This window comes from Microcebus murinus, chromosome 18 (genome assembly GCF_040939455.1).
Source record: "Microcebus murinus isolate Inina chromosome 18, M.murinus_Inina_mat1.0, whole genome shotgun sequence".
NCBI lineage: Eukaryota > Metazoa > Chordata > Mammalia > Primates > Cheirogaleidae > Microcebus > Microcebus murinus.
The window spans coordinates 7,745,342-7,856,135 of NC_134121.1; the positions used below are offsets into that span (position 1 = coordinate 7,745,342).

General features: G+C 58.5%; 3 protein-coding genes across 5 annotated transcripts; 2 read left to right on the forward strand and 1 right to left on the reverse strand.

Annotated features, from left to right (window-relative positions):
• The first annotated feature begins 15,605 nt into the window (after positions 1 to 15,605).
• On the forward strand, positions 15,606 to 41,114 carry GRAP (GRB2 related adaptor protein). Of its 2 annotated transcripts, none has more exons than XM_075994054.1 (5): positions 15,606 to 15,791; positions 21,271 to 21,368; positions 27,855 to 27,977; positions 36,625 to 36,793; positions 39,505 to 41,114. In XM_075994054.1, the coding sequence occupies exons 1-5, from the start codon at positions 15,714 to 15,716 to the stop codon at positions 39,688 to 39,690; spliced, it is 654 nt and encodes a 217-aa protein (XP_075850169.1). In that variant the 5' UTR covers positions 15,606 to 15,713; the 3' UTR covers positions 39,691 to 41,114. The 2 variants fall into 2 exon arrangements, with proteins under 2 accessions (XP_075850169.1, XP_075850170.1); XM_075994055.1 differs by having other exon boundaries at positions 15,702 to 15,791; positions 21,271 to 21,405.
• On the reverse strand, positions 40,845 to 102,880 carry SLC5A10 (solute carrier family 5 member 10). Of its 2 annotated transcripts, XM_012747984.2 has the most exons (15): positions 102,709 to 102,880; positions 94,602 to 94,673; positions 94,108 to 94,212; positions 93,697 to 93,756; positions 92,922 to 93,026; positions 87,308 to 87,413; positions 86,975 to 87,055; positions 85,437 to 85,642; positions 81,378 to 81,513; positions 48,417 to 48,524; positions 45,732 to 45,882; positions 41,993 to 42,161; positions 41,620 to 41,835; positions 41,321 to 41,378; positions 40,845 to 41,205 (listed from the first exon to the last, which is right to left on the reverse strand). In XM_012747984.2, exons 1-15 carry the CDS (start codon positions 102,817 to 102,819, stop codon positions 41,099 to 41,101), a joined length of 1,791 nt encoding a protein of 596 aa, XP_012603438.1. In that variant the 5' UTR covers positions 102,820 to 102,880; the 3' UTR covers positions 40,845 to 41,098. The 2 variants fall into 2 exon arrangements, with proteins under 2 accessions (XP_012603438.1, XP_012603436.1); XM_012747982.2 differs by having other exon boundaries at positions 86,975 to 87,413.
• Positions 56,488 to 87,713, forward strand: FAM83G (family with sequence similarity 83 member G). Its single transcript, XM_012747979.3, has 5 exons — positions 56,488 to 57,280; positions 71,010 to 71,177; positions 78,772 to 78,896; positions 79,564 to 80,827; positions 84,922 to 87,713. The coding sequence occupies exons 1-5, from the start codon at positions 56,759 to 56,761 to the stop codon at positions 85,294 to 85,296; spliced, it is 2,454 nt and encodes an 817-aa protein (XP_012603433.2). The 5' UTR covers positions 56,488 to 56,758; the 3' UTR covers positions 85,297 to 87,713.
• Positions 102,881 to 110,794: the final 7,914 nt, after the last annotated feature.

Below are 110,794 nucleotides of genomic sequence, written 5' to 3' on the forward strand. Positions count from 1 at the left end.
GGACAGGGTCCTTGTGACAAACAAGGTTGCTGCCTGGAGGCATAACAAAGGACCTGAGTTTCTGCAAGTAAGCAAGAGCTGCCCAGCCCCACAGCAGTAGGGGTCTGGAGGCCACACCATAAACACATTGTTCCTAGGATTGCTGCTTAGCCCCATAAGATGGCTGGTTAGTCAATGATGGGTAAGATTCCTCAGGGAGGAACAACCTAAGACAGGCACAGCCTCCGGGGACCAGCCTAGAGGAACCATGGCTGCCTTGCCAACCTTGCTAATCTCAGTCTGTGATTTATGCCTGGCACCTAGAGCAACCACCTGGAAACCTTGAGTCAGGGGACATCTGTGTCTTTAAGGCTACGTGTTCTGGAATTTTTGGCCATTGCTGTAATGCCTGGGTGGTCACGTACAAGGAACTAACTTTGATTTTTTAGAGTATAAAAATAAACTGACCAGTGCATTCAGCACTCAAGTCATGTACTGTCTTTGTGTGTCTGTGTCTTTCTTTTGTGTTCTGTGTTCATCCCCCATCCTGTAAATGGGCCACAGATGAGAGAGGGGTTGGTCCGAGAGGTCGGGCCTTGAGGTGGTCCCAGCATCGACCATCTCAGGGCAGGAGTGAGAGGAAAGGGTTAAGGACAGGATGGGCAGCAAAGTAGTAGGATATAAAGTAGGAGACTGTGTTATGGTAATGTTGGGATTTTTTTTGAATAGGAGATGGAATTCCTGTAATCTAGAGGGAGTGAGGAGCACTAAGGAGCCGTGAGTTAGGAGATCTTGAAGGCAATGTGTAGAAAAGACATGAAGGTCCTGTCCTAGGGACAGCTTCAGTGCTTCCCTGGCAAGAGAGGCTGCCACGCCCAGTGCCCTAAGGCAAGGCGGCCAGCCACAGACCGTGGTGTCTAGTTGTTTAATAAGTCTTTGTTTTATTATTAATTTTTGTGCCCTGGTTCCTAATTAGTCTTTTTTAATAGTGGAGCAGGACAGGAGGGCATGATAAGGAAGGAATGGGTGATGGGACGGTCATCTATTAGACAGGTTAGGGGACCGGAAGTAGGGGGCCGTGAAGAATTGCTGTCAATACCCATAACCGACCCCTGGGAAGGATAAGTAGAGCCTGAAAAAGGAGGTGGGGCAGAGCAGGTAGCCCCTGTGTTAACCAGAAAGGACACTGTCTTATCCGCTACCTTGACTGTTACCCTGGGCTCCACCAGGTGATTGGGGTCACAGAGCTGGGGCTTCCTCGGTCTTCTGCAGCCAAGCCCAAAACCGTCAACAGCAAGTCTGGGGGTGGAAGGACTGATGCTCTGGACGTTTGTCCCAAGGGGCAATCACTCTTCCAGTGTCCCTCTTGACCACAGGCCGGACAAGACTTAGTGGGTGAACGTGGCTGCGGGCACCGGCTGGCCCAGTGGCCTTCCTTACCACACTTGAAGCAGGTGCCCGGCAGAGAGCAGCTGGTGGCTTTAGATGAGGTCGATGGGTTCTCAGGCCCCACCGGCCACAGGGCTGCAACCAAGGCTTGGGCTTGCAGGTGTGCCTTTTGGTGGACATGGGCTTCCTTTTGGGCCTCTGCCTGTTCATCTCATGAATTAAATATTTTAGGCCAGGTGTAGTGGCTCACACCTGTAATCCTAGCACTCTGGGAGGCCGAGGTGGGAGGATCACTCAAGGTCAGGAGTTCAAAACTAGCCTGAGCAAGAACGAGACCCCGTCTCTACTAAAAATAGAAAGAAATTAATTGGCCAACTAAAAACATATAGAAAAAATTAGTCAGGCATGGTGGTACATGCCTCTGGGGTCGTTAGAAAAGTAGCCTAAACGCTTTTCAATCAGAGAGATCAGAAAGGGAGAAGGGAACATGCACGTGTACGACCCCTTTGGCACTGGCTACCTATTCAGGGGACAGAGAAGGGTTTGGTCTAAGGGTCTCACGTGGGATCAAGCATGGTGACTAACGGGGCGTTGGTGGAAAGCCAGCACGAGCGGTAGCGGAGAACAGTGGGGCACTAGTAGGAGGAGGACCCAGATGTGGTGGAGGGTGAGCAGGGGGAGAGGTAAGGGAGTCAGGTGGGTCAGAGAAGGTGGAAGAGGTTTTTAATGGGTCCTTCGGCTGAGAGGTGGAAGAGGCCAAGGACGGCAGAGGACTTTACGAAAGGAGGATAGGAGAGGTCATAGGTCAGACAGAGGGAAGGATGGGAGCACAGATAGAAGAAAGCCTGGACATAAAGTTATCCAGATTTTGTAAGATTTTTAAATTGAAAGTCCCATTTTTAGGCCACTGTGACCTATTGTCTAATTTGTACATCAGCCAGGTGGTGTTACAATAGATAATGAGTCGCTTGGGCCAAATAATGGCTAAGAGACAGCCCAGAGGCGTGCTAGATTTGATTTTGGAGGGTTGACTGCCTATGGTGTCTTAGTCCAATGAGGGAAGGACAAGATCGGGGAGCTGGCATCCCAGGTCACTGATCAGGCCTTAGAGAGAAGGCTCTGAGCTTTGGAAGGGACCCATTGGGCTAGGACCACAAGGGGAGAGGGACTTACCCAGGCCAATTAGCTAACTGGCATCCAGTGGAGGTCCTGGTCCGAGGTCCGAGGAAGACAGATAGAAAGAGTGGGGCCAAACCACGTGGCTTTATTTAGTGCTCCTGGACAAGGTTCTGGGGCTCCAAGAGAGGGGGGCCCCAGAAGTTGCCTTCATTTGAAGGGGGTGCAGCCTTTTATACCCTTTGGGACGGGCTAGGGACTTTTGGTGGGAAGAGCTGGGGCAACCTTTGGTGATCATTGAGAAATAGGAGGGGCTGCCAGGAGCCAAAACTTTCTTATCCTGGTGGACATCTGGGTGTGGTTCCTCTCAGCCGGGCCTGGCAGTTTTGTCCTTGGCGGGCCTGGTCTCGTGAGCCTTTTCTTTTTTGATCTAAGGAGAGGAGGGAGCCCGCCACCAGCCTTACAAAGCAATCCTCCTGCCTCAGCCTCCCGAGTAGCTGGGAATACAGGCATACACCACCATGCCTGGCTAATTTTTCTATATATTTTTAGTTGGCCAACTAATTTCTTTATATATATTTTTTTAGTAGAGACGGGGTCTCGCTTTTGCTCAGGCTGGTTTCGAACTCCTGACTTTGAGTGATCCTCCCACCTCGGCCTCCCAGAGTGCTAGGATTACAGGGGTGAGCCCCCATGCCTCGCCAACAATTTCTTTTTTAATTTTTAAAAATGTTTAAATTTTATTTTTTATTCTTCTACTGATACATAATATTTGTATATATTTATGTGGTACATGTAATATTTTGTTACATGCATAGAATGTGTAATGATCAAGTCAGGGTATTTAGGATGTCCATCATCATGAGCATTTATCATTTCTGTGTGTTGAGAATATTTTGAGTCCTTACTTCTAGCTATTTATTTTTTACTTTTTTATTTTTATATATTTTTTTGAGACAGGGGTCTCACTATGTTTCCCAGGCTGGACTTGGACTCCTGGGCACGAATGATCCTCCTGCCTCAGCCTCCCAAAGTGTGAGGATTACAGGTGTGAGCCACTGTGCCTGGCCTGGAATTGTTTTCTTAATTTCACTTTCAGATTATTCATTGCAAGAGTATAGAAATCAAATTGATTTCTGTGTATTGATCTTGTATTTTGTAACCTTGCTTACCTCATTTATTAGCACTAATAGTTGTAGTGGATTCTTTAGGATCTTCTAGATACAGGGTCATGTGTCATATGTAAACAGAGGTAGTTTTACTTCCTTTTGAATGTTGATGCCTTTTATTTCTTTTTCTTGCCTAATTGTACTGGCTAGAACTTCCAGTACAACGTTAAATAGAAATGGTAAGAATGAACCTTCTTGGCCCTTTCATTGTGACAGAGGGTCCATTGGCTGTTCTGTGGCAAATGTAAAAAATAAAGAAGTAAAGAATGAACTTTCTTGTTCCTTGTCTTAGTGGGAAAGCATCCAGTCTTTTACCATGAAGTAAACTTAATGGTGTTTACTGTGAGGAAATTCCCTTCAATTTCCAGTTTGATGAAAGTTTTTTGTTATTTTTTCTTTTGAGACAGAGTCTCACTCTGTTACCCGGGCCAGAGTGCCGTGGCGTCAGCCTAGCTCACAGCAACCTCAAACTCCTGGGCTCAAGCAATCCTCCTGCCTCAGCCTCCCAAGTAGCTGGGACTACAGGCATGCGCCACCATGCCAGGCTAATTTTTTCTATATATTTTTAGTTGGCCAATTAATTTCTTTCTATTTTTAGTAGAGACAGGGTCTCACTCTTGCTCAGGCTGGTTTTGAACTCCTGACCTTGAGCAATCCATCGGCCTTGGCCTCCCAGAGTGCTAGGATTACAGGCATTAGCCACCGAGCCTGGCCTCCTCTTTCTTAATATAGGCACTTACAGCTATACATTTTCCTCTAAGCACTGCTTTAATTGCATCCCATAAATTTCTATCTTTATTTTCATTCATCTCAAAGTATTTTATGATTGCCTTTTGACTTGATGATTTAGGAATGTGCTGTTTAATTTTCATTTATTTGTACATTTCCTCACTTTTTTCCAGCTATTGGTTTCTCATTTCATTCCTTTGTGGCTGAAGACCATACTTTGTATTATTTTATCTTTTAAACGTGTTAATGTTTGTTTTATGGCTCAGCATATGGTCTAGAGAATGTTCTGTGTGCACTTGAGAAGAATGTATATTCTGCTATTGTTGGGTGGAGTGTTTCATAACTAACTGCTAGATCTACTTGGTTTATGGTGTTGTTCAAGTCTATTTCTTTTTTTTTTTTTTTTTTGAGACAGAGTCTCGCTTTGTTGCCCAGGCTAGAGTGAGTGCCATGGCGTCAGCCTAGCTCACAGCAACCTCAAACTCCTGGGCTCAAGCAATCCTTCTGCCTCGGCCTCCCCAGTAGCTGGGACTACAGGCATGCGCCACCATGCCTGGCTAATTTTTTTCTATATATATTAGTTGGCCAATTAATTTCTTTCTATTTATAGTAGAGACGGGGTCTCACTCTTGCTCAGGCTGGTTTCGAACTCCTGACCTTGAGCAGTCCTCCAGCCTCGGCCTCCCAGAGTGCTAGGATTACAGGTGTGAGCCACTGCGCCCAGCCTCAAGTCTATTTCTTAGCTGGTCTTTGGTCTATTTGATCCATTTTGAAAGTGGGTTATTGAAGTCTCCAGCTATTTTTGTTGAATTGTCTGTTTCTTCCTTTATTTCAGTCAATTTTGCTTCATGCATTTTGGTGCTCTGCTATCAGGCGCATATTTATTTATAATTGTTATATATTCCTGGTGTATTGACCCTTTTATAATTATAAACTGCCCCTCTTTATCTCTAATAACTTTTTTTTTTAAACTCTATTTTATCTGATATCACTAAAGCCGCTCCAGCTTTCTTGTGGTTGCTGTTTGCGTGACATATATATGTTTTATTTTTAAACTTTCAACCTATTTGTATCTTTGAATCTCAAATGTGTCCTATGGGCAGCATATAGTTTGATTATGTTTTTAAATCCAGTCAGACAATCTCTTCCTATTGAATATGTTACTTAATCTATTCCCATTTAATGTTATTATTGATATAATTGGATTTATGTCTACCATTTTACTTCTTGTTTATATATATCTTATGCAGTTTTTTGTTCCTCTATTCTTCCTTTATGGCTTTCTATTGCATTAGGTGAATGTTTTCTAAGGTAGCATTTTAATTCCTTTAAGGATTTTTTCAGTACTTTTGTTTTATTTTGTTTTTAGTTTCTTAGTAGTTGCTCTAGCTGCTTTTACATTTGAACTTATCTGAGTCAGCTTCTGATTTATATTAGCTTAATTCTAGTGATATATTTTAATAGAAATAACTCTGCTATATAGCTCTATTCCTCTCCCCCCTTTTGTGATATTATTGTGTATATTGTTATATTGCATTTACTAATGTTATTATTATTATTATTTTTTGAGACAGAGTCTCACTCTGTTGCCTGGGCTAGAGTGAGTGCCGTGGCGTCAGCCTAGCTCACAGCAACCTCAAACTCCTGGGCTCAAGTGATCCTCCTGGCTTAGCCTCCCAAGTAGCTGGGACTACAGGCATGCGCCACCATGCCCGGCTAATTTTGTTTCTATTTTTGGTAGAGATGGGGTTCTCACTCTTGCTCAGGCTGATCTCGAACTCCTGAGCTCAAATGATCCGCCCGCTTTCCGGAGTGCTAGGATTACAGGTGTGAGCTACGGTGCCCGGCCACATTTACTAATGTAATAAACCCAACAATACATTGTTATAGTTATTACTTTACCATCTGTAGTTATTTCCTTACCCCTATATAGATTTGCTCCTGCCTAACTACTTTGTCCTATTATTGGTAAACATATTACACATATATTACATGTTTATGTGTTAAAGACCCAACAATACATTATATACATATTACTTTATACAATTGCTGTATCAGTCAATGAAGGGAAAAAAAGAGAGAGAAATATATACTGTTATGGCAAGGTGTACAGCTAGTGTTACAGTGCTTGACCAGGGAAAGAACCGCACTGGGAGAGTCGGAAAACAGTCTTTATTCCTCCAACAGGCTCAGGCCACTACTGACTTCTGACCCCCTTCCTTGTTCTCCTCCTGTTTTTATACTCTTGGTAGGACTCAAAAAGCGTCCAATCAGCAACAAGCTTTAACATCCAATCAGGCTGGGTGTGGTGGCTCACCCCTGTAATCCTAGTACTCTGGGAGGCCAAGGCTGGAGGACTGCTCGAGGTCATGAGTTCGAAACCAGCCTGAGCAAGAGCAAGGCCCCATCTCTACTATAAATAGAAAGAAATTAATTGGCCAACTAAAATATATAGAAAAAATTAGCCAGGCATGGTGGCACATGCCTGTAGTCCCAGTTACTCAGGAGGCTGAGGCAGGAGGATCGCCTAAGCCCAGGAGTTTGAGGTTGCTGTGAGCTAGGCTGACGCCACAGCACTCTACCCTAGGCAACAGTGAGACTCTGTCTCAAAAACAAAACAAAACAAATCCAATCAGCAACAAGCTTTAACATCCAACCAGCAACAGTGGGATTCAAAAAGTATCCAATCAAGATTGCGCAGCCAGCGCAGCCGGAGGCTGGGAGCAGGTGGCCGAGCACCCAGCGGGGGCCTGGACAGCGGGCGCCTGGACAGCGGGCTTCCGCCTGGGAGGCCCGGCCCCAGCAGCCCGCACTTGCCATGGCCTACAGCCGGCCTGGCGCAGTGCTGGCCGGCGGGAAGACGGAGGGCAGGGAGGCAGAGCGGCGGGGAGGCGGTGAGCGGCTGCGTCCCGGAGCCCGACAGCTATGGTCTGTCAATACTTCTACTGTATTTTATAATGACGTAATTATCTTTATCAGTGCACTTTGTCTTTTCATGTAAATTCAATGTATCATCTGAGGTCATTTGTCTTAGCCTGAAGAACTTCCTTTAATATTATTTTTTGTAGAATGTATCTGCAAGCAACAGATTTTCTCATTTTTTGTTTATCTGGGAAAGTCTTCATTTCACCGTTATTTCCAAGGGATAGCTTAGCTAGATATAGGGTTCTTGGTTAACGGGTTTCTTTTTCTTTGAGCACTTAGAACATGTTGTCCCATTGATTCTGACCTCCGTGGTTTCTGCGGAGAGGTCAGAGGTTGGTCTTATTCAGGTTCCCTTTTAAGTCAGGAGTCGTTTTTCTCTTGCTACCTTAAAGGTTTTCCCCTTGTCTTTGCCTTTCAGCATTTTTGCTATAATGTGTCTGTGTCTCACTGTGTTTATCTTACCTGAAGTTTATTGAGCTTCCTGGATGTATAAGTTATTGTTTTACAATAAATTTGGGAAGTTTTCTGCCATTATTTCTTTGAGTACTTTTTCTGCTCTTTCCCCCCCCACCGCCGTCTGGTAATCCTTTTTTTTTCTTGAGACAGAGTCTCGCTTTGTTGTCCAGGCTAGAGTGAGTGCCGTGGCGTCAGCAACCTCAAACTCCTGGGCTCAAGTGATCCTACTGCCTCAGCCTCCGGAGTAGCTGGGACTAAAGGCATGTGCCACCATGCCCGGCTAATTTTTTCTATATATATATATCAGTTGGCCAATTAATTTCTTTCTATTTTTTTTTTTTTTTTTTTTTGCGACAGAGTCTCACTTTGTTGTCCAGGCTAGAGTGAGTGCCGTGGCGTCAGCCTAGCTCACAGCAACCTCAAACTCCTGGGCTTGAGTGATCCTTCTGCCTCAGCCTCCCGAGTAGCTGGGACTACAGTCATGCGCCACCATGCCCGGCTAATTTTTTATATATATATCAGTTGGCCAATTAATTTCTTTCTATTTATAGTAGAGACGGGGTCTCGCTCTTGCTCAGGCTGGTTTTGAACTCCTGACCTTGAGCAACCCGCCCGCCTCGGCCTCCCAAGAGCTAGGATTACAGGCGTGAGCCACAGCGCCCGGCCTAATTTCTTTCTATTAATGGTAGAGATGGGGTCTCCCTCTTGCTCAGGCTGGTTTCGAACTCCTGACCTAGAACAATCCACCCGCCTGGGCCTCCCACAGTGCTAGAATTATAGGCGTGAGCCACCCTGCCCGGCCCTGGTAACCCTATTATGTGCATGGTGATGTGCTTCATGGGGTCCTGGGTTTCTCTGAGGCTCTCTCCATTTTTGTTCATTTTTTCCTCTTTGTTCTGTTCTGACATGTGCTCTGTCTCACAGGCAGCTTCCGCTGCCTGCTTCTCCCCTCTTCTCCCCTTGTGTATGCGTCATGTTTTCCTGTTTTTTGCAAGTCTCATAATTTTTTGTTGGAAACTGGACATTTTAGAAAATACATTGTACCAATTCTGGCTATGAGTCCCCCCACTCTGGGGCTTGTCATTATTATTTTCTTGTTTGTTTGTTTAGTGACCAGTTGGATTGTTTAGTGAAGTCTATTTCCTCTGCACAGTGTTCAGCCTAGGATGCTGCTCCACAGGGAGGTGCTGCTTTGGGTCTGACCACCAGCACCCTGCAATGACGTGACTTTGCTAGGGCTCTCTTCTTCTCTTTCCCTGACCACACCCAGCTGTTAAGCTGCATTGATTGCCAACTAATTGCTCTATCATTTCAATATTGCCCTGCTCTGTAAAATAATCCAATCAACTCTGGCTCCTTGGAAGGAATAGTGTGTGAGGTCCATATTTGATAATTGCTTTGACCTCAGGAAGGCCACTCCTACCTGTATTATTCCACGTTCTTTCTTGGCCTACAGTTTAGCCTGTGTCTGGAACCTCCTCCAGATTGCCTCTCTCCATACCTGCTGCTCCTCTCAAGAGCACCTTTGGCTTGAATTTCTTCGCTTTGCATTGCAAATGAGGTCGGTTCCTTTTTTTTAAGACTGGGATCTTACTCTGTCACCCAGGCTAGAGTATAGTGGCATCATCATAGCTCACTGTAACCTCAAACTCCTGAGCTCAAATGATCCTCCTGTCTCAGCCTCCCAAATAGCTGGGACTACAGATGTGCACTACCAAGTCCAGCTAATTTAAAAAAACTCTTTTTGTAGAGACAGAGTCTCACTATGTTGCCCAGGCTACTCTCAAACTGCTAACCTCAAGCCATCCTCCAGCCTCCCAGAGTGCAAGGATTACATGCGAGCCCCCACGCCCAGCCAGGTCAGTTCCTTTGGGAAGAGATTAGATCTGTTTTATGGCCTGTATCTTCCTTAGGGAAAATCTCTCTCTAAGCTGGGGCTCTGGAGCTGGGAGTGGAGACAATATCAGGCTTCTCTCTGATACCCTGCTCTAGGAGCTGAGCACTTGGGAGTGAGGAAATGGCCTCAGGCCCTCCCAGCTTGCATCTCCTGGTGTGGAAGCAGAGGTGATCAGGGCCCCAGTATTTGCAGCACTCTGCTCCCAAGGCAGAGCTTCTGTTCCGTGAGGGGGGCTGGGTGGAAGAAGGGAGGCCCCACCTCTTGGCTACGCTCACCCAGGACTTAGCCTCAGCAAAAAGCAGCCTGGGGTAGGACGGGAAAATGGACATCCTGCTCTTCCTGGGAGGAAAGTCTGCTAGTGGGAGCTGGGGGGAGGGAGAGGCTATTTCCTTGGACTGGGGACAGGGCGGGGCCCATGTGCTTGGCTGAAGCATCCAGAGTGGAATCTTGGCCTCACTGAGCTGGGAGGAGGGGAAGGAAGGGAGTGGTCTTGGTTAAAACGACACAGACTTGCCTTTCTTACCAAACTTTCATATATGTTCTGGAATTGCAGTGTGCTCATTTTCTCTCATCCTTAGGGCCATTTCCAGAGGCTTTCATATTGGCTCGCTTGTTCACTAGTTCTCCTGGGTGTGGGTCCACAGAGTCCCTGGCATACCGCAAGTCAGGCTCTGAAGTCAGAGGTTTGGGTTTGGTTTTTTATTTTTTCACTGTTATATGCACAAACTCTCGCATAGAGCCTGGCACAAAATTTAGGCTCAAGAAATTTCTTTTTTTTTTTTGAGGCAGAGTCTCACTCTGTTGCCTAGTCTAGAGTGCTGTGGCGTCAGCCTAGCTCACAGCAACCTGAAACTCCTGGGCTCAAGCAATCCTTCTGCCTCAGCCTCCTGAGTGGCTGGGACTACAGGCATGTGCCACTATGCCCAGCTAATTTTTTCCATATATTTTTAGTTGGCCAATTAATTTCTTTCTATTTTTTTAGCACAGATGGGGTCTCGCTCTTGCTCAGGCTGGTTTCAAATTCCTGACCTTGAGTGATGCTCCTGCCTTGGCCTCCCAGAGTGCTAGGATTACAGGTGTGAACCACCTTGCCTGGCCTAGAAATATTTCTTGAATGAATAAGTAGCCGAAAACAACTTGATTCTTTCTCTCCACCTTCCTTTAAACTTTCCCTGACAAATGTTTTCTTCCCTACTCCTAGATAGAAACTCAGGGAGGTTGCTCAGATGTTTCAGCCAATCTCTGCAGATAGAAAGTCCCCATCCGGCCTCTTCGGAGTGTTCCAGGGTCTAGTCCAGTCTAATACTTACAGGACTTCAAACATCATTGACGTTGCAGCCCCCACTCTGGGCTGGAGTGGAAGGTCATGGTCAATTTCTTCTCTCTGTCCTCATCTTCCTTGTCCTCTAGCCTCAAGCTGCTACCTCTGACTCAGAGTGCTGTGGGCCCGACCCCCTGTGGGCCGACCCGAGGGGGAGGCGTCTCTTGTTTCCTGTGGCTGCTGCAACAAATGACCACAAACTCTGTGGCTCAGACATGCGGGGTTATTCTTACTGTCCTGGAGGCTCGGCCACTCCTTCTGGAGAAGAACCTGTTCCTTCTCCTCTTCCAGGCTCCAGCCTGCATTCCTCCAGCTTGGAAGCTGGCGGTGCAGCATATGGCTTTTGTCATTACAGCTTCTCCTCTTTGTCCGATCCCCCTCTGCCTCTCTCTTATGAGGACCTTCGAGTCCAGGATAATCTCCTGTCTTCAGATCCTTAACTTACTCGCACCTGTAGAGCCCCTTTGCCAACGGGTCCCAGGGGTCAGGACCTGGGTGTCTTTGGGCCCATTATTCAGCCGACCACAAGGGTTTGGGTTTTAAGCACCGAGGCAGTGGCTGGTCTGGCCTGGCTTGGCCAGTGCCAACACTGAGTTTTCCTCCTGTGGGCAGTTTTTTTTTTTTTTGAGACAGAGTCTCGCTTTGTTGCCCAGGCTAGAGTGAGTGCCATGGCATCAGCCTAGCTCACAGCATCCTCAAACCCCTGGGCTCAAGCGATCCTCCTGCTTCAGCCTCCCACGTAGCTGGGACTACAGGCATGTGCCACCATGCCCGGCTAATTTTTTTAATATATATTAGGTGGCCAATTAATTTCTTTCTATTTATAGTAGAGACGGGTTTCGCTCTTGCTCAGGCTGGTTTCAAACTCCTGACCTCGAGCAATCTGCCCGCCTTGGCCTCCCAGAGTGCTAGGATTACAGGCGTGAGCCACTGCGCCCGTCCCTGTGGGCAGTTTTTGAGGGGCCTCCCACGGGAACCCCAGCTGCTGCTCCCAGTGCTCTCCCAGCCACCAGCTCCTGACATCCCTCGTTCTAAACCCCAGCACCTACCTCAGTTGGGGTGCTGCACCCCTCAAGGGTCCTCTTGAGACCAGCCTTTATAAAATTAATAAAGGGCCACCAGGTGGAAACTGTGGCAGGGGAAATATATATACACCCAGCCATTGTTCCCTGGCTTGCTGTCCTGTAATCACTCACTACTCAGGAGTCACATAGCTGATGGCCATAAAGATTCTCAGCTTTGTTCGTTATTCCCACAGATAACATCGCCCTTGTGAAACCTAAGGCTAGTTTTTGAGAAATCTTCCAGCCCTGCATTCCGGTGGAACGGCTGACCAACCCAGACCAGCGGCCCGTACCAGGGAACTGACTCAGCTGGTCTTGAGCCCCCACCCAAGAATGGACTCAGCAAGAAGATGGTTTCTACACTCCTGCGGTTCCACCCCAGACCCAGCCGATTAGCAGACCCAGTTGCCTAGCCCTTTGCCCGCCAAACTATCTTTAAAAACCTTAAAAATTCTTGGGGAGATGGATTTGAGAACGTCCTCTCATCTCCTTGCAGGGCGCCTGTGATGTCAGACCTTTCTCTGCTGTGAGCCTAGTGTATTGGCTTCCTCTTGCAGAGGACGATGAGCTTGGTACAGCTGTAACGCTCTCAGTTACATCCTATTCGTGGCGTCCTATTTGGCCTCTGGATGTTGGGACATATGTACCCTCCAACGGGGATTTGCTGCTCCCTCCTCACCTGGCTGTCTGGGCTCAGTGTGCAGGGGGCAGCCCGGGGCGGGGCTCCTCCTACGGCACCCTGAGGCCTGAGGCCACGCGGCACAGGAGCTATGGGCAGGGACCTGGCCTCAGGCCCGCCTGGGTTTGCACCCCACGCTGCGTCTTACTAGCTGTCGGCCTTTGGGAGAGTTGCCTACCTCTTGTACAGAACGAGGCCCAGAATAAACACCTCCAGAGAACACAAAGTAAAGCAGCCGTCTGGCCCACAAGCCCCGGGGGACACGTGCTCAGTTTCACAAGGGGAAGCCACCCCACCTTTGGTTTTGAGGCACCTCAGATAGGGGGTGGGGGTGGATCTCAACCCCCTGTTGCATCATTCTGAGGCTCTGAAACCTCAGCTGAAACTGAGCCGGAAAGAGGAGTCTTATAACATCCTGTCGCCCTTGGCTTCCTCCGAGGCGGAAAGGGGGTGCTGTGCGCACAGCGGCGCGTGGGAAGGGGCCTCCAGAGTGGGCGGGGCACCTGTTGTCTTCTCTTCTTTCCCCTCAACTTTCTGAAAAAATAAACCTCTTATTTTGAGGTAACTGAATTCACATACATCTGCTCAACTTTCTAGAAGAAATTCAAACCTTCTGAAAAGCCACAAGAACAGTACAGTGCCACCCGCTGGCCCTTCTCCTGTGTTCGGCAGTTCCCATTCAATTGAGTCCATAGTTTTTAATCTATTTTCCATATGTCCATAGACATGGGGATAAATATAGATGCTCTGTCTACTAGGCAATATATTTCTAAAAATTCACACACATACACACACACACACACACACAGACATGACATTTCCCCCCAACCCTGGCTGCTGAGACGGCTGAGCAGTGGCACCGAGCAGTAGCAAGCTCACCTAGCACCTGAGCACCCTCAGTTCCCAAATCCCACCCTCCACTAAAATCCCTTTGGCCATCTCCTTGCAGAGAGGGTTGATTGCAGGTGCGGTCATTCTTGTCATATGCAACTACCACAGAGCTGAGAAGCCAGGGGGAAAAGAACCCAGGGCTGAGGCATTGCTCCAAGACCGCAGTTCCCGTGTGGCTGCTCCAAGTCCCCCTTGTAACCTGAGACCAGTTTGACTGATGGCTTTTGAGATAACTTGCTGCAATTCTAGGACTCATTTTGCCCACCACCAACCACTCACCACCCAGAGTGAGCCACTTCCCACACCTTCCCTCGTGCTCATGAACTTCTTCAAAGAGCAGTACCTAATGTTTCTCCTGTTTAATAAAATCTCTAACCTTCTCTTTGTTCATCCTTCAGGTGTACTAAAGACCACCTGGTCTGCACAGATGGCCCCAATTGCAAGTCTTTCTTCCCAGATGAAACATTACATGTAGAGATTCATGTCTACATTTTTATTCTGACTTTGACTCAGGGCTGGGCAGAGGTGTTCGGGATGAGCCTTGAGCCTGTTGTTAGCCAGGCAGTCAGGACACTTCAGGGAATGATGGGGACAGGTCAAAAGGACAAGGAGCCAGCTTGAAGGGGGTCCCACTGGCCAAATCAGGGACCATTTGAGCATCAAAATAAGTAACAATAGTAATGGATTATAATCCATTGACTAAAACAGGAAATCATGAGTCTGTATTGATTTAAATGAAGGAAGAGAAACGTCTTTGCAGAATAAAAATATCTGACTTCATACCGATCCATCCCGTTCTCATCTAACACCACAGGGCTCTTCCTCCCTTTCCTTCCACGTTCCTGTCTCCTTTCTTTCCTGGAAGAACCCTGGTTCCAAACAACATGGCTATTTTTATCTGTTTATGCTCTATCCTGCATAATAGTTTCAGAATTGCTACACTGGTACCACTGCTCATAACAAGCTCACTACGGAAAGGTCGAGATTTATTTGCAATTCTTTTTTTTTTTGACACAGAGTCTCGCTTTGTTGCCCAGGCTAGAGTGAATGCCATGGCATCAGCCTAGCTCACAGCAACCTCAAACTCCTGGGCTCAAGCAATCCTCCTGCCTCAGCCTCCCGAGTAGCTGGGACTATAGGCATGCGCCACCATGCTAGGATAATTTTTTCTATACATATTAGTTGGCCAATTAATTTCTTTCTATTTATAGTAGAGACGGGGTCTTGCTCTTGCTCAGGCTGGTTTTGAACCCCTGACCTTGAGCAATCCGCCCGCCTCGGCCTCTCAGAGTGTTAGGATTACAGGCGTGAGCCACCACACCCGGCCTTGCAATTCTTTTTGACCTTAGGATATACATCCCACCAAACGTACCGAGTGTTGAAACCAGAAGTACGTGTTGATCTGGGCTTTGATGGATGACTAGCAGTATTCAGGAGCAGAAGGAGGAAAGAGCACTGGGCAGGGGGACAGCATGTGCCACACGCTGGGGATGAAGCCTGCTGTGGCTGCAGTGCAGGGGAATGACAAAGGGTGGGTGTAGGAGCTGCGTGTGTGTGTGCTCCCATGCGTGCGTGTGTGTGTGGGGGTAGGGTGGGGAGTGTATCTTGGAAGGGCCTTGAATGCCAGGCAAGGAGCTTGGGATTGATGTAGCAGGCACTGGGGACTCACAAGAGGCACTGGGGTTTAGGAAATGTGGAGGACAAGCTGGCAAATTGCTGAGGATGGCCGCCACCTGGGGCCATGAGACACAGTGCCTGGGCCAGCAGGACGGCTTTGAGGCAATTCTCCTCCAGACACCTCAGTTTTACCATCTGTAATGCGGGCACAAGGAGTCCCACTCCCAGGGCTGCAGGGAGACTCCCCAAGGGCTGTACCTGGCCTCTGGGGTCTGAGGTAGGGAGGGAGCTGGCGCACACGCCCTCCCTGCTCTGTGACATGTCTCTGCTTCCTGTTTCTCCCCCATCAGGGCAGTCTCAGTCTCAGCTTCAAAAGAACAAACAGGCACTCAAAGCAAAGGAAGACGGTCCTCCACTGCAGAGGAAGCAGGAAGCTGCCGGCCTGCTCCGAGCCCAGCTGCCGGAGCCTGGGGTCAGCAGGATGGAGTCGGTGGCCCTGTACAGCTTCCAGGCCACAGAGAGCGATGAGCTTGCCTTCAACAAGGGGGACACACTCAAGGTAAGGAGCTGGAGCCGGGCTGAGCTGGCCCTGCGTGGCGTGGGGGTGGATTTAAGAACTGGGCCAGGACAGCCCCAGACAGAGTCTGGTCCCTGCAGGACAGGCCCAGCGCCTCCAGTTAGTGGCTGCGTGACTCTGGACAAGCCACCTGCTCCCTCTGAGGCTTAGTTTCCCCATCTAGGAATTGGGGAGGTAATTAATGCTCCCTCCTTAGGGGCTGTTGTGAGGCTTCAAGGAGACATCACCACAGCATCAGCACCCCGTTTTCCAGCAGAAAATGTGAAAGGACAATTGTTGAGACAGTGAGAGAATGTGAGTGACAGAGAGAGAGCGATAGACAGTGGGGTGGGAAGTGGGGAGAGAGAGAGAGGAGGTCTTAGTAAAGAAATAGGTACACAGGATAACCTGGTGGGGCTAATAGCTATCATGTAAGGACATCAAGGATGAACTTCCCAATATTATGGAGAAAAGGGAAAATAGAGTCATACCAGAATTCATTTCTCCTTGTCTGGGCCACTTTTGATGGACATTGCAGTCTTCCAAGATGGTCCAGGAAGATGGGTCTATAGAATCTCTCTCTGGAGACGTCCTTGCTTTAAAATTTGCATGTGGCCAGGCACAGTGGCTCATGCCTATAATCCTAGCACTCTGGGAGGCTGAGACAGGAGGATTGTTTAAGGCCAGGAGTTTAAGATCAGCCTGATCAAGACTGAAACCTCGTCTCCACAAAAATAGAAAAATTAGCCGGGCATGGTGGCGCATGCCTGTAGTCCCAGCTACTCAGGAGGCTGAGGCAGGAGGATTGCTTCAGCCCAGGAGTTTAAGGTTGTGGTGAGCTATTATGATGCCGCTGCACTCTAGCCTGGGTCACACACACACACACACACACACACACACACACACACACACACACAGTTTGCATGTGAAAGCAGAGCCCAGGGGCCAGGTGCAGGATTCAGGGGGTGGCCATGCCATGACTTGGGCACTGGAGCAGCTACTTACTTACCTAAGGAAGTCACTGCCTCTCCCTGGGCCTCAGTCTCCCCACTGGAGCAATGAGTATTAGATTGGATATCCCTCTACTCTAAGCCCCAGGCCCTGCTCTTGCCCCAAGCTTCAAGCACAAGAAGACACAGGACTTCCGTCTGCCACCACCCTACTATGGCCGGGTCCCAAACTCAGCAATGCGTACCAATGTCCCATTTAAGTTGCTGTGGGGGTGGGGGGGATATTAGCACCCCTGTTTCACAGGTGACTAAACTGAGGCAGAGGTAGGTGACGTGACCTGGTTGATATGGGCCCAAATTCGAACCTACACCCCCTTGACTGTGGAGCCTGTGTTTGGTCCCCACAGGGACTGGCCAGGCTGGGCTGGGGCCGGGCTGGGGCTGGAGAGTGTGGCCAGAGTTTGTCTGAGTCACAGAGACGGAGGGCTGGGGGGTGGCACAGAAGATTAGATTGCCTCTGAAAACGCTACTTTTGTAGAGCTTTTGGTGACATAAAAACGTTTATGACGCAACATTAAGTGGCAAAAAGCAGAGTGCGAACGTCTGCACGCAGGGCCAGGTCTGCACAGACGATTGATAGGTACTAACTTCACGGGAAAACCGACATCCACAGCCAGATTTGTGCATAGAGCAAAGATTAAAAAGAAAAGTCTTGCTCAGCCTGCAGCTGTTGACCCCTGGGGTGGCGGGGTAGTGGGTGGCCCTGAGCGATTTGCGTTTTCTTCACTCTTTCCGTCCTGGGTGCTCTGCTAATAAGCAGGGGTCCGTCCCTGCAGGGCCAGGTGTGATGCCTTCACTCTCAGGGATGTGCAAGTACAAGGTCACGTCCACGTGTGTTGAAGACTTTGATGGACATTGTATGCATTAACTTTTAGATAGACTTTATTTCTCAGAACAGTCGTGAGGTTTACAGAGAAACTGGAAGATAACACAGGGGATTCCCACGTCTGGGCGCCCCGCTTCCCCTGTGGCTGCCATCTACTCACCTGGCACATTTCTTACAGTTATTGAGTGATACCGATATGTTATTAGTAACTAACACCCATATTCAGATTTTTGCATTCATTTTGATTTTAATGTGTTGCATTAAAATATTATTTAATCTTGATACCTTTTTGGGGTGTTCCCTTCAGTGTTACACCAAGGTCACCCTCTCCCTCACTCTAGTCCGGACCACTTTCTATAACTGGCAAAAATGTCATGTGTCCCCTGTCATCTCCCTGCAGGCCGGCCCCTCCCAGCAGGGCTCGGAGGGGCTGAGCTCAGGGCTCCCGGCTCCGTGCAGTGTCCCCTGTGGGCCAGGCCCGTTGCAGAGGAGCCGCGGCAAAGCACCTTCTTCACATCTGAATTTTGGTCTTGGATGAATGCTCAGAGGCTCATGGTCTCACTCTGGTTTTTTTAACTTTTTTTTAGATTTAGAGACGGGGTCTGACTGTGCTCAGGCTGTGTTCAGGCTGGTGTCGAACCGCTGAACCGCCTCAGCCTCCCAGAAAGCTAGGACGACAGGCGTGAGCCACCATGCTGGGCCCATGGTCTCACTCTGGACACATGGCCCCAAACGTCCCTTCCCTGGGACAAGCCTCCCTCCCCGACGGCCGAGCATTTCTGGGTGTGTGGTACCCCACTGCTGCCAGCTGGAGTGGAGTGGGGGTGGCAGCTTCACCCTTGTTCTCCACAGACGGCCTGGACCCCAGACCCAGACTCAGGGTGTCCACGGCCTCCTGGACGTGTCCACGAGCAAGGCCGACGGTGCAGACCCCGCGCAGCCCACCCTGGGCCCTGGCCTGCCTCCCGCAGCCTGTCACTGCATCTTGTCCATAACTCCGGCAAAAGCCACCCACTCTGCCCCTCTCCGTGACTCCCGGCACCCCTCCTCCAGTCTGGGTGTCCTTGCCTCTCCCGGGCTGGTGCAGGAGCTCGCCGGTGCCTCCTGCTGTCCTCTGGCTCCCGGCTGGTCCCCACACAGCGGCCCTCACTCAGAGCCGCGTGAAGGTGGTGCTAGTTTGCGTGATTTAACCTTCAGTAGCAGGCAAAACTATGCCCTCCGGCTCCTTCTTTCTTTCTGTTTTCTTTTGGAGACAGGACCCTCTCTGCTGCCCAGGCTGGGATGCAGTCAAGCGACCCTCCCACCTCAGCCTCCGACTAGCTGGGACTGCAGGCGTGCGCCACCATACCTGGCTAACCTTTTCATTTTTTTTTGTAGAGAGGAGGTCTCACTATATTCCCCAGGCTGTTCTTGTACTCCTGGCCTCGGCCTCCCGCAGTGCTAGGGCTCCAGGCGTGAGCCGCTGGCAGGAGCCGCCTGGCCCCTTCTGTGTCAGGGACAGAGCTTGCTCCCGCCTAGTGCTGCCCTCTGCCTTGGACGCCGTTCCCCGCGTCTTCTCACCATAGGTTCCGTCTTGTGACTGGGTCTCAGCCCCATGGCACCTCCTCAGAGAGGCCTTCCTGACCACTCTGTCTGCCCCTGTTGACGGTGTCCCTGCCGCCGCCAGCCGTCTTCATCTGTGCCGTTCTGACGCATGTTGTCAGAGCACTCCCGCTGCATTCAGCTGTCCCGTCGGCCGGTTCCTTCCCTGTTTACGGTCCGTCTCTGCCCACTGGCGCTCGAGCTCCTTGTTCCACGCTGTGTCGCCAGGCCCAGCCAGCGCCCGCACACAGCGGGTGCTTAGCAAACAGCTGCCAAGTGATGCCTGGGACCGGGGACGGTGAGGGGCGGCCGCCTGGCTGGAGGGCACTGCAGGGGGACGGCTGCCGGGCCGGCCATGGTGTCTCACCTCCAGAGGTGAAATTTCCCCTGAGAGGAGCTGGTCTCTGTCCCTCGTGGGCATCCCCGTGTCTCAGAGGGCCTGGGGCTTTTGAACAACGTTAACAGTAAGAATGGAGCTGTGGGACCAGTGAGCGCCTTCCTGGGTCCTCCGGGCGGAGATGAAAGAGAGACAAGACAAAGCGGGGAGCAGACACGATTCGTCGTGTTCCCGTGTCCACCGGGAACACAGCCCACAAGGCACTGCCGAGTTCCGTGTAGGCCACAGGGCGCCCATCCACCGGATGAGGACACTGGCGCCAAGGCCACCAAGAGCGTCAGAGCAGAGTGGCCAAGAGCCCCAGGCCCCAGGGCTTCTTCCTTGAAGCCCGGCCATGGCAGCCTACGGCCCGGTTTTCCTCATTAGGTTGGGGCAGTTGTTTTGTTTTGTTCTGTGTTGAGTGAAAGTTTTCCCGAGTCAGCCACCGGCTTCCGTCTGTCCCCGGGGCCGCTGACCTTGCCCTGCGGGGGCAGGAAGGAAGGCTCAGCCTGGGCTGGCGGACAGACAGGGCCTGGCCCCAGGAAGCAACCCCAGCTGCTCTTGGCCAAGCCCTACTGCCTGAGCTGCGGCCCTTGTGCCGGCCTGCCCTGGGGCCTGTCTTCTTTCCCAACCTTTTCTCTCCACAAATATCCCCATGGGATGGAGCCGGCATTAGAGTCTGTCCCGGACTCGCAGGAGAGATATCCCTCAGGCTTGGGTCCAGAGACAAAGGAGGAGGTGGATTGGGGGTGAACACTGGTAAGCTGGGGCCCACTAGACCAACTGAGCCAAAGACCCCAGGCTCAGAGTCCTGGCTGATCTTGGGTCTGCCTCTCCCCTGCTGTGTGGCCTTGGCTGAGTCACTTCCCCTCTCTGGGCCTTGGTTTTGTCATCTGTAAAATAACACTTGGTGATGTCCACCGTGGAGGGTGGCATGAGAATCGGGGTGATGCGGGCAAGTGTGCCCGGGGAATGGAGGAAAGAGCCTCCTGCGCGCCAGCCCCAGGCCCTGCCCGGCCCCGCCTGGGTCGCTTTACCGGCCACCTGCAGCGGCTCCCGCCTGCTCTGGCTGTTTCAGTTCCTCTTGCCCCACCTGGGGGCGACGGGGGCCTCAGGGGCGTGGAAGAGGAGCCCACAGGACCACAGAGTAGGCAGGGCCTGAGAACCAGCCTGTCTTACCCGCGCCCCAGTGCCTGGGATGCCCCCACTGAATCGTCACCCCTGAGCTGGGACCGAAGGGCTGTTTAAATGCAAGAGACCACAGTCACTGGGCGCAGGCTGGGGCTCCCTCACCTTCCTGGGGACGTCCGACCTTCACCCCAAGGCTCAGCACATGGTGTGCTCAGGGGTCACAGCTCAGAACTGAGGTCCCAGTTCTGCTCCTCAAGGCCGTCTGCCCTGCTGGGCGTCTGGGTGGCGGAGCCTGAGGGTCCAGCTCCAGCCACCCCAAACCCTCGATGTAGGAGGGGCTGTCCTGGGGCCAGCGGGCGGGCCTGCGGGCTCAGGCAGCTGGTTCTGACTCAGCCCTGTGCCCGTGGCAGGACCCTGTCCCAGGGCCCCCAGCCCTCTGTGAATGGGTGCAGGGCTGGTGTGGGTGAAGTCCACCTGGGGCATGGCGTGCGGCGGGATCTCAGCAGGTGACAGCTGTCCCTTCTCAATGACTGAATGGCTTGTGTCCCCTGCCCACAGATCCTGAACATGGAAGATGACCAGAACTGGTATAAGGCCGAACTCCGGGGTGCTGAGGGGTTTATCCCCAAGAACTACATCCGCGTCAAGCCCCACCCGTGAGTGGCCGCCATCCCCCTCCCAGGCCCCGTGGCTGTATGTCCCCACCTAGCCTGGGGCATGGCATCTCTCTTGCACACGGGGCTCCCTCACTCCTGGGCCCGTCCATCTGTCTGGGGCCTCAGTCTGCACAGTAGCCACCTCCCTGAGCAGAGACGGGGACTGAGACGTGAGGACTTGCCCAAGTGGTGGCAGAGCCGGGGCAAGCCCAGGCCTAACGCTGAGAACCTGGCTGCCGCAGGGTGTCCAGCAGGGCCCTGGGAGAGGACGGAGCCCGGGCTCTCAGCTGGCTGGGCCACAGGCTGCTCTGTGGCCTCAGGCAAGTCCCTGCTCTCTCTGTTCCTCAGTTTCCCAAGGAAACTGTAACCCAAGGAGGGCTGAGCTCTAATCTGTCCAGACCATCAGGTCTGTGTAGGTTCTAGAGCTCTCTCTGAGAGGCTGACTCAGCCCTGAGTGGGGCCGGGAGTGGGGGTGGCGACGGAGGGGCGGAAGGTTGGGCAGAAAACCAACTCTGCGGGCCCTGCATTTGCGACGTGGGAGCACACTGGGTGTTGGCAGAGTCTGTGACCAGGGTGGAGTGAGAGTTGTGTCTGGGCCCAGGTATCCTGGGGACCTGCTGGCCCCGGGAAGTCCCTGGCTGTGCTCTCAGCAGATGGCATCCAACATTGCTGCCCCGAGACTGGCTGGGGCAGAGTCCAGGTCACCAAGTAACATGCAAGGAACCAGCTGGGTATGCTTTAAATGACAGCTGAGGCAGCCCCAAGATACAGCCACTTCCTCTTTCACCAAACACAGTTCCAGGGGTCCTGGCCCGGGGGATGCTGGACACACAGAGGGGTCAGAGCAGCCATGTTCTGACGGGGAGAGAGGACATAAAGAAAATACTAGGCTGGGCGCAGCGGCTCACGCCTGTAATCCTAGCACTCTGGGAGGCCAAGGCGGGCAGATTGCTCAAGGTCAGGAGTTCGAAACCAGCCTGAGCAAGATCGAGACCCCGTCTCTACTATAAATAGAAAGAAATTAATTGGCCAACTAATGTATATAGAAAAAATGAGCCGGGCATGGTGGCGCATGCCTGTAGTCCCAGCTACTCGGGAGGCTGAGGCAGGAGGATCGCTTGAGCCCAGGAGTTTGAGGTTGCTGTGAGCTAGGCTGACGCCACGGCACTCACTCTAGTCTGGGCAACAAAGTGAGACTCTGTCTCAAAAAAGAAAAGAAAAGAAAAGAAAAGAAAAGAAAAGAAAAGAAAAGAAAAGAAAAGAAAAGAAAAGAAAAGAAAAGAAAAGAAAAGACTAAATGGGAGGGAAGGCAGTAGTAGGGATTCAGGTGATTAACCAGGGAGAACTTCTCAGAAGTGGCAATGAGTGAGGTTTTGAAGGACGTATAGGAGTTGGCTAAGTAGAAAAGAGAAAGGCATTCCTGGGAGAGAGTCAAGATGTGCAAAGAGGAAGCAATGAGAGAAAATTGGTGGCATGTGGGACTGGAAGGATGGCCTCAAATGCCAGGGCCAGGGTAGTGGGGAGCCATGGGGTGTTAGGGTACGTGGAGGACTCAGTCAGATATGGAGACTGGTGGCAGGGTCAGGCAGGCTGGCGGGGCAGACTGGGACTGTGATGGGTGTGGCTGTGGGGTGGAAGGGAAAGGAGGTACAGGGAGAGGCTGGGGCCTTTATCTGCCTTTGAGTATTTCCAAAGCTGCCACCACCTCTGGCTTCCTGTGCTGGGCATGGTCTTCAGGTGGAGGGAATGGTGTGGCGACGGCTGGAAGGCTGGAAGGCCCAGAGCTGCCAGCAGCCCTGAGCTGGGGCTCCATTCGCTCCGGTGGGGAGAAAAGAGGCCCAAAGAGGCTGTGCTGGGCCCGGCCTGCGGGGCAACACAGAGGCTGGGGCGGGACTCTAGCGGCTGGGAGCCGTGGAGTGTTTCGGCCTCTGACGCCCCTGGGTCAGCTCCGGCCACTTGTACCTGGGACAGAGCAGGGAGGGGGCCAGACCCCTGACCAGCCTGCCCGGGGCGGGGTCCCGGTGTGCTCCTGGTTAACCTCAGCACCTGCTCTGGTCCCAAAATAGCCGCGGGGAAACTCCGGCTCCACACCTGACTCAGCGCAAAGCCCGTGGTGCGTGGGTGGGAGGGCTGGGGCTCCAGAAGGCCTCGTGCCTACGCCAGCCGTCTCGTTTCCGAGCACCCGCTCTCACCCTGCCCGCCCAGGAGCCCCGGGGCAGGGGCGGCACAGTCCCAGTACCTCCAGAGTCAGCCCCATCAGGCAGTGGCCACAGTGGACCCACTTTTCTCGGCCTGTGAGGGTAAGGGAGGGCTTCCTAGAGGAAGGGCACAGCCCAGTGGGCCTGCAAGTTAGAGTAGGAGTCTGCCAGGGAGGGCAGGGGACAGCCGAGCAGAGGGACGTGTGGGAGGAGCAGCAAACACCTGCACACAGCCGCTCCTGCATCCTCCTAAGGGCCCTATGAGGTGAGAATTAGCGTCACCAGCTTTCAGATAAGGCCACAGAGGCACAGAGAAGTTGAGCGACTCGTTCAGGTCACACAGCTGGCCAGTGGTGGAGCGAGACTGCAGCTGCGTGGTGCGAGCCCTGGGCTGGGCTGGGCTGGCTGGAGGGGCAGGAAAGCCTGCAAGGACGGTGGGGCTGGGGCTAGGGGAGAGTCCAGGCCTTGGAGTCGCTCTGCAATTTCGGGGGCTTAGGGGGGCAAGGGGCGGGGCTTCCCTGCCCCTTTCTGGGCTTCAGTTTCCACATCAGTAAAATGGGGACGATGTAATGTGAGGTGGCCACAAATGGAGTGACGCTGGTGTCGGGCAAGAGCTGGCCCTGGGGGCATTAGGAGGTGCTTTCTTCTAGCCTTTAGGCCACCCTGGGTGGGGACAGGGATGTGAGGGCCTCCTTGGTGTGTGCAGTTGTGACACTGTGTGAGGGCACCAGCCACCCACACAGACGCCTCTTTGGGGTTTTTGCGGGTTTTTCGGAGACACCTGGCCCTTCAGGAAACTCCCACCCAGGGCCCCACTGGGCGCAGCTCTGGCAGGATGGGGCTGGGGGCTTTCTGGCGGAAGAGCTTGCAGCAGCTCCCCTGCCAGTACCCCCAGTCCTGGGCCCCGCGCTCCTGTCCCACCCGGCCCGTGGTGTCAGCCTCTGGCCTGGAGACTGCCCCGCTGGCTAGGCCGCAGCCCCCAGGTCTCCAGACTCTGAGAGACCCAGGCGCAGCTCCCCAGATGGTCCCCTGAGTCCCCACACTCAGTGGCCACCGTCCCTGTCCCCCCTCACCAAGGTATGGGCTGAGGGTCCCCACCAGCTTGGGTGGCAGCAGTCTAGAATCTCGTGTCTGGTGCATGGCTTGCCCAGAGCAGCCCCCAAGACAGGGATGTGAAGACCAGGGATTTATTTGGATTTCTTTTTTTTTTTTTTTTTTTTTTTTGAGACAGAGTCTCGCTTTGTTGCCCAGGCTAGAGTGAGTGCCGTGGCGTCAGCCTAGCTCACAGCAACCTCAAACTCCTGGGCTCAAGCAATCCTGCTGCCTCAGCCTCCCGAGTAGCTGGGACTACAGGCATGCGCCACCATGCCCGGCTAATTTTTTCTATATATATTAGTTGTCCAATTAATTTCTTTCTATTTATAGTAGAGACGGGGTTTCGCTCTTGCTCAGGCTGGTTTCGAACTCCTGACCTCGGAGCAATCCTCCCACCTTGGCCTCCTAGAGTGCTAGGATTACAGGCGTGAGCCACCGCCCCGGCCCAAGGGATTTATTTGGGAGTAGGCAGTAGACAGGGAAGGGAAAAAGCCAGCCGGGTGTGTCGTCACCGTCCTCGCTGCTGGGGGCAACTGCAGCCCCATCTGGCCGGGAACAGGGGAGACGGCGCAGGACACGCACCCACGAGTCATCCCCCGCGGGCGGGCGGGCGGGCGGGCGCTGGCTGTCTGCCCACACTCCCGACCTCATCACTTGGGAACGTCCCAGGAGCCTCCGCCCGCCCGCTTGCAGGCCCAGGAAGTCGGGCGCCAGACAAAAGCCCGAGGCAGAATCCCCGAGTGTGTGCTGAGCCGCAGAGGTGAGAGCAAGGGCACAGGCAGGACACCAGCAGCATCTGCTCTCGGGTCCATGCTGGCCACCGTCCCGGGACCACAGGAAAAGTCCCGCCTGACATCTGCCACCTGTGCCAAGCTCAGTCTGACGCAGGAGGCATTTGCTGAGGGAGTGAGAGGAAACGCTTCAGGGAAACCAAGGCTCTGTGTCCTGCCCTTGGTCTATCATGGTCCCACCATGACACCTCTGGCTGCTCTGGGCCTCAGTTTCCCCTTCTGAACAGTAAAGGGGTCTCAGCCCAAGCTGGGCTAAAACACTGGAGCTGGGGAGCCAGCCAGAGACCACCTAGCCCCCCGATGGTGGGTGTCTTGTCTGTGCATGTTCAGGCAGCTCCAACGGAACACCCCAGGCCGGGGGCGTGTGAGCTCACAACTTCGAAGCTGGGAAGCCCTAGACCCAGGCACTGGCGGGTGCGGCGTCTAGTGAGAGCCCCTGCCTGGCTCACAGCTGGCTGAGCCTCTCAGCTGTGTCCTCACGGGGCCTCTTCTATCTATCTATCTATCTATCTATCTATCTATCTATCTATCTATCTATCTATCTATCTATTTTTGTGAAAGAGTCTCATTCTGTTGCCCGGGCTAGAGTGCCATGGCATCAGCCTAGCTCACAGCAACCTCAAACTCCTGGGCTCAAGCGATCCTCCTGCCTCAGCCTCCGAGTAGCTGGGAATACAGGCATGTGCCACCATGCCCGGCTAATTTTTTCTATATATTTCTAGTTGTCCAGATTATTTCTTTCTACTTTTAATAGAGACAGGGTCTCGCTCTTGCTCAGGCTGGTTTCGAACTCCTGACCTCAAACAATCCGCCTGCCTCGGCCTCTCAGAGTGCTAGGATTACAGGGGTGAGCCACTGCGCCCGGCCTACAGGGCCTCTTTTATGAGGGCACTAATCCCATTCATGGGGGCTCCTCATCCTCCCAAAGGCCTCACCTCTGACACTGTCACATCGGAGATTAGGTTTCAGATTAAGATTTTTTTGGGGGACACACACAGTCAGTCCATAGTGATAGCTAAGGGCCAAAGAGGCCAGGGGCTGCCTGGAGTCACACAGCAAGAGCAGGACTGAAGGGAAGTTGGATCCCACCTTTCACTCCCAGACCCTGGGGATCTTGCAAAAGTCTACGCATTTACCAGGCACCTTCTGTATACCCAGTTCTGCTTGGTCAGAGGGAAAAGTAACTTGCACCTGTGAAAAGGTCCAGGTGGCCTGAGTCTGCACCTGTGGAAAGAGTATAAGGAGAAATGTTTTCTCACTAGAATGAAGCCTAAGTATTTTTGTCATGTGTTTACATTAATATACTTTTTGACCTTTTTTTTTTTTTTTTTTTTTTAAGAGATGGAATCTTGATATGTTTCCCAGCCTGGGCTTGAACTCCTGGGCTCAAGTGATCCTCCTGCCGAAGTGCTGGGATTATAGGCATGAGCCACCATATGCAGCTATGTATTTCTTTTACTTTTAAGAATCTACCGTCCGGGCGCGGTGGCTCACGCCTGTAATCCTAGCACTCTGGGAGGCAGAGGCGGGAGGATTGCTCGAGGCGAGGAGTTCAAAACCAGCCTGAGCAAGAGCAAGACCCCCGTCTCTACTATAAATAGAAAGAAATTAATTGGCCAACTAATATATATATATAAAATTAGCCAGGCATGGTGGCACATGCCTGTAGTCCCAGCTACTCGGGAGGCTGAGGCAGCAGGATTGCTTGAGCCCAGGAGTTTGAGGTTGCTGTGAGCTAGGCTGACACCACGGCACTCACTCTAGCCTGGGCAACAAAGCGAGACTCTGTCTCAAGAAAAAAAAAGAATCTACCATCCCTAGTGCTTTGGGACGCCGAGGCAGGAGAATCATTTCTGGTCAGGAGCTCAAAACTGTGCAACATAGAAAGATCGTGTCTTTACGAAAAAATTAAAAATAACTAGCCAGGCATGGTGGTATGAACCTGTAGTCCCAACTACTCAGGAGGCTGAGGCAGGAGGATCACTAGAGCCCAGGAATTGGAGGTCGCAGTGACCTGTGATCATGTCACTGCACTCCAGCCTGGGCAACAGAGTGAAACCTTATCTAACAACAACAAAAAAGAATCTACCATCTAAACCGGAAAAGTTAGACTGAGGTTGGCTGGGTTTTGACTCACTGGAATATGACTTGGTGTTTGCTGGCGTGGTGGGTCAGGCTGGGCTCTGGTGCCCAAACGCTGGGATCATGTTCCAGCTCCTGCCTGCCTCAGCTGTGTGACCTTGGGCACATCACTTCTCCTTTCCGTGCCTCAGTTTCCCCATCTGTAAAATGAGTGCAATCATATCTCCCACGTCTCGGTACTGCTGTGAGGACCCTGGGCTGAGGGCGTGGTGGCCGAGAGCCCGGCCTCCCCCTGCCCTCACCCGCCCCTCTCTCCACAGGTGGTACTCGGGCAGGATTTCCCGGCAGCTGGCCGAAGAGATTCTGATGAAGCGGAACCACCTGGGAGCCTTCCTGATCCGGGAGAGCGAGAGCTCCCCGGGGGAGTTCTCCATCTCCGTGAAGTGAGCTCTGGCCGCTGTGGCTGCGTGGGGGAGGGGGGAGGGGGGAGGGGGAGGGCGGGTTGGCAGCACCTGCACTGAGCCTGGGGGCCGGCCGGGCTGGCTCACGGGGGAGGGGGGGCAGCCTAGCAGAGGCCTGGAGGCAGGCGGTGGTCTGGGCACCCCAGGGTGCGGCCCGGAGCGTTGGGGTGTGTTGGGAGAGCAGGCCCGCCAGCTGTGCAGGCCTCAAGCGCTGCAGGGTCCAGACTTCACGCGCAGTTCAGCAGTTCGTTGGGGAGGACGATGTCACTGCTTGATGTGGTGAGAGGCTGGGGGCAGGAGAGTGCTGAGGTGCCCTGGCAGGTGTCCAGGAGGTGCCCAGACAGGCCCCCATACTAGGCTGACGCAGTTGAGAGGGTGGACCCTGGGGCCAGGCCGCCTGGGTTCGAACTCTGCTTCTACCACTTCCTGGCTGTGTGAGCTCGGGCAAGTCACTTAACCTCTCCGTGCCTGTTTCCTCACCTGTAGAGTAAGTTACTGCAAGGAACAAGGGAAATGATGCATGTAAAGCAATTAGAACAGCACCTGGCATTGAGGCAGGGTGGCTGTGATGGGGACACCTGGCTTTGGGGTAGGGTGGCTCCTCAGCCATGGTGCCGCAGCCTCTGGCCAGCACAGACCCCAACCCCAAAGGCCATAACTGGGGTGACTGAGGAGTGGGGGTGGGGTCGGAGTCATCCCCCTGGCTGGATCTGTGCTTCTGCTCCCAGAGCCCAGAAGATCAGGATTGAGACGCATAAATTCAAGGAGTGTTCACTGAGCCATGTGACAGGCTACTTTGGGGCTGGGAAGCAACACTGAAAAACAACAGAGTTGCTGCCCTAAGGGTTGAAGTCTCAGAGAAGGAGACAGTGAAAAGAAAACATAAATACAGACAGAACCCAGGTGGTCAGGGAAGGCCTCTCTGAGGAGGTGGCATCTGAGCAAAGATCTGAACTAGGATGTGGAGGCTGCCCAGGTCCCGGGAACAACGACCTGGGAGGAGAGGCTTCCAGGTAGAGGGGGCAATAAAAGCTAAGGTCCTGGGGTAGGAGTGCACTGGGGGCACGTAGGAATCCAGAGGTGGCAGCGTGTCTGGAGCAGAGTGGGCAGGGGGCGGAGGTGGAGGTGACAGTCACGTGCAGTGACCACACAGGGCCCGAAAAGGAGGTTGGGATTTTTCTCTTGGAGCAATAAGGAGCCATGGAGGGTCTTGGGCAGGGGAGAGGTATGATCGGATTCCATGTTTTAGCAGATCCCTCTGGCTGCTGTGAGGAGGAAGGACCGTTGGGGTGACAGTAGCAGCAGGGAGGCCAGCGGGGAGCCAGGTGGGAGGTGAGGGATGACGGAAGGGGACACCCCCAGAGAAGGGCAGCGTGGCCTCTGGGAGGCGGTGGCCAGTCAGGGTGTTCCGTGCGTGTGTGGGGTCCATTTCCCGGAACTGAGCTGATTCCCAGCTGGCGGCTCCGTGACTTTGTAAAGGTGAGCGAACACACACAGGACCACTTGGGTGGTTAGCACCGGCTGGGCGGGAGACTCAGTGTGACGGGTCCCAAGACGCAGAGGATGAAAGACTTGGAGAGGGACTGTCCACGTCGGCCCTGTGCAGCTCCAGACAGGTGGGGCCGCGGTGGCCCACGTGCAGGCTCCTGCTGCTGAGAAATGTCCCCACTTGATGCCTTGCAGGCTCTGCCAGGGCCCTGTCCCTTATGTGTCGTCAGCCGGTCCATCTCTGAAATGGGCTCTTCCCGCCCGGGGTCAGCACATCCCCTGCTGGCCCTGCCAGGTGGCATCTCCCCTCTGGGCCCACAGGGGCAGGACCACTGTGGACAGAAAGGCTGCTCCGGGGGCAGATCTAGCAACTCCAGCACTCACCGAGTCCCCCAAGCTGTGTCGCTGGTCAGCTTTGTTCACTTCCCTATTCCCTGAGAGCAGGCTGGTTACCCCGAGGGGCAGGAAGGGCTCTTGCCCTCTCTGAGCCTCTACTGGCCCATCTTAATGGGGGCACCTTGATGTTTGTAGGGGGGACGGGAGGGATGCTGTGAGTCCCTGAGCCTGACTGTCCACCCCCCACCCCCCATGGTGGGCACCTAGAGCCTGCAGTCCCCGCTGGGTCACCCCCACCCCCAGCCAGGTGCCCTTCCCACCAGCTCCCGCAACCCCTGGGAGCTGACCAAGAGAGAAGATGGGCGGTACTAAGGAACAGGTTTTGTCCTTTTCTTTCTTCCTTTTTTTTTTAGACAGGGTCTCTCTCTGTTATCCAGACCCAAGTGCAGTGGGTCTGGGTAACGTAGCTCACTGTAGCTTTGAACTCCTGGGCTCAAGTGATCCTCTGGCCTCAGCCTCCCGAGTAGCTCAGTCTACAAGTGTGCGCCACATGCCCGGCTAATGTTTCTTTTTTGTACAGATGAGGTCTTCCTATGTTGCCCTGGCTGGTCTGAAACTCCTTGCCCCAAGCAACCGATCCTCCTACCTTGGCCTCCCAAAGTGCTGGGATTGCAGATGGGAGCCACCGTGACTGGCCTTGGGAGCAGTTCTCGAGCAGGCAAGCCACCAGCACCTCCTGGGCAGGGATCTGAGAGCACCTCTCAGAGAAACCCTGGCGCACCCCCACCGCATCCTGGCCAAAGGGCCCAAGGTCAGAACCGGCCAGAGCTTCCTGGGCTCTGCCAGCTGTTTCACGTGAACCACCAGGTGGCGCCCTTGACCCTTGGTTCTGCCACGCTGGGCCAGGATTCCTGGTCCTGCTCCCTGTTGGTCCCGCATCTCTCATGGGGCCTCGCTGTGGTCCTTGGATGACCACTGAGCAGGGGTCCTGAGACTCAGATGGGGCATGTGGCTAAGAACGTGGGATTTTGAGAAAGAGTCTCAGCTCTGACACCTACCAGCTGTATAATCCTGGGCAAATTACCCTCTGAGCCTCAGTTTCCTCATCTATAATATGAACATCGATGTAAAGTGCTCAGTGTGAAGACTAGCACATAGTAAGTGCCAGTTGTAGTAATTACCGTTATATGAACCCCCCAAGGACCACACAATGTGCTGGCGCGGGTTTAGGGAGCCCTCTGGCCTGGAAGGCTGCTCCCTGTCTCCCGCCCGTGCATGCAGGGTGCTCAGAAGACAGGCAGCTGCTCAGGCTTGACCTGGCTTTCCCTGGGCCTGCTGCGTAACCCCGGGCAGGTGCTGGCCCTCTCTGGACTGTCTGGTCCTCATTTATGATGTGGAGGCAAAGAACCCAGCTGCTCTGAAGGCTTGTGACCCAGCGGCCATCTAAGAAAGTGACAGCTTGGCAGATTCGTGTGTAAGAGCCCTTCTGGGCCTGGCATAGTGGCTTGTGCCTGCGATCCTAGCACTCTGGGAGGCCAAGGCGGGAGGGTCGCTCAAGGTCAGGAGTTCAAGACCAGCCTGAGCAAGAGTGAGACCCTGTCTCTACTAAAAATAGAAAAATTAACCGGGCATGGTGGTGCATGCCTGTAGTTCCAGCTACTCCGGAGGCTGAGGCAAGAGGCTCTCTTGAGCCCAGGAGTCTGAGGTTGCTGTGAGCTGGACTGACACGAGACTCTAGCCCAGGCAATAGAGCGAGACTCTGCCTAAATAAAAAAAAGCTCTTCTGCCCTTACTGATGTGGCACGTGAGCACTCTGACCCACTACGCGTGGCAGCCCCTGCACACTCATGCCAAGCCCCATAAAGCTGTCAGAGGTGGAGTTTATGGGCCTCCTGCTGCCTCACAGAGCGACAGTGGCCACAGCCAGCTGCCCTTTACGAGTTTACAAAGGTCTGTCCCCTCCACCTCCAGAAAGCCTGTCTGAGCTGTTGGCTGGGGGGCCAGAGGCCAAGGCTGGCATGCAATGCTCGGGCTCCTAGCTTTGCCCTACCCTCCCGTCCAGAGTACAGTGGACTCTTCTGCTACAAATGACCTTGTGCCCAAGGGAAGTGTTTTGCTTCCTTTCCAGCCAGAGATTCCCTGGAGACAATGAACATGTGTTTGCTCTGCCCATCTGGTCACTGACCACCTACTGTGTGCCAGGCTCTGTCCCAGGTGCTGGGGATTCAGCCACCAACAATATAGGACAAAGCTGCCTTTCCTTTAGGTATTCACATTCTACTGGGTGACGGACAATAAGCAATTAGTAAATTATATAGAATCTGGGCTATGATCAAGGTTTTAGAGAAAATAAAGCATGGGGGGTGCAGCAAAGAGGGGGGTAAGTGTGGAAACTCGCGTGATCCCCAGAGTGGAAACTCATGTGATCCCCAGAATCCCATTTGCAGGTAGGTGAACTGAAGCCCAGAGAGGCGCAGTAACTTGCCCAAGGTCACACAGCAAGGAACAGCAGAGCTGGTGCCCACTGGCCTTCTGCGCCCTGATAGGCCTGGCCACCTCCTACCCACCTTCCCAGACCCCCGAACCCTCAGGACTCTGTCCCCGCCAGCCGGGCCCTGGCCTCTCTGAAGTCACTGGATGCTCTTCCCTGGCTGCAGCGTGGGTTACTCCACCCTCCCTTTCCACAGGTGGCAGGACCCGCCAGAGAGGGGCCATGTCCACTGGAGACCACCCTGAGGGCAGTTAGCACTCTGCCCAGGTGGGTCCCCGGGCCCTGGCTCCTACTCCCACCCCAGCCTTGTTTTTCATCCCTGGGCTGCCACTGTCTGTCACCTTTGCTGCTGCTGCTGCTGCTGCTGACACCAGGCCAGAAAAACCCGCTGGGCAGGACTGGCTGCTGCCAGAGTTAGGCCTGACTCGGTCCTTAGGGTTTTTCTGACAGCCAAGGGCTGGCACAGCCCCTGTCCCCTCACACACCGCCCCACCCCCGTGGGTGGGTCATCTGGACTGAGACTCAGCTCTTCCTGCAAGCCCTGAGGCCCCGAGGGCCTGGGCCTGGGGCTGGTGGAGGTCTGGGGAGGCCCCGGAAGGCAGCCCCTGCCTGAGAGGTTGGCGGAGGCCTTGAACCTCCATGTGGGCCGTGAAGGCTGGCCGAGGCCGAGGCTGAGGCCAAGGCCAGGCAGAGGAAAGGGAAAAGGCGACATTCCCACAGACGGGCGGGAGCAGCGGCCGGCAGACAGGCCAGGCTGGGAGGCAGAGCAGCGGCCCGGGTGCCGGGTGCCCCAGACAGGGCCGGCTCGCAGGAGGGCCGTGCCCATGCCATGCATGGCATTAGCCCGGCCTGCCTGCCGCGGGCAGGCCCCTCTCCTCTCTGGCCTCACTCTCCTCCACTGTGAAACAGGAAGGCGGGACGAGGTGGGAGAAGGGACGAGACCTGCCGTTTACTGAGCCCCGACTGTGTGCCACACGTGGGCTGGGGCTGGCGTGGGCATGGTTCCCAGATTTGAAAATTCTCCAATTCCCAGGTTGGAGGGTTCTAGAATTCCTGGGTCCCTTGCCCCTGCCCCTCATCTCATCTCCTGTTCTCCACTCCCTGACCCTCCCGTGTGATCAGAGAACGCTTTGTTTTAGATAACTTTCCAGGTAACTGCAGATGACCTTCAAATACCAAAACCTTCAAAGTTGTGGTCATTTGGGGTTGAAATCTCATTCAAATCTGTCACACCCCTTCTGCCCCCTCACCCAGAGGAACGCAGCCACCCCAGGCTGCACCCCAGGCTTCTCCTTGGGGCAGGCAGGGAACAGGGCCTTCTGCCCGGCACTGGGTGCCCAGACACAGAGCTGCTGCGGTCCCTGCTCCCGGCCTCGCGCCTGCCCGGCTGTGGGCTCCTCACTCTGCAGCTCGGAGCGACGGTCCTCCCTGTGCTCGCAGCCAAAATCTAGGAACCTGCGAGCTCATCAGAGCGTGGCCCTGAGGAATCATGGGGCTCAGAGGTGTCTCTGGGAGGCTGCCACGGGCCAGACAGGGCAGGGGACCGTCCCACAGCTGACGACACAAGTGGCTTAGTCATGGGGAACAAGACCTGCCCAGGGCATGTGAGTGGCTTTGTCTCAGGTTTGGGGATCATTGCTCCATCTGGCCTCTGTCCTTGAGCGGAGAACCGGCTCCCTTTGTGGCTGAGCTGCCCTGGGAGCCAGACACCTCTTAGAGTGCCGGGCCTGCCACCAGAGCTCCGGTTTCAGGGTCAGGACACCCAGAAGGTGGGAATCCGAGTTCAGAGCCAACAGAAGAGGGTTTCAAGAAGAAAGCATCTCTTGGCTGGGCGCAGTGGCTCACGCCTATAATCCTAGCACTCTGGGAGGCCGAGGTGGGAGGATTGCTTGAGGTCAGGAGTTCGAAACCAGCCTGAGCAAGAGCGAGACCCCGTCTCTACTATAAATAGAAAGAAATTAATTGGCCAACTAATATATATATAAAATTAGCCGGGCATGGTGGCGCATGCCTGTAGTCCTAGCTACTCGGGAGGCTGAGGCAGCAGGATTGCTTGAGCCCAGGAGTTAGAGGTTGCTGTGAGCTAGGCTGACGCCACGGCACTCACTCTAGCCTGGGCAACAAAGTGAGACTCTGTCTCAAAAAAAAAAAGAAATCAAGAAGAAAGCATCTCAATGAGGACTTAAGGGTTGGGCAGGGATGCTCCAGTCGCTGAGTCCCAGGTAGACTGGACCCTCTGGGCCTACTCCTGCCTCCCTCCCTGTCTAGTATGCATGCCATTATGAGCAGCGGGTCACAGAAAGGCTGTACAAGGCACTGAGGGACCCAAGAAGGCTCCTGACTCTGACTGAGGGGTCTGACACTCGTAGAGAATGGGCTACTTCACCTGGGCCTTGAGGCACGAATGATAGGAGTTTGAGAATTCCTTCCAACTAGAGGAAATAGTGTGTGCAGAGGTGCAGAGACCTGGAGTTGTGTTTAGAGTGGAGAGAGCGGTCCTGTGTGGTTTGGACCCTTTGACTTGGGCAGGGTGGGGACCCCACTTTGCCCTATCCTTCATGCAGACGGGAGGGTGGTTGCCTTGAACAAAGCTCTGTCTTCAGTGTTTACTTGTAAACCCTCAGGGAAGCTGCAGGCCAGCCCCGCAGCTGACAGGAAGAGAAGCTGAGCTGCAGGCAGACTGGGACAGAGAGCAGCAGTCTGGGCAGCCGGGTGATGGACACCCCCCTCTTGTTCAGGAGGACTGCAGGGACTAGGGGCTGGCACGTGCCAACCCCAGCTTGTAAGAGCATTGCCTTCAAATTGCTTACCCAGATTCTAATGCAGAAGCCAGGAGGGGCGTGTGTGTGTGTGTGTGTGTGTGTGCGTGCGCACCATCAAGTGTCTGAACACGGGATTGGATCTCATTTCGCCTGAAATGTGAGCAAAATGAGCCATGGCTTGTGGCTCAGGAGGCTGAGGGGCCGTGCTGGGCACCCCATGCCTGGCCCACCCACAGGTCCCTAGGCTTTCCCAGCTCTCACCTGCACCAGCCACCTGGACAGGGACCTTCCCCGGGCTCCGAAACTGGCTCCTTCCCAGCTGGGAGCCGGAGCTGTTGGGTGCTCTCCCCGCAGGCCCAGCCTGGCCGGGTGGCCCGGACAGCTCTGTCGGCCGCGTCCCAGGTCTGCCTCTCCTGGGAGGGTGCGCCAGTGCTCCCCACTTCGGCAGGCAAGGACAGAGGCCTTGAGGGGTGGGCCTGGCTGTCAGCTGGGCCCTGTCCAGCTGGGAAGGGCGGCTGAGGTCCAGCCGGGCGGAGAGGACAGGGAGGGAGGCCCCTGGGGGGCACAGCTCAGGCAGCAACAGGGCAGAGTAGAACTGGACTTGGAATGAGAAGATCTGGGACACTATTAATATAATTGGAATAATTATTATTGCTATTGTATAATAATCAATTGAGGAGCACATTGGGCAACACTCTACCTGTGTGAGCTCAGATGTGACCCTGGCTCTGACCTTTCTTGCTATGTGGCTCTGGGCAGGTCTCAGCTGCACTCAGTGCCTCAGTTTCCCCACTGTACAAGGGCCCGACTTGCTCCTCCTGGCTGTGAGGAGGCCGGGCCGTCACAGTAGCCGCACCTGCCCCGCGTCGGTGCCACCCGGGCGCGGCCTGTCCTGGGACAGGCCGCGCCCACTGACCAGGCTGGGCGAAGGCGGGAGGTGAGAAGGAACGTCGGCTGACTGCGTCGGAGAGGACGTAAAGGACACCGGGCAGGACGCGCAATCAGAGCCAGCGCTTGAGTCTGAGCTACCAGGGCTTTACCTTGAGGGCAGTGGGGAGCCACAGAAGGTTCTTGTGGGGGGACACGAAGCACCCAACACACCTGAGCTCCTGTCACAGCAGCAGGCCTGGTCATGATGCTCTTAGGCCTCTCTCGCTCCCCAGGGACTGTGGGGACAGGGTGGGGGCGGGAGGGCAGAGAACGTCAAAGCTGCGGGTGTCACAGGGATGTGGAGGAGGCGGTCTGAGCGCCCCTCGCTGGGAGGTGCCCCTCTAATGCTGCCAACCGGGCGGCATGGCTGGCACTTCCCCGCACGGGAGATGTCAGTGTGAGGAAACTGAGGTTCCAAGAAGTTAGGTGACTCGCCTAAGGTCACACAGCAAGAAGTGTCCTCTCCCGGGCCCTAGGTGGGGCGGGCCGGTGGGTCTGCGCTGCCCGCCCCTCCTCCCGCCCCCGGGACCCACCGGGAAGGGCCAGCAAGGGTGGTGGTGAGACGAGCGGGGGACCACGCCAGGCGGCCCGCTCTGAGGTGGCCGCGGGTCCTCTCCCCTAGCTACGGGGACCAGGTGCAGCACTTCAAGGTGCTGCGCGAGGCGTCGGGCAAGTACTTCCTGTGGGAGGAGAAGTTCAACTCCCTCAACGAGCTGGTGGACTTCTACCGCACGACCACCATTGCCAAGAAGCGGCAGGTCTTCCTGCGCGATGAGGAGCCCGCGCTCAAGGTAGGCGGTGGGAGGAAGAGGGAGGCAGGTGCAGGGAGGCAGGGGGAGACAGCGGGAGGAAGGGGGGAGGCGGGGGAGGCAGGGGGAGGAAGGGGGGAGGCGGGGGAGGCAGGGGAGGCAGGGGGAGACAGGGGAGGCAGGGGGAGACAGGGGAGGCGGGGGGAGACAGGGGAGGCGGGGGGAGGCAGGGGAGGCGGGGGGAGACAGGGGAGGCGGGGGGAGGCAGGGGAGGCGGGGGGAGACAGGGGAGGCGGGGGGAGACAGGGGAGGCGGGGGGAGACAGGGGAGGCGGGGGGAGACAGGGGAGGCGGGGGGAGACAGGGGAGTCAGGGGGAGGCAGGGGAGGCGGGGGAGACAGGGGAGGCAGGGGGAGATGGGGGAGGCAGGGGGGCAGGGGGAGGCAGGGGGAGGCGGGGGAGGCAGGGGAGGCAGGGGGAGACAGGGGAAGCAGGGGGAGGCAGGGGGAGATGGGGAGGCGGGGGAGGCAGGGGGAGATGGGGGAGGCAGGGGGAGACGGGGGAGGCGGGGGAGACAGGGGAGGCAGGGGGAGGCAGGGGAGACAGGGGAAGCAGGGGGAGGCGGGGGAGACAGGGGAGGCAGGGGGAGACAGGGGAAGCAGGGGGAGGCAGGGGGAGATGGGGAGGCGGGGGAGGCAGGGGGAGATGGGGGAGGCAGGGGGAGGCAGGGGAGGCAGGGGGAGGCAGGGGAGGCAGGGGGAGGCGGGGGGGAGGCGGGGGGAGGGGGGAGGCAGGGGGAGGCGGGGGGAGGGGGAGGCAGGGGGAGGCAGGGACGGCCTGCGAGAGCCTCTGCAGTCTCCTGCCCGTCCTCCAGCGGCCGGTGCTGCGAGAGGGCCAGCCCGGCTGCAGAGGCGTGTTCTGGCGGTGCTGCAGGGAGACAGCACGGGTACAAGGGAGGCGAGGGGAAAGCAGGAAGGAGCAGAATGGCAACTCCATGGGCGCAACTCTAGCTTGTTCTCAGCTCCTGGAATAGTGTGTGGCACATAGTGGGTGCTCCATAAATGTTTGTTGGATGAATGAATAAAGGTACAGACACCCACACCAAGCCTACTGGTTACCACGCACAGAGCTGGTCTCTGTACTCTGGAGGGCTTGTTGTGCCCATTGTACAGATGAGGAAACTGAGGATCAGAGAGTGATGTGACTCCCCAAGGACACATACTGGTAGGCTTAGTCCTGGTTTCTGCTCCCATAGGAGCTGGCTTTGGGTGTGGGCAGTGTGAGCGCTCGTGGGCGAGGTCTGGGCAGCCACAGGGTGTGTGGGGTCTGTCCACCCCTTTCCTCACCATAATAGCAATTTGCCAGCCAGCCCTTTCATCAAGGGGCCCCAAGGACCGGCTCTTACTCTCATTAGGCTGACAACAGCAGCCAACGGGGTCATTAGCCCCACATGCTGTTTTGCTCCAGAGGAAAGGCCTGGGGCTGGAGGCCAAGACCCTGGCACCCCAGCACCGGGTTCTGCAGAGGGGATGGGGAGCGTGGCCAAGGCTTGGGGAGGGGGCTGACAAGCGCTGCAGAGAAGCTCCAGTTCTGCCCTGATCCTAGCACCCCCCACAGCCTCGCGTGTGACCTGAGGGCCAGGTCATCCCTTAACTGGGCCTCAGTTTCCCCTCTGCCCAGTAGGATGAGCCCTGGGGTCTGCTGTGCCAGGTCAGTCAAACAGTGCCTTGGGAGACCCCACCAGGGCCCTCTGGTGGCCTCCTGTGCCCAGCCCTGAGGGCCAAGGTCAGCCGTGAGCTCCTGGTCTCAGGGACTCTTCTCCAGCTGGGCCCAGCCTGCCAGACCTCTGCCCTGCTCTTTCTCACTGCCTGGGCCAGCCCTGCCTGGGAGAGCATGAGGGAGGCAGGACAGAGCTGGGGGTGACTGAGGGCTCCCCTACACTCATTGCCTCACTCTGGCCTGGGCTCTGGGGCACCCACCCTGTGCGGCGACTCTGAAGCTGGCTCAGTCCCTTGGGACCCAGGACGCCTCCTCCTTCCTGGGCAGATAAGCGCTAATTACGGCCCCTGCTGATTCTATCTTCCACCCTGGATGGGATCTGCAGGCTCAGACTGAGATCCTAGTGGGGCAGGCAGGGCTGGACCACTGGGTACAACAGTCGCAGTATCGGGCAGAGTGCCCCTGTCCAGCTACCATGGAGAGGTGGGGAAACTGAGTCCCACAAAGGGCAGGGACACACCCAAGGTCACACATGTGGTATATAGATAGGACTGGAACAGACCTGAGGGCTGAGAGCAGCTCAAAGTGACAGTCCTTGCCCTCAAGGGCAACAGCAGTAAACTCCACTCTTAGCTGCACATCACTTTACAGTTTATAAGCCCATTCCCGTGGCTCCGTGGCCTGGAGTCAGAGTAATCACGGCTGCCGCAGAGCCAGGGAAATGAGACCGAGACATAAGGGACCCATACTCAGGTCTCCTGACCCACCAGCCCTGTAGACCCAGCTGGGCCACCAGGAAAGTCATGTTTTATGTAGACGCAGAGTCTGCACAGCACACATGCAGGGGCCTGGGCAGCAGGTGGCTTGTGGGGTGGTGTGGCCACTATCTGGACTTGGAGGTGGAGGCAGAGTTCAACTCCAACGCCACCCAAGACCCTCCCCACCTGCAGCAAGTCACTTTTCTTGGGACCTCGGCAGGGAGAGCAGGGTGGCAGTGCTCCTGACGGCCCTACTAACTGCTCCCTTGCCTTGCAGCCGCCCCGGGCCTGCTTCGCTCAGGCTCAGTTTGACTTCTTGGCCCAGGACCCGTCACAGCTCAGCTTCCGCCGTGGGGACATCATTGAGGTGCTGGAGCGACGAGACCCCCACTGGTGGCGGGGCCGATCCTGCGGGCGCGTGGGCTTCTTCCCGCGGAGCTACGTGCAGACTGTGCACATGTGACCTGTGAGCAGGCAGAGCTGATGGCCCATCCGGCCAACGGGCCATTCCACGGGAACTGCAGTCCAGAGAGAGGACGTGGACACCCCACCCTGTGTCACACAGGGCTCAGCAGAAGGCCCTGGAATGAACGTGGGCTCCCAACTGCCTCCAGCCACTTTGCACAGACCGGGATGGGCCCCAGCGCCCCAAAACTGCAGCTGTGTTTAGCAATGGCAGGGTGAGGGTAGCTCCCAGGGCTTCCCACCTGGCCACTTCCCATTGGCCGCCAGTGGTGTGATGTCACGGGGCGGGGTCTGCAAAGGGCCAACCCGCCTCCTCCTGTCAACGGCCCCTCCTCCTCTGGGAGGGTTGAGGACTCCAGGTTGCACCCACTGGGGGCTCAGCCCAAGGAACCCACGGGCTGTTAGGGAAGGGGCCCTGCCCCTAGGGACAGGCTGCATACTGTTGACTTGGATCCTTGGACAGAGTCCAGGTGGACACCAACTCTTCTGCAGCTCCATGACTTTGGGGTCCACCTGGGGCATCAGCGTCTCCACGCCCGCCACAGACACTTTGGAGAGGGGCTAGACGGGTGCCCTGAGCCCTGAGGAAGGGGTGGACAGCGGGTGCGATGGGGGCAGCGCTCCTCTCCTGTTGGTGCTCCAAGAGGCAAGCCCCGGCCCAGCCCCGCGGGAGACCGAGGCTGCACCGGGGCTCAGGCCCAGGTTGCCCAGACCGGGCCCAGGGGAGCTGGGGCGGCCAGCAAGCCTACCGGGAGTTGGAGCCAGAGCAGGGACTTAGAGACCTGCAGGACCCAGATGTAGCGGGCAGCCTAGGCAGGGCCCAGCCCTACCTGAGAAAAGGAGGGATATCAAGGCGGGAGACGCGCCCAGCGTGGGGCACCGCCTGCCCAGAGCCTGGGCAACTGCAGGAGCAGGACAAGCCAGGGGGGCTTGGAAAGGCTTTGTACACCAGGCTGATGGTGGAGGGGAGGTGGCGGGCAGGCACGGAGAGGAGGCGCCCCCCCCCCCCCCGCACTGGGCGCAGGTGGGATGGAGGGGGCCCTGTGCTGTGGACACGTGGGGGCCCAAGACCCGCAGAGCCCTGAGCTCTGGCAAATCACGCCGCTCCTTCCCTGGGCCCATGTATTCAAAACAAAAACGATAATACCTATATAAGGATGTCCATCAGAAATCTAATTTTCTTTCCAATTATGACCACTTTTGGTGCTATTTTTGAAATATCACAATTTTCCCCCATTTCCCCCTGATTTTTGTGGGCTCCTGCTTTGCTGGCTAGGCCAGTCCCGGGGCACTGACCCATGCACAGCTGTGAGGAGAGTCTGCACCTCTCTGGGCCTCAGTGTCCCCATTGGGGAAAAGGGGGACCGGAGGACTCAGGCTCCTGCTTCCTGCCCGCGGTGGCAGCGTCAGGCGAAGTAGGCGTAGAAGAAGATGTTGACGCACATGAGCAGGACGGCGTTGAAGCCACAGACACGGGCCCAGAACGTGTATTTCTGGGGCGTTTGGCCATCACCTGGAGGGAGTTGGAGAGGAAGAGAGGGACAGATGAGGGACACAGGCCATACTGGCACCCTTGCCCCAGCCTCAGGGTGGGGATTGAGCGGGAAGGCCCAGGGTCCCCCACTTGCCTGCTTTGGCTCTCAAGGGCAGGTCCTGAGCCAGAGTCCACCAGGTAAGGTTCTCGATCTGCAAGGAAGGAGCAGGGAGGCAGGAGGCGGTGTGGCCTTTGTCCCAGACAGGAGCAGGGGTCAGTGATGGAAAGCTGACAGCAGAGCTCAAAAAGGGATGGGGTCAGGGCCAGCCAGGGTCAGGGGGCTGAGGGCTAGACAATTCTTGAGTCAGAGAGGGCCAGGGATCAAAGTGGGAGACAGTCAGAAATTGTGAGGGGTCGGGGTCAGGGTTGTAGTCGGGGTCAGGGCAGGCTCACCTGAGCACCCTGGGGGGGTGGGGTCAGCAGGCTTCCGGCCACCACGATCGCCCCGCTGAGCACAAAGAGGACGGCGGCGAAGTGCAGGTAGTGGATGCTCTCCAGGAGGGCCGGCCGCGTGTCCGGCTCGCCGCAGGGCGGGGCCGGGTGCAGGAATTCCAGGACCAGTCTGGTGGCCCCCACCACCAGCCCCACGATCAGGCCCCAGAAGGCCCCCTGGGAGGAGGGAGGCAGGGCGTGTGGGCTGCGGGAGGGACATCGAGCCCCCCAGACACACGCACAGGCTGCAGGGCAGGGGTGAACAAGCTGCAGCGCATCTGCGGGGTGAGGCTGGGAGCCCCCAGCCTGCCCTGCGTCCCTCCCTGCCACCCACCTGCTCATTGGCACGCCGCCAGAAGATGCCCAGGATGAAGACCGCAGTGATGGGCGGCGCCAGGGAGCTGGTCACCGACTGCATGTAGGTGAAGAGCTGCCCGCTGTTGGAGCCCTGCAGCACGGGGATCCAGGCCACGCTCACGCCGATGAGCACCACGATGACCAGCCTGCGGCAGCGGGCGCTGTCACCCCCGACCCTCTGCAGCCCTCCCCCACCTCCCCGGTCACTGGGACTTGCTCTCCAATCTGTCCCCTGCAGCCCCAGCCTCCTCCCTGGCCTCTGTCCATGCCACCAGTGACCTGGCCAGTCCCGTCCTGCACCACTCCCTTCCACAGCTCCGCGCCGCCTGCAGGACGGCCCCGACTCAGTGCTATCTGCTCCCTGCCGTCCCTGGGCCCCATGAGTCAACCCTTGAAGTCCTCCACGGCCACCCAGGTTCACCTGTCTCTCCTCGAAGGCACTTGTCCCAGCTGCTGCATGCACGTGTATTTGGGTGTTGCCTGTTTACTACCTGTGCCCCCTCCCGACTGGACGCGCTGGGCGGGCCGGAGCCTCATCTCCTTAGCTCACTGCTGTGTCTCCCGGCACACTGAACATTTGGTGATGGCACGAATGACCCACTGCCCTCGCGTCTGGGCCAACCGACCTCCTGGCAGTTGTTTGAACACTTCCCACCGCCCGTCCTCTGCAGTGGCCCCGGCCCCCCACCAGCTCTTTGCTGTTGACTCACACCCGTTACAGGGCAGCCTTCCTCCCAAGGGTGCAAGTGTTGGTGTCTGGACCCCTCAGCCATGAAGCCTGAGCCTTTCTGTGCCAGTGGAGCCCCTCCCCCACGCTCCCTGCACCCAGTCCTCCCATCTGCCCCTCCCCCATGCTCCCTGCACCCAGTTTTCTGTCTGCTCCTGTCCGCCCTGCCCCTGGGCCAAGAGCCCTTCCACAGCAGGGACGTGCTTCCTTTGTTCACTCAACAAACCACTCACGAGGTGCCCACCTGGGTTCAGGGCGCTGTGCTAGGAGCCCGACTCGGTGATGGAAAGGCCCTGGGCCTGCCCAGCACTCGGAGTCCAGCAAAGAAAACAGGTGAGCCTGTCACCTGCTCTCAGAGTGGGGCTGAGGGAGCTGAGAGAAAACATCAGTCTAGGAGGGGTTCCAAGAGGAGGGATCCCCAGAGCCTTGAAGGGGCGTGGGACTCGGCTAAGGGGACAGGGCTGGGGCGAGGTATTCATCTGCTGGCCCTGGCTGAGCACCCCCCAGCCCCAAGCAGGGAGGTGGGTGACGAGCACTGGAGCCCCGGCCGGGCCAGCATGGGTGACGGGGAGGCTGTGTGTGCAGCGGGGTGGGTCCCCCGCCCGCCTGCCTTTCCTCCCTTCCAGGCCTGCGGAGAGGGTGGAGGAAGGAGGTGCCGCCTTGATTAAGGCTAATTAACCCTTAGCTTGGCGGTGCTGCCTCATCAAAGGCTCAGGCGGGCTTCCATTAACACCTGCCACCCCGCCCTCTGCACACAGCTCCCGCGGCACTGGACTGCACAGCTCTGTGCCAGGCCACGGCCTCTCCAGCCAGCCCGGACCGGGCCCTCACCTCACCTTGCTGCCACGCAGCCAGCTCCAGGCCGCCAGAGGCCCCAAACCCAGAGCTGCTCCCCTGCCTGCCCTGCCCTTCCTCACCCCTCCCGCAAGGCTCGCCCATCCTCGGGAGGCGCATAAGCCCACCGCTTCCGCCACCCTCAGGAGGGACGGTCACAGCCAAGCCCCTCAAGGCGGGGTCTGCCTGCGTCCTGCACGCGGCCAGCTCGAAGGGCTGGGCCTTGGGCCCCACCCGTGGACTGGACAGCAGAGGAGGCAGGCGGGAGGGACAGCTCGAGGCAGGAGGGAAGGAACAGAGGACGGGGTGTGGGGGCTCGGGGCAAGCAAAGACACAGCCCCCGTCATTGCTGCTTCCGCCGGTGACAGCTCCCACAGCCCCTCAGCCTGACCCCGTCAGGGTCCCTGGCCTCCCCCTGTGGCCTCTGCTCTGCTCTGCTCTGTTGCCCCTTCTCCGTGAGTCCCCTGTCTCCATGATGGGGCCTCAGATCCTGCCACCCACCCTACCAGAGGCCCGAGACCCCACGGGGCGGTGGAAGTACGGCCCGAACCGTGGTGTTTAGGCAGCAGGAGGCTGAGACAGGGCTGAGTGGCTGCACGTGCCACCGGTTTCCCAGCGCTTCACCAGGGAGCGGGGCAGAGCTGACCAGCCTGACGCCGGCACGGGGCCCTTTTCTGCTGCTTTGAATTGGCTGCTGAGAGAACTTGGGCCCAGAGAGGGTGAGCCACCTGCCCAGCACCACACAGCCTGTGCCCTGGCCCACGGGGAGGCTGAACACCAGGCTGGCAGGGCAGGTGGGGGCGGGAGGGGCGTTGACTTGGCAGGAGAGGCGGGAAGGAGGTCGAGGGCCGGGTGGCCGGGCAGGTGAGCTGCACGGAGCAGACGCCTGGTGGGAGCAGGGGAGAAGCCTGCTTCTGAGCAGTCTGGGCAGTACTAGGCAGGGGACATGAGGGCCACTAGGCAGGTGCAGAGGCTACCAGTGTCCCAGGCCAGAGGGCCAAGGCACACGCTGGGTACATACAGGCGGGGACCCAGGTCCTGGTTCCGGGACGCTGGCACAGGGAGGGGCCTAGAGTGGGGTTTGTCCACAGAGGAGGTGCTGTGGTCAGGGCCTCTGCGAGGCCACACAGCGCTCGGGGGGGGGGCAGGGAAACCTGAGCGAAGAGGTGGCCAAGGGGCCGAGCGCCCAGGACGCACCCGTGTGGAGGCCTCCTGCGTGGTGAGAGGCGAAAGGCTCCTTGTTTTGGCGGAGCCTGCGGGCTTGCCGATGAGCTCACGCGCACACGCCACCGGGCGTGTCCCAACAGGGCCCTCCGACAGAAGCCGGGCTGTTTTGTGCTGGGACAACTGCCTGGGCTCTGGGGAGACCCCACCCCGGGGACAGGACCCTGGGCAGAGGGTGCTCTGTTGGCCAAGCTAAGCGCCGACGGCTGTGTCCCTCGGGCAGCAGAGTGGGGCCCACGTGGCTCAGGGGGTACGAGCAGGGGGACAGGAGTGGGACGAGGGGTGGGAGAGGGCCCAGGTAACGGCTGTGGGCACACACTCAGAGACTCCATGGAGCTCACCCCTACGGGACTCCTGGGTGCTGGCTGGGCACGGGATAGAGGGCGGGCCGGGCCAGCCCTCCATCAGGAGCGCCCAGGCGGGAGCCCAGCTGGATACGTTGGCCTCCTCGTGTGCTGCGGGAGGAAGCTGGCAGTAGTGCCCTGGGGCACGGGGGGAAGGGGGCTCATTTCCTGGCTGGGGTGTCAGGGAGGACCGCATGGGGGAGGGGATGCGGGGTAGAATCGGGAAAGCTCAGGTGAATCACTGAGACGGGTGAGGAGGGGACGAGCAGGGCTGGGAGGGCAGGAGCTCAGTGGGGCCAGGGCCCCCCAGGCGGTCCCCAGTGCTGGCACGGAGCCCTCTTTTGGGTGACTGGGAGCCGTCAGAGGGCCGGTGCTCAGGTCTGGGAGGACAGAGAGGTCTCAGGGACGGCGGGGGCAGGGAGGGCTGGCTCCACAGAGGGAGGGGGCTCCGGTCAGAGATGCACCCGACGACCGTGAAGGGGGACAGGTCCTCGGCCTCTCCTCTCCCCTCCTTCTTGCCATCTGCCCTTCTCCCTCAGCCCAGCTGGGGTGGGCATGTGGCCGGGTGCTCCCCAGCGCCGCCGTACCGGCCCACGAGCAGCAGCTCCCGCTCCCCAGCGCGGGGCCGCAGCCGCCTCCAGATGTCCATGGTGAACAGCGTGCTGCTGCTGTTGAAGATGGAGGTCAGCGAGGACATGAGCGCGGCCATCATCACGGCGATCATCAGCCCGCGCAGACCTGGGCGGAGGGGCTTGCTGTGACCCTGCCTGGCCCCCCTGGCCCCGGGCGCCCCCTGCCTGGGCCCCGCAGCCATTCGCAAGTCCCTGGGGCAGGGATCTGGGAGGGACAGAGGCCCAGGATGTCTGAGGTGAGCAAGACCCAAAAGTAGGCGGGGGGGGGGGGCAGGGCTGGGGGCTCAAGCAAGCACTTTGGGAGGTGGAGGCAGGAGGATCAATGGAGGCCAGGAGTTCGAGACCAGCCTGGGCAACAGAGCAAGACCCCATCTCTACAAAAAATAAAATGAGCTGGTCATGGCATCTGTAGGCCCAGTTACTCTGGAGGTTGAGGCAGGAGGATCACGTGAGCCCAGGGGTTAGAGGCTGCAGAGAGCTGTGATCACACCGCTGCACTGCAGCCTGGGTGACAGAGACCTCATACCTAAAAAATAAAAAATAAAAATAAATAAATAATAGGCTGGGGAGGCCAAGGACAGCCCACGGGGACGTGTGAACTTGCTGCTTGAGCCTACAGCTTGCTGGCAAAGCTAATTCGACTGTAATTACTGGTATTGTCTAGGACGCTAGGATCGGCTGGAGCCTGGCAGTTGACAAGGCACTTTCACACCCATGACTTCATTCACCGGAAGGATTATTAACCCGTTTGACAGCAGAGGAAACGGAAGCTCAGAGAAGGGAAGAGAGTTGCCCAGAGACTCACAGCGGGCCAGAGGCAGAACCTCGGGGTGGGGTGGGGGCGGTGAGGAAGGCTTGGGGCGGGACCCTCTGCTTGGAGGTCACACCCTGGGCAGGGCTCCTGTCTCACCCCAGCCTGCAGTGGCCCGGCTGGAACTTCCCACCATTTCCTGTGCGTGACAGGACCCAGCAGGCACAGGGGATCTTTCTGGTTGGTGCTGTCGCTCCCCAGCAGGGGAGCAAGGGAGGGCTCAGTCAGGGGTGGGGGAGGCATTGTTGTGCAAAGCCGTCTGGGGGTCGTGGGCTCAAGAGGGAGACCCCTAAAGAGGAGGAAGGATGCTTGACTGCCAACTCCCAGCTGTGTGGCTTCAGGCCAGTCACCTCCACTCTCTGGGCATTGATTGGTCTGAGTCAGTCTCCAAGGACTCTTGCAAGTTTTCATCAAGTGTTTAAGCACCTCCTTCACCTCTACAACCTGCCTGCCCATCTGTCTTCCACCCCTTGTCCTGGATAAGCCTGACATGGAGCCCCCCTTCCCTGGGGGTTCAGGCTTAGAGGTGCCATTTGTGTCCATGGGGTGGGGGTGGGTGGTTAGGGCGTCCCTCATCCAGAGCAGAAGGGGACGGCAAAACCCAGAGTCTGGGCGGAAGCCCACAGTGTGCGCCATCCTTGAGGGTAGTTTTCGTGAGCTCAGTCCCAGCAACAACGCTGAGGGTGGGGGAGTAGATGCCATCATCTCCAATTTACAAACCAGGACACTGAGGCTTCAAGGCTTCCAGCAGGGAAGTGACATGGCCCAAATATCTTGGCCAGCAAGCGGCAGAGCCAAGATTTGATCCCAGGTCTGTGCACTCACTTCCCTTGGGCCTGGGCTCTGCAGGAGGGACGGAGGGGAGGGAAGAGAAGGGGGATCACCTGAGGAACCAGGAAGCTTCAGGGAGGGGGCGAGAGGGAGAGGGGAAACTCAAGCCCCTGAGAATTCTGAGCTGAAAGGCTCTGGCTGCAAAGGGCTCAGAAAGCCGTTTCCTCTTTGTGCTCAGAGTGGGGCCTCCGTTGTTTTTACTTACACACCTCCTGTGTTGGGAACTCGCCACCCTGTATCAGACTGGCAGGGCTGCTGCCGCCATGAGAAACATGGAAAAAGCCGAAACCTGCCCCACAGTTCTACCTGTGGGCCCGCAGTGTCTCTGGGGGACACAGAGGATGGGGGCCCGTGGCTGCGGGTGTGGGGATGGGGATCCTGAGCTCCTGGTCCTGGCAGAGTAAGCAGCGGACTTGGGTTTGTGTCTCAGTCACTCCCTAACCTCATACAAGACACGTTCCCCTCTCTGTGCCTCAATTTCCCCATCTGTAAAATGGAGCCAATACCCTACCTCATTTAAGGAGAAGCTGTTTTGTACAAGGGCCTGGCACCCAGCAGACACGTAAGAGGAGAAAGTAAGTGACCTTTCTGGAGAGATGGTATAGCATGGGATGAGAGGACAAGGTCTGCAGGCAGATTAATTGGGTTCAAATCCCAGCTTGCAGCTTACCTGACATTGGACGTTGGCCAGGTCACTTAACCTCTCTGGGTCTCAATTTCCCTCCTTTAAAATGGGGATGAGACTAACAGCATTAGGGTCCCTGACTGAGGGGAACCCAGTGCATGAGCAGGAAGCCCCTGGGACGGTCCCAGCACTCGGTAGGCGCCGACTGTTTCCTACCACGGTGCTTCTCCTCTCTTCCCCTAGCAGCAGGACATCGGACCCAGATGTCATCTTGGATCCAGGGTGGCCCCCACTGCCCCCAGGGCCCTCCACGCTTACTGGGCCCCAGGTTCCACCTCGCCCACCCCCGCCCGGACCCCCCACCCGGCCTCACCTATGGGCATCAGCTCCATGACCAGCTTGGGGTAGGCGATGTTGGAGCAGCCGACCTCGGCCCCGCAGGCCCGCAGGCACTCGGACGGCACCACGCAGCCCACGTCATCTGCGAGACAAGGACGCTCGGTGCAGACAAGGCACCGCGCTGGGCCAGACCCGGCTGGGGCGGGGCCTGTCCCTACGGGCCGGAGCCTCCCGTCTGGGCCATGAGGAGGGGTGTCCTCTGGGAACTCTTCTGGCTCCAACGCCCCTGACTCTTTCCCCACCCTGCCCTCCATCACAACCCCTTCTCCCTGTCCCCACATCCCCAGGCCAGGGGCTGGGCTGCAGTGTGGCCCTGCCCACGTGAGCAGCTGGCCGTAGAGCCTATCTAGGGTGCCAGTCTCCCCACTCCCCGTCCCAGCCATTCTGGCCTCGGTGTCACGCCTGCAGCTCAGAGGGTGAGAGCCCCAGTGCCACCAGCAAGGCCTGCCTGCTTGAGCTTGCCTGCTGTAGGCGAGGGGTCACTGGCCCTCAACCCCGGGGTCAGAGCTTCCGGCCAGGCCATTTCCTGAGCCAAAGCCCAGAACTCCAATGGGTCAGCTTCTCGGTGGTCCGTAAGACCCTCTGTGATCCAGACCCCTGCCCCTCCTGGTCATGCACCTTGCTCCCCTCACCCCACCCCTGCTGTAGCCACGCGCCTTCCCAGGGGCTGCCTCCTCCCCCGTCCCTGCTCTCCATCTGGCCCCTCTCCCCACATCATTTTTTTCCTCATTCCTTGTCATCCCTGACGTGTTTACCGGGTTCTCGCCTCTTCCCTATGGTGGGAAGCCCCGCGAGGATGGGGACTTTGCCATGTGCTGTCTCCGTGGCTGGGGCAGTGCACACGGGTCATCCCTTGAATGAATGAATGCATGCATGAATGAATGAATTTCCTGGGCCTGGGCCAGCCCCGGGCTGAACCATAACTGTGGGCGTCCTGGCCCCCAGCCCTGTGTGGGGCAGAACCCCGCCCCTGCGCCCGGGCCACTCCGCTCTGCAGGACTGTGGCCCCGGGCAGTCGCGGGTCTGCTTGCCTCCCTCACCAGCAACACGCAGCTGCCGAGGGAGTTGACTGACCCCACGCTCACTCTTCCTCCCATAAAAGACTTTCCACAGACCTCTGGCCCCTGCCCCAAGGGTGTTCAGCAGGGCCCATGCAGCGCAGAGCAAACAGGAGACCGCGACTGTGGGGGTTCAGGGACAGAAGCCAGGCCCACGTGCACAGGAGGCAGGAAAGGGAGCCTCCTCAAATGCGGGGGCCTGCGGGAGGCCAGTAAAGTCTCAACAGGGCGTTTCTGTGCAGCCACCCCTCCACACGCCCCTTCTGCGAGGTCCTGCGGCAGACGCCCAGCCACGGAGGAGGGTGGGTCTCGGAGCCCTTCCTCTAGGCCACCTCCGCCCCCGCCACGACCAGCATGCCCACACTCCAGTCCCCAGCCCAGCCTCTCTGAGCCCTGGACAGTCGGGGCCATCCGCCAGGCAGCTCCCCAGGCGGCGTCTCCTCCCCGCCTGCCAGCCCCAGGCCCTTAAATCACAGCTCTCCTCGTGCCACGTGCTCCTCAGGACCCTCCTCCCCACCTGCCACCCCAGGAGCCCGTGGCATCCTGGAAATGAGGGCCTTTTCTGTGGCATTCAAGGTCCTTGAAAACTGGTCCCGGAACCTCCCATCCCAGCACTGGGCGCCAGCCGCCCTGACCTGCTTGCATTTTCTCACACACGCCCAGGCTCTGCCGCCTCCCTGGCCTCCAGACGCCACTGTCCACTCAGCCCCACCCCCACCCTGTCTGCCTCGGGCTTCCAGGCCCAGGAAGGGCTTGCCCGCTGAGGCCCTCCCTGGCTCCCCCCAAGCCCAGGCAGTAGCAGCTTCCTCCCCAGGGCTCCTAAGGCCGAAGACTGAATCACAGTTGTTTGTTTACACAGTCTACCTCTCCACCAGAACAGGAGCTCCCCAAGGGCAGACACTGGGTTTGAATCATCTCCAAGTCCCAGGTATCGCCCAGCCCAGGGCTGCGCCCAGAGGAGACATTCTGTGAACATTTGTTGAATGAAGGAATGAGTAAGTGAATGAATGCTGGGAAGTAGGGAGGAAAGGCACAGGGGGAGAGGAGAAGAGGAAGAAAGGATCCTAGAAAGAGCCATGGAGGAGTTCAGGCACCATTTGATCCAGCTGCCCTACCTTACCGCCTCCACCCCCCACTGGTTTTGCAGGACCAGAAAGGACATAACTTGCCTGGAACACACAGCAGAGCAGGGACAGAGCCTGGGGCCCCATGGCACGACCCTGACGCCACGAGGGTCAGGTGATGGACTCTGAGCCTGCACCAGCTGAGTCTGGCACTTAGAGGGCCCAGCCCTCCTGGGAGGGCCAGGCGAGGTGTCGCAGGCACATAATGGCTCAGAAAGCACAGCCAGGAGATTCTCCCCAAGTTTGCCCAGCCCACTGCAGGCTGCCGGCACGGGGCACCACCTCTGCACCACTGGTTCAACCAAGTGCTGTGCTGAACAGCAAGAAAGAACAACCTCTCCTGTATGAGAACAGCGGTGGCAGTGTCGCCATCGAAACACAGTCCCCCAGTGTGCCAGCTGCCAGGTGCAGCCCAGGGACCCGTGAGAGTGGGGGACCAGGCCGGGTTGCCCTGGCTTCTGCAGGCCTGGGCGCTCCCGAGCAGCCCGGCCGACCAGGAGCTGGGAGCTGACCCTGCCCTTGCCCCGTGCCTGCCCTCCCCACAGCAGTGCAAGCCCTGCTTGGTTATGGGACTGTGCCACCTCCTCACTGCCCCCCCACCTCCGCTGCAACCAGCAAAGGGAACTTCTAAAGCCATCCCGTGCGCACGTCCCCCTGCTCACAGCCCTCTGTGGCTCTCCAGCCCCTGCAGGGGACCGTGGGCTCTATCCAAGGCCCCCCACCCGGGTGGCCACCCTCACCCCACTCATTTCACCCCGACTTCTGGCACCCAGGCTCTCTTGGACACCTCTGTGTCTGTTTGCGGCTCCCTCTCCTGGAATACCTTTCCCTCTTCATAAACCAAGGGGTCCATGCCCATTCCTCAGGCTCATTATGGATGTCCGGGGCCCCGGCTTTGGGGCAACAAGCTCCATGGCACCAATAACTCCATGACCTGTGTCTACCCTGCCTCACCACCAGACTCTGACTGTGGGACCTTAGGGAGAAGCCCAGGCCCCAACAATCTCTGCCAGCGTTTGCTGACCGACTGAATGATCCTCTCTGAAGGAGGCCAGCAGACACAACACGTCAAGGGGTAATCAAGGTGTTCCCTACTCCCCAGCCAGGCCTGGTCACCCCTGGGAGCCAGCCCAGACACTGCCGTTGCTATAGGAGCAGGAGAAAGGCTCGCAGGCCTGGGTTCGAGTCCAGCTCTCCCAATCCTTTGCAGTGTGCTCCGAGTGATTGCTTAAAGTCTCTGAGGCTGTTTCCTCCTCTGTAAAAACCCTTCTGGGGACATCCATAGGCCAAAAACCTAACCTCAACCTAAACTACACATTTTATATAAACTTAACTCAAAATAGATCATATGGCTGGTCCCAGTGCAAGGGTGTTTGTTTACCACTAATTGATCACAACCAGTTACAGATTCCTTTGTTCCTTCTCCACTCCCACTGCTTCACTTGACTAGCCTAAAAAATAAAAATAATTTTAAAAACCTAGCCTAGGCCGGGCGCGGTGGCTCACGCCTGTAATCCTAACACTCTGGGAGGCCAAGGCGGGAGGATTGCTCGAGGTCAGGAGTTCGAAACCAGCCTAAGCAAGAGTGAGACCCCGTCTCTACCATAAATAGAAAGAAATTAATTGGCCAACTAATATATATAGAAAAAATGAGCCAGGCATGGTGGCGCATGCCTGTAGTTCCAGCTACTCGGGAGGCTGAGGCAGGAAGATTGCTTGAGCCCAGGAGTTTGAAGTTGCTGTGAGCTAGGCTGACGCCACGGCACTCACTCTAGCCTGGGCAGCAAAGTGAGACTCTGTCTCAAAACAACAAACAAACAAACAAAAACCTAGCCTAAAAAAGTAAATTAACAGAAAACAAAATAGATCACAGATTTCAATGTAAAATATAAAAAAACTATCAAACTTTTGGGAAAAAAATAGGAGAAAATCTTCAGGCCCTGGGTCTAGGCTGTGAAAGTTGATCTTACAAATTGGGCCATTTTTGTCACACTCAACTAAAACAGAGTCAAAAGGTGGAGAGAGCAGTTGGGGGCACATAGCATTGCTGAAAGAACGCAATTCTCCGTGAGCCTGGCTGCTGAAACTGCCTGTGTAACCTGAAACCAGTTTTATCTACAGCTGCTGAGATAACTTGCTACAGCTCTAGGACTGCTTTGGCCACTGCCATCACTGACCAGTCAGAACTTTCCAGCTCCCCAACTCTTGCTAGTGCCAACGAACTTTCTCAAAGAACAGTAGGTAACGTTTCTGCTTTTTATAAAACCCCGAACCTACTCTTTGTTCTTTGGACATACCAAAGACCACGAGGTGTGTGTGTATGCCCCGAAGTGCAGTTCTTTCTTCCTAAATAATACCATTAAATGTAGTGATTCTACATTTTGTTTTTTTTAAGCTATAGTCTCGCTCTGTTGCCCTGGCTAGAGAGCAGTGGCATCATCATAGCTCACTGCAACCTCAAACCTGTGGGCTCAAGTGATCCTTCTGTTTCAGCCTCCAGAGTAGCTGGAACTAAATGCATAAGTCACCATGCCAGGCTAATTTTTTTTTTTTTTAGAGACAGGGTCTCACTATATTTGCCTAGGCTGGTCTTGAACTCCTGGCCTCAAGCAATCTTCCTCCTTCAGCCTCCCAAAGTACTAGGATTACAGGCATAAGCTACTGAGCCCAGCCTCATCTCTACATTTTTCTTTTTTTTCTTTTTTTGAGACAGAGTCTCACTCTATTGCCCTGGCTAGAGTGCTGTGGCGTCAGCCTAGCTCACAGCAACCTCAAATTCCTGGGCTCAAGCAATCCTCCTGCCTCAGCCTCCCAAGTAGCTGGGACTACAGGCATCTGCCACCATACCGGCTAATTTTCCTATATGTTTTTAGTTGGCCAATTAATTTCTTTCTTTTTTTAGTAGAGATGGGGTCTCGCTCTTGCTCAGGCTGGTCATCTCTACATTTTTATTTTGACCCTGGCAAGGCAAGGAGTTTTTAGACTTGACATCAAAAGCATGATTCATAAAAGGAAAAGTTGATCAATCGGACCTCATCAAAATTAAAAACTTTAGCTCAGTGCAAGATACCTGTGAAGGTACAGACTGGGAGAAAATATTTGCAGGCCACATACCAGACAAAAGCCCTGCATCTAGAATATGTAAACAGCTCTCAACACTCAATAGTAAAGAATAGAAAATCTGATTAGAAAATGGGCAAAAGACATGAACAGACATTTCACTGAAGAGGGCAGAGAGATGGTAAATTAGCACGTGAAAAATGTTCAGTGATACCAGCATCAGGATAGTGCAAATTTAAATCACAGTAAGGTATTGCATACCTATCAGAGTGGGCAAAATAAAAAACTAGTGGTGACAGCACACCTGCTCAAGGACATAGAGAAACTGGGTCACTCACACATTGTGGAGAGAACGTAAAATGATGCAGACACTCCGGGAAACAGTGTGGCGGTTGCTCAATGAGCAGGCAGGTACCGCGGGACCAGGAGCAGCACGCAGGCGCCTGTGCCAGACAGGCGCAGCCCGCGAGCACGTGCGCGCTCGGATGCTCGCGGCAGGTTACTGGCAATAATGAAAAGCTGAAAACAAGCCACATGTGCTTTGGCCACTGAGGTGGTTAGGCCGTGGCAATCCACACTAGCTGAATGCTAGTCAGCAGTGAAAAGGAGCAACCTGTATGAGACGCTGGACAATTATGCCGAGTGGGAAAAAGAAGCCAGTCCCAAAAGTTTGCGTCCAGTGTTTCCCATTTATACAGCATCCTTGAAATAACAAAACTGCAGCGTCGTGGATCAGAGTAGTGGTTGCCAGGGGTTAGCGACGGGGGAGGAGGGGAGGTGTGGGCGTGGCCGCACAGAGGGAGAGCTTTGCCCTGGCGGGACAGTTCTGTCTTGCTGTGATGGCTACACACATGGACACATGATATAAGGTGGCACACACTGCTACACAGGCACACACAAATGACAGCACTTAAAACTGGTGCAAACTAAATAAGCTCTGTGGATTGCACCAATGTCAATTTCTGGCTGTGATATCATTGTATTAATACAATAGCTACGCAAGATGTCACCACTGGGGGAAACTGGGTGAAGGATGCAGATGACCTCCTTGTTCATTTGTTTTTACAACTTCCTGTGAATGGATAATTATGGGCAGGTAACTGCAGTGGTTGGAAGGCCTGAGGTCTTTCAGCCCTGAGCCCCAGGGCCTCTGTGTACTGGTAAGAACAAAAGGAGAAGCTGAGGCCCAGAGAGGGTGGGGGTGGGAGGTCCACAGTGGCAGAGAAGCTGTAAATGACCGTCAGGGATCCAGGCAGGGTTCACCCACTGGGACCACCGCCCCTGTCCCCTGTCGGGCCCTGGAGGCAGGCGAGCATGCAGGTCTGTGCGCAGGCACGCGGGAGGGGCCCAGGTCAGGCCCCTCCATTCAGACTCAGTGTAAAGCCCTCAGGGCCAGGTGGGGCTGTATGGCAGGGACTGCAGGACTGAGGCTTGAGGGTCAGTGATGGGAACCACAGGGTGCTAGGCCTGAGAGCAGTCACTGCTCAGGGCAGTGGACTCAGGGGCAAGGAGGCCTGACAGGTGACGCATGGCAGGTAAGGAGGGGGTCTGAGAGCACAAGGCCTGGAGATGTCACCAGCCAGCCCTCAGCAGCAGAGAGCAGTGTCCTCAGGGCCTCAAACCAGCCCCATCCAGATCCAGAGCAAGGATGGGGGCGGGGAGGGCTGGCCTGGGTGCCTGGCAGACTGGCTGTGCCACGCCATGGGGTGGGGGCTGTCTGTCAGGCTGAGTTTAATGGGCTTTGCCGTCCCACGGCCCTGACAGCTTGCCTTCAGTTGTGGTCTCCACACCCCCCATAACTGGGGTCCCAAGCCCAGGGGAAGCCAAGCGGAGAGAGAGCTGGACCTGACCCCAGTCCATAGCAGCCCTCTGGGCCCCTCCCTGCCCCAGGGTTCAGGTGGGGCACTGCTCATGGCACAGGACCAGCCAGGAGCCCCCTTCCCGCAGGGAGCAGGGCTCAGGACTAAGAAGTGGTGCCTGCTCGCCCCACACTGGCTCTGTGAAAGCCCCTGAGGTGGGCTCAGACAGTGCCCAGACCCTGCCTGGGGGCTTCCCGTCCAGGACCCCAGCCATCCTTCTAACACTGGATGGCTGGGTATCTATACAGCTGCATGGACTTCTCATCCCACCTCCAAGACTGGGCACAGCTACTGGTGGTCCGGGATGGCCAACAGGCCCTAGAGTCACGGGGGTGCCAAAGCTGTTGACCCGCTGTGTGACCTCAGGGAGAACACCTTCCCTCTCTGGGCTGCAGTGTTCGGGGAGCTCCAGGGCTTTGGCCTCTGAGCTTTCTGAGAATTCAAGCAACAGCGGGACAGGGGCGGCACACTGGCCCCACGTCTGTTAGTGTCTGTCGAGGGGTGAATCAGCTTCCGGCCCCGCCCCGGGACGGCACGTGACCGCAGGTGTCGGCTGCGGGGTGGGCGGGGCGACACTTAGTCTCACCGGCCGGCCTTGCCCTGCCCGGCCCCGGCCCCCCGCCGCATGTGCGCCCCGCCCGCCCGGTAAGTGCGCCCCGGAGCCCCCAATCCCGGGTCCCGCGGGCCGCCGCCGCCAGCCCGCCGCGCTTCCGGGTCCCCGGGACCCCTCCCCGAGCCCCGGCCTCCTCCGGGCAGGCCTCTCGGGTTGCAGAGCCCGGCCCCGGGGAATTTGCGACCGCTCCCTTCCCGGAAGCCCTGGAGATGCCGGGCGCAGCGGAGCCCGCGTGCAGCCGCCGCCTCCGCTCGCGCACCCGTCCGAGGGCCCCTCAGAAGTTGCCGGGGACTCGGGAAGCCTTCTGGGTTGCGGTCCCTGTCCCCTCCGCACACCGGCGCGCCGGACCCTGGGACGTGGCCCTGTCCCGACACCCCCTGCATCCTCCCACCCCCGGCCCGGCCCTCCGGTCGCCCCGCCCCGCCCCGCCCCGCCGCCCCTGCGCCCGCGCGGCTCACCCGTCTCTCCGCAGGTCGCTCGTGGGCAGAGAGCAGGGCGCGGCGGCCCGGAGCGCGGGCCGAGCTTGCCGGATCAAGACCCGACCCTGCCGAGCGCTCCCGTCACCCACCCGCCGCCGGCAGGAGGGCGCGGGAGGTGGCACCATGGCCTTCTCCCAGGTGCAGTGCCTGGACGACAACCACGTGAACTGGCGCTCCAGCGAGTCCAAGCCCGAGTTCTTCTACAGCGAGGAGCAGCGCCTGGCGCTGGAGGCCCTGGTGGCCCGAGGCCGCGACGCCTTCTATGAGGTGCTGAAGCGGGAGAACATCCGCGACTTCCTCTCCGAGCTGGAGCTCGGGCGCATCCTGGAGACCATCGAGGTGTACGACCCGGGCTCCGAGGACCCGCGGGGCGTGGCGCCCTGCCCGGGGCCTGAGGACCTCGCGGTCGGGGACGGCGAGGAGGCCAGCGCGGCAGGAGGGGCGCCCGCTGAGGCCAAGCCGCTGCCCTCGCTGGAGTACTGGCCGCAGAAGTCGGACCGCTCCATCCCGCAGCTGGACCTGGGCTGGCCCGACACCATCGCCTACCGCGGCGTGACCCGGGCCAGCGTCTACATGCAGCCCCCGATCGACGGGCAGGCCCACATCAAGGAGGTGGTGCGCAAGATGATCGGCCAGGCCCAGAAGGTGAGGGGCGCAGCGGGAGTCGGGCCGGGGCGGCCGGTCCTCAGTATGCCCGGCCTCGGCCTCGGCTGTGGACCTCCACACGGTCCCCAGGGGTCTCTTGGCAGCTCCCCTGGCTGTCTTCTGGAAGTTTCCTCCTCCGCTTCCTGGGGTTCCTGGGTTTCTTTGCAGAGGGGTAGGGTGCCTGGGTTCTCTAGCAGGTGACAGTGGGCTGCCCCATCTCAAAGGGCCTTTGTGCCTCCCTGGGGGATGTTTTTGGTTTCCCCAGTCCTGGGGAGCAGGTTCCCCAAAAGAAGGTGCTGTGATGGTGTGGGGCGGGGAGGAATCTCTGGGCCATTCCTCACTCTCCCTTAGGGTGGCTCTGATTCACCCTGAGAAGCAGGAGGCTCTCCCACACACCTTGAGATCTCTGGTGGGGAGAGCTTTTGTTGGAGTTAGGGAGATGGGCGTGGGGATTGACAATGAGCCTAAGCCCATCTGAGGCTGACCTGGAGGTCTGAGTTCAAATCTGTTTGTTTTCTGGCTGTGCTGAGCATCTGAGAGTGAGTTGCTCACCCTCTCTGAGCCTCTGTGAATTTTGCAACGGCAGAAACTTTCCAGGTTGGGATGCATAGATAGAGGTGGTGTGGTCCTCATTGGTGGAAGTGGAGTGAGTCCAGCCAAGGGTTGTCCACCTGGATTCAATTTTGCCACTGGAAGGGACCTCAAGTGTTCTCTGGACCTTCCCTCCCTGACTCCTGCCAGGCCATGGAGAGCTCCAGCTGTGGGTGGGTGACCATTTCTTGGCTGACACACGGACACACATTCTGAGAAGGGGTGCTTGCCACTTGCAGAAACAGCCAGGCCACTGCTGGACAGCTGTGCTCATGAGCAGGTGCTCCTTCCTGCTGAGTGGAAGTCCCTTTTCATCGTTTCAAAGCTCCTCCTGGCATGACTGATACAGCCTATCTAGTGAGCTCTGTTGACAAGGATTCTGAAGGCAGGTCTGGCCGCCGGTTGTGGGATAAGGTAGTCCTGGCATGGTCTCACCTCTTCGCACGTCTTCACTGTTCCAGTCCCAGAGCAGGGCCGCTAACTGCACAAGGCCAGAATGCTGGCTTTGGGGACCACCCTGGCTGACAGACGGAGCCTGGGGCAGCACGTGGGCAGAGAAACCAGAAGTGGGTCAGGAGCTGACGAGGTGGCCCGGACTCAGGTTTCCAGGGAGGTGGAGTCCCTGCCACACCAGGGGCGGCTGAGTCAGCCAGTCACCTCGGAGCCTGGCCTGGCTCGCAGCCGCCTGCTCCCACCCCGCCGGCTCACCCCGGCAGCTCTGTGGCTTCGGGTTTCTGGCCTGCGGAGTGGAGGTGGTGAGGATGGAAGCTGCACCTTTGGCTATTGTGGAGATGGGCTATCAGGAGACGGAATGAGGAAGGAGTTGGAGGAAGAGGAGGTGGAGGAAGGGACCTTCCTAGTTTTCAGGCAGAATGACCCGCCCCACACCTGCCTCAGGGTAGGAGGGTGCTGTTGTCGCTGATGGAGATGACTCTGGTTGGAGGCCACAGCACCCGGTCCCCTGAGAGGACCTGCTGGGACCCCTTTACCCAGCCTTCACCCCCTTTTTAAAAACGGGGAAGCCGTGTCCCTGGGGGAGGGGGCTTGATTTGCTGTGCCAGGGCCCCTTCCACGCCTCTCCTCCCCATCGGCAATAGGAGGGATCGGGCGGAAGAACCAGAGGGTCTAGTCTCTTGCAGACAGGAGGACGGACAGCCCAGCCCAGGGGTGGGCACGTGTGGGTCCCTGCTGGCCTCACTCGCTCCCCCGTCTCTATGGCCACAGCTGAGACCAGCACTCCATGCAGTCCCATGGGCCCCAGAGCTTCATTTGCTTCCCACAAAAGTCCTGCAAGGTTATTGGTGTCACCTGTCTAAAGTGACAGGGCCAGGAAGAAGTCCGTCTGGGGTTTGAGCCCTGGTCTGTCTGTGTGGCACCACCATGGGTGATTTCCTGCGGCCCCCCACAGGTGGGCCCTGCCCTCTGCTTTTACACCCCTCAAGACAGGGCACTGGCTCTGAGACTGCCCCGCCCCCACCCTCAGACAGAACGCAACAGGAGGGGCCTTAGACTTGCTGGAGGCCAAGCGCCTTGTCTTACAGACAGGGACACTGAGGCATATAGCACTGTGGCGAGCCAAGCCCCTGCTCTCAGGCTCCAAGTACTTCCCTTCCATGTCCATCCTGGGACGCAGGGCCAACGGCACCTGTAGCGGCTGTAAGAGCAACACCGCTGCGTACTGAGTGCAAGGCACTTCACAATCTCCGGTAGTGTTATCTGCCCCATTTTTCAGATGTAGAAACTAAGGCCTGACTGGTTAGTCCCTGCCCAAGGTCACCTAGCTAGTTCTTGGGTGGAGGGGAGACTAGGCCTGTGCTGCCCTCCAACTCTAGGACGAGTCCCCCACCCCTTGTGCCCTGGCCCTAGCAGGACAAAGTGACAGCAGGGCCTTGGGGGGGCGGCTGATCCAGGCCACCTGCAACCCTCCGTCTCCCCTGCCCCAGCTGCGTCCCAGGCTAGCAAGGGCTGGGCTGGGACACCCTGCCCGGAGTTCTCCCGCCTTATCTCTCCTGTGAGTCACCTGTCGTCCCCTTGCTCCCACCTCCTTTTCTCACCTGGCACCAGAGTAGGAGAACCCATCCCCCACCTGTGGCCTGGCACGGGGATGCCTCTGTCCAGGCTACCTGGCCGCACACTGCCCCTTCCCAAGGGGCCTTCTGGGCGAGGGCTGCTGGCGCTGAGTCAGGGAGGCCCAGCCCGCCACCTCCTCACTTACCTGCCCTGTCTCAGCACAACAGGCAGACCCTGGGGCAGGGAAGTGACACAGCACACACACGCATGCAGGGGAGCGGCCGTGTTCCTGTCAGGACCACTGCCAGATCCACCCCCTTCCCAAAATACTGGAATGGAGCTAGCGGGCACAGTACCAGGAGCCAAGGGTGCTGGGGTCAGGTCCCTGCTCTGCCTCTGCCTGGCTGTGCGACCAGGACAAGTCCCAGCTCCTCTCTGAGCCCCGATCATACCACCTGTAAAATGGGTACAGGCCTCCAAGACTGTTGAGGGTCCCTTCAGCTGTGACCCCCTCCTGCCTGGTGATTCTAGACTCCTGGGACAGGACGCAGATGGGTCCTGGGTCTCACTGCCCTGGCACATGTCTGGAACCACGGTGGCTTGTGCCCTCTGAGCTTCGCTCCAGCCTCAGTGGGCTCCAATTCTGGTATGGAAGGTCCTCTGCCTGCCCTTCCCCCTGCCCCCGGGAGCCAGGGGTTTGTCTGGGGAAAACCTGCTGTGGGGTTCCAGCCGCATACCAGAGGCCGGGCCTGTAGGATCACGCCTGGGAGGGCCAAGCCCGGCCGTGCTCGGCTGCAGCCTCCGAGAGGGGTGAGGCTGGGCCGGGCCCGGGAGGGGGCCAGGGAGGGACAGCCGCAGCCAAGACAAGTGGCTCTTCCAGCAGATGCTGGGCACCCCAGCATGATGGCGCGGGCTGTGGGCCCAGGGTGAGGCCCTGGCGGCAGGGGCGAATCACCTTCCCCATTGTACAGTTGAGGAGATTTCGGGAGGGCGCGGTGCAGTGGCCAAGGCCAGCCTCGAACCCCAGATCTCTGCCCGCCACACCAGGGCTTGGAACAGACCCGGAGAAGTTAAGTGGAGCCCAGTTTCATGGTGCCTGACGAACCCCACATCTCGTCTGCCCAGCCCCTGCCCTCTCGCGCTGACGTCCTGGCCGCGGCTCGGCTCCAGGAGAACAAAAGCGGCTTAATGAGGCGTTCACCAAATGCCAGCTCCACGCCAGGTGCTGAGTGGGCACCTCACCTACACCGTGATCCTCACCACAGCGCCATACAGGAGGTGTTGTCGCCCTTGTTCGGATGAGGAAACCGAGGCTCGGTGGGCCTCAGAGAGGGCGAACGAGTTGCCCGAGGTCACAGAGCTGATAACTGGCGGAGCTGGGCCCAGACCCCAGGTCTGAGCGCCCCGTTCCCTGGAGAAGCAGCGTGACCGTCCTTCTCAGCCCTGCCCCTGGGTGGACACAGCGGAGCCTCACGCCTGCCCCCCGCTTGACTCAGGACAGTGAAAGCATGTCACGAGGCTCCCTGGCACGGGAACACTGGGCTCCCTGGTGAGGGACAGGTGGGGCAGCAGTCTGAGCACACCGGGACTCCAAGGACGGGGATGGTGAGCACGGCCACTGCCTGTCTCTGGCTGGGAGTTGCCGGGTCCCTTCCTGGGGACCAGGAAGGTGGGCTCTCACCGCGTGCCTCAGCTAGGCAGCTGGGACGGCCCGCAGCGCCGCCAGCTGGAGCCCCGGAGCGAGCCCAGGTTCACGCCCAGGCTGCTGCCACGGGTCGGGGCAGCTGCCTCCTGCCTGCTCTGGCAGCTCCCCGCTGGTGCCCAGGGCTGGCCGCTGCCAGGGTGGGGACCATCTGATAACATCATCCCAGGTGTTGGCTCCTGGCTTCTGCAAGGCTCCCTGTCCCACGGTGCTTGCGTCTTAATTAAGCGTTTAGGGGAGAGTCGGGAGCAGCACAGCGCAGGGACGCCCTCGCTCCTGTGGCCCGAGAGGCGGGGCCTGCCGGCATGCTCCGGCGTGGCTGGCGGGGATTGGGTTCTGCAAAGGCCCGGGTCTCCCTCGTGCAGGAGACTCGCCCTGAAGCTGAGGGTCCCGGCTTACATACCCCGCTTAGCCACTCACATGCTGGGTGACCTTGGGCCTCAGTTTCTTCATCTGTAAAATAGGGACCAGGCACTTGTCTTGAAGCAGTAGCAGAAACGAGCGCCCAGAAGTACTGAGCTGCCCTGCTAGAGAGCAGCCCGGAGGAAGCTGGGGTCTCGCCCCGCCCTGGCGCACGCTGCCCTGCCCGGGTGAGCTGCAACAGGCTCCTTCGTCCGAATGACCCCCGGGAAGGTCCCTTCCCAGGTTAAGTGCCATGTGGGGCGGTGAGAAGACAGGTGTTGGTATCATGTGGGCCCAGGCCCGAGCCCCAGCTCTGCTGTTATCGTTCGTGGCCACCCCAAGATAGTGGCTTTGCCTCCTTGACCTTTCGTTCCTTTCTCCTCGGTGCCACAGTGATGCCACCACTTGGCTCATAAACCCACGGCGAGACGTAAAGGGAAAAGGGGATGTACAGCACTGGGTGTGGGACCTGGCACAGAACTGGCATGCACCCCTCTACTGAGAGCCTTTCCCTGGGAGTAGTCTGGCATGAGAAGTGGTGAGCTCCCTGTCCTGGGAGGCATTCAAACAGAGGCTTGGTAGATTACAGCAGAGAGGATGTGGACTCCAGGTGGCCCAGGGGCCTCGACCCTTCCCTGGCTCACTGTGTGTGACCTTTGGCAAATCCTTTCCAGGCTTCCCGAGGGATTAGGATGCTCCATGACATCATTGTCTGTCGATATTGGACCCTGGAGAAGCTGAGGTTTTAAATGCTTTCACATCTGTGGTTCCGACACTCTCAGCTGGTGCCATTTGCTGCCCTGCTGGGCTGTCCGGCTGGACCCTGCACCTGTGGGTCTGGGTGCTCTGAAGCCCTTGTGGCTGGTGGAGGGGGAGGGATCTTGTCTCTTGCCTCATCCAGGGGCAATGCCCTGGTCACCACGGCAAAGCCCAAGCTCTGCCAGCTCTTGTGTCCGTAGCACCCCCAAGCCGTGGCGAGGAGGCGCCGTCCACGCCCCGGGGCTAGGCCGGCTTCCCGGGCTGCTGCTCTGGGTGTGGCCAGTGTGCGCTTCTTGCCCTCGACCCACTGCAGCCACCTGGTGCTCATGAGGCCCGCGCCTCCTTTGATTGGCTTTAATGAGGCTTCAGGCTTAACAGCCAGAGGGTGGGGAAGGCGTTCAGAGACCTGATGAATGTCGCAGGGGAAAGGGACCTCAGGGTTCATCCAGTTCAACTCCACATGTCACTGAGAAGAGAAACTGAGGCTTAGAGTGGGGAATGGACCCTCCATAGGCCACCGGGGGTGTGGCAGGGCCAGGGAGGCCCAGGGCCATTGAGCATAGTGCTGAGGGGCAGGTGTTTGTTTCAGGAGCCAAGGTGGGCTCTGGGGGGCTGTGGGTGGGCTCAGAGCGGGGAGCCAGGCAGGCTCCCCCATGGAGAGGAGAGCCTGGGACCAGGAGGCCTCTGCTGCCAGCTGACTGTGTGGCCCTGGGACAGCGACTATCCCTCTGGAAAATAGGGGTAGTCATCACCACTCTTCTGTGTTCTCCAGAAAAGGGGCTCCCATACGAGTGTTCACTGGTGCGCCTGGTTATCCTGCTGGGGCTGGTCAGCATGTGTCACCAAGCACACAGGCTCCTCTACCCCAGGAGGCTAGACGTGGCTGTCACTGAGACTAGTCCTCTCTCAGTGACAGGCCCTCAGAGCCAGAGGATGGGCACATTGGTTTGGAGAGTGCCGGGAGCTGGCAGGGACCACAGTCCAGGGATCCTGGGAGGCCTCCCTAATACCCAGAGAACCTTGCCAGGCCTCCTCAGATGGCTTCTTCTTGATCCAGCCAGCCCGAGGGAGCCGTGGGGACACTGAGGTGCTGCCGCCAGGTCTGTCCCCGGCCTGCTGCTGGACGAGGGGTGTTGGGGGCAGGAGAGTAGCTCTGTCTCCATTCCACACCCCCAGGAAGGGAGAGGAGGGCCGGAGCCCATGCCACGGAGGCAGCCACAGCACTCTGGAGCCTCAGTTTCTCCATCTCTGCAAGGGGCTGGTAACTGTGGTCAGGTCTGCTGGGGGCGAATTCTGTCAGCTTTTGTATATGTGAAAAATACGTCTGGTTTTGAAAGATGTTTCCTCCAGGTGTAGGGTTCTATGTTGATGGTTTTTTCCATTTAGTACTTTAAAGATATTGTTCATTGTCTTGTGGCTTGCACTGATTCTGAGGAGACATCTGCTTACTTTGTCCCTCAAGATGCTGCTTTTGAGAGTCTTTCTTTATTACTGATTTTTAAAGTGATTTGATTGTGATATTCTCTGCATAGTTTTCATCCTGTCTCTTCTGCTTGGAAGTCATTGAACTTTTTCAACCTGTGAATTTAGTTTTTATCAAATGTGGGAGTGTTTTGGTATGTTTGTTTTCAATTTTTTTTGTCTCTCCCCTACTCCCAACCGCAGCACTTTCTGAGACTCCAATTATACATACATTGGATAGTTTGAAATTGATCCACAGTTTGCTGATGCTCTGATCATGTTTTTCATTGTCTTTTTCACTGTACGTCATTTTAGATAATTTCTATTGATATGTCTTCAAGTTCACTAATCTTTTCTTCTATAGTGTTGGATCTATTCTGCTTCATATATTTTTCATCCTAAATGTTGCATTTTTCACCTCTTAAGGTTCAATTTTTTGGCTTAAAAATATTTCTTCCACATCTCTCCTTTTTTTGAACAAATAGAATACAGTTATAACTGTTTTCATGTCTTTGTCTACCAGTTCTAACATCTGTGTTGGTTTTTGGTCAATTTTGATTGATTGATTTTTCATGTGGGTCTTATTTTCTTGTTTCTGTGTATATGTGGTAATTTTTAGGTAGATACCAGACATGGTGGGTTTTTTGTTTGTTTGTTTTATTTTTCCTTTAAGTATTTTGGAGCTGTATTTTGGGATGCAGTTAAGTTATTTGGAAACAATCTAATGCTTTTGAGGCTTGCTGTAAAGCTGTGTTAGGCAGAACCAGAGCCAACTTAAGTGTAGGGTAAGAGTTGGCAAACTATGGACCACAGGCCAAATTAAGCCAACTGCTTGCTTTTAAAAATAATAGAACACAATAATTGGCCAACTAAAAATACATAGAAGAAAAAATTAGCCAGGCATGGTGGCGCGTGCCTGTAGTCCCAGCTACTCGAGAGGCTGAGGCAGGAGGATTGCTTGAGCCCAGGAGTTTGAGGTTGCTGTGAGCTAGGCTGACGCCACGGCACTCACTCTAGCCGGGGCAACAAGAGTGAGACTTTGTCTCCAAAATAAATAAATAATAGAACACAGACATACGTTCCTTTATGTCCTATCTGTGGCTGCTTGTGTGCCGCAACAGCAGGTTTGAGTGGCAGCGACAGAGAACATATGGCCTGCAAAGCCTAACATATTTACTTTCTGGCCCTTCATGGAGAAAGCTCGCTTCTGCCTGGTCTGGGACTTGTTGCCCACTCCTTAGGCAGTGTCCTTCTGAGGACTGTCCTGCAGGCCTGTGTGTTAGGAGAGGTTTCCACTCTGGTCCTGCAGGAGCACTGGCAGTTGTTGCAACTGCTCCTCTCCGGGTGGTTCTCTCCCCGGCCGCAGGAGTATCCCCACGCCGGTGCTGCCAGCGTCAGCCGAAGACTCGAAGGAGACGCTCTGCGGGTCTCTGGGGTTCACTCTGTGCAGCTGTCTGCCCCCAGGACTTTGTCTTGCACGTGCAGCTGCCACACTCTGAGCGAGCCCACTGGACTCCAGCAGGGGTGGAGCTTAGGAGTGGTGGGTTTGTTCCCCTGCTCCCAGGGACCACTGGGCTGTGCCACCTGCTGTCCACGGCTTCATAGATTTTGTCCGGGTTTTTCATCGCTCAGGCAGGAGGAGGGTAAAGTCAGTGTCTGTTATCCCATCATGGCTGGAAGTGGAAGTTGAATCCAAGGTCTTGATGGCCGTTGCCCCAACCTTCAAGACAGGCTGCAGCATTCCCTGCCGTGCCCGCGAGCAGCACTGCCACGTCGCTTACTGCTTCCACAGCCTTCTGCCGGCCGGAGGGAAGTGAGAGAGGGGCAGGTGACAGTCCCTGGCGTGTTGCCCAGGGGAGCTGTGGGCCCGGCGCAGTGGGGCTTGGCTGGCGGGATGAGGAGGAGAGCACGTGGTCCCCTGCTGGTGCCACACCTGCGGTAGTCCACTCGCCTCCAGCGACCTGCGCCGGGGGATCGTTACTCTCCCCGTGGGGAAGCCGCCGCCCCTGCCCACGGCCACGCAGCTTCCCAGGATAGCTGGCATGGGAGCCAGATGGGCCAGAGCCCACACGGATGGTGTCTGCCATCAGAGCCAGAGAGCGATGGACCCAGAGATGCGAGACTCTCCTCTGCCCCCTGCATTCTCGGGGCGGGGGGGGGGCGGCGGGGGGGTGAGGCCCAGCAAGGCCCGGGGTGTGTAGATGTGCACCGCGTCACAGGCCCCAGGCTCTGGGGCAGGCTGGCGGCTGTCTGTCCCCCACCCCCTGGAACACATGAGAAGAGAGACTGCGGCCAGTTCTCCCTGAGCCACCTCCAGGGATCTCTGAGCCTGGGAGGGTGCCACAGTGGGACCCTCCCAGAGGGCTTGTCATGTGCAGGTCGGAAACTCTGCCCCTTGCCCGCGTCCCGGGGTCCAGGCCCTGGGGATGCTCTGTTGCCATGGCATCTCCAGAAACGCACAAGTGATACAGGCGCAACCCAGACAGGCCAGAGCCATGACGGAGGAGCCGGGGGCAGCATTTCAGTTGGGATTCGAAGGATGTGTACGAGTTGACTGGGAAGAGACGAAATGGGCCGGCAGGCAGGTGGGGGATCAGCGTGTATGAGAGGTGGTAGGTTGAGGCAGGATGTTTGGGGGAGACGAGCCAGGGCCCCCCAGGAGAGATGCTGCTGCAGAGGTGTGGCCCGCACACCAGGGTCAGAACCAGCCGGGCTCATTTCACCCCACTCCTCCTCCCCAGGCCCCTCCATGGAGGCCTGTCCTGCCCTCCTGCCCCACAAGGGTGCGCCTGCATTGGGAGTGGGTTCTGTGGTTGGCGGAGGGCTAGAAATGGCTGTTGTGGGTGTCAGGAGCCACAGGCCGCCAGCACTTCCTCTCCCAGGCCCATGGGTACGGCGAGACACTCCAGCCGGCCCAGACAGGCCTGCTGGGCACTGGGCAGGGCACAAAAGTCAGGGTCCCTCAGCAGGGATGTCAGGGACAAAGGGCCTTGGACATCTTGTCCACCTTCCTGTTTCATAGATAAGGAAACTGAGACCCAGAGAGGGGTTGCAGCGCACCTGAAGCCTGGCCTAGAGCCCAGGGCGCTGCCTCTGGGGCTGCTCTGCCCTTGCTCAGGGGCCCAGGCTGGGCTGAGGGGGGCTGGAGAGGACACCCCCCAGGGCTCCCTGCCAGCGTGACCGAACGCCTGTCCCTGCACCAGCACTGGCGGCTGGTTTTACTGGGCTTCAGGCCATGTCCGTTGGCAGGTGGCAGCTACAGGTGGGGACTGCCCCTTTGCCCCTCAGACACTGTTCCTCCAGCCCCCAGTTCAAGCCACTCTGGTCCACCCAGGCGACGGAAGTACTCCTGGCCGGACACTGGAGACCCTAACGCACCACCCCGCTGGCTCGAGGGCGCCCCTCCAGGTGGTGCCCTCCCAGCTCTGGGCGGCAGCTTCAGCACCTCTCACGCGGGCTCAGATACCCACCTGTCCCAAGGATACTCTGCGGATTCTGAAACCACCAGAGCAGGGCGGCAGGGACGGAGGAGGCCGGCGAGCGTGGCTGCATGGAGGGGCAGGGATTCGAGATACAGGCGGGAGGCAGCCGGGAGGCAGCCCCGGAAGGGCATGGCGAGGGAGAGGAGCTGTGGCGGGCCAGTCAGGAGGCGAGGGCACTTATTTGGGGGACTTGCACATACCGTACCCCCAGGGAGGCATTTGGGTACAGGAGCCGGCAGAGCATGGGCTGGGCGGGGGCAGGGGCACGCTCAAGCCCAGGGCCCACGTCCTCCCTGCGGCCCCTGCACCGCAGCCCAGCCTGCCTCATGCCTAATGCGGTCCCCTGACACACAGCGGGGCAGAGGTGCTCTAGAGTCCAGCCTCCCTGCTCATCTCCTCCTCAGCTTTGGCCCTGCCCACCACCTCCAAGGGCTGTGTGCGGGCTCAGGGCTCCAGGCTGGCGCTTTCCTCTACGGGGCCAGCTCCATGGTGTTCGAACTGGATAGAACCATAGGGTGAGCCAGGCCCATATCCCCATTTGGCAGATGGGAAAACTGAGGGCCCAGGAGGGGCCGTGGCCTGTCCCAGGTGCCCTGATCCCTGCAGTCTTTTCTGGACCACGCCATCTAATCTGCTGGTGTTCTCGGTTGGTAACAGCTCCCTGAGACCTGCCTTGGGCCAGGCCCCGTGCTGGGCCTGGGCAGGGGCTCTGGTCTAGATGAGTTCACCGTGTCACGGTGAGCTGGGCCACCCAAGCAGATAATTAGACATGGTAGTGAATGCCTCTGTGCCTCAGTTTCCTCATCTATAACATGAGAAAAAGAACCACTTCCTCATGGTGTGTTGGAGGACCAAACAAGGTAACGGTTGCCAAGGCTTGTTATAAACATCAGGGAGCTCGAGGGCCGGGGCTGGCTCCTGTCTCTCGAACAGAAGTTTCTCTGGGTGAGGCGCAGGGCCTGGGTTCTAGCCTCAGTCACTGGCTCTGGTCTCAGCTTCCCATCACAAAATGGGAAGGGCATGACGGGACACAAAGGCGGCCAAGAAACCTCCATGGCTCTGTGGATAGGCCAAGCTGTGGGTGTTGCCTGGGGAGCGCCCTGCACCCCCTGGTCCCCAGCATCAGCTGGCACCTGTTGTGGAGCCCTCCTTTGACCACCCCCAGGCACTGAGCGCAGTGCCTGGGGAGAGCCAGCACTCAGCCACAGACCTCATGGAGGGACCCCCCTGGAGGCAGGCCCCAGTGGACACTACCTAGCAGCAGATGGTCCCTGGATCAGGTACCCTGCCTGGCCAAGGACAACGTGGTGAGCGTCCTGCTGGGCACATTCCTGTCTGCTCTGCCCTGGAACCTTCTGGAAGGAGTGGGAGGGCTGCATCCTGATTAGGCTTCTGTCCAGGGTGGCGCAGGAAGCTGTTTGCCTGCCTAGGAGGGGCTTATTTGAGGGGATCCCAGGGCTGGAGTGGCTTTGGGGCTGTGGGATTCCAGGCAAGGAGGCCTCTGCCACCCCCATCCCCGCCCCAGGGTCTCAACACCCTTGACTGGAGGTGAAATCCAAGGTCATTGTGAGCTCACCCAGCCCACACTGTGTGTCCTCTGCCCTCTCACCCACACCCTCCCTCAGGCACTCTGGCCTTGCTTGAACATCTCCTGGGTCACTCCCTTTCAAGACCCCTCCCTGCCTGACAGCCCCAGGGGGGCAGAAAGTGCTTCCTCACCTGGTGCAGACACTTGCCTCCCGTCGGTTTACCCTGCCTCGACTGTACCCACTCCGTCTGCCCCACTCAGACAGCCCTTTGGAGACCACACCTCCACTCTGGACAGCGTCTACCAGCCCCTGCAAGACTAAACGTCCAAGGGAAGGGGCTGGAGACTGCCCCTGGCCTGGCCTGGGGATGGGTCCAGGCCCTGCCCCAACTTGCTTTGTGGCCTCCAGCCAGCCTTACAACTTCACTGGGCCTCAGTTTACCCAGTTACATGCTAGGCTCTCACCACCATGGTGCATGCAAGAGGTTGGAGGAGTTGGACCGAGAAGACCTGTACATTTCAACGTGCGAGGCTGATTGTGGCAAAAAGCAGCAGATGGGTGTCCCTGAGCCCCTCCTCCTGGGTAGGGCCCTCCACAGGTGCTGCTATGTTTGGGCGAGCTTGGTTCTCCCACGGACCCTGTGTGCCGGCCCAGAGGAAACAGGTGTTTCGCTCAGGGTCACACAGTGAATCCAGGGCAGGGTAGGCACGGAGCCCTCCCCTGCTCGGGGTTTGGGCTTTGGTGCCAGACAAGCAGCGGGTGTCAACAGCGGCCTGATGGGCCCGCAGGGGCCCGCCTGGTGAGCTCACTGTGGGGTGTGCAGACACGTCCCCAGCAGGCTCCAGGCTGCCTCCGTCACCCTGTGTCTACGGATCCCTCTTGGCGGGGGTGGGGGCTGAGCTCTGCTCCCTGGCCAGCCTGGGTAGGCTCTGGCCTGACTCTGCCCCCAGCTCGCTGTGTGGCTTAGGGCACATCCTTGGCTTCTCCAGGTACTTCCCAGACCCGGGACGGGGTGCGGAGGCCAAGAGTGGGGGCGGGGCAGCCCAGACAGCGGGACTTGTGTCTGCATCAGCAGCGTCGGGCAGCTGTGACCAGGCGTGATGACTCCTCTGCTTTGCTGCCAGTGGACAGGGAGGGGACAGGGTGAAAGAGATCAAGGCACAGGAACAACCACGCCATTGCTCTGTCCTGTCCCTGTGCCTGCTCCGCCTCGTGCCTTCACTCCCCGGGCCCTGCCCCAGTGCTGGGCTGGGTTGGGCTGGGGAGGTGTACTCTGACCTCTGGGGCACCACCCTGAGCCAGGTCCAGCTTGCTGTGGGGACAGATGTGGTCAGGTGACAGTAAGAAGACACGTGTGGGTTTGTGCTCTATCTAGACCAAACAGCAGTGGTGGCAGCAAGGAGGCTGACAAAGTCCACCCCAGCCCAGGGACGCAGGGGAGGCCCCGGTGAGCGGCCACGCTGGCTGCTGCCCTCTGCCCTGGCTGTGGACACATCGGGTTCATCTCAGCATCCCAGCTGTTGCCAGGAGGGCAGTGTGTAGCTGGCCCCGGCGTGGGAAGGCTGACACAAGACCCCAGGCTGAGCCTGGGCTGGGATGGCAGCTAGAACTAAAGGGCCAGAGAGGCCCATGGCTCTCAGTCCCAGGTCCCTGCCCTGAAGCTGCCAGCAGCGGGGTAGGGTGGGCATCCCCCAGAGGGTGGCGGCGTGGGAGGGCTGTGTGTCCTGTTGGGGCACCCTGTCCCCACGGCTGCGCTATCTGATGGGGGTCCCGGTCTCTCTTCCTGCTCCCAGGTGATAGCCGTGGTCATGGACATGTTCACCGATGTGGACATCTTCAAGGACCTGCTTGACGCTGGCTTCAAGAGAAAGGTAGCCGTGTACATCATCGTGGACGAGAGTAACGTCAAGTACTTCCTGCACATGTGTGAGCGGGCCCGCATGCACCTGGGGCACCTCAAGGTGAGTAGGCTTCCTGCTTGTCTGGGTAGCCGGAGGGCAGGGGTCATTCAGTCAATCAATAAACACTTTGAGTGCCTGCCTACTCTGGATGGAGCCCTGTGCCAGGCACACAAAGTTCAATAATCCTAGAGCCTCCTGCTTGAATGCCTCGAGGGACAGGATACTCACTGCCTCCAATGGGCAGAGATAAGATAAACCTTGATTAAGTGCCTGCAGACCAGCTGCTGGAGCTCACTCCAGTTGCCATATCGTGGGGTATTTCAAAGCAGCTCCTGCCACACCGGTTACCCGTATGCTTGCATACCTCTGGTGTCAGGAAGCTCCATACCTCCTCAGGGAGCGCATGGCTCATCTATCTGGACAGCTCCAACTCCTAGGAAGTCTTTAGGCTAAGCCAAAATCTGCCTCCTCAGAATGTCCACCTGCTAGTTTAGCATCTGGTCCGATAGAAGAAGCTCCCCCAGGCTGGGTCAGGGAAGGCTTCCTTGATGGCTGCGGAGTTGAAATGCATTTGAGGTGCAAGAGCAGAGTGGAAAGGACCTTCAGGGTGGGGGACACCATGGAGCAGAGGTGGAAGGGAGAAGCCTGCCGGCGGGGTTGGCGGGGGTGGGGGGCTCTGGGATTCTCAGCGCTGCTTTGCCGTGTGTCCTTGTGCAAGGTAGCCTGCTCTCTGTCCAGGATCTCAGTGGTGCAGTGGAGCGGCAGGTGAGCCGGGTGGCTGCGCCCATATACCTAGATGCTGTGGCATTTGGTGCCTTGCTTTGGGGCAGGGGACCCTCCTTCCACCAGCCATTGCTTGGCACCTGCTGTGTGCAGAGCCTTTCCCTGAGCGTGGCACAGTGTGGATGATGGCAGCCAGTGCTTCTGCAGCATTTGCCACGCGCCTGTCCTCGGCAGTTTACCTGGGTTCGTCACAGTCCAGTGAGATAGGGCAGTGGCTCCCATTTTGCAGATGAGGAAATAGAGCCACGTGCCCAGGTGCCACTGCTAGTTAAGCTAAGAGGGGTGGGGGCCCAGCACCCATGTCTGACAGCTCAGAATTCCTCGGGGTTTGGGCCTGTGATGCCAACAAGGATCGCAGGAAAAGGGATGACGTGGGCTGGTTAACAAGGGCCGGGCTCTGCGCCTGTAATTTGTTGGCACTCCCCCCCCCCAGTCCTTTCAAGTGGGCTCGAGCACTCTAAGGCGAGTCTCTAGCTCCTGGGACATTTTTATGTGGTCTCCTTGTTAGGTTGACCCCAAGCTCCACGCCCACCCACCTCACTACCTGACGTGTAATTAGTGCCAGGAATCGACTCTGGTGGCTGACAGCTCATGCCCGAGAGAGGCACAGTGAGGAAAAGGCCACTTCCGAAACGTGACCACAGAAGCCCTGGCCTGTGGCAGCAGATCAGAACCCTCAGGGCCGTTTGTCCAGTCCTCGCCCTGCCTGCAAAGAAGCCCGGCAGGGCTCGCCGCCGCCACCGTGCACCTGCCGCGCCCGGCCCAGCGTGAGGACGCGGTGGGGAGTGGGCCTGTTGGTGCGGGGCGGGGCCCTGACCCGGTACTGGCTGCTGCGTAGGCCGCGTCCTGCCAGCGCCCGGCTCCTGTCAGCAGAGGGCCCTGGCTGGCCTCCACTTGAGGTTTCCTGAGCTCCCAGGAAGGAGGAGGTGGGTTGGGCGGGATGGGGGTGGGCTGTGGGCTCCTGCCCCATGGCTTTGTGGGGGCCTGGAATGCCAGGGCTGGAAAGGGCCGTGAGGCCATCCAGATGAGGCTCTCACAGGACAGATGGGGAAACTGAGGTTGGAGGGAGGCCGTGACTTGCCTAAAGCCACTCCTGCCAAGTTAGGGCTGAACCTAAAAGCCAGTAGTGAGAAATTGTATCCGATGAGGGCGGTACAGACCCCCGGAGCAAGACGTCCCTGGGCGGAGGCCACCCCTGCCGGCACAGGATGCCCTGGACTGCCCACCGGCTCCCTGGCCACTGGCCCACTGTGGGACTTGGGCATGGGCTGGCCTCTCCTGGGCGGCTCCAGCACCACATGGCCATAATGATGCCTCATGGGGTTGTTTGAGGATGGAATTGAAGGAGACAGAGGTGTAAAAGTGCTCTGCACGCAGAGGGTAGTCGTGCGGCTGCTGGCAGTAGCGATAGATTAGAGACCCCAGACCCCAGGCTGGGGCAGAGGCTGGGTGTGAGTCCTTCCCCTTTCTACCCCCGCCCTTTGGCTGGCCCATGACCACGCGGGGCAGGGGGAGGGCAGCTCTCAACTGCGGGTCCCTGGCCTAGCCTGCCTCCCTCTCCAGGGAAGGTGGCAGGGTCTGCAGGGTGACATACCCAGGAGCCAGACGCCTTCATGGGAAAGTGACCCGGCTTCCTCATTCTCAGCTCTGAACCTGCCACCTCTGCAGCCCTGACAGCCCTGGGCGGGAGGCCAGAGGCTCCTGTGGACCCAGCCCTGGCCTAGTGTCACCTTGCTCAGGGCCTGCTTGCCTGGCCGACCTCCCTGCCCGTGGGCTGGCTGGGCCCAGACCTGTCTCCGAAGCACTTCCTTCGCCACTGATCCCGGGGCCCGCCCTTGGCCAGCTGCCACCCCTCCTCAGCTCTGCGCCGACCTGCCTCGGATCCTTTGGGCTGAAGGTGCAGGTTGTGCCTGGCAGGGTCATCCTTGTGACCACAGAGGTATTGGGTGCCAGTTCAGGGGTGACACCATGAGCCAAGCCTGTGTGCCAGCTCTGCCCGGGGAGCTTGGGCAGAATCACTGAGTCTTTCTGGGCCTCTGTTGTCTTGTATAAAAACGGGGATATTGTCATTGATCTGGCAGGGCTGCTGTGACGAGTGAAGACCACGTGTAGGAGGGCTCCCTTCCGTCCTGACTGGGTGGGGATGGGCCGGCCCCTCCCGCGAGACCCGCTCTGCTCTAAGTGCCGCAAGGCTTCCCTTTCCCTCCGCACGGGGTCTGGCTGGGGTCCACCCCCTTGGCTCCTTCCTGCTAGCGTTGAGCCCACACCGTCACATTCAGGAGATGGCAGCGTGTTGCTTGGGCCGAGCCCACTCCCGGTCCCTGGGTGAGGTGGGGGCAACGTGCCACCAGCATCTCCCCAGCTGTGAAGCTCCCAGCCATCCCTGAGCACCTGCTGGCTCAGCCGGCTCCAGCCGGCTCTTCAGGTGGGAGTAAGGGCAGGGTCACCCCACATTACAGATGGGGAGCAGACCTGGGAAGAGGGCCTAGCCTTCCACCCCCACCCCCCAGGGTCACATGCAGGCTGCATGACTTGGCTGCATTTGGGGGTGACACTTGGTGTGGAGGGATATGCCCGAGCCAACGAGAGCCGGGCTGGGCCTCGGGGCTCACGGCTTAGGACCAAACAGGACCATGGATGCCTGGCCCATCTGAAAAGCTAGTCGGTTTGTGCAGCCAAACAGGAAAAACCAGCAGCCCCTGGGCGAAGCCAGACCTATTTCTGAGGAACAAAGAACGTCAGCTGGGATGGCGTGGGAAGGGACGTGGTGAAGATGTGAGGACCAGCGGCAGCTGGGTCTCATGGTGGACGGCCTGGCCCAGCCCATCGGTGGCCGGGGCTCCCCCTCCCTGGGCCTGCCCGGGTGCTGCCTTCTCTGGTCCGGGCCTCGGGGTTTAGGGAGGGCCTCTCGACCAGGGCGGTTTGCCCTGCTGAGGGACATTTGGCCATGTCCAGAGACATTTTTAATTGTCACAACTCGGGGGTACTCCCGGCATGTGGTGGGTAGAGGCCAAGGATGTCGTTCAACATTCTACAGTGCACGGGGCAGGTCCCACCACATGTCATGCCCTGGCCGAGCAGCCCTGTCCCCTCAGGCAAGGAAGGGCCCTGGAGCCAGGCTGGCTCAGCCCTGCCCTGTCCCTGCCGTCAGATCCCCTCTGTCCCCGTCACATCCCTTAGGCCACAGGCAGTTTACAAAAGGCTCCCCATCCCAACTGCACGTAGCCCAAGGAAGCCAGGGTGAGTGCGGACTGCCCTGCGCACCTATGGAGGTTCACAGAATGAGACGAGCCCTTAGAGGAGAGCAGAGGCCGGCTGGGGCCCAGCACGACAGAGACTCGGGCTCCTGCCTCTCCCATCCACCTGTGTCCCCTGTGTTCCTCACACCTGGCTTTTCCTGGCCTGACCTCTGTTCAGCTCAGGCCTGGTCAGGGTGCATCTTTGGGCCTCCCTACTGCTCCTCCAGCCCAGGAGATGCTGGAGAGTGGGCGGTGAGGACCCACCGTGGTGCCGCTGGAGCCCTGGCCTTGGGTCTGGGCTGGGCCCAGCTCGCTGGGGGAGCGTGGGCAAGTCACTTCCCTCCCTGAGTCCACCTGGCCATCCACTGAGTAGGGCCAACAATCCTGGCCTCCCTGAGGGTCCATGCCATCCCAGATTTTTCTGGTCCTCTGCCTTGGTCTTCCATAGCCAGCTGTGCCAGCTCAGGTTCGTGGGGTGCCCACCGAAGGCCAGGCACCTGCCTGAGTGGGTCCCCCCTGCACCGAGGCTTCATCAGTCCTCACAGCAGCCCTGTGGCCCAAAGGTGGGCAGGCCCATTTCACAGATAGGAAAACTGAGGTATGGAAAGGCCTAGTTGGCATCCATTTGGCACCAGGGCTAGAGCCATGTTTGACTGGAGCTCAAGAATGCCTGGACCCACCGTGCTCCAGCGGGCCCTGGCCTCAGTCCCCTTTGCCCCACACCGGCCCAGGCCTAGATGCCAGTGGGCTCAGTACAGGGTCAGGTCACGTGTCCTTAGGCACAGGAGGCTAGGGGATTCCGGGCAGGGTGTGGCAGTTTGCCCGAGCCCTGGTGCCCACCGCCTTGCCCACACACACTGAGAGCAGATGAGGCGCCGCCCAGACGCCCTCCCTGCCCTGGCTTGCCCCTGACGTCCTCTTACATACGAGGAAGCTGGGGCATCGGGGGTCCAAGGGCTTGCCCAGGGCACCCCACTTGGGCCAGCCTGGTGTCCCTCCACCCCATCCACCCATCCTGTGCTGGGGGTGCCCCAGGAGCTGAGAGACAATGCGGCTTTGTGGAACCTCACCTCTGCTCACGCGAGCCCAGCCCCCGAGACGTTACCTCATCCGGGCCAGGCCCCGTGGGGTGGGGCCGCCCTGGAACGAGCTGGGGAGCAGGCCAGGAGGCAACGGGTGGGCCCTGCCACAAACCCCTACCTGCTGCTGAGCCCCAGGGGGGTGGCCCAAGAATTCCCGAGAGTGCAGACGGGGAAACTAAGGCCCAGAAAGGTCCAGAGCCTTGCTTAGGGTCACAGGGCGATCAGCGGCACAGCGAGCTGAGTCAGCCTGAGGTGGAAGTGGTGACTTTCTGAGCCCTTCACCAGGACAAGGGGTGGGTGGGGACAGACACCAGGGAGAGGAGTGTAGAGGCTCTGGCTGGTCTCCCAGGCTGAGGAGGGGCCTGTGGCCAGGCCAGGAGCCCGCAGAGGCCGAGGAGCCTCGCTGTGGTCGGGCTCGGGTGACAGGGAAGGCTCACACCCCCTCCAAGATCTTTGTCTGATTTCTTGTCCTGAGCGTGCTCTGTGTTGGGTACAAAGTCACGAGCACTAATTGCTCTGGGCCGTGGCCAGCTTCCTGCTGAGCTGGCTGTGGGACAGGCAGCCTGTGCAGAGCGGCCCTGGGAGCAGAAGCTGGCGCCCACGACAAGGCGACCATTCACCCCACAGTGGGCATGTGGGGACTCGGGGACTCACCCCGGGCCACGCCCACCAGCCTCCGTGGGTGCTGTCCCGGGCGCCCCAGCCACAGGGCTCTGAGACAGAAGGGACTGAGGGGCAGGAGCTGGAGGACGGCGGGAGGCCCCCTCGCCCATGGCAGCCTCCCCCTTCGTTTCGCGGGTCCTCCCCCCCAGACGCAGGAAGCTCCGCTCCTGAGATGCAGGTCCAGCCCCGCCCGCCACTCTGCTCTAAATTCTCGCCTCCCCACGTCCGTGGCCAGGCCCGGGCCGTTCAGCAGGTGCGGGTCCTGTCCGCAGCAACCCGCCCAGCCCGCTCTGCAGCTGCGTCGCCTACCCCTCCTCCAGGTGCTCTCCTGTGCGGGGCCTGTGTGTCCCTCGCCCGAAATGCTCACCCTCCTCCCACGCCGGCCCACGCCATCCTTTCTCGGGAGCCTCCCCTGCCAGCCCTTGAGCCTCGGGCCGCTCCTCTGTGGTCCAGGGCACTCCCAGTTGTTTTTGTTTACTCGCCTGCCTCCCCCTCACCTCCAAGGTGGGGTCCTTGTCACAGTCATCCCTGTGTGACAGCTGTGGGCCTCGGCAGGGCTCGATGAACGAGTGGGCAGTTACAAGCTGGGGCCAGTGAGTGGGTGAGGGGACACGGGTAAGTCACAGCTCAGTCTGACAAAGAACATGTCACTGCTGAGAGCTCAAAGCTGGCACAGAGCCTCTCCAGAAGGAGTGAGACTCCCGTCACAGGAGGCATGCAAGCAGACCAGTCAGGATGCCACTGAGCGGGTTCTTGCCCTGAGCAGGTGTCAGAATCCCTGGGGCTTATGTTAAAACTGAAAATCCCAGCTGACCACAGGCCTCTTGAGTCAGACTTTGAGGGTGCCCAGGAGCCTACATTTCCCACAGTGTGCTGGTGCCAGTTGGACCGGATGAGCCCCAGGTCTCCTTCCCACCTTAGGGTCTACTTTGCATGCCCTCCGCCATTCCTCAGAAGCCGGTCTCAGCCCGGCTTGCCTTGCCCTTCCCGGGGTCTGCCGTGCCCAGCACTGGCCTCTCCTGCGTGCCCGTCCCCAGAGCGGGGTGGGGGCGCACCCCAGCCTGCAGCACCAGAGCCTCTGCACTGGGGGAGAGGTCCTTTCCACAGCAGCGACCTGGCCTTGGAGCCGAGGTGCTTGGTGGCCCGCTGTGCTGCTCCTGCCCGGGAGCCCTGTCCTCTCTCTGGTCCATGGTCACCGTTGCCGTGGTCTCCGAGAGCCTTCTTGGCTCGCTCCCGGGCCGGACAGTGCAAGCTTGGTGAAGACTCAAACCTGACCCCTTACTGAGCCTGTCCTGGGTGCCAGGCAGGGTCCTGGCCACAGGGAAGGAAGAGAGTTTGCTATGAGCCCTGCCGTGGAGCGCAGAGCCCAGCGGGGACAATGAGCTGGGTGTCGAGACGAATGTGGGGGGGCCAGGCAGCCACTCGTCCTGGAAGGCCACACACTTGCCAGCGTGAGGCCCAGGTTCCTCGGGGCAGGCACCCTTCCTGCGTCCCTTCCCCACCCCGTTCCCAGCTGCACAGCCCCCCAGCCGTCCATGGGGCATTTCTATTATGAAGTGCGTGAACATCACCTCCCACTCAGGACCTTGCCACAGCCCCCACCCCCCAGCCACGGTTCCAGCCTGGCGTGGCCGGGCAAGTCTCACCCCTCGCGGTGCTGCTCCTCACACGCCTCTGGGGCCAAAGCACGACCGTCGCGCCCCTCACCCCTTGTCCCCAGGCTCCCTCTGCTCTCCGGCTCCGTGTCCCTCCTTACACTGGGCCCACGCCACCCCCTTGCTCCAGGCCTTATAGCCTCTTCCTTCCCACCTGCGCCCCCAGAGCCCCCGAGCCCGGGCAGCGCAGTCCGTGCCGTGCGTGTAATTCCGTCTCCTGCCCCCAACACAGAACCTCAGAGTGCGGAGCAGCGGGGGAACCGAGTTCTTCACGCGGTCGGCGACCAAGTTCAAGGGTGCCCTGGCCCAGAAGTTCATGTTTGTGGATGGAGACCGGGCCGTGTGTGGCTCCTACAGGTGACTCCCTGGCTTTCTGGGGGCTTGGGGCAGAGGCGCCTCTGGTTCCCAGCCGGTCTCTGCCCTTAATCCCGACCATGACACCCTCGTTATTCCGGTTCACTGGGCCCAAAACTGCTGAGCTGCGCGTGGGGCCAGGGCACACCCGCCCGCCCGTCTGTCTCTGGAGACAGGCAGAGGAGGGCGTTTGTCCAGAGACACTGCCGTTCCATCCTGGCGTCACCAGCCTGGAGTGGGGTATGGGCTGGCCAGGCTGTGCCTTCCCAAGCCCGCAAGGCGTGGGCAGCTCCATGCGGGCCAGTGGGGCGAGGGCTGCCCGTAGACACTCGGCCGGCAACGGCAGAGGCGCCGATGCGGCCCTAGTTGCCATGTGCTACGTGACCTCTACTTTGCAGAGCGGGGCTGCTCTGGGCCATCTCACGCCGCCCTGGCGGCTCCAGTCTGAGAGGAGCGCGGCGCCGAGCCGCTGTGCGGGTGCCTCACCTGAGGGCGCAGCTCGGATCTGCCCCACGGCTGTGCCCCGCCACTGCCCTGCTCACTTCTCCGTCCCAGGGCCCTGCAGCCAAAGCCTGAGACACACCAGCTGGGGGGCCGGGGGGTGGGGCCGGGCCCGGGGCGGGAGGCAGGCCCCGCGCCTGACCAGCGCCGCCCTCCCTCTGTGTTGCAGCTTCACGTGGTCGGCCGCGAGGACGGACCGCAACGTGATCTCCGTGCTGTCCGGCCAGGTGGTGGAGATGTTCGACCGGCAGTTCCAGGAGCTGTACCTCATGTCGCACAGCGTCAGCCTCAAGGACATTCCCATGGAGAAGGAGCCGGAGCCGGAGCCCATCCTGCTGCCCTCCGTGGTGCCCCTGGTGCCTGCGGGCACCGTGGCCAAGAAGCTCGTCAACCCCAAGTACGCGCTGGTCAAGGCCAAGAGCGCCGACGAGATCGCCAAGACCTCTGACAAGCAGGAGGCCAAGAGGCCCCCGGGGCTGCGGGGCCCGGCGCTGGCCGAGGGGCCGGGAGACCTGGCCGAGCCGCTGCCGCCCATCCACCCCGGGCTGCTCCACCTGGAGAGGGCCAACATGTTTGAGTACCTGCCCACGTGGGTGGAGCCTGACCCCGAGCCGGGCAGTGACATCCTGGGCTACATCAACATCATCGACCCCAACATCTGGAACCCCCAGCCCAGCCAGATGAACCGCATCAAGATCCGCGACACGTCCCAGGCCAGCGCCCAGCACCAGCTGTGGAAGCAGAGCCAGGACGGCGGCACCGCCCCAGAGCTCCGCCCTGCCCCCGGGCCCGGTGCCCTCCAGGACGGCGCCCCAGCCCAGAACGGCCTCCCCCAGGTCGACCCTGAGCCACTGCCCCCCGTGCCCAAGCCCCGGACAGTCCCTGTGGCAGACCTGCTAGCCCACGACGATGGCAGTGTTGGCTGGGCCGTGGGGACCTCAGAGGAGGAGGCACCCCAGAACGGGACAGGCCACAGTCTGCCCAGGCCGGTGGGCCCAGGCCAGGCCCCGCTCCAGCGGCAGCTGTCAGTGACCCAGGATGACCCCGACGGCCTCGGGGCAGGGATCCTGAATGGGCTGGACCGGGAGGAGGAGGAAGATGACGATGACTATGTGACCCTTAGTGACCAGGACAGCCTCTCGGGCAGCTCCAGCCGTGGCCTGGGCCCCCGGCGGCCCTCAGTGGCCTCCTCCATGTCGGACGAGTACTTCGAGGTGAGGGAGCGCTCAGCCCCTCTCCAGAGGCGCCACTCGGAGCAGGTGGCCAACGGCCCGGCCCCGCCGCCCCGCCGCCAGCTGAGTGCCCCCCACATCACCCGAGGGACCTTTGGCGGGCCCCTGGGGGGCTCCCCGTGGGCCCAGGGTCGGGGGAGAGAAGAGGCGGACGTGCCAAGGAGGATGCAGGCCCAGCGCCGCTCGGACAAGGACGCACAGGTGGGTCGGGGCCCTGCGCGCCCCTCCCTGCACGCTGCCTGAGAGCCTGGAGCTGCCATCGGGGCCACCACCTCCCTGGCACCAATGGCTGTCTTGTTGCAGATGGGGAAACTGATGAACGGGCAGGGTGGGGCCCACCCAGGGCCACGTGGCAGACCATCGCTGACGCTGGAGCCCCTTGGTCCCAGCATCCCCGGCAGGCAACCTAAGAGGGCAGACCCAGAGTCTCGAACACCTGTTATGGGACCTTGCTGCCACCTGCCAGGGGGCTGGTATAGTCCCTAGTCTATAGACGATGAAACGGCGGGGCAGGGATTCCTTTACGGCCTTGAGGCCACACAGCACAAGCCTTACTGGTCCAGACCTTGTGCCAGGCCCTCTCCATGTCGACCCCTTTGATTGTAGCCCTGGGGACCACTCTCCCCTCTGCCCCCACCAGGGTGGGAAACGTTGGCATGGATGCCTTGCCTCTCCTCCTGGTGGCCTTTGCAGGACACCCCAGACCCTGGGTGTCCCGTAGCCTGGGCTCAGCACCCAGTGCCCGTCCTACCTGGGAACAGCGCCCGGCTGATCATGCCTGGCATGATGATCAGGCCCATGGGGAGCATCTTGAGGTAGCTGGCCAGGATGGAGCCGCCCCTGGCGTGGTTCAGGTCCCGGGCGGACAGTGACCGCTGCACGATGACCTGGGGGTGGGTGAGAGACGAGTGAGTTCCAGCCCAGGGGTTGCCCATGTCAGGACTAGTCCCTCGTGGGCTTGAGGGGGTGGTGTGAGACAGCACTGTCCCATTGGCCCCCGACCTGCCCGAGACAGCCACACTCAGGGCCCCAGGCCTGACAGCATCCCACCAGGGGCTCTGTCCCTGGCTGGCCGAGCAGCGAGGGCCAAGGCACACTCCTTCCCGGGCACTCAGTCCTCGCCTGTCAGTAGGGAAGTTTGGATCCTGCCCCGACAGCTGTCAGGGCTGGGAGAGACCCATGTGACAGTCAGCGCCACGACACCCCGACCCTCATCTCCTGGCCCTCGCGAGAGTGGCTGGCACGTTCAGAGTGCCAGGATCGGCACGGGCACACTGTGTTACTGCGGCTGGCAGAGACGGGGGCTTTCAGAGCTGGGATCCGGGAAGCTGCAGTTGGGCTGTGGGGAGGCTGGGTGCTGCCCGAGGGCACCAGCTCCTCTGGGACTTAGACAAATCCTAACTGGGCCTCAGTTTCCAGATCTGCATAGTGGGAGGACGAAGTGGTGATTTGGACTGAGGACGTCTGAGATCCCTCCCAGCTCTGATACTGTGATTCTATTGAAAAAAGAAGTGTAAGCCTAATAACAGCTTTGTCGAGATACAATTCGCTGGCCTCACGGCACCCACTTACAGTGTGCACTCCTGTGTTCTTTATACGTTCACAGTCGTGTGGCTGGAACTCTGAAATATAGTATCTCTCTTTCGCTGTTCCACAGTTTAAATCACCACCTGTGACTCAGAAGTAGGAATTGCCAGCGATTTTTGCTTCATTTCCAAGCATGCCAGCCTAACGGTAGCTCCGAGCATTTACCCCAAGGCGTGGCTGTCACCGAAACTTTAATTACAGAGGCAAAGAGTGTCCGTGGGCTGCAGCCTTAGGAAGGTGGGGCAAGCTGAGGCCCTTCCTGGTTCTCTGCCAGCTTGCCGTGACTGGGGACAAGTCCTGCCCCAGTTGGGCCTCAGTTTCCCCACCTGGACAATGAGAGGTTCTGTCTAGACTCTTCCCCTCAACTGTCCTGTGATTGCAGGAGCCTGGCCTCGGTTCTCACGGGAGCACCTGCCACCTGCACATCATGTTCTGCCATGGACAGGGACGTTGGCATCTGTGCTTCATTCTGTGCTCCTGGCAGGGCAGAGAAGCTGAGGCTCAGAGTTTCTGTGAACCCTGAGGCCTGCAGCCCCCACCCAGCAGGACAGGGTCCCCCACCCCGAGTGTCAGGGAGCAGGCTGGGGCCCTCCCCTCCATGTCAGCGGGCCACTGTCCCCCTAGTCCCTCTCAGTCCTGGCCGGGCCCACACGCGCTCCCAAGCTGGTCATTTCTCCTCCCGAACCCCGGCTCCTCCTCTGCAAACAGGTTATACCCCGACCCGCAGGGCTGATGCAAGGACGAAGCGAGGCCTCAGGTGCAGATGGCCGAGCTTGTGCCCGGCCCGTGAAGGGCCTTCAGCAGATGTGAGTTCCCTTCCTCCGTACGTCTTAGGGTGTGGCCACCAGAGGCAGCCACGGCTGACCACGAAAGCTGTGGCTGCTGTTACAACTGAGGCTGCCGCTGCCGCTAATGAGGAGGACGCCCGTCTCGAGCTGTGGCGTCAGCAGGTGACAGGAGCTGGCAGACCCCAGGTGGCCTTCCATGCAGATGGGGACACTGAGGCCTGAGGAGGGGCAGTGTCAGAGCTCACACGGGAGCCCAGGCAGGGCTCTGCCCACAGGGTCCTCTGCCTCTTTATTTGTCAGTGGCCTTGTTTGTTCCTGATTACAAAAGCTCCACCTGCTCATCGTGGATGAGCCAGAAGACAGTGAAAAGTCTAAAAAAGAAGAAAACAAAAGCTCCCGTGTCTCCCACGCAGAGCTGCTGCTGCCCTCTGGCCGGCCTGGCCTTGGAGCTGGGTGCAGTCAGACCCAGGGGCCCTGAAAAGTCCCAGGTCCCAACAAGGGCCGCGCAGACTGGGGAGCCTTGAGCAGGCCCGGCCCCGCCAGGGGAGCTGGGGCTCTGAACCGAGGCCCTGCGACTCCAGGCAGCCCCGGCTGGAGGGGAGGAGGACAGGAAGGGCAGGCGCCTGGCCGAGGGCCTGATGCCAGCTGATGCCCTGGACCACCTGGGGTCAGAGTGTCCCTTGTCCTCCTCCCTGTGTGACCCTCCCTGGGCCTTGGCCTCCTCTTCTGTGCACTGGGGCCCATCCAGCCCTGACCCCAGGCCGGCACATGTGCTGACTCATTTGGCCTTCATGGGAAAATCTCCTGAATGGCGTTCCACCCAGAGATGCCCGTGCTGGGCCAGGCCTGCCCTGTGTTGGGGGGACGGGGGTGGCCAGGGTAAAGAGGCACAGCCGCAGGGGCATCCAGTGCCTGTCCTGCCCTCCATGGCCAACCGTTCAGCCAGCCCCTCGCCCACTCAGCCCTCCCGTGGGAGCCGGGCACATGCCTGCCGAGTGCCCACTGGTGCCCGGGAAGGGCCCGCGTGAGGCGAGGCCGATGTGGATTCTCTGGAGTGGAGGGTGCCAGAGTGGGAGGGGCTTGCTTGAGGGCCGCGTGTTACAGATGGGGAAACCAAGGCCCAGGCTCCCTGGGCTTCTGACCCCTCCCAGCCCGATCACTTCTCAGTGTTGGAACCCAGGGGCGTCTTCGGGCGGATGCTGCCGGAGCCCCTGCTGCTGGGGGAGAAGCCGGGCTGGAGCCCGGACAGGCCACTCCGCTCTGGGTTTGGATCCGGCTCCGTCTCTGGGCCTGTTTCTGGCCTGTGACGGGCCGGCTGGGCCTACTCACAGGCAAGGCTGTGTGAGGGCACGGCAGCTGGCCCTGGCCTCCTGGCCTGGCTGCCTCATTCCGTGGCGGGGCCCCAGGGTGGGTCTGGAGGCGCGGACAGTTGGGCCCGGGCCACGCAGCCCCTGCTGCTGCGCGGGCCTCCCCTCCCACGTGTGCCCGGACGCCCACGGCCTTCGGGGCGCCATCTGCTTCTGCCCAGAGAGGACAAGTGGCTTGTCTGAGGTCACCTGGGAGGGCTCATGCTGGGACAGGACCTGAGTCACCCCCTGCACTCAGCAGAAATCCCGGCGCTGCCTCGACAACCCCAGGCAGGCTTTTTCCGCCCACACCTGGCCCGGGCACAGGTAGAGGTGGGGGGTGAGGAAGAGCAGCAGGAACTCGCCTATCACGGCCACAAAAGGCAGAATTGCTTCATATGACAGACGAGGAAACTGAGGCAGAGAATGGTTAAACCAGCTGATGAATGGCAGAGCCAGGAGGCGAACCCAGGTCTGCCCGCTCCGGCATGCCTGGGGATGGCCCTGTGCTGGGGGTGGTGCTGGCCCTCCCTGCCCCCAGCCTCGGGGTCTCACTCTGCTTTCTCTCTCCCAGGGCCAGCAGTTCCAGCACTGTAGGGTCCCTGCCTCGGGGACCAGGAGTAAAGATGGCTTCCCAGGAGCCTCTCGGTACCGCGCTGCTGCTGACGGCGCCCAGAGCTCTGCCAGGAAGGCAGGCCCTCACCACTGGCAGGCCAGGGGTGGCCCGACACCCCGCGTGCTGCCAGACCCTGCGAGCCCCAGGCTGGCCCGAAATGCACAGCCCCTGGCCGGTGGCCGGGCCGCTGAGGAGCATCCGAGCCCCTTCGGAATCCCGTACTCCAAACTGTCTCAGTCGAAGCACCTGAAGGCCAAGACAGGCGGCGGCCAGTGGGCCTCATCCGACTCCAAACGGAGGGCTCAGGCCCCCCAGGACCCCAAGGACCCCTAGCAGCCTGCCCCAGCCTGGAGCCATGCCCCCAGGCCTCGCCCAGCCCAGACTCGCGATGCAGGAGAGCTGACGGCCGCCTGTGCCCCCGCAGCCCGCCTGGGGTGGCGGGAAGGGGGGTGGGCAGGGATGCTGGCACTCACCTGGTCAGTGCACCAGTACCAGGTGGCCATGATGGTCAGGCCGAAGGTCATGCCGGGCCACGGCAGGTCCCCTGTGTGGGCGTCCCGGAACATGTGCATGGCGTCTGCCCTCGGCAGGTGGCAGGTGGTGTTGGCGATGGTCCTGGAGGGCACGGCCTGGGCGTAGGCTGCCTCCAGCTGCCCGTAGCCACCGATGTGCTCGAAAGCTGGAGGGATCAGGGCAAGGGACAAGGACAGTTTGGAGGTTGGGGGACCTGGCTCTGGGCTCCCACCGCTCTCATCTCGCACGTAACTTCCTGACACTCCAAACTCTAGTCTTTCCCACCGCGTCCTTCCCAGTGTTGGGAAAGGTGTGGAGGGTAGAGGGTGTAAAAAAACAAGATGACTATTTTATTTGTATTTAAGTAGCACTATTAAATGAGCGTTTTGCACGTGGGGACCCCAGTGTCTGGCTAGCCGGGCAGGGTCACTGCTGCCTGTGGGTGCCTGCCGGCCGTGGGCCAGCACGAGTGTGTTTGCTCGGGCGTGACACCTTCCTGAGGCGTCTGAAGTGTTGGAGTATCTGGCCAGGGCGCCCAGAGACAGAGCTAAGAGTGGCTGCGCCCTCCCCGGAGCCGCAGGTCCAGGCAGGGGCAGGGGCCCCACCAAGGTCACGGTCCATTGGGAGGGGTCAGGCCAGGGCTCTGTCCTCCTAAGTCCAGGCCACACTTGCCACACTTGCCCCACTGTTCCTTCTACCTCAGGGTCAGGGCCCTGCGTGGCCAAGCCCTGGCCCGCTTGTGGCTTTTGCCGTCTGTGGTTGCTCCCCTCCTGTCCACACGGCCTGGTTGCCTGGGTCTCTCTTGTGCAGCGGGCTGAGGGACACGGGCCCCTGTTCCGAGAGGGAGGAGCCTGGAGGTGGGAAAACCCCTGTCTCCACCCCAGGCCTCATTCCCCATCCTGTGGAAGGGCAAGAAGGCTGCTGCCTGCCTCCCCGGCCCTGCTCTAGGCCAGGGGCTGTGTTCATACCAAGGATCCTTGTGGGGCTCAGAGCAAACAAACACTGCACAGGTTCCCAGTCTGAGTCTGGAGGAGTATTTGAAGGTCTCCGTGTATTGAGTATTTGAACTCTCTGCGGGGTTCTCCTGGCTCTGCTTGCATACTTCCAGGGACAGGGAGCTCACTACCTTACAGCGCAGCCCCACAAGCTTCCTATTTGTTCCAGGTTAATATTGCCAATATGTCTAAGCTCTCTTCTCTCCCGCCCCCTACCGAACACCTTTGTCTAGCAGGAGGTGGCATCAACTCTTGGGATTTTGTACAAGATGTGAAACAATTGGAGGAGATGCCCAGGCAGTTTTGTGGCCTCCTAATCATGTGTCTACACACCTGCCTGTGGCCCTGCCTCACTGGACCAGCCCAGTGTTCCTGAGTCAGCTCCTCGCCAGACCCAGAGCCGGCCTGGAGCTGGTGACAGCTTGGTGCGCAGCACCAGTCCCCAGAGGGCTTGCTGCTGGACAGCCCCCCCGCAGCTGCAGCCCACAGTCCTCAGCCCTCACCTCTGACCGCCAGGATGACGGCCCCCACCACCATGATGAGGGTCTGCAGGGCGTCCGTGTAGATCACAGCGGCCAGGCCCCCTGCCGGTGGAAACAAGCTTGCTGGAGGGGACCTGGCCCCAGGGAGGACAGACACAGGAAGGGACTTGCAGAGCTCCTCCGAGGTGGCTGTTCCCCATGCACGGCCCTGCCCTTTATACGCAGGTGAGCTGAGCCTCAGTCGGGCTCGACTCCACCTGGCCACTGTGCAGGCTGCCCCCCGGGCCTGGAGGAGGAGGGGCCCTCTGCCTCCCGCACCCGTCCCCGGAGCCCCGTGGGGCAGGGGCAGCGTACCTGCGATGGTGTACAGGGCCGTGATGACCAGCGTGAGGATGGTGGAGAGGTAGAAGTTCCAGCCCAGGCAGATGTGCACAAAGAGAGCCCCGGCATACAGGTCCAGCTGGGGAGGGAGACAGTGTTGTGTGGACGTCCCAGGTCGCCGTTAGACCCAGCGGTCCAGCAAGCCACTCACCCGCCATGTGACCCTGGGCAAGGGCCTCTGGGTTGCCCTTGTGGTTGAGGAGGGGAGGCCCCGTCCGGCTGCCCGCCTGCACCACAGGGCTGTTGTGGGGAGGAGGGACAAGCCAGATGTACAGGGGATGTTGCTGTTCTAATAAAGTGCGACTGGCCATCGCCCACCCGAGAGCAGCGTTGTTACTGCATCTGGCCCTGGCAGGGAAATAAAGGCACCTTGACAAGGCGTCGTCCAAGAGGAGTTCATGGGGGTGTCGGTGGAGACTGGTGGGCTTCGGGAACTGTGCGTGCCAGGGCGGGCCGGGGGGCGGTGAGGCAGTCTTTCTTACCACCCCCGCCTTGTGGGGTTGGAACCGAAGCCAGGGGTGGCTCAGAGGCCCATGTTTCAGGCCAAGGCTGGGCCCAGGCTGGACTGGACACAGCCTCTGCCGTTCCAGAACCTGGGGCCACGTGTGGGACAGCAGCTCTCATGTGGGGAAGGCCAGGCTCAATCTGGAGTGGGCCTTACAGCCCATAATCCCACCCTCTGAGAGCCAGAGAAAAGGAGGGTTGGACCCTGCCCTGCAGGACCTGGGTCTGGGTAAAAGGCTCCACCTCAAGTCCCCAAACCTACCATTCATTCTGTGCTGGCTCAGTAGAGGGGACATAACCGAAAACACAGCCTCTGGCCCCGGCCTTGCGTCACAGAGCCCTCTGGCTGGTATGGGGGATACCTCAGTCTGAGGTTCAGGAGGTGCAGGCCTCAGGCCCCTTCAAGCTCCCCAGGGCCTGGCCCAACTTGGAGCAGACCAGCCCTGCCTGGGGCCAGGCTCCAGGGACCCCACTTGTCCCTGGCCCAGTCCCAGCCCCAGGGACACAGGTCCCAGGCCACGGGGATCTGGCTCCAAGATACCTCCAAGGCCTGCACCTCTCCTTGAAGGCACCTCCCTAACCCTCTCTTGGAGAGACCGGCCAGTTTGGAAACTCTGACCGGGTACTCTTGGGAGAGCACTGCCCCCACCCTGGCCCTGGCTGCGGCAGTGTGTGTGTGCACGTGCATGTGTGCATGTGAGTGTGCATGTGTGCATGTGGGAGTGTGTGCATGCGTGTGCATGTGAGTGTGTGTGCATTTGAGTGTGTGTGCATGTGGGTGTGTGTGCATGTGAGTGCATGTGCACATGGGTGTGTGTGCATGTGAGTGGGTGTGTATGTGGGGGTGTGTGCACATGTGTGTGCGTGTGGGTGTGTGTGCATGTGGGTGTGTGTGCACATGTGTGTGCGTGTGGGTGTGTGTGCATGTGGGAGCATGTGCATGTGTGTGTGTCCGTGTGCACGGAGTGGTTCACAGAGATGGTATCTGCCTCCAGCCCAAGCAGAGAAGCCCAGAGGTGCTGAATACCGGAGCAGAAGGACTTTCTCGCCCTCGCCCCGTCAGACTATGGGAGAAACCAAGGCCCTGGGAGAAGGGACTTCCCCAAAGTCAGGCCCCTGGTAGACATCAGAGTTGGAGTTGCTGAGCAAGGAAAAGCCAGGAGGGGGCAGGAGGTGTGTATAAAAAAAAGCCTGCAGCGCCAGCCCCGACACCTGTCTTCCCTCAGCCGCTGCTCAAGACCCCTCGCTGGCCCCGGCCACCTCTCTCCAGGACAGAGCCCCGTCCGTGCCGGCCTCCAGGCGCTGGCTGCAGCAGACTCACCCGTCACTCTATGCCCGATCTCCCATGCCCACGGCCTTCCCAGACTCTGCCCCTCGCCTTCCCAAACCCGGCCGTCCCAGAGTGTCCCATACCCCTCTGCTCCTTGGGGATGGCTGACTCACCCCTCCCCCTGCCATGAGGGGTCTCCCAGGTGCAGGACCAGCTCAGGCAAAGGTGTGAGTGGGACTTTAACTGCTGTCTTCCCTGTGGACTGGACCCTGCATGGCACCCAGTCCACTCTAGGGCACGTCTGAGGCGGAAGGAGGTGGGGGGATGCCTGGTGCTCCAGCTGCCCCTCACCTGGGCCCCCACCGTCCCACCAGGCCACCTTCCTCCATGGAACCCTCCTCGCCCAGCCTCCATGGGGCAGCAGAGAGGCTGGGGTGGGCCCTGCCCTGACACTTACTGCGCGTTTGCTGTGTGAGCTCCGCTCAGACCCTCCCTTGCGTCCTGTGCCTCCAAACCTCGTCCGTTTGCATAGATGTCACCACCCTCAGGGGCTCAGACCAGACACCCCTCCCTCCTTTGCCACATCCCCTGCGTCCCACCCACCCCACTGCTACCGCACGCCAGGCCCGTCCCTTTGCAAGCCCCTCCCTGGCCCCCTGCACCCAGCCTGCTCAGAGGAAATCCGGAGGCGCCCGCATTTCTACCAAGCCGGCAACGAGGCCCACGCGAGCATGCCGGCCCTGCCCGGGGACCTTGCGGGTCCCGTCCGCGTCGCTGCCCCTTCCTGCCCGGAGAGCCCAGCCCCGCCAGCTTCTGAGCTCCCGGCCCCTCTGCCCGAGGCGGCACTTCGCCCGGTCACTCTCAGCGAGCTGCCCCGCCCGCTCTCTCCGCTCCTCGCTCTGCCCGTGTTCACTGCGTTTATCGCCCTTTGCCCATTTATTATGATTTTACGGTCCGTTTCTTCATCTCGGCTGTCTGGAAAGCGCCAGTGGTGGGCGCTCACCCCGAGCCGGGCACACGGTAGGTGCACGGGAAGGCAGTGGCAGCTGCAGGCCACACCCGCACGCCTGACCCCCGCTGCTTTGGGGCGCCACAGCTGAGCCGGTGAGTCAGGACGGAGACGGGGACTGCAAAGCTGCTAGCATGTGCTGTCTCCACGGAAAGCAGTGAGCTGCCCGGCATACGCCCCTCTTGGTCCCGCGAGTTGCCGGGCATGCGGCAGCACTGGGGACGCAGCAGCACTGGGGACGCGGCAGCACTGGGGACGCATCACGAGCAAAGAGAAGCAGGGCGGGGGCAGTGGATGGACGCTCTGAGCCATCACACGGCATTCCAGAAGGTTCCGCGTGTGAGGAGGGGCAGCAGGTGAGGGGCGGGCCGGCTGGTGCAGGGTGAAGGGGAGATTTGACGGTTGCCATGGGGACGGCTGGGTTGGGGTTCCAGGCAGAGGCCACGGCGAGCGTGAAGGCCCGAGCGGGACATGCCTGGACGTCGGCGGGAGTGCCAAGAGGCCGTCTGGCTGCAGCCAGTGGCGTGGGGTACCATGCCTGCTTCCCTATTGTCCAGAGGTTAAATGGCGGGCCCAGAGCCCCAGAGTGATAGAGCTGGACCTCAGGCCCCTGCCCCGTGGTTGAGGGTGGCGATCCTCCGTCCCCTGCCACTGCAGGTCCTCTCTGCAGGCCAGCGCCCCCCTGAGGGATGGCAGCAGGCAGCCCTGTCTCTGTCTGGGGACAAGGCCGTGTGCAGACACAGGCGGTGCTCCTGGGGCGCAGCCCGTTGGGGTCAGGGGCGCTGGGTGAGCGCACTTTGAACTGCTCCTCTCCCGGCCGCGGCCAGGGCGGCCCCGCTGTCTCCCGCGCAGCAAGCCCCGCACCCCCAGCCTCATCCAGGCGGCCAGCGCTGGCTCTGCCCCCAGCCTCGGTACGAGTGGGTTTCTCCCCGTGTCACAGCTGGGAAAAGCAAGTCACCCCCTCCAGGAAGTGTGGCTGGGAGGACCATGTCCTGCTGCTTCAGGGCAGCGGCGAAGTTGGGCCCCTGGGCCGGCAGGAGAGGCTGGTTGTGGCCGGGGTCTCTGCCTGGTTCGCGGTGACCGTGGGCAAGCAAGGGCCACTCTCTAGGAGGTTCCAGAGGGCAGGAACACGCAGCCCTGACCACATCACACCCTGCTCACGGCCACAGCGCCCCTCGGCCCCTACGGTCGAGCTCCCTGGTCTCGTCCCTCATGGCAGGCCGGGAGTTGAAATGTGGCGCCCCGAAGCCAGCGTGGCGCACAGGCCTGGCCGGTGAGAACGCCTCAGTCCCCACCGCTCCCTGTCGCCTCACCCAGCCCCTCCTCAGGCTGCTCGCCAGCCGGTCCGGGAAGTGCCTAACTCAGTGGCCCCTAGAGCCTACCCCCGACACACCTCCCACCCGCCTCCGCCCTTGGCCTTTGCCCCCTCCCCGATCAGTGTCCCTGTCCCCATCAGGGACCCACTCAGATGCCCACGGCGAGCCCCGTCACGCCCCGCTGAGGCCCGTGCCCGCCCGTCTCGTCTCGTTCACCCAGCCACCTCCTGCGGCGGCGGCCCCTGGTGGGTGGAGCCAGGTCTCAGGTTGTTTCTGTGTCTTGGCTTCCAGGGAGGTTGCTGCTGGGGCGGGTGCTCAGGAAACGTAGGAGAGCGAGCAGAAAATTCCGAACTTGTCCTCAGAACAGCCCAAGGCCATGTCCCCCCAGACTCTGAGGGCGTCTCCGGGGAGCAAACCTCCTGGCTACCCGAGAGCGCCAGTGGAGACGGCAGTGCAAGGCTCGCTGCTGACCACTCGCGGGAACCTGCCGCAGAGGGCGAGATGCCCTGGCCACGTCCTGGAGTCGCCCGTGGGCACCGGTGCTGACGGAGGCTGGCCGGGGCCGCGGTGGGGACGCCCCGGGAGGGTAGGGAGCAGGCCAGATGCTGGGGAGCCTACGCAGGGGCCAGCGGGGGCTCTGGCGGAGCCTCCCAGGCCCCATCCCAGGTGCCCTGCCCACAGCTCCCCGCTACCCGTGAGGCCTCTCTCTACCGACCCACACCTGGGTTCCCCGGCCCCAGCGCTGACCAAGAGGGCCCAGGAGGCGGTGTCAACAAGGAGTAGGCCAGGCCTCACACGACACTTCCCGCAGACGGCGCAGCAGCCCTGGAAGGCCACCCACCCTTGCAAGTGAGGCTCAGGGAGGCCCGGGGACTTGTCCAGTTCCCTCAGCCAGAATTAGGCAGCCCCAGGGCTCACGCTCCCTTCGGAAGCCTGCAGCCGAAATGGCCGGATGCTGCCCGGAGTCACTAGGAGGTTGGGACAAGCTCCTTCCCCTCTCTGGGCCTCAGTTTCCCTATCTGTAAAGCCAGGGACTCAGCTCCTCCTGACTCTGACATTTGGGGTGTGCTTCCTGCTCTAATGTTCCAGCGGGCTGGGCCGGGCCCCTGAGGAAGGCCGAAGGATGGAGCTCACCTGCCCCGGGACTGGCCGGACCGCAGGGCTTTGGTGCCCCCTAGTGGTCAGTCCCATACACCTCAGTGCGGGCCCAGCGCTGACCCCTCACCTCGAGGACAGTCCTAACACTCCCCACGTCTAGGACCTGGGGCAAAGCACTAGGCCACATTCTGCTACTGACGGGGCCAGCTGCCGAGCCTGCACCTCAAGGGCCCTGGGCAAGTCAGGGTCCCTCACTGGACCTCAGTTTCCCCGCTGTTAAACAGGGCTGGATGTATGCAGGGATGGATGTGAGGAAGTCAGGTCTGTTTGAGGGGCCCCAGATCAGGGGTATTCCGGGCTCTGCCATCTGGGAGCTGTGGGGCAGCTCACCGATATCTTGGTGAAGACAGACATCAGCAGGGACAGGACAGACAGGTACACGCGGATCCGCTGGCCTCCGTAGCGCTTCTGAATGTACTCGGGCAAAGTGACGATCTGGAGAGGCACAGGCCCAACATTCAGGGCAGGGCCCGTCCCAGTGCGGGAAGCAGCCACGAGCCCTCAGGGACAAGGCCCGGGCCCTGGTTCCTTTCCGCCCCAGCCCCAGGCCTGGCGCCCCAGGCTGAGCTCCCACCGTCCTGAGGGTTGCGGGCCGGGCAGTGGCATGCTGAGAAGGCGCCTCAGGGCTGAGATGAGGAAGGGACTGGAGGGGCCGTGGCTCCGCACGGGGCACACGCTCAGAGGCTGTTAGGACAAATCCAGATGAGCCATGACGAGGCTGGATGGGGGACGTGGCTATGAGGGGCAGAGCAGGGACAGGCTGAGGCAGATCCAGGAAGTGGAATCGACTGGACTCAGGAGTGCCAGAGTCAAGAATGGTGCGGCCAGCTGTGCCGCCCAGCTGTGCAGCTTATGTGCCTGAGTGGCTGAAGTGTGACGCCCGAGACGCAGCATGCAGGACCGTGCAAGCCAGCCGACAGGGCACCGGGGCTGAAGACCACAGGGAGCTGCCTTCACGGTGGATAAGAGTGTTTGTCGGACTCGTAGCAAACTCAGCCCTGAGTTCACTAACTTGCGACGTGAGGCCGTGGGGCTCCTGCCCATCACCCCCACCAACTTGGACCAAGGCCCAGCTTCTGGCTAGAGGCCCCAGGAGCAGACTCACCTCCGAGGACAGGTAAATGGGCACAAAGACCCACGCCAGCGCCAGCAACACGTACGTGGCCTGCAGGGACAGAGGCAGGGGAGACCATGGGCACAGCTCTCACAAGCCGGGGCACGGCTGGGCATGGCTGGGATGAGCAGGTGGGAGGCCTAGCTCCCACCACCTGACGTGCCAGAGAACCTGGGCAGCCCTGTTCCCTGTCTGGGCTCGGCACACTAACGGCCTGGGCCGCCAACAGCTCCCTGCCAGCTGTGGTGTCCTGAGGACCAGACTTGCCCAGGAATATCACTGCACAGAGCCCACCTGGACATCGGCTGACACCGTTGCTGGGTGCTGCCCCCATGGGGGGGTCAAGGTGGCCGCGCCCTGGCCCCAGCCCTCCCACAGGCTGCACCGGTGCCCGGGGCTCACATTCCACTCGAAGCCCGCTACAGCCAGTCCTCCAGCCGCGCCCGAGCCCGCCAATCCGATGAAGAGGCCGGAGCCCTCGCTGCTGGCAAAAAGGGAGGCCCCGATCTGCAGGACAGAGAGGGACACGCGTCAGCCACAGGCCCCCGCGCCGGCCACACCTTGCGCCCGACAAAATCTTCAGCCCCAGGAGCCTAAGTGGGCCCTCTCCCCACTTCACAGAGGAGAAGCCCGGGTGCGGGTCCCCAGGGCCGGCCACACAGCGAGGAGCAGACGTAGACGTCAGACCGCAGGGCCCCGCGCCTTGCAGCTCCTCGCGGCCCGGCCTGTGCCTGCACTCCCTGCTAGCCTCGGCCTGCCCGTGCAGCCCATCTGGGCAGTGACCGTGGTTGAGGAAGACGCACAGAGTGACCCAGGGACGCAGGTGCTGGCTGGTCTCAGAGCAGACGTGGCCCCACAGATAAAGGAGCGCGTGTGAGAGGTCAGAGTGCACTCACCGGCCACCACGTCATGTCCCGGCCTGCCAGGAAGTAGCCACTCACTGTGTTCCTGCTCGCCCGGCAAGAGGACTGCGAAGACAGAAAGCAGAGGCGGGACTTGGAGCCGTGTGCGACGCTGGCGGGGATGCAGCGTGGGGCTTCCGTCCCTGGCGACAGCCCGGTGGCTCCCCCAGAAAGGAGGCATAGAACCACCAGGTGACCCAGCAGTCCCACTCCAGGTATATGTCCAAAAGAACTGAACACGTGTGTCCACACAAAACCTTGTACCGGAATGCTCGTTACAGCATCATTCACAATAGCCGAAAGTGGATGCACCTAGATTTCCACCAGCCAATGAATGAATAAACAAAATGTGGTCTGTCCATACCAGGGCATATTATTCAACCATCAAAAGTCATGACGTTCCGACACCTGCTACAAACTAGATGCAGCTGCAGAACATGATGCCCAGGGAAAGAGGCCAGGCACGCAAAGCCACGCACTGTGTGGCTCCGTTGGCGTGCAGTGTCCACAGCGGGCGAACGCAGAGACGGAAAGAAGGCGAGCTGTTTTCAGGGGCTGGGAAAGAAGGAGTGGGGAGTGACTGCTGATGGGGACGGGGTTTCCTCCTGGGGTGACGAAGGTGTTTTGGCGCTAGCTAGAGGTAGTGGATGCGCAACACTGTAAATTTACTAAATGTCATGAGTTGTACATTTTTTAATGGCTACAGTGGTGAACTTTACATTACGTGTACTTTACCTCAATTAAAAAAAAGAAAGAGCAGGGGCGGTCAGTCCCCATTCCTGGCCGGCCACCCTGGCCCGAGGCACCAGCGGTCGCTGCTGCAGCCTTTACTCTGGTGCCGGCTCACTCGGAGCATTGCCCAAGCCCCGCCCGGCAAGAGCTAAGGCAGGGGCGCAGGTGGGGCCTCGGACACCCCTGGGGGAACCTCTCGGCTTCGGGGAGGAAAGGACACAGACAGACAGGCAGCTGCTCCCTCTCCTGACCCTGTAAACAGCCTCAAGGGAGTGTCCGTGGCCCTGAAGGCCAAGTCCAGGCTTGGAACTCTGGGAGATCGTTCCAGAGGGAGCAGCTGAGCCGGGGTTGCCTTTGTTGTTCGTGGTGAGGACTTTGAACCAAGGAATCTGAGAGCCCTTTGCCCTTGATTTCTTACTTCTAATATTTATATTTCTGAATCATTTCAGCAAGCATCACCTGACTATTCCTGCAGGCCTTTTTTTTTTTTTTGAGACAGAGTCTCACTCTGTTGCCCTGGGCTATTGTGCCATGGTGTGAGCCTAGCTCATAGCAACCTCAAACTCCTGGGCTCAAGCAATCCTCCTGCCTCAGCCTCCCGAGTAGCTGGGACTACAGACATGTGCCACCATGCCTGGGTAATTTTTTCTATGTATATTAGTTGGCCAATTAATTTGTTTCTATTTTTAGTAGAAACGGGGTCTTGCTCTTGCTCAGGCTGGTCTCAAACTCCTGAACTTGAAAGATCCTCCTGCCTCGGCCTCCCAGAGTCTGCGGCCTTTTGTTTGCAGGGAGTACAGAATTCTGTCCTCCATGTTATGGGATGAAGAACCGACAATCAGAATGTCTGGGAGTAAAACCCTGGTTCCTCTGCAGGCCGTGTGACCCTGAGCAAGTCACACAACAATGCCTAAATCTCCCCAGTTGCAGTGAGGGCCCAAGAAGTCCTTCCCTCGCAGGGTTTCGTGAGCTTGAATAGCCAGCACATGGTGCCTGGGGCCTGGTGCTCAGCAAGGCTCAGAGATTATGGGGATTTTTCAAGCACTATCTGGATGGGAGAAATGGAAAAGATGTGAAATCAAAACCAGGAGAAATTTGAAAAGAGGGACACAGGAGGTGTATTTAGATACACAGTTTGCATTTCTTTTTCAGAACATATGCCGATCACAAAATGTCAGTCAATAAGCAGGTCTCATTCTTCCTGACTTCACTCACCCTGCTTCATACTCAGGATGGTTAAGCCTTGCTGTACGCACCCACTGCTCAAAGCTTATTTCCTTGTTTGTTTTTGTTGTTCGAGACGGGGTCTTGTTTTGTTGCCTAGGCTGGTCTCGACTCCTGGGCTCAAGCAATCCTCCTACCTTGGCTCGAGAGTACCTGGACTACAGGTGTGTGCCACTGTGCCCAGCTTCAAAGCTTTCAATGTGGCCCCTGTTTCTTTCCAGCCCCAGCTGCCACCACCTTCTCCTTGTGCACTGTGATCTTGCTGTACTGACCTAAGCATAGTCTGAAGACTCACAGTCCTCACCAGGAGGGCCATATCCAGATGTGTAGGCTACGCACTGCGTAACTCCGGAGCAGCTCCAATCATAGGGAAAGCCCATGATTTGCCCTAATTAATACTTCTCGTCTCTCAAGGGTGCAGTGGGCACTGCCACTTGCCTCCGTCCATCCCTTCCCCTTCCTAAGTCCCAGCCATTGGTTCAGGTGGTCCCAACCCCATCTCCAGTTCAGGGACCCTGAGACACGGAAGCTACAGAGCCTGCCACATCCTTTGCTATTGTGCCTGGTTCAGGGACAGTCACTGACTTAAGTGGGTACAGAGTGCAGCTGGGGTCGCTCCATGGTCTCCCGGGAGGTGAGCATGGAAGCTGGGCTCTGGGGGCTGCTGGCGGCCACGTGCCCTGGCTAATGTTCACTGAGTGCCCCCTGTGCCGAGTTGGCTCCAAATGCTCCACCTGTAGGAGGTTTCTAATCTTCACAAAAGGCCCAGGTAGGTACCATGTTACTAATGGGGAAACCAAGGCTCTCAGAGGTGAAAGGGTATCTGGCTAGTAAGTGTCAGAGCCAGGATTTGAACCCAGGCTCAACCACTAGGCTGGTCATCTTGCCTCAGGACATGAGGGGAACAAGGCTTGGAACAAAGCCAGACATGGGTGGAGGCTGAGAGAACCACAGTGGAGTGTAGCGGTAGCCTTGCCACTGCTATAAGCCCCTGGATCATACTGCACCTGAAGCCTTCCCTATTGCTGGATTTTCTGTATGGTCTATTACCCTTCCTTCCCTGTTAGAGCTCACTTGGAGGCAGTTTGCTGTCACTTGTTAACAGATACCTTAATGAATGCAAAGGCTCAGCTCACAGTTCCCTCCTCCAGGAACATCTGCTCCTTAAAGGCTCTTCCCTGGGCACACCCAGACCCTCCATCAGGCATCTCTGCAGGGCCACACCTGCCCGCGCACGCTGTCACGTCTGGACCATGAGCACCTGCTGTGCTCCCTGCCGGACGTGGCTCTGGCGCCGTCCCTGAATGACCCTAATCTTTCCTGGTGTGTGGCTGCGCTCCGGCCGGCCGCACACAGCTGGGCCAGCGTGGCCTGCTGGAGCGACAGGGCAGGCTCCACAGCCCTGCCACCTGGCACCAGCCGCCCACAGGGCCCAGGCCGTGGGGGTGGCTCCCAGGAGCAAGGGCCCGAGGCGCTGGGTGGCCGAGACTGGCCTCAGGTGCCCGGAACATCTTTCCTAGACGTGCTCTTGCGACACGACACCCGGCCATGCCGGCCCGCAAGCCTAGACCCCTCCTCTGCCCTCCTCAGACCTCGCCTGGCCCCGCCGTCCCTCGCCCGGAGAGCAGCGGGCGCCCGGGACCCCCGCCGCCAGCTCCCACGGCGCTCACGCTGCAGTGGAAACAATTTCCACATGGCTGGCCGCGTCTTCCCCAGAACAGTGCTGACAGGGGACGACCAGACGCCCACGGGGTGTGCACGAGGACGCCACACAGCCCAGTCACAGCCTGAGCAGCCAGAGCCACGACTACCACATGCCTTTGCCAATGGCCAGCACTGGGCGGGGTGTGATTTCGTATCTAATTACCCAACAACAATGTCGATTACAGCTGCTTCTGCCAACACCACCACTGCTACCACCACCTTAACCACAACCGCTGCCACGGCAACCACCACCACCACTGCTACCACCCCTCAGTACCACCACCGCTGCCACGGCAACCACCACCACTGCTACCACCCTCAGTACCACCACCACTGCCACAGCAACCACCACCACCACTGCTACCACCCCTCAGTACCACCACCGCTGCCACGGCAACCACCACCACCACTGCTACCACCCCTCAGTACCACGACCACTGCCACGGCAACCACCACCACAACTGCTACCACGCCTCAGTACCACCATTGCTGCCACGGCAACCACCACCACCTCTGCTACCACCCCTCAGTACCACGACCACTGCCATGGCAACCACCACCACCACTGCTACCACCCCTCAGTACCACCACCGCTGCCACGGCAACCACCACCACTACTACCACCCCTCAGTACCACGACCGCTGCCATGGCCACCACCACCACTGCTACCACCACCTCAGTACCACGACCACTGCCATGGCCACCACCACCACTGCTACCACCCCTCAGTACCACACCCACTGCTATGGCCACCACCACCACTGCTACCACCCCTCAGTACCATGACCGTTGCCACGGCAACCACCACCACCACTGCTACCACCCCTCAGTACCACCACCGCTGCCACGGCAACCACCACCACCACTGCTACCACCCCTCAGTACCACGACCACTGCCACGGCAACCACCACCACAACTGCTACCACGCCTCAGTACCACCATTGCTGCCACGGCAACCACCACCACCTCTGCTACCACCCCTCAGTACCACGACCACTGCCATGGCAACCACCACCACCACTGCTACCACCCCTCAGTACCACCACCGCTGCCACGGCAACCACCACCACTACTACCACCCCTCAGTACCACGACCGCTGCCATGGCCACCACCACCACTGCTACCACCACCTCAGTACCACGACCACTGCCATGGCCACCACCACCACTGCTACCACCCCTCAGTACCACACCCACTGCTATGGCCACCACCACCACTGCTACCACCCCTCAGTACCATGACCGTTGCCACGGCAACCACCACCACCACTGCTACCACCCCTCAGTACCACCACCGCTGCCACGGCAACCACCACCACCACTGCTACCACCCCTCAGTACCACGACCACTGCCACGGCAACCACCACCACAACTGCTACCACGCCTCAGTACCACCATTGCTGCCACGGCAACCACCACCACCTCTGCTACCACCCCTCAGTACCACGACCACTGCCATGGCAACCACCACCACCACTGCTACCACCCCTCAGTACCACCACCGCTGCCACGGCAACCACCACCACTACTACCACCCCTCAGTACCACGACCGCTGCCATGGCCACCACCACCACTGCTACCACCACCTCAGTACCACGACCACTGCCATGGCCACCACCACCACTGCTACCACCCCTCAGTACCACACCCACTGCTATGGCCACCACCACCACTGCTACCACCCCTCAGTACCATGACCGTTGCCACGGCAACCACCACCACCACTGCTACCACCCCTCAGTACCACCACCACTGCCACGGCAACCACCACCACCACTGCTACCACCCCCTCAGTACCACGACCGCTGCCATGGCCACCACCACCACTGCTACCACCACCTCAGTACCACGACCACTGCCATGGCCACCACCACCACTGCTACCACACCTCAGTACCACACCCACTGCTATGGCCACCACCACCACTGCTACCACCCCTCAGTACCACAACCACTGCTATGGCCACCACCACCACTGCTACCACCCCTCAGTACCATGACCGTTGCCACGGCAACCACCACCACCACTGCTACCACCCCTCAGTACCACCACCACTGCCACGGCAACCACCACCACCACTGCTACCACCCCCTCAGTACGACGACCGCTGCCATGGCCACCACCACCACTGCTACCACCACCTCAGTACCACCACCGCTGCCACGGCAACCACCACCACCACTGCTACCACCACCTCAGTACCACAACCGCTGCCATGGCCACCACCACCAGGACTGCTACCACCACCTCGGTACCACGACCGCTGCCATGGCCACCACCACCACTGCTACCACCACCTCAGTACCACGACCAGTGCCATGGCAACCACCACCACTGCTACCACCACCTCAGTACCACGACCAGTGCCATGGCAACCACCACCACGACTGCTACCACCACCTCAGTACCACGACCAGTGCCATGGCAACCACCACCACGACTGCTACCACCACCTCAGTACCACGACCACTGCTATGGCCACTACCACCACTGCTACCACCACCTCAGTACCACAACCACTGCCATGGCCACCACCACCACTGCTACCACCCCTCAGTACCACACCCACTGCTATGGCCACCACCACCACTGCTACCACCCCTCAGTACCATGACCGTTGCCACGGCAACCACCACCACCACTGCTACCACCCCTCAGTACCACGACCACTGCCATGGCCACCACCACCACCACTGCTACCACCACCTCAGTACCACGACCACTGCCATGGCCACCACCACCACCACTGCTACGACCACTTCAGTACCATGACCACTGCCATGGCCACCACCACCACTGCTACCACCACCTCAGTACCACGACAACTGCTATGGCTACCACCACCACCACTGCTACCACCACCTCAGTACCACGACCACTGCTACCACCACCTCAGTACCACGACCACTGCCATGGCCACCACCACCACCACTGCTACCACCACCTCAGTACCACCACCACTGCTACCACCACCTCAGTACCACGACCACTGCCATGGCCACCACCACCACCACTGCTACCACCACCTCAGTACCACCACCACTGCTACCACACCTCAGTACCACGACCACTGCCATGGCCACCACCACCACCACTGCTACCACCACCTCAGTACCACCACCACTGCTACCACCACCTCAGTACCACGACAACTGCTATGGCCACCACCACCACCACTGCTACCACCCCTCAGTACCACGACCACTGCCATGGCCACCACCACCACCACTGCTACCACCACCTCAGTACCACCACCACTGCTACCACACCTCAGTACCACGACTGATGCCATGGCCACCACCACCACTGCTACCACCCCTCAGTACCACGACCACTGCTATGGCCACCACCACCACTGCTACCACCCCTCAGTACCACGACCCATGCCCACGGCCACCGCCACCACTGCTACCACCACCTCAGTACCACAACCGATGCCATGGCCACCACCACCACTGCTACCACCCCTCAGTACCACGACCGATGCCATGGCCACCACCACCACTGCTACTCACACTACTGCTGTAGAACCAGTGGCGGCGTCCCGTCCCGTGCGGGCCCCTTTCACAGGGAGCTCAGCCTGTGGGATTCAAGGCGTTTTCCATCTGACCGATCACTGAGGCCCAGAGTGCTGAGGGCACACGCCCCATGTGCGGGCGCTCGGGCTTAGGGCCGGCTCTACAGAAAGCGGAAGGGTCTTCATTCTCTCCAGGAGAACCCCGGGGCTCTGGGTCACCAGCCTGCGCACCGTGGGGCCGAGCAGGTCACGCCCGGGTCCCAGCCCTGACACGCAGCGCGCAAAGTGGAACGGGTGGCGCTGGCCCTCCCGTCAGGGAAGCCCCACGGCCGCACGGACGGACTAAAGAGAGCCGCCTGTGTGCAGCGCGGCGCTGGCCTTGCCCAGGGCCTTGCCCAGGGCGGCGGCCCGCTGCCCCTGGACTCCTGGATGGGTCGAGTCACTTCCCCCTCTGCCGCGGGGGGCAGAGCTGGCTGAGGGAGGAGGCTGGGCGGTGGGACGGCCCTCTCCCCGGGGCTTGTTGAAAACACAGACCCCCAGGCCCTCGGGCCCTCCCCGCCTCCGCACTACGGTCCAGGGCTCTGGGTGCAGCCCGGGAACCCTGGATTCTGTTGTTCAGGCCAACTCTCGCCCCGGACACACACGACACCGTGTAGAACGCGACCAGGACAGCAGGCCGCACCCGGGGCCCCAGCTGTTAGAAAGACCTTCCTCCTCCTCGCTTTGCCGGTGGACGAGCCGTTGCCCAAAGGGAGAAAGGGGCTCGGGCAAGGTCTCCGAGCAAATCTACGCAGGCCGGCAGGAGGGCCAGAGCGGGCCGTGGCCACCAGGTGAGACTGATACTGACCCGCAGGGCCGTGCCAGACCCAGTTCCCATCCCAGGCACCCGCCCAAGAGCCCAGGTGGCACAGGCCCCTCACCCATACGCCCACGGCCACGTTGAGGGCAAAATACGCGGCGATGACACCGATGTCAGCCGCACTCAGCTGCGGCCCGGGAGCGTGGAGGTCGCTGGTGGAGTCGTTGGCCATGGCTGTCGCCGCGGTGCCAGCTCCGAGCAGAGGAGCTGAGGGGCGAACCGGGCTGCAAAGGGCTTCCTGGCAAGGCATTCATTGATAATTAAACCGGCGGGCGGCGGTGGGCAGGGCAGCTCCCTCCCCGCTGCGGGCTCGCCTCCTCCCCCAGAGGGACTGGGGAAATAACCGCAGCGTAGTGGGTCCGAGACAACCCGAATTGACCCGGGAAGGAAGGGCAGAGTTGCCTGAAGGGCGGCTTGCGCGTCTAGCGTGCAGAGGAAGCACAGCGTGCTGGGATGGACGCCTCGCCTCTGGGGACCCTGCCACACGGCAGCCCCGTCTACCAGAGCCGTCGGCTGTGAGTGGGCCGGAGGGACTTGGGATGGGGACTCTGTCATTGTGGCTGGCTTCCAGCCATGACAGCCCTGTCTCGGATATGTCCCCACGTCGGACAATGAAGTCCTGTTGCCGACACCACTGCTCCCTTTTCCTAGAAGTGAGACAGCCCTGAGCCCCTCAACTCAGCCACCCATTAGGGCCCCAGTTCTGCCTGGGACCAGGAGGGCCCAGCACGCACCACACACCGAGGCCCACGCTTGGTTGTCCTGCACGTGATCCCGTTTCGTGCCCAACGCAGCCGAGCCACACAGCCGGCGGTGCCTGGTCCCAGCCAAGGAAACGCGGGGAATGCGGCCCAGAGGCCGAGCCACCTGTCATCACAGTCATGGAAGGGGCAGAGCTGGATTCGGCTCAGACCGGGCCCCAGTGTCCCCATCGTGGTGACAGCGATGGCTCTGGTTCCATTTGGGTTCCATCCTGGCCTGACGCTCGCTCGCTAACTCAGTCCGCGCACACAGCCGGGCTGGCCAGCGGGCTCGTGCCTCTGCTCGGCGACACGGCCGGTGACTTCGCAAAGCATTTGGAGTTTACCCAGACACGCGGCCCTTCCAGAAGTGTTAATGAGTGCGTGGCTGCCACCGAGAACGCGCTGGCCTGCGCCCCGCGGGGCCTGTTACTGGGTAGCCCTGGCGTGGGGGTGAAGATTAACCCCGGCACGCAGGGCCAGGCGGAGGAGGGAGACAGCCAAGTCGCTGCTGACAGTAAACCCAGGCAGGCTCAGCCTGTCACCCTGCCACCCACCCCAGCCTCCCACCGACCTCACGTGGCGTTCGCTTCCCAAGTGGTGGCTCGAAATGTACTGTAAATCGAAAGGTCGCTGCACACCGGCCAAGGGGCCCAGCGGACACTGCCCGGATTGAGTCCGCCTCTCTCATTAGGGTGAAGCAGTTGAGCCGACCGCATTTGGTCCCTTCTCCTTGGCTGGGTCTCAGAAGGAAATAAACCATTTACAGGTGCCTGCCCCTCTCTGAGCAAAGTCTTAGGGAAAGAAGCAGTGACTCTGGCTCTGCTCTGAAGGATGGGGACGGGGAGGCCGGCAGCGGGGGACACAGAGGCAGGAGTACCTCCCACATGTGGCCGAGCCTGGCCACACTCATGGGGGGAGATGCCCCCAAAGCCCAATCACACCCGCACTCCCGCCTCGCCCGACCCAGCGCGGTCTCACGGGCCCACCCCTTCCGAGCAGCCCTCCCACGGACACAGACACGCTCTCAGCCGGAAGCCGCCGCACACGCTCCTGTAAGCTCGGCCCTCCGAGAGGCCCAGACGCGAGAGCACTGCCCCGGGCAAGGGGGGTGTGCGGGGCTCGGCGGGCCCATTTGTGTCGTGGGCGGGGAGGGAACGTCTGTGAGTTCATTTTCTTTCTTAAGTGCCTCGGAATTGTGACCGAGGCTGGACTCAGCAAACCAGCGGGGTGAGCGCGGAAGGACAGCGCAGGCTGTGGGTCACTGAACTGGGCCACTGCGACACTGCCACCTGCTTTCCACACTCACATCTCTTCCTTCCTCAACTCTTCCACTGCTTCCTTCTTCCGTGTTTCATAGACACAGTCTAATCTACCATTTGATTCCCTTTCCTTCCTTTTACTATATAGTTTTTACTTATTTTCTTAGTGGTTGCCCTGGGGATTATAATTAATATCCTCATGTGATGATTAATTTGTGTGACAACTTGTCTGGGCCGTGGTGCCCAGTGTTTGGTCAAACCGAGCTACATGTTGCTATGAAGGTCTATTCAGTAGGCTTTGGGTAAGTAGATGGCCCTCCATGATGTGGTGGGCCACATCCAATCAGTTGAAGGCCTTAAGAGCAAAGATTGAGGTCCCGAAAGGAAGGATAAATTTTGCCTTTGGACTGAAAATTGTAACATCAACTCTTCCCTGGGTCTCCAGCCTGCAGGCCTGTCCTGCAGATGGTGGCCTTGCCAGTCCCAACAATCACATGAGCCAGTTCCTTAAACTATTAATAAATCAACAGTGCTCTGTCTCTCTTCCTCTCTCTGTATGTATATATACACATAAGTAAATAAGTACATATACATATATATAATCTCCTATCAGTTCTGTTTCTCTGGAAAACCCTAATATCAAATAATTCTAATTATCAACTTAGTTTCAATAGTTTCAGAAACTTTGTTTCTAATAACTCCATGCCCACTATGTTGTATTTTCACAAATTATATATTTATACATTGTATTCCTATCAATGTAAGTTTATGATCAGTGTTTTATGTAATTGTCCTTTAAATCATATAGAAAAAAGTAGTTACAAATCAAAAACATATTAATACTTTTATATTTATGTATAATTATCTTTGCTGGTGTTCTTTATTCTTCATGTGGATTCAAGTTATTGTATAGTGTCCTGGTTGCTTTTTTGGAGACAGAGTCTCGCTCTGTCCCCCCAGCTAGAGTGCAGTGACATCATCACAGTTCCCTGCAACCTCCAACTCCTGGGCTCAAGCGATCCTCCCACCTCAGCCCTGCCCAGGTTCCACCAGTGGTGCTGTAGGCACATACCACCAAGCCCAGCTACTTTTTCCTATTTTTTGGTAGAGAGGGTCTCTTGCTGAGGCTGGTCTCCAACTCCAGACCTCAAGGGATCCTCCCACCTCAGCCTCCCAGAGTGCTAGGATCACAGGTGTGAGCCACCGCGCCCGGCCTGTATAGTGTCCTTTCATTTCAGCCTGAGGGACTCCTACTTACAGCTTATTGAGCTTCTTCAATATACAGATTCTTTCATCAATTTTGGGAAGTTTCCAGCCATTATTTCTTCAAACATTCTTTCTGCCTCTTCTATCTCTTCTTTTTCTGGGACTATGCATTTATTGGCACACTTGACGGCGTTCCACGGGTGTCTTAGGCTGTGTTCATTTTCTTTCATTCTTTTTTTCTGTTTCTCAGTCTAAATAATCTCAATTGATCAATCTTCGAATTCACTTCAAGTCCACTTTCTTCTGCTTGCTCAATTCTGTTGAACCCCTCTAGTAAATTTTTCATTTTAGTTATTGTATTTTACAAGTGCAGAATGTCTACTTGTTTTTTTGTTGTTGTTGTGTTTTTTTTTTTGAGACAGAGTCTCACTTTGTTGTCCAGGCTAGAGTGAGTGCCGTGGCGTCAGCCTAGCTCACAGCAACCTCAAACTCCTGGGCTCAAGCGATCCTCCTGCCTCAGCCTCCCGAGTAGCTGGGACTACAGGCATGCGCCACCATGCCCGGCTACTTTTTTATATATATATCAGTTGGCCAATTAATTTCTTTCTATTTATAGTAGAGACGGGGTCTCACTCTTGCTCAGGCTGGTTTTGAACTCCTGACCTTGAGCAATCCACCCGCCTCGGCCTCCCAAGAGCTAGGATTACAGGCGTGAGCCACAGCGCCCGGCCTTGTTTTTGTTTTTTTGAGACAGAGTCTCGCTTTGTTGCCCAGGCTAGAGTGAGTGCCGTGGCGTCAGCCTAGCTCACAGCAACCTCAAACTCCTGGGCTCAAGCGATCCTACTGCCTCAGCTTCCTGAGTAGCTGGGACTACAGGCATGCACCACCATGCCTGGCTAATTTTTATATATATATATATATTTAGTTGGTGAATTAATTTCTTTGTGTTTTTAGTAGAGATGGGGTCTTGTTCAGGCTGGTTTCGAACTCCTGACTTTAAGCAATCCACCCGCCTCAGCCTCCCAGAGTGCTACGATTATAGGCGTGAGCCTCCACGCATGGCCTTTTACTTGTTTTTTGTTATTTTTATGTCTTTATTGATATTCTCTATTATGGTGAGGCGTAATTCTCATGGTTTCCTTTGGCTCTTTGAATGTGTTGACTATCGAAGATTTAAAGTCTTTGTCTAGTATATCCAATGTCTGGTCTTCCTCAAGGACCAGTTTCTAGCCATCTCTTTTTTCCCCGTGTGTATGCTCTTTTTGTTTCTTTATATGCTCTTAGTCTGTTTTGTGCTGCTATAACAGAACACCACAAATTTTATAATAAGCACATTTATTGGCTCACAGTTCTGGAGGCTGGGAAGTCCAAGGTCAGGGTGCTGGCACCTGGAGAATGCCTTCTTGCTGCATCCTCACATGCCAGAAGGCAAGAAGGTGAGAGGGCAAGAGGGGACCGAACTCATCCTTTCATAAGGTCACCAATCCCACCATGAGGGTGGAGTCCTCATGGCCTAAACACCTCCCCAAAGTCCCACTTGCCAAAATAGTTACAATAGTAACTATTGTAACTACAAAATAGTTACAAATTTCAGATTCTGAAATTTAACCATAGCATATGCCTCAGAATGTTTTGTTGAGAATTAGATATTTTAAATATTGTAATGTCAGAAGTCTGGATATCAGAATCTCCCTGCTCCCTGGGGCTTGTTGCTGCTTGTAGCTGTTTATGTCTGTGTAGTGCCCATCTGAACTGGTTTTGTAAAGTCTTTATTCTTTGTCATGTGTGACAACTGAATTCTCTGTTCAGTTAGCTGAGTGGTCATTAGAGACTTTCTTTCTTTCTTTCTTTCTTTTTTTTTTTTTTTGAGACAGAGTCTCACTTTGTTGCCCAGGCTAGAGTGAGTGCCGTGGCGTCAGCCTAGCTCACAGCAACCTCAAACTCCTGGGCTCAAGCAATCCTACTGCCTCAGCCTCCCGAGTAGCTGGGACTACAGGCATGCGCCACCAAGCCCGGCTAATTTTTTCTCTATGTATTTTTACTTGGCCTATTAATTTCTTTCTATTTAGAGTAGAGACAGGGTCTCGCACTTGCTCAGGCTGGTCTTGAACTCCTGACCTTGAGCAATCTGCCCACCTTGGCCTCCCAGAGTGCTAGGATTACAGGTGTGAGCCACCACGCTTGGCCATCAGAGACTTTCTTAAGAATCTGAAACTGAAAAATGAAGAAAAAAAGTCTCCCAGTCCGCAGTTCACAACTCTGCCTTAACCCTCAAGACTTCTTGCTTGTGCCAGGCCTGACAGCCAGAAAGGGGACTGAGGGCTTTCTCAGGTCTTTTCTGAGCATGCATTCAATATGCAGTCACGTGGCCTTCTAGGAATGGGTTGGAGCTTTCCAAAGCCCTTTCTTTCTAAAGCAACTCATTTTCCAGCCTTTCTTCCCAAGTGTTTTGGTTTTATTGTTTGCCCCCAAAGATAATGGCTAATACTTTTGCCTTTAAACTTCACCAATTATCCTGCTCTACTCTGGGAAAGTTCCAAGTTAGACAAAATACAGGCAAGTCCTTTGAGCCAGTCCTTCAAGGAGCCACCAAACAGGTCCCAACAAGCCGCCATAATTCTTTGAGAACAAGGTCCATTCTGCTCAGGTTGGTACCAGGAATCCACACCAGGAGTGGGGCTGTCGTCTGCGAGGCTGCCGTGGAGCTGGCAGTGGGCCACACGCCAGGGCGAGTTAACATGCCACAGAGCTCTAACTGGGATTCAGCTGGGTTTTTCTCCTTGAGTAAACATTTAACTTGGTTGGTGTAAACTTTTAATAAGTTCCCAGAGTGCCACTCCAACAGTTGATTCTGACAGTTTTTGCCAGTTTATTCTCTGCTTTTGTTGGGCAACAGCCTTTTGGAATTCCCGACTCAACCATTTTTGCTGATATCTGCAAGCTTATTATTTTTTGAAGTACAAAGAAAACTCGGGTCATCCTCAAGAGTTCCCTAAAATAAAGAAAACCATGCTCACGGGGCACCACGGGAGAGCTTATTTTAAGCCTACACGGTCCTAAGGTAGCAGCAGTTAATGTGCCATGTTAGCAATGCAGATTTCACATCAATGGGTATTATTAATATTTCACGTAATAACGTGTCTCATGCACTTGCAGGAGTACAACCACCATGGGGTGTGCGGTTGAGGTGTGGTGTCAAAGGAGAGGGGCCAGCTCTGGGAACACAGACCTGTGTCCAAATCTTGACACTGACCAGCGGGAAGAGCACTTCACCTCTCTGGCGTTTCCTCGTACATCAAATAGAGATGCTGTCACAACGGGGGACAGTGAGGTAAAGGGACAGGACAATGCTTGGCATGCAGTGGTGCTTAACAAATAAATGCAGTTTCCATTATTAGTGACCACAGACAACCTGAAACTTGTAGGCTCAAATAGTACCACCCAAAGGCTGTGCAGGCAGGCCGGCCCCTCCAAGTTCAGATTCTGAGTGAGGATGACATGAGCCAAGCCAAAGCTGCCTCGCTCCACCCCACGCCGAGGGGCTGGCGGGCCTTTGGTCAGGAGATCCTGAGACGATGGGAAAGAGTGCTGCCCTGGAGGAGGAAGCTTCATTCTGACTCGGGCTCATTGGTCACAGTGGGGCCGCTGGAGGTAGTAAGTTATGAGCCAAAGGACTAATGCTCTGGCACTCAATGGCTGAATTGGTGGCTATCCATCCACTCATGCCCCTCAGCAACATCTGGGGTTCTTGACGCCCCGAGAGCATTGTTCTAACCCATGTTTGTCTGTCAGGTAAAGACATCACAATCGGAATGGGAAACTATTAGCCTTTTTCCTGTTCTTAGAACTTTGGGGTTCACCTCCCCCATTATCTCTGGTCACTAAGCAGTGACAGCAGTCTGGGTTTCTCTGACTGAAGCAAATCCCACAATACCTGGGAAAATTGGTCTCCATGGCCGCCTCCGGGGGGGAAAGTAGGCGTCCTCTGCACTGGACGCTCCTGTGGCCCTGAGTCTCAGCGCTCCCAGCACGCCCGAGCCCGAACGGCCCCCAGCCACCCCAGGGCCTCCGTCCTCCTGCCCCAGGGCCTTCTCCCCATCCTCTGGCCTCTCTCCTAGGCCCCACACAGAAGAGCAGCTCCGCAGCCCGCAGTGCCTGGGGCTCCCGCCAGGCGTGGGTTCCCCCCAGCTCCCGTCACCTCCCTCCAGAGCTAACAGGGATTCTGAGTCTGTGTGGGTGTGGCGGATCCTGGCTTTACCCAAGTTCATCACTCAGAGGAAAACACTCCTGCTACACGTTTTCATCCATTTCTGTAAGTGGGGCTTTTCTTCATGAAAGATGACATGCCAAGAAAACCCAGGGAGGTCAGACTCCACTGGACACGGGCAGCAGGAGGCTCCCCTGAAGGAGCTCACAAGCACATGTTCTCCCAAACGAATTCTAGAGCAGAGAATCCTCCCTGCTAGTGCGACACTGCCATCCCTGGAAGGGCCACTGTGCCAACAAAGCCACCTGAGGATGTGCCCTCAGGCCACTCAGTGTGTCACTTGCCCTAAAGCAAAACTAGGCAGGGCGTGGTGGCACATGCCTGTAGTCCCAGCTGCTGGGGAGGCTGAGGTAGGAGGATCGCTTGAACCCAGGAGTTTGAGGTTACAGTGAGTTATGATGACACCACCGCACTACAGCCTGGGTGACAGAGTGAGATCCTATCTCAAAAATAATTAAAAAATAAAAATTTTAAAAATCAAAAAAATAAAGTCAAACTACACGGTGACTTCAATTGTCATCTATAACAGAAAATGGCACACAGCCCCCACAGGGGCAGAGGCGGGATAAAACCCAAACACAGCAAGTCGAGATAGGAGATTTGCAGCTGAAGCTTCTGCAGCCCATTTCACAGGATTGTGGGTCTGGCGCCCCAGGCAGGCTCCCCTCCTGG

Coding starts and splice junctions, on each gene's coding strand:
- GRAP (XM_075994054.1), top strand. CDS start 15,714: ATGGAGTCGGTGGCCCTGTACAGCTTCCAGGCCACAGAGAGCGATGAG. Junction 27,978..36,624: donor GAGTTCTCCATCTCCGTGAA/GTGAGCTCTGGC, acceptor CCTCTCCCCTAG/CTACGGGGACCAGGTGCAGC. Junction 36,794..39,504: donor ATGAGGAGCCCGCGCTCAAG/GTAGGCGGTGGG, acceptor CTTGCCTTGCAG/CCGCCCCGGGCCTGCTTCGC.
- FAM83G (XM_012747979.3), top strand. CDS start 56,759: ATGGCCTTCTCCCAGGTGCAGTGCCTGGACGACAACCACGTGAACTGG. Junction 78,897..79,563: donor GCCGTGTGTGGCTCCTACAG/GTGACTCCCTGG, acceptor TCTGTGTTGCAG/CTTCACGTGGTCGGCCGCGA. Junction 80,828..84,921: donor GCTCGGACAAGGACGCACAG/GTGGGTCGGGGC, acceptor TCTCTCTCCCAG/GGCCAGCAGTTCCAGCACTG.
- SLC5A10 (XM_012747982.2), bottom strand. CDS start 102,819: ATGGCCAACGACTCCACCAGCGACCTCCACGCTCCCGGGCCGCAGCTG. Junction 94,213..94,601: donor GGGACATGACGTGGTGGCCG/GTGAGTGCACTC, acceptor TCTGTCCTGCAG/ATCGGGGCCTCCCTTTTTGC. Junction 85,643..86,974: donor CGTCATCCTGGCGGTCAGAG/GTGAGGGCTGAG, acceptor TGATCCCTCCAG/CTTTCGAGCACATCGGTGGC.